We start from the raw sequence: 143467 nt of genomic DNA, 5'->3' as shown, positions 1-143467 counted from the left end.
ATGGCAATACACTCTGGGGACATGAACACAGGGGCTCACGTAGTCTGTACCAACAGTACTTGGTAATCTTGAGAAATGGAGATCTATGTGAAAAATCGCCGGTTGTCTTTAAAGTGATTTTACATCACTCTGCTTCTCCCATTGCGAGTCCCTAATCGTTCATTCGCTTCTGATAACTAGTGGATACAGCAGCAAAAGAGTTTAGCACAGTTTAGCGGCTGGGGTGGTTGCAGATATGAAGAGTAAAACAGTGTATGATTAACACCTATAGACCCTTTCAACAAGGTAAACAAAAACAATGCTTGAACGTTCTATTTGGGCCCCAATCTACTTCCTCTGCATTAAGATAACATATGGAATGTATGGAATGTTAAAAAGGAAGTCTTGTGGGGCCAACTATGATGCTGATAATGGAACTCTCTTGAAAGGGTCCATACCCATGATCAATTAAGAAACATCCCTTCTGAACTATGCACCTGGCGCAAAGACCATTTTTAAGACTCAAATGCAAAAAATTCAGACACACCCTAAATGTTCATGCGCATCACACTTCAGACTGTATGTTATAGGTTGCTCAGTACCATACATGTATTGTTAAAAGATAACTTTAACTTTAACTACAGTATAACAACATAAGCATTTGTTATCGTCATAGTTTGTGTGGCCGTTGTCATAGTTATTGTTCTTTGTGTGAATGGCCCTTAACAGACACCTGTTTTTCAGACATGATGCAAATCTGTGATGCAGATGAAGAGCAAAAACTGTTGATGACCAATGTCACTGAAGAGTCAGGGCAGCTTCCGATGAATCTCACAGATGTGATTGAAGATGGAGACATCCTACAGGCCAATTCCACTGATCTACCTGAAGAGGGAGACATACTGCAGTCTTATTCCACTGATCTAGCCGAAGAGAAACAAGAACAAACCAATTACACTAGATTACTTGAAGAGAGTGCTCTACAGACCAATTACACTTCTCTAGTTGAGGGAGACCTGCTACTGACCAATTGCACTGATGTGGTTGGACAGATTGACCTATGTTTGACCAGGTACCGCAATCTAACTGAGAGGAGTTCACCGCTGAATGTTCCAGTTGGGTTTAAATCCAGTCAGGTCTAAATAGCTCTAATTTCACCAGCTGGCTGGAAGTATTTTCGCTCCAGCATCTATTTTTTCTCCACTGTGAGGAAAACCTGGTATGAGGCCCGGGAGGACTCCAAACAAAGAGGAGCCGACCTGGTGATCATCAACAGCAAAGAGGAACAGGTAGAGACAGTCATATGCATGTAAACAGACCTGCTAACTAAGAGAAGCTCAGACCCTATGCTATGTTGAAAACATTTACAAAATAGTTTTGGAAACTTCTTTTCAAATGAATGAACCACAGAACATTATTCGGAGAACATTATCTGGTTGCTTTAGATGTTGGAGTTGTAAATGTAAATGTAAAAGATGTAAATTGGTAAAAAACAATTGTTTGTTTACCTGATGACATTGACAAACGGAGATCTATGTGAAAATCGCCAGAGTTCTCCTTTACTGTAATAATGTATATTATTCATAGCTTGAATTATTACATTTCCCTTGAAAACATGGCAAAAAGATTTTTCTGACTATTTACAGTTTTCTTCTTTATGCGAGTAAACAAAGTGGCCATGCTTGATGGTGATGTCCATTAGTTAACACTTGCCCCATATTACATAGCCTATATAGAGAAAAACCTTCAAATTTGAGAGAGAGGTAAAGTCTACTCAGACAAAATGGAGATATATTTTTCTCCTAGTTTAATCACCAAAGAAAACACAAAGAAGAAGAAACAGGCTATGTATGAAATTTCTTTTACTATCACAGACCTTCCTCTCAGTTCGTCGAACTGAAGGCTGGATTGGTCTCACAGACAGAGAAAGAGAGGGGGTGTGGAGGTGGGTGGATGGGACTCCATTGACAAGAAGGTGAGTGAGGAAATCACCATAAAGTCCATCCTCTCTGTCTATCGACTCTAGGAAAACACACAGATTTGTGTGTCAACTCCTTAAAGTAGAATCATGAGCTATGAATGATTTATGAATGGTATATTAAAGGAGAACTCTCTGAGTACTGTTGGTGCTAAAGAAGCCAGGCAGCTATAAGCGCTACACTTTGGAGGCATGAATATGGGGGCTCATGAACATTCCCCCAAAGTTTAGCACCGTAGCTGCCTGGAAGCTCTTACTCGACAACCTCCACTTGATCTAGGTCAAACCAATTGTTTTCGGGTTTTCTTCAGTACCGACAGTACTTGGTGATTTCGAGGAACAGATTTATGTGAAAAATTTCTCTTTTAAGCAGTGCAGTCCTTGATTTACAGTGCTGAACAGTGCAGGTTCATATCAACGATGGACAGAAACTATCAGTGAGGCATTCAGAGTACATTGTAGGCTGTAGACTGCAATGTACTTCTCATTTACAGTACTGAAATGCCTGTCTTTTCCAGTATACAGTTTTTCACAATTGATAAAACATATTTTTTGAAAACCTTCCACCCTTTTCTCTAAACTGTAAACTGTAAATAATTTTGCTTTAGTCTTTTTTTGTTTTTTAGATGCAAAATGCATTTACTATAATGTAAACAATGAAAATATCTCCTGGAGCTATATGAGCACTCACAGTGTTTTCCAATCACTGCTCAGTATTGTTTTTATTTTGATCTGAAGATAGTGTTTGGTTTTGAGCACAGGTGCAACTGTTTTGAGGCAATTTCTCAGTTTTGCAGAGGTTGGCAAAGGTTTTGGGAAGGTAGTTTGAAATTTGGGATTTGTGTTTATAGTTTTGACTTAAACTCTTAAATTCAGGCCCCATTTTGAGTGTTTTGCCTTACATTGCACATCATTTACTTAAATGGACACTGCTTCCACATACTTTGGCCCATCATCAAATACGTGGACTCTTTGGAAAGCTGAGACCCAGTAGAATACTCAGAAACAGTCAGTGTGATGTACTGGCAACGGCTGGAATGTTGTTTTGCCTTTGAGCCAGTAACATACATCTCTGGAACTGCCCACATTTGGGAACTCTAGGTCACTTGAAGTGACCTTGAAACACAATTGAGGCCTGAAACCAGGTCGTGTGAAGCTGTAACTCAAAGTAGATGACTATAGAGTAAATATGGATTTTTCACAAATTTATTTGTGTTGAAATACCTATGCGTTTAGCTCAGTATCATTTTTAGATAACAGCCACAGTAGCAGATTCATATGTAAAAGAAATCCTTTTTTTATTTTATGACAATCACTGCCATGCAAATGTAGATACAACTAGAATCTCCAGAATATTAGCTTTCATTTGACACCAAGATTACAGTATGCTTCTACTCACAGGTGTTCTTGCGCAGTAAGACTTTTATTGTCAGTAGGCATTAGAACATTTCCCATCAAAATGTAGCTACGAAACCTTTTTCATGACATTTGAGGGGTGTTCTGTAGGAGCTGTTACAAGCCTGACTCAAAGCAAGCAACAGATTAGGGAATGGCCACATGCGGAATGGCGATATATATTAGATTTATTAAATGAATAGAATTTAACAGAATGGGTTAAGTAAAGTCAGTAATGGAGTTGGCTTTGAAAAATAAAGCAATCAGTGTAATGCAGTGTAGTGAATAAGCAAAACAAAATCCTAAACGGTGCGGGACAGAAGGAGCGGCGGCGTCGACAACCCGGTCTCGTCTGCACGACTCCAAACACCTGCGCCCAGCTCACCTGTAGGAGACAGACGCAGCACACAGACAGGAGGAGGAGCCAGGCAAGGCCGTGACACTTACGGTGCAATCGCATTTCACCGTAAAGGTCCGCTTCTCAGCTATTCGGATATCCGGGTCTCGTCTTCGAGTAATTTATTTCGTCAGTCATCATGTTCATTTTAATGAATAGGAAGGAAATTTAAACCATAGCCAGTAGGGGTTACGTCATTTAGAGACCTCAGACCAGCCTCAGGAAGTGACGTCAATTCCGGAAATAAGTACATAATTTACTTTACTCTTTATGGAGAGTGACGTCAATTCCAGAAATAAGTACATAATTTACTTTACTCTTTATGGAGAGGGAGTTAAGTCATTTTGAGACGGAGTGACCATCGCAGGAAGTGCGTCATAACAAAGGGATACCAGACCCTCGTGTAACAGCTGTACTCGGTGATACTGCAGGACTTCCTGGACTCGTCTGAGGCTGGTCTGAGGTCTCTAAATAACTTAACCCCTACTGTCTTCGAGGCTTGCTGTATGCTTGAGTTTTGTCAATCAAAGCTGGGGTGCCTGAACCATTGGTCGCAGAGACACATGGGTGGGTTCAATCTGACCGGGAGAGTCACGTGATCACGCCGATATGCGTGATACCCATAGACAGTAAAAGAAATGGACGAACAGACTCCGTCGTTTTCAATGGGAGCGCACTGACACAAATTGAAAGTTTTTTCAGTTGGTCCCCCCAGTACTGCGCAGACTCAGACTTAACTTCATAACGTTAGCCATCGAACTGAATCTTGAATATGATAGATACACAGAAATTATTCTCACACTTCCTTCGCCTTCAAAGTCATCAAAGTTAAACATTTATTTATGTATTATTATTAATATCATCCTCACAAGTGATATCAGGTCGTGTTAATGTTGAAACTACCACACATGATCATCTTTAAAATCAGTCATGGTAAAACAAAACAAAAAAGTTATAGCCTAGAAGCTAATCTTCTTTCCACTTTTCCGACCTACGGTCAATCGAAAACCTCTGAAATGATTATCGTTGGTGCCGTTAGTGCCGTTTTTCATTAGGTTTACTTGCCTTTCAAGTGTGTTGCGGGCAACAACGACCCAACCTGTAAGAAATTCGAAAGGACGTAAGTCTGCATTAAACTATTGACCTATCCATATTGAGCTTGCAGAAACCACAATCAAATATTCGATTTGTCAACGACAACCAGGTGAAAGAGACAAATTCACAGTTTGATAAGATGTATAGACAAATAGCAGTTTGATAAGATGCATAGTGAAATTAATCAAATACAGTAATGCACAAAACACATTTTGTCATAGAAAGCTTAACATTGAGCGATTCCCGAGACTCTTAGCTTTAAAACGAGGTATAGTACGACTATGTATTCATGTTATGGTGCATAAAATTGATTGTACAGTAATGGGGGAAGGAGGGGTGAACTTGTGATGAGGTCGGTGCCGGTTTCGTGAGATTTAATAGTGAAGGGTGTCAGGTTAAAAACATATATATATGTTTTAGCAATTGTGAAAAACTGTAACATGGTTTAACATGGACTGCCATACCATTCAGTCAGATATAACTGCTGTTGGAGGGGGAATAAAAACTGGTAAAAGGCAGGAAAAACTGCTAATGTGTAACACCATCTGTAAGTTCTTTGTGGTAAAATCTAATTATTGTTTCAGGTACTGGTGGTCAGGCCAGCCAAATGACTACCAAGGTAACCAGGACTGTGCCCGTCTCTACAATACTAAATGGGATGATAAACCATGCTCTACACACTATGTGTGGACCTGTGAGAAACAGGTTAAATTTTAGTAATTTTATTGTAATTTTCTCACTCAGTATTCTGTGAAACTCAAAAGTAGAATTTCTGCAGTAATCAGCTTACATTTTTTGCAACAAAAGTTCTTACAACCTTGGCAGGGTTGATTACTGCAATGGACTGTTCACAGGCCTTCCTAACAAGACTTAAACAGCTTCAGGTGATACAAAATGCAGCAGCTAGGATTCTAACAAAAACTATAAGAATTGACCACATTACTCTAATTCTTAAGTCCCTGCACTGGCTTCAAGTAGCCTAAGTTACAGAATTGACTTTAAAACACTATTGCTTTGTTTATAAATCAGTAAATGGAGCAGGACCTACAGTAAATACCTATCAGATATGTTTCAGCAGTACACACCTTCTCGTCCTCTCAGGTCCCAGGTGAAAAACCTGTTAGTAAAACCTACTGTTAGAACTAAACATGGTGAGGCAGCTTTTAGCTGCTATGCGGCTCAGTTCTGGAACTAACTTTCAGATGACATCAAAAAGGGCCCAACTGTAGCCTGTTTTAAATCTAGACTTATTACCAAACTGTTCATGCTTTCTGCTAACTGTGCTGAGTTACAAATTCTGAATCTGCCTTGATAATTATTCTACTTTATCTTTTATTACTTTTATTACTTTTATTACTTTTATTACTTTTATTTGCTTACCGGTATTATTATTCTTTATTTTTAAACGATTTTACCTTGTGTGTTTTATGTTTTCTTTTTATTATGATCTTTACCTTTTTGAACTATTTTTTGACTATATTGTCCTTCTATGCTTTTATTTGTTATTATTGTTTGGTTTTGTTTATGTAAAGCACATTGAATGACCTCTGTGTATGAAATGTGCTATATAAATAAACTTGACTTGACTACAAAAAAACATTCTTACAGAACTAAAGAAAAATAGAATCAGAGTTATCAATGCAATACTGTAAGTGAATATAATCTAAACAAATCAAAGCTGTAGCAACAAAAAAAAAAAAAAAAAAAAACAATTAGGCTACTGGAGAAATGCTATTGAGTGTGTGTATGTGTGTGTGTGTGTGTGTGTGGGGGGAGGGATTATGGATGCTGCCTTCCGTTCAGATCTGGCCACAAGTTCTCGTCGACATCGCAGGCGATGTGATCTCTGCCAACCCTGGAAATCCATTGAATTGTCTCTGCGAGACATTCTGGCAAAGAGCAATGATGCACGTTACTTTTTCCCCTTGTATTCCGGGGAATCAGCTAAACTGATGAAGACAGCGCTGCAACGTTGGAGGACAGTACACAATGGTCGTAGTGTTATCCGATTGCGTTGAAGTCCGAAATCATTCAGTGTAAACATGGTCTAGTGTTATTCCGTTTATGTTGTCTATGTGGTCTATGTTATATTGCGTGCAGTGAGATTTTTATATGCATGCTTGTTGCCGCCCCTCGAGTTGGGTCATTACATTGCTCTTTGCCAGACCCTCAATCTTTCTAGATTATCAGGGTCTGGATTTTTCAGGCTAATCTCTGCCTAGGCAACGGGGAAAATATCACCTTGTGTGCCATATCCACCCTTGAACTGATCCCACTTCAATGTCTCTGCATGCCCCTTCCGTTGCTTGCTAAAGAGACATGCAGGTATATGGTTGGTGGTCATATACTTTTCATTGGCCCACTGAAAATAAGTCTTCAATAGGTTTTAGAAATGGGAAAAACACAGAACTGTACATAGGCACTCAATGAAAAAGTGCACACCTGAAATATTTTTGTATGCTAAGCCTTTACTATTTGATGTTCAATTTTTTCTGTAAGTGTTGTCCGGTATGAATGTATTACCAATTACCAGATGTGCTTGCATTTTGAAAGTGTTTCCCAATGATAACAAGAGATTTCATTTTTGAAGAAAGTATCTAATGTAAGAAACAGTGTGTAGTGTTTCGCAATAAGTGTGTTGCAGAATTGCAAACAATGTGCAATGCAAAAAATGTGTTTAGGCTATGTTTACACAGTGTTTAAGGTATGCTTTAAGACGTTTAGGTATTGAGGCTTTGGTGTAAGCATTTGTTTTTAGTGTGTACGCAATGGACAACAACTGTAAGTGTCCCACAGACATTACCCATATTACCTGAGTTTACCCTACAGTATGTGTGATGGGTTAAACCGGGCCCAACATTTCAGACTGAGCATCATGACTTATCACAGCTTTTCAAGTTCCATTGACCCAGGGGCGTTACGGTGTCTTCAATATTGGGGGGGGCAGGGACAGATACTGCCCCCCCCCCCCCCCCCCCCCAAAAAAAAGTTATGCTTGTGATCAAGGGCGTCAATGCTTGTGATCAAGGGCGTAACCAAGAGTTCAAAACATTCGGGGCTTCGCCTAAAACTCAGCGGTGGTTCGGCAGGACAATTTCGTAAATAATGTTAAAGGAGAATTCCGGTGTGATATTGACCTAAAGTGTATTGAAACATGATACCGAGTGTGAACGTATGTCTCATAGCCCATCTCGACTTGTCCCCTGCACTCCAAAATCTGGCGCTAGTTAGCCGATGCTACCAACAGCTTTTTCAGTAGTGGTGCTTCGGCATCGGGCTAGCCATGCAAATAAATCACTGTTTTACACCCATTTACGAGGCTCAATGTATCTCCACACTTCATTGGTAGACTTCCGAGGGCCCTGACCTTTAAAACGAGACATTGAGAACTTTGAAAAAGCACTGGTAGTTTACTTACAAGACGATTTATACAGACAGTATCTTCACGAAGTTTAACGTTTGCAGCCATCTTGAATTTAGTCACGATAAGTCGAGCAACGAGTAAGAATGAACAGGTATGATAAGGGATCAGATTCCAAAAATAATTCAGTGGAAATGCATGGATTCCAGTTTCTTCCAGTAGCAGCAACTGGAATCCATGCATTTCCACTGAATTATTTTCCATACAGTGAAAACTGTTTTGCTTACCTTGAAGTGGAAATGGCTTAAAACCCTTTAAGGTCTAAGCCCGCCCTATTACCTCAACCTATTCTTGCACTGACATAGTTTTTTATATTACCATGTCTACATTATACTTTACTCTCTTATTTGTCCATATTATTTATGCTGCATGGTCTCTAGACCTTATTCTTGCACTGTTGCACTGTTGGACTTTTTGCACCTTCACCATGACACTCACTCTCTTGAGTACCTTACCATGCACACAGAACTACAGGACTACTGTTGGACTACTTTTTGCACCTTCACCATGACACTCACTCTCTTCAGCACCTTACCATGCACACAGAACTACAGGTCTACTGTTGGACTGCTTTTTGCACCTTCACCATGACACTCACTCTCTTGAGCACCTTACCATGCACACATAACTACAGGACTACTGTTGGACTACTTTTTGCACCTTCACCATGACACTCACTCTCTTGAGCACCTCATCATGCAGAACTACAGGCCAGTCCCGGCCCTGTCACTGCAAGCGTCTCATGCTTGATCACCCTCAACCACACTGTGGATTTTTAAATTTTATTTATATAGTATATTTAGTATTTAGTTTTGTTAGTTTTTCTTATCTTCTACTGTCTCTATTGTACAGTGGAGTTTAGTTATATGTTTAAACATATATTTACCATTTCTGCTGTAAGTGCATGTTGTGTGTGATGCCTGTATGCTACTGAGACCTTGACTTTCCCCTTGGGGATCAATAAAGTATCTATCTATCTATCTATCTATCTATCTATCTATCTATCTAATGCTGTGCATATCATATTTGAGACATACATTTCTGAGACCCATTGCATCACCATGAGATATAAACTTTGCATAAAAACCCTGTTGTATACAATCTATTACTTGTCCACTGCCCCTTGTTGGATACCTTTTGCACTACAACAATTCTGACATGTGGTTTGTTAGAATTCAAAATGGCGGAATCTCATTAGTACCCTGCTGATTTTGTAAAGGTCAAGGATATTGGTAATTTTATACTTTTATGGTGAGATTTACCTTTACATATTTATCAATATTTTAAGATAAAAATTATATTGTTCAAAAAACTTAGAAATTTCTGAAAATTGTAAAATATAGTTTGGTGTAAAATCGAGCAGAAAATGTTTGTATCAAAATTGATACAGCAGGTATTTAGTGGTAAATCTTTCAATGGGCATAGTATTTTTTTTCTGAATGTTATATGTATATTATGTCTTTAATAGTCCATAATACAGTGTTTTAATGAATCAATTACACAATTTACAGATTGAAATCTGATATTTACAACAAATAATTAATAACTCTTATTCATAATTCATAAATATCTATGCTATGGCTAATTTATCGATGGCTAAAAGGAAAAAGTCTAAAAGGAAGTTCTCTACTGAATACATGTAACTAATACCCCCCCCCCCCCCCCCCCCACACACACACACACACACACACACACACACACACCTTCTTTCTTTCTACTTTCTTATGCTGATCATATCATTGTGATTATGCTTGCTGGCCAGGATTCAAACATTAAAACATCCTTCCTTTCTTCAAGCGGGAATTATTTAATGTCAATTTATTTATTGGTTAAAATAGCTGATATTAGTCATTCATAAAAGAAGTAACTTCAAATGTCTTTGTAAGACGTAGGACAATACCAAGATGTTTTCACATTAGACCAAGTGAGAATACACACATTGTACCAGACATAAAACAAATGATCAGAGAAGGCTTCATAAGACATAGAGAAGAGAAAAATCCTATTGTGACAAATATACAGTACCCGTCAGAAGTTTGGCATTATCATAACCATCTTTATGAGGTATAATCACATGGAATGCTTCTGAATTAATATGATTGAAAGAAAAGCAGACTCAGCATGTATGGGAACTTCTTCAAGACTGTTGGAAAAGCATTCCAGATGTCTACCTAAAGATGGTTGAGAGAATGTCAAATGTGTGAAAATCTCATCGATGCAAAATCAAGCTACTAGTCTAAAATCTAAAACATGTCTTTGTTTACACTTTTCTTGCTTACATAATTCTATATACCGTTACATATACTATTTCATAGTTTTAACCTTATTGGTTCTGATTCTACAATGGTCGAAATAATGAAAAATCCATGAACAACTGTGTCCAAACTTTTGACTGGTGTATCTTCTGATATACTGTATGGTGTCATGGAAAATCTATATTTGTCTTTCACAAGTCCATCTAAAGTGTAGTGAGCATTGTGCATCATTCCATTGTTTTCCATAAGTCTTGACACAGTCTTCACCCTTAACAGCATTGTTGGGTTCATTTTCCATCCAGAACCTAGAACAAATGAAGCGACAACATAAACTTACAAACATTTGCTAATGGTTACAGAGCCCAGGAGGTGTCATTGTCAAGATTTTTGTTTTGTATATCGAAAGAATGTGTGCTCGTAGTACAAAATTGTGCGCTCGTCTTAATAAGTAGTGCGCTCGTTTTAATAAAAATGCTTTAGTAAAATGAGTGCACATTCCCTCTATACACAAATGACACCTCCGGGGTTCTGTAATTGGTGCAACATACAAGCGTTGCTTTTATTTGTTATCAGCATTATTACATGTCATTCTCTGTTATATAGTTTTATATAGATATCGAATTAAAATGTATCATCATTATCTCAGGAAAACAAGTCATTTAAGTCAGGATCTCCCAGAAACAGAGTCTACATCACATGCTTATGGCATTTTAGGGTTTCCCAGGTTGCCAATATTACTTAAGATGTATTTTTCTTACTTTGTGATTGGTAGAGTCCCATCAACCCACCTCCACTCCCCCTCTATGTCACTGTCTGTCAGGCCAATCCAGGTGTCACGGACACGTGCTGAGATGAACTCCTTTCATTGAAAAAGAAAAACAATGTCTAATTCATTAAAGACTTTGAAGATCTTACAGATATATTTAAAGTGCATGTGTGCCATTGTCACAAAAACATCTGGAAAGCACTTCAGGAATATTTTGACAGATACTGTAACTACACAAGTACAACCAACTGACTGACTGTCCATCAATCCCTACATCTATCACACACACACACACACACACACACACACACACACACACACACACACACACACACACACCTGTTCCTCTTTGCTGTTGATAATCACCAGGTCAGCTCCTCTCTGTCTACAGTCCTTCCTGGACATAGTCCAGTTTCTGTCCTCAATGGAGAAGAAATAGAGGCTGGATTGGAAACTCTTCCATCCCACTGGCAGGATGTAGTAAGAATCAATTAGAACTGACAGCTGAAACAAAAGCCTCCCATTAACAAAATAACCACTGGTTAAAGATCAGTGATCATGTCTCTTATTGGTCAGGTTGTTGACACTTGTAAACTCGACTGAAAGACCGTTTGTTACTGGTTATACTCATGCATTGCTCATGTCTGTCTGCTTATTGCAGCTGAAGTTCTCACAGTGAAGATTCAGAAACACTTCAGTGTTCACCAGATCAGTGTCCCTCACCATCACCAATAATTGCACATGCCAATAGAATGACACCTGTGCTAACTCTGCTGTGAAATTCTTTTTATTGGGTAAACCTTTGGATTGTACAACATACTCTTTCACTTCATTACAAGACAACAATACCAGATTCATACTCACCCAGGTCATCAAGCTCCTTATGAAGCCTGTCTCTTTCATCAGCCAGAGTGGTGTAGTTGATTAGTAACAGCTCTGTTACTTCAGACATTTTGGTGTAATTGGTCAGCAAAAGGTCTCTTTCTTCAACCAGCGAGCCGTATCCCATCTGACACTCCTGTCCGTCATTGGTCAGGTTGTTGATGTCTGTAAATTTAGTATATCAAATACAGACTTTGTTGTTTGTATGTCTGTCTGCTTATTAACTGAAGGAATGAGAAATTCTAAAACTTACAGTTCCGGTCCTTGATTGTGATTGTCTGAATCACGTTCGATGCCGTTGTAAAATCCAGCACAAACATACACCTTGACCACATTCCGTTCTATATTACTGCTCTACCACAACTTTAATTTAACATTCAGATAGAGGAAATATATCTTGGCGGAAGAATGATTATCTAGGAACAACTCGTTATATTTCTAGTTGCTGTATATCTTTACTTTATGAAACTTTGTCAGGTATTTATAGTAACAGTTTTAGAAAAGCAATAAGCCCCGAGAGGACGTAGGTTACACTGATTCTACAACAGCTAAGGTGGGTTTTAGGCACTCCGCTAGCGCATTGTGCCTAACAACACCCCTTAGCTGTTGTAGAATCAGCGTAACCTATGTCCTCTCGGGGCTTATTGCTTAAGTAACTCACAGAGGAGACGCAGAGTGATGTTCAGAGTCACTTGAAGGAGACACAGCAGCCCAAAGGACACTCCAACTATACGGCAGGCTAAAATAAAAATCACACAAAACATGTTGGTATTTTATTATCACGCAACAAAAGTTTCTTTTAGCTCAATCATGTAACTGTAGCTGACAGAAGAAAAGAGCAGTTTTAGGTTCAGTGTCTTGCTCAAGGACACCTTGACATGGTCAAAAGGAGTCGGGTCCGACTCCATTTTCTGGGCCTTCCTGTTGCTCATCTACCTCCTGAGCCACCGCCAGCCCAGGCAGGGTTGTCTCACAAACAGAGTCAAACTGAAACTGCCTCTCACACACACACACATGCATGCACAAACAAACACAAACACAAACACACACACACTGGCAGTGGATACATGTGTGTACAGACAGAGACACACACACACACACACACACACACACATACGGTACATAAGCAAAGATTTGAGTATCAAACCGAGCATGTATGACTTGCTATTTATAAGGAGAGTTGTGGTCATCTAGTTGATCTTCCTTTTTCTAGTTCCGTTTTGTTCACACATCTTTTCTCAGCTTTTGGTAGCTTTCTGCTTCCTCAAATTAGATGGTGTGAAACAAGAGGGTAGTTATGCTATCTAATAAAACCTTTGTTACAAACTATGGGGAAAATAATCTCTTCTGTAACACTAACTCACAGGTTACAGAAATTGTTTTTTAAAAGCAGCACTATGTAGCAATATGCCACTTTTTGTGTTTTCATGGGCAACTAAACACTCTGGTATCGTCTTCAGATTCATGTTGATGGTGCATAGTTATATAAAGGATAAATGGCATCCGTTGTTACCACAACCATCCAGGCTATGCATAATCCTTTAGTTCTATGATTGGAGATGGTGAAATCAGGGACAAAATTGCATCTTGGTCACCCGAAAATCCTGCCATCGTTCAGTAAATGCAATCAAAAGAGTTTTGAATGTGAATGGCTTCAGATAACCCTTTAGTCTACAATTAATATTTAGTTGTTGTACTGTATTACCATTTAGTATTACCATATATTACAACCTTTTACTACAACCCTCAATATACCCACAGTGACAGTAGTAGTGTTTTTAGTTGGCTTCATCCCAATGTATCAAGATAGGTACAAGCATTGATTTAGATAAAGCGAACAATATATTTGTGGGATTGAAATGCTACTTGGTGAATTTAGGAAGCTGGTGTTGTCTCAGAGTTATAGGCCCATAACACAAGCACTTCATATAAAAAATCTAACAGACCTACAGACTATTAGCCTATTTAAGAATCTATCAGTCTACATTTAATACATTTTATTCTCATTTTATTGCAGTGTGTTTTTCTTTTTTGTCTGTACTTTTATCCTGCGTTCACAGTTCAGTTGCTAATTACACTTGGAGCATGATTATCGCTGGCTTGCATGTATGCAGTATAGCGTGTGTGCGTATTACATTACACATTTTGGCTGAAAAAAGAACACACACACACACACACCTTCTGTACAGATGAAAATACAAATATATTATATTCCTAATAAATTTATAACATAAACATGTTGATTTTATGTAACATTTCCTAACTGAAACTTCAATTATAACCTATAAGATGAAAAACAACGACTTTAAAAACTGTCATCATTAATGAATTATTCATAATTAAATTCTTTACATTTCTAAATGTGTCCTATGCCGAGTGTAGGCCTATGTGTAGTGTGAGCCTTCGTTTATGTACCTACCTCTCAGCTGGTTTGATCCTGCATTTGCTGATGTGTTCAAAATCTCTCTGTTGTCTTTTCTGTGATAATGATCATTATAGTCTTCCATCTCCATACGCATCTATGCTGCCTTTGATGATCTAATGCACAAGTTTAACCAGCACACATATATAGCTGCTCAGTATTGTTGCACAATTGTGTTGTGTCTTAAAGTAGGAAGTTAGCCTAGTTAAACTTTCCCCCACCCTAAACCATCAGCTAACCACAAAGTCACTGTACAGCTGTTACTGATCAACACATTAATTACTTTTTTGAGGGGTAATTTGAAGTCTAGTTACCAAACCTCCGACATCACACACACACACACACACCACAGGTGGTCACCTTATTTCTGCTATGTTATAGGACACATGTAGCCTCTACTTTCCCCTCACAAATTATGACTTATCAACAGGTCTTTTCAATGTATTTTTGCACATAACCACTTCTCGCATGAAGTGGAAAAAAATAGGAGTCCCTTTTATTCTCTAGCTGGGTTGTGGCTGCATAGCAGTTCGAGCAGATGCAACATACGCAATGTGTTCAAACCTTATGTCACATGAGAGTTTGGACGTTATCTTACATTATGCAATTTTCCTTTCCAATCACACAAAGTATCACACTGTTTAACGTTGTTAACGATGTGTAAAAAACACACAAAATAACATAATTTTCAAAAAGTCCCCCCCCCCCTTTTTGCCTGTATTGTGACAGGACTGTGAAGGGAGAGACAGGAAGCGGGTAGAAGAGAGATGGGGTGGGATCAGGAAATGACCCGCACTTGGACCAAAAATGTGGTATGGGCGCTGTGGCGCCCCCCAAAAATTATCATCATAAAGCATGAAATAAATACCTTGAAAGTCATTGTGGCAATGGTGTTTATCACAGATAAGAAGAAAGACCTGGTGTTATTATTCATAGTAATTATTTAATAATTTATTGTATTCAGAATTTATCATTTGGATACCAGATAGCTAGGTCTATTTAAAGACAATGCCCCACCTTGATCAGAAATGTTCTATACGCTTAATATAAGAGTGCATTGTGTTTGTCGGTATCAGTCTTTAAAATCCCATATCAGTTGGGGTCTACTCAGGATGCATGATTAGAGGATGTAATAATCAATGTTCCAGCTTCAGTCCAATCTGATTGGATATCTGGCACTGTGTTGTTTGCCGGCTGTCTTAGAGTGTCAGCAGTCAAATAGGTCTACAGTGTGAGCACCACAATCAGGATTGAAACGCACAGTGTGTGCTACCATATCGTATGCGACAGAATAAAAAGCAGTGTCTCCCTGTCTTAGGTGGGACCTACAACAGTAAATTGTAACAGTATAAGGCACCATTGCTGGATTGATCAACACGCTTTATTGACGATGTTTCAGTGGCAGACTTTTTGTGGCTTGGTAAACATCTAAACATATTAGTTAAAATAGCTGATATATTAGTCATTTATAAAAGAAGTAACTTCATATGTCTTTGAAAGAAGTAGGACAGTACTGACACATTAGGTCAACATTATACCAGACATAAAACAACTATCAGAGAAGGCTTAAAAAGACATAGAGAAGAGAAAATTCCTATTGTGACAAATATACAGTACATTATTTTATTCCACTGCTTGGTTGAACTTCCCATTGTCCTACGTAATTTAGAACGACCATTAACCGTATGTTATCTGCACACCTATGAAGTAGATCCATTTTTTTGGCCGTATCACACTTGTATATTAATTCGCCGAACTCGTTGTGAAGTTTAAATGAACTGTCATGTTGCATCCGAGCTGTAAAATGCAGACGTTCAGAACATTGCAACATTGTAGCATATGACGGAGGTGGCTTTTAGCTAGATGGATGACAGCAGGCTAAGTAAAATAGCGATGTTTCCAAGCTAAAGTTCATCAGAATCTTGAGATCACGGCCATTACTCCCCGGACGAATGCGATGGTTGTCCCACATTCGCACCACTGTGTCCAGCTCTTCCTAAGCCACACACCGATAGTGAGACAGACAGACAGACAGATACCAGTAGGATTAAGCACACACACACACACACACACACACACACACACACACACACACACACACACACACACACAGATCATGGAGTATCAGGCCTGAAAAACCTTTTCTAGATATTTTTTCTTAAAGTAAAAAATACAAAAGTGATTTGACCATAACATAATTGGTCAATGTTAAAAAAAAGTCAATGTTAGGCTACACTTTAAACACTGCAAAAAAAATGCAAGAGCTCGACTGTAAGCAGATACATGGTGAAGGCCTTGTGCAAATCCACCATTCAATGAAATCTAGTAGCCTAGCTGAAGCAGTGTACCAGCAGCGCATTTGCGCTCTGTCTAGCATAACTCGCAGCAAACATCTGTGATTGGCAGCCTGCGGTACGCACTGGCTAAGCTATTACGCACAACTATTACGCACTCATCCAAATGGAAAACGCCATTACCTGTACAATCTTTAGGAAACAGAACTGAATGAGACCCTTGTCGATAAAATCGCCACTGAAATCACCGGTAGCTTGAAACTCTCTGAAGACGTCTCTCCAGTAGTCCACATTCTGCCTCCTATACATCCCCCACCAACTTTCGATCCTCTGGTTTGCTGTGCTTCTTCCTTGTATAACACAAGGGGTACCATGGACCTCTCCAGTGTCATCTTCCCTGAAAAACATCTGCAGCCTGTTGGCATGGACATTCTCTGTCCCACGGTCTGATCTTAGGATCTTTGAGCAGCCTCCAAGTTTGGTAACAGCTTCAACATAATAGGCTGCAATGACGCAGGGGTTGCTATTGGTGGAGTTCGCTTTCATCCAAATAATGTGCCTTGAAAATCCATCAATGCACCCGTTCACGCCAATGCCAAAGGGGGTCAGCTTGTCATAAGAGTCCATGTGCCACATATAATTGGGCCCCGGAACACTGTAGGATCTCCTACGTAGCTTCTTACCTTTCCGAAGCGCAACAGCCTCGGGGTCAAGGGTGGTCTGGATCTCGCATACAGCATCCCGAGTGACACGGAGCCCAGCTAAACGGCACCTTTCATGCATCATTCGGTAGCCATGAAGCCGACCTGGCCCTTGCATCTGCTTTGAGATAAAATCAACGACCTCAGCTGGATCATTGTATCTCCGCCGGTAAAGACGGAGCCGGGCCAGTCTTCTGCGGAGGTGCCGCGGACTAATCTTAAAATTATTCCCAATTAGGAGACGCAGTGCTATCTCCCCCTGCGTCAACCCCTGATCAAAATATTCCCCTATCAGCTGGTCGATTATTCCTGACATGATGATGAAGGAAAAGGAGAAGTAGCCCACAAACTTGGAAGAAGTCAAGCAAAAAGGGGGCGTGAGTCGTGACAACCTTTCTCTAATGTGTTGTTTTCTCAAGATCTCGATTTAATTATGAAAAATAATGATATGACGTGGCCTCTCTCGGCTTCCGTAGTTTTAGCGATTAAAACGTAAAACGTAACGTTTAAATTGTAACAGGAAATGAACACAACGCAAGTGGCAACAGTGGAATAAGCGGGATAATGGACGACACGGTGGTCTGTTCACAGAAGTTAATGCACTACGAGGTTTAAACGGCCCACCGCTTCGCGTCGGGGCCGTTTTACAACCTCGACCGTGCATTAACTTCTGTGAACAGACCACCGTGTAGTCCATTATCCCTTACATAACCATCTTTATGAGGTATAATCACATGGAATGCTTCTGAATTAACATGATTGAAAGAAAAGCAGACTCATGTATGGGAACTCCTTCAAGACTGTTGGAAAAGCATTCCAGATGTCTACCTAAAGATGGTTGAGAGAATGTCAAGTGTGTGAAAATCTCATTGATGCAAAATGAGGCGACTAGTCTAAAATCTAAAACATGTCTTTGTTTACACTTTTCTTGCTTACATAATTCTATATATACACACACACACACCTGTTCCTCTTGGCTGTTGATAATCACCAGGTCAGCTCCTCTCTGTCTACAGTCCTTCCTGGACATAGTCCAGTTTCTGTCCTCAATGGAGAAGAAATAGAGGCTGGATTGGAAACTCTTCCATCCCACTGGCAGGATGTAATAAGAATCAAACAGAACTGAGAGCTGAAACAAAAGCCTCCCATTAACAAAATAACCACTGGTTAAAGATCAGTGATCATGTCTCTCATTGGTCAAGTTGTTCACACTTGTAAGATTTAAGGCTGAAAGACCATTTGTTACTTGTTTGTTACTTGTTATACTCATGTATTGCTCATGTCTGTCTGCTTATTGCAGCTGAAGTTCTCACAGTGAAGATTCAGAAACACTTGTCAGTGTTCACCAGATCAGTGCCCCTCACCATCACCAATAACTGCACATGCCAATAGAATGACATCTGTGCTAACTGTGCTGTGAAATTCTTTTTATTGGGTAAATGTTTGGATTGTACAACATACTCTTTCTCTTCATTAGAAGACAACAATACCAGATTCATACTCACCCAGGTCATCAAGCTCCTTATGAAGCCTGTCTCTTTCTTCAGCCAGAGTGGTGTAGTTGATTAGTAACAGCTCTTTTTCTTCCGACAGTTTGGTGTAATTGGTCAGCAAAAGGTCTCTTTCTTCAACCAGCGAGCCGTATCCCATCTGACACTCCTGTCCGTCATTGGTCAGGTTGTTGAATTCAATGTCTGAAAGACAGACTTTGTAATACTGTTTGTGTATGTCTGTCTGCTTATTAGAGCTAAAGGAATTAGAAAGTAACTCACAGAGGAGACGCAGAGTTATGTTCAGAGTCACTTGAAGGAGACACAGCAGCCCAAAGGACACTCCAACTATACGGCAGACTAAAATGAAAATCACATGAAATATTTTGGTATTTTATTATTACTTAAAGGGACACCAGGCAACGTTTTCGTGTTAATTAATCATCTTCGTAAGTCGGTATATGGTTAAATGACTTATTACGGGGCGAATGAAGGCTCTCTCGCCCGCCCCTACTGCCTGTAGGAAGAATATCCCACTTGCAATTCGGTGTATCCTACCCGGCGACCGAAGCAGGATCAGTTTACAGCAGAGGCAGGCTAACGAAACGCTAGAGATTGTTGCAAACGTGTGTATAATGGCAGAGCCGGCGAAGAAGCAGCGAAAACCCTTGACGGAAGACGCAAAGAAAAGGAAAAGAGCTTCAGACCGAGCGAGGGGGAGTTTCGTAGAGAAAAAGCATCAGGCTTGCCTGGTGTCCCTTTAACAAAAGTTTAATTTAGCTCAATCATGTAACTGTAGCTGACAGAAGAAAATAGCAGTTTGAGGTTCAGTGTCTTGCTCAAGGACACCTTGACAGGGTCAAAAGGAGTCGGTGGTCATTTTCTGGGCCTTCCTGTTGCTGGACTACTCATCTACCGCCACCCCAGCCAGGGCTGTCACACACACAGTCAATACGAACTGAAACTGCCACTTACACACACATACACACATGCACAAACAAACACACACACACACTCACACACACTCACACTGGTAGTGGATACATGTGTGTACAGACAGAGACACACATACACATATGGTACATAAGCATTGTACCGTAAGATTTGAGTATCAAACCGAGCATGTATGACTTGCTATTTACAAGGAGAGTTGCAGTCATAATATGTACATCTAGTTGATCATCCTTTTTTTCAAATTCCATTTTGCTCAAACATCTTTTCTCAGCTTTTGGCAGCTTTCTGCTTCCTCAAATTAGATGGTGTGAAACAAGAGGGTAGTTATGCTACTGAGGGGCTGCTAAGGGCTGTCACACACACACAGTCAAACTGAAACTGCCACTCACACACACACACACATGCATGCACAAACAAACACAAACACACACACACACTGGCAGTGGATACATGTGTGTACAGACAGAGACACACACACACATACGGTACATAAGCAAAGATTTGAGTATCAAATCGAGCATGTATGACTTGCTATTTACAAGGAGAGTGGCGGTCATAATATGTACATCTAGTTGATCTTTCTTTTTTTCAAATTCCGTTTTGTTCACACATCTTCAGCTTTTTGCAGCTTTCTGCTTCCTCAAATTAGACGGTGTGAAACAAGAGGGTAGTTATGCTATCTAATAAAAGCTTGGTTACAACCTATGGGGAAAATAATCTTTTCTGTAACAATAACTCACAGGTTACAGAAATAGTTTTTTAAAAGCAGCACTATGTAGCAATATGCCACTTTTTGAGGTTAGTTTTCATGGGCAACTAAACATTATGGTATCGTCTTCAGATTCATGTTGATGGTGCATGGTTATATGAAGGATAAATAACAACAACAACACATTACATTTATATAGAGCTTTCCTCAACACTCAAAGTGCGTTACATGGAAGGGGGGACCTCACTAGCAACCACTACCAATGTGTAGCACCCACCTAGGGGATGATGCACGGCAGCCATGCGCCAGAACGCTCACCACACACCAGTTTAAGGTGGAGAGTGAGGGAGTGAATTAGCAAATTACAGTGTGGGATGATTAGGGGGCCAGATTGAATGAGCCAGGTTGGGAATTTAGCCAGGACACCGGGGAACCCCCTACTCTTTGTGATAAGTGCCATGAGATCTTTACTGACCACAGTGAGTCAGGACCTTGGTTTAAAGGAGAATTCCGGTGTGATATTGACCTAAAGTGTATTTAAGCATGATACCGAGTGTGAACGTATGTCTCATAGCCCATCTCGGCTTGTCCCCTGCACTCCAAAATCTGGCGCTAGTTAGCCGATGCTACCAACAGCTTTTTCAATAGTGGTGCTTCGGCATCGGGCTAGCCATGCAAATAAATCACTGTTTTACACCCATTTACGAGACTCAGTGTATCTCCACACTTCATTGGTAGACTTCCGAGGGCCCTGACATTTAAAACGAGACATTGAGAACTTTGAAAAAGCACTGGTAGTTTACTTACAAGACGATTTATACAGACAGTATCTTCACGAAGTTTAGCGTTTGCAGCCATCTTGAATTTAGTCACGATAAGTCGAGCAAAGAGTACGAATGAACAGGTATGATAAGGGATCAGATTCCAAAAATAATTCAGTGGAAATGCATGGATTCCAGTTGCTGCTACTGGAAGAAACTGGAATCCATGCATTTCCACTGAATTATTTTTGGAATCTGATCCCTTATCATACCTGTTCATTCTTACTCGTTGCTCGACTTATCGTGACTAAATTCAAGATGGCTGCAAGCCAATATTTTGGTATTTTATTATTACTTAAAGGGACACCAGGCAACGTTTTCGTGTTAATTAATCATCTTCGTAAGTCGGTATATGGTTAAATGACTTATTACGGGGCGAATGAAGGCTCTCTCGCCCGCCCCTACTGCCTGTAGGAAGAATATCCCACTTGCAAGTTCGGTGTATCCTACCCGGCGACCGAAGCAGGATCAGTTTACAGCACAGAGGCAGGCTAACGAAACGCTAGAGATTGTTGCAAACGTGTGTATAATGGCAGAGCCGGCGAAGAAGCAGCGAAAACCCTTGACGGAAGACGCAAAGAAAAGGAAAAGAGCTTCAGACTGAGCGAGGGGGAGTTTCGTAGAGAAAAAGCATCAGGCTTGCCTGGTGTCCCTTTAACAAAAGTTTAATTTAGCTCAATCGTGTAACTGTAGCTGACAGAAGAAAATAGCAGTTTGAGGTTCAGTGTCTTGCTCAAGGACACCTTGACAGGGTCAAAAGGAGTCGGTGGTCATTTTCTGGGCCTTCCTGTTGCTGGACTACTCATCTACCGCCACCCCAGCCAGGGCTGTCACACACACAGTCAATACGAACTGAAACTGCCACTTACACACACATACACGCATGCACAAACAAACACAAACACACACTCACACACTCACACTGGTAGTGGATACATGTGTGTACAGACAGACACACACACACACATATGGTACATAAGCAAAGATTTGAGTATCAAACCGAGCATGTATGACTTGCTATTTACAAGGAGAGTTGCAGTCATAATATGTACATCTAGTTGATCATCCTTTTTTTCAAATTCCATTTTGCTCAAACATCTTTTCTCAGCTTTTGGCAGCTTTCTGCTTCCTCAAATTAGATGGTGTGAAACACGAGGGTGGTTATCCTATCTAATAAAAGCTTGGTTACAAACTATGGGGAAAATAATCTTTTCTGTAAAACTAACTCCCAGGTTACAGAAATTGTTTTTTAAAAGCAGTACTATGTAGCAATATGCCACTTTTTGAAGTTAGTTTTCATGGGCAACTAAACATTCTGGTATATTATTCATGTTGATAGTGCATAGTTATATAAAGGATACATGGCATCGGTTGTTACCACAACCACCCAGGCTATGCACAATCCTTTAGTTATGATCCAATGAGAGAATCCAGGTACAAACTTGCATCTTGGTAACCACCAAATCCTGCCATCATTCAGTAAATGCAGTCAAAATAGTTTTGAATGTGAATGGCTTCAGATAACCCTATAGCCTAAGATTAAGTTGTTGTATTACCGTATTGTTTAGTATTACTGTATATTACAACCTTTTACTGCAACCCTCAATATTCCCACAGTGACAGTAGTAGTGTTTTTAGTTGGCTTCATCCCAATGTATCGAGATAGGTACACACATTGATTTGGATGAAGTGATCAACATATTTGTGGGATTGAAATGCTGCTTGGTGAATTTGTGAGGCTGGTGTCTCAGAGCTACAGGCCCATAACCCAAGCACTTCATATAAAACATCTAACAGACCTACAGATTATTAGCCTATTTAAGAATCTATCAGTCACATGTATGTCTACATTTAATACAATTTATTGTCATTTTAATGCAGTATGTTAATCTTTTTCTTCTTTTTTGTCTGTACTTTCATCCTGTGTTCACAGTTCAGCTGCTAATTGCACTTGGAGCATGATTTGGCTTGCATGTGTGCAGTAGTATATGTGTGCGTATTATTATGGCAGAACACACACACACACCTACTGTACAGATGAAAATACAAATATATTATATTTATAATAAATTGATAATATAAACATGTAATTTTTATGTACATGTTCTGAGACTGTATCAATTCTAAACCTATAAGATGAAAAACAACGACTTTAAAAACTGTGATCATATTAATTTTCATTTCTAAATGTGTTATATGCCGATTGTATGTGTAGTGTGAGCCTTTGTTTATGTACCTACCTCTCAGCTGGTTTGATTCTGCATTTGCTGATGTGTTCAAAATCTCTCTGTTGTCTTTTCTGTGATAGTGATCATTATAGTCTTCCATCTCCTCCTTACGCATCTACGCTGCCTTTGATGATCTAATGCACAAATTTAACCAGCACACGTATACAGATGCTCAGCATCAGCTATCCACAAACTCATGTGCCATAGCACTGTGCAGCTGTTGCTGATCATTACAGTATTTACATGTCCATACTTTTTTGAGGTCTGGAGAGGTCATCTGAAGTCTAGTTATCGGACCTCTGATATCTCTCTGTCTCTCTCTCTCTCAAACACACACACACTGTGGGCAGTATTGTCCTATGGGCAGTATGTCTGTTACATGTATAAAATATTCTGATTTATGTATTTCAATACAAAATACTATTTTGTCACTTTATTTTTTACTCTTTGAGGTATGTACTGTGTGTGATGATGTCATAAAAGCGCAAAATGATGCATGGAAGCTAATTGGTGCTGACTTATTCCAAGCAGACACTGATTTTGACCTGATTATGGCCCAGAATCAGTTGGATCCAACAAACTTTTTATTTAATGTTCAATTTATTTATTATTTGTGGCTTAGTAAACATCTAAACATATTGGTTAAAATAGCTGATATATTAGTCATTCATAAAATAAGAAACTTAAAATGAATTGAAAGAAGTAGGACAATACCATGTTTGTTTTCACATTAGGTCAAGTGAGAATACACACATTATACCAGACATAAAACAAACTATCAGAGAAGGCTTCATAAGACATAGAAAAGAGAAAATTCCTATTGTGACATATACAGTGCCCATCAGAAGTTTGGCATTATCATAACCAAATTCATGAGGTATAAACACATGGAATGCTTCTGAAATAACATGATTGAAAGAAAAGTACAAGGATACAAGGATACAAGGAAGTTTATTGTCACATGCATATAGTTACTGGAAGTAAGAAATGCAGTGAAATTATGTCTGGTGTCAGCCTATTTGTGCATTAATGGGGGGGGTAAAAAGTGCAGTAGAAGAGGGGTTTAGTAGATTAAGTGGCAAGGGCTGCATAAAAAAGGTGGGGGAGGATTGGGATTGGGTGGGGGGCACCAACAAGGAGCACCCAAGAGCAAGTAGACTCAGCATGAACGGGAACTCCTCCAAGACTTTTGGAAAAGTATTCCAGATGTCTACCTAAAGATGGTTGAGAGAATGGCAAGTGTGTAGATTTTCATCGATGCAAAATGAGGTTAGTCTAAAATCTAAAACAAGTTTTTACACTTTTTTACACTTTTCTTGCTTACAGAATTCCACACATACCGGTATATTATTTCATAGTTTTTTAACCTTATTGGTTCTGATTCTACAATGGTCGAAATAAAGAAAAATCCATGAACAACTGTGTCCAAATTTTTGACTGGTGTATCTTCTGATATATGGTGTCATGGAAAATCTATATTTGTCTTTCACAAGTCCATCTTAAGTTTAGTGAGCAAGATAAATCATTCCATTGTTTTCCATAAGTCTTGGCACAGTCTTCACCCTTATCAGCATTGTTGGGTTCATTTTCCATCCAGAACCTAGAACAAATGAAGCGACAACATAAACTTACAAACATTTGCTATTGGTTACAGAGCCCAGGAGGTGTCATTGTCAAGATTTTTGTTTTGTATATCGAGAGAATGTGTGCTCGTTGCACAAAATCGTGCACTCGTCTTAATAAGTACTGCACTCGTTTTAATAAATAGTGTGGTGTGCTCATTTTAATAAATTGTGTGCTCATTTTAGTAAATAGGCTGCTCATTTTACTAAATTGTGCACTCATATTATAACAAATTAAAATGAGGGCATGATTTAATAAAATAAGCGCACACTTTAGTAAAATGAGCACACACTTTAGTAAAATGAGTGCACATTCCCTCGATATACACAAATGACACCTCCGGGGCTCCGTAATTGGTGCTACATACAAGCTTAGCTTTTTTTTGTTATCAGCATTATTACATGTCATTGTCTGTTTTATAGTTTTCCTGAGCTATCAAATTAAAATGTATATTCATTAACTCAGGAAAACAAAGTCATTTAAGTCAAGATCTCCCAGAAACAGAGTCTACATCACATGCTTATGGCATTTTAGGGTTTCCCCAGGCTGCCAATATTACTTAAGATGTATTTTTCTTACTTTGTGATTGGTAGAGTCCCATCAACCCACCTCCACTCCCCCTCTATGTCACTGTCTGTCAGGCCAATCCAGGTGTTATGGACACGTGCTGAGATGAACTCCTTTCATTGAAAAAGAAAAACAATGTCTAATTCATTAAAGATTTTGAAGATCTTACAGATATATTTAAAAGGCATGTGTGCCATTGTAACAAAAACATCTGGAAAGCACTTCAGGAATATTTTGACAGATACGGTAACTACACAAGTACAACCAACTGACTGACTGTCCATCAATCCTTGCATCTATCACACACACACACACACATACACACACACACACACACACACACACACACACACCTGTTCCTCTTCGCTGTTGATAATCACCAGGTCAGCTCCTCTCTGTCTACAGTCTTTCCTGGACATAGTCCAGTTTCTGTCCTCAATGGAGAAGAAATAGAGGCTGGATTGGAAACTCTTCCATCCCACTGGCAGGATGTAATAAGATCAATTAGAACTGACAGCTGAAACAAAAGCCTCCCATTAACAAAATAACCACTGGTTAAAGATCAGTGATCATGTCTCTCATTGGTCAAGTTGTTCACACTTGTAAGATTTAAGGCTGAAAGACCATTTGTTACTTGTTTGTTACTTATACTCATGTATTGCTCATGTCTGTCTGCTTATTGCAGCTGAAGTTCTCACAGTGAAGATTCAGAAACACTTGTCAGTGTTCACCAGATCAGTGCCCCTCACCATCACCAATAACTGCACATGCCAATAGAATGACATCTGTGCTAACTCTGCTGTGAAATTCTTTTTATTGGGTAAATGTTTGGATTGTACAACATACTCTTTCTCTTCATTAGAAGACAACAATACCAGATTCATACTCACCCAGGTCATCAAGCTCCTTATGAAGCCTGTCTCTTTCTTCAGCCAGAGTGGTGTAGTTGATTAGTAACAGCTCTTTTTCTTCCGACAGTTTGGTGTAATTGGTCAGCAAAAGGTCTCTTTCTTCAACCAGCGAGCCGTATCCCATCTGACACTCCTGTCCGTCATTGGTCAGGTTGTTGAATTCAATGTCTGAAAGACAGACTTTGTAATACTGTTTGTGTATGTCTGTCTGCTTATTAGAGCTAAAGGAATTAGAAAGTAACTCACAGAGGAGACGCAGAGTTATGTTCAGAGTCACTTGAAGGAGACACAGCAGCCCAAAGGACACTCCAACTATACGGCAGACTAAAATGAAAATCACATGAAATATTTTGGTATTTTATTATTACTTAAAGGGACACCAGGCAACGTTTTCGTGTTAATTAATCATCTTCGTAAGTCGGTATATGGTTAAATGACTTATTACGGGGGGAATGAAGGCTCTCTCGCCCGCCCCTACTGCCTGTAGGAAGAATATCCCACTTGCAAGTTCGGTGTATCCTACCCGGCGACCGAAGCAGGATCAGTTTACAGCACAGAGGCAGGCTAACGAAACGCTAGAGATTGTTGCAAACGTGTGTATAATGGCAGAGCCGGCGAAGAAGCAGCGAAAACCCTTGACGGAAGACGCAAAGAAAAGGAAAAGAGCTTCAGACCGAGCGAGGGGGAGTTTCGTAGAGAAAAAGCATCAGGCTTGCCTGGTGTCCCTTTAACAAAAGTTTAATTTAGCTCAATCATGTAACTGTAGCTGACAGAAGAAAATAGCAGTTTGAGGTTCAGTGTCTTGCTCAAGGACACCTTGACACGGTCAAAAGGAGTCGGTGGTCATTTTCTGGGCCTTCCTGTTGCTGGACTACTCATCTACCGCCACCCCAGCCAGGGCTGTCACACACACAGTCAATACGAACTGAAACTGCCACTTACACACACATACACACATGCACAAACACAAACAAACACAAACACACACACACACACACACACTCACACTGGTAGTGGATACATGTGTGTACAGACAGACACACACACACACATACGGTACATAAGCATTGTACCGTAAGATTTGAGTATCAAACCGGGCATGTATGACTTGCTATTTACAAGGAGAGTGGCGGTCATAATATGTACATCTAGTTGATCTTTCTTTTTTTCAAATTCCGTTTTGTTCACACATCTTCAGCTTTTTGCAGCTTCCTGCTTCCTCAAATTAGACGGTGTGAAACAAGAGGGTAGTTATGCTACTGAGGGGCTGCTAAGGGCTGTCACACACACACAGTCAAACTGAAACTGCCACTCACACACACACACACATGCATGCACAAACAAACACAAACACACACACACACTGGCAGTGGATACATGTGTGTACAGACAGAGACACACACACACATACGGTACATAAGCAAAGATTTGAGTATCAAACCGAGCATGTACTGTATGACTTGCTATTTACAAGGAGAGTGGCGGTCATAATATGTACATCTAGTTGATCTTTCTTTTTTTCAAATTCTGTTTTGTTCACACATCTTCAGCTTTTTGCAGCTTTCTGCTTCCTCAAATTAGACGGTGTGAAACAAGAGGGTAGTTATGCTATCTAATAAAAGCTTGGTTACAACCTATGGGGAAAATAATGTTTTCTGTAACAATAACTCACAGGTTACAGAAATAGTTTTTTAAAAGCAGCACTATGTAGCAATATGCCACTTTTTGAGGTTAGTTTTCATGGGCAACTAAACATTATGGTATCGTCTTCAGATTCATGTTGATGGTGCATGGTTATATGAAGGATAAATAACAACAACAACAACACATTACATTTATATAGAGCTTTCCTCAACACTCAAAGTGCGTTACATGGAAGGGGGGACCTCACTAGCAACCACTACCAATGTGTAGCACCCACCTAGGGGATGATGCACGGCAGCCATGCGCCAGAACGCTCACCACACACCAGTTTAAGGTGGAGAGTGAGGGAGTGAATTAGCAAATTACAGTGTGGGATGATTAGGGGGCCAGATTGAATGAGCCAGGTTGGGAATTTAGCCAAGACACCGGGGAACCCCCTACTCTTTGTGATAAGTGCCATGAGATCTTTACTGACCACAGTGAGTCAGGACCTTGGTTTAAAGGAGAATTCCGGTGTGATATTGACCTAAAGTGTATTTAAACATGATACCGAGTATGAACGTATGTCTCATAGCCCATCTCGGCTTGTCCCCTGCACTCCAAAATCTGGCGCTAGTTAGCCGATGCTACCAACAGCTTTTTCAATAGTGGTGCTTCGGCATCGGGCTAGCCATGCAAATAAATCACTGTTTTACACCCATTTACGAGGCTCAGTGTATCTCCACACTTCATTGGTAGACTTCCGAGGGCCCTGACATTTAAAACGAGACATTGAGAACTTTGAAAAAGCACTGGTAGTTTACTTACAAGACGATTTATACAGACAGTATCTTCACGAAGTTTAGCGTTTGCAGCCATCTTGAATTTAGTCACGATAAGTCGAGCAAAGAGTAAGAATGAACAGGTATGATAAGGGATCAGATTCCAAAAATAATTCAGTGGAAATGCATGGATTCCAGTTGCTGCTACTGGAAGAAACTGCATTACCACAACCACCCAGGCTATGCACAATCCTTTAGTTATATGATCCAATGAGAGAACCCAGGGACAAACTTGGTCACTCCAAAATCCTGACATCATTCAGTAAATGCAGTCAAAATAGTTTTGAATGTGAATGGCTTCAGATAACCCTATAGCCTACGATTAAAGGATAATTCTGGTATTTAGCACTTTGAGTCCCTTTTCTGGTTTGTTTTGGTGGTTGTTTTGAGTGGTGCACACCGAAATTTTGACAATTGGTCCGGTCTCGATTTTTCTGACTCGTTTTGAATCGCGAAATGTATGATTTCCAGCCATGTTATTTGCTATTGTGGAACTATTTTTTCAGATACCTCACAACCGCGTATAAACTTCCGATCAATATTTGAGCCTGAAGCATAGACAGTATGTAAACAGCCCCCGTTTTCGTTTCCGGAGTAATATCAACGTGCAATGAGTCTTCCAACAGAAATCAATGGGATTTTACAAAATGCCAAATAAAACACGACAGAAACTGTATTTCGCTACGCTATTTGTTTTGGAACATCAACAAACACTACTAACCACTCAGTGAGTTGCACAGTTTTGAAAACGAACGTTAAGGGTTGTTTTAAGGACATGTTTGTGCATGACCATAGGCTGCCACTCTGAAGTAGTCAAAGGCGATTCAAAACGAGTCAGAAAAGTCGAGACAGTACCCATCGTCAAAATTTCGGTGTCCACCACTCTAGTTCATCCAAAACAAACCAGAAAAGGGACTCAAAGTGCTACCGTATTACCGTATTGTTTAGTATTACCATATATTACTACCTTTTACTACAAGCCTCAATACGCACAGTGTACAGTATGTTTTTAGTTGGCTTCATCCCAATGTATCGAGATAGGTACAAACATTGATTTAGATAAAGTGATCAACATATTTGTGGGATTCAAATGCTACTTGGTGAATTTGAAGGCTGGTTTGGGCTGGTTTGGGAGGCTGGTGTTGTCTCAGAGCTATAGGCCCATAACACAAGCACTTCATATAAAACATTTAACAGACAGACTATTAGCCTATTCAAGAATCTATCAGTCACTTGTATGTCTACATTTAATACATTTTATTGTCATTTTAATGCAGTGCGTTTTTCTTTTTAGTCTGTACTTTTATCCTGCGTTCACAGTTCAGTTGCTAATTGCACTTGGAGCATGATTATCGCTGGCTTGCACGTGTGCAGTAGTATATGTGTGCGTATTATTTTGGCTGAAAAAAGAACACACACACACACACCTACTGTACAGATGAAAATACAAATATATTATATTCATAATAAATGTATAATATAAACATGTTGATTTTATGTTACATTTTCTAACTGAAACTAAGTATATACTCTTGATATATAAGTATATACTCTTTTGATCCCGTGAGGGAAATTTGGTCTCTGCATTTATCCCAATCCGTGAATTAGTGAAACACACACAGCACACAGTGTACACACAGTGAGGTGAAGCACACACTAATTCCGACGCAGTGAGCTGCCTGCATCAACAGCGGCGCTCGGGAAGCAGTGAGGGGTTAGGTGCCTTGCTTAAGGGCACTTCAGCCTACTGGTCAGGGTTCAAACCTGCAACCCTCCGGTTACAGGTCTGAAGTGCTAACCAGTAGGCCACGGCTGCCCCAAACAACTGAAACTGTATCAATTCTAAACATATAAGATGAAAAACAACGACTTTAAAAACTGTCATCATATTAATTATTCCTAATTAAATTATTTACATTTCTAAATGTGTCCTATGCCGAGTGTATGTGTAGTGTTAGCCTTTGTTTATGTACCTACCTCTCAGCTGGTTTGATCCGGCATTTGCTGATGTGTTCAAAATCTCTCTGTTGTCTTTTCTGTGATAGTGATCATTATAGTCTTCCATCTCCATACGCATCTATGCTGCCTTTGATGATCTAATTCACAAGTTTAACCAGCACACGTATATAGCTGCACACAGGGGCATGTCTAGGGAGAGGCTGGGGGAGGCAGTGCCTCCCCTGAGATAAACCCTGCCCTCCCTGAGAAATTATCTGCGACAGGCGAAAAATGCAAAATGCACACCCATTCTTCTCTGTTGGATTGCTCACAAAGTTATAATCTCTCTGATATCACATGCATATCACCTGACAGAGCACAAGCTTAGCTTTCAGATGGTATTACTAGTTGCTGTGGTAAAAGGTTTGTGAGAAAATTAACCTGAATTTACATGAAATGTAATCAAATTTACATTCTGCACATTATCTGCGACGGGCGAAAAATGCAAAATGCACACCCATGCATATCACCTGGAAGAGCACAATTGACCTACACATAGCCTACAGTGTACTGACATTTAAGATAAATATAAGTCAATGACAATCGTGTAAAATGTAAGTCAATATGATCAAAATTCAATATGAAATAGTGATTACTATGTATTTAGCTGGTATTTATGCAGCTCATAAATAATATAAACTTAGGCTAATATAAATTTCAAAATGTATGAAATACAATGATATGAAGCCACTTTTTTACTGAGTGTGTTTGGGGGAGTCTATGTCATGTAATGTCTCCACTGGTGTGGTAGGGGGCTCCCAAATCAAATCAAGAGTATCAACATTCTTGACTTATTATCGATATCATGAGGGGGAGACCGGGTATGGTTGTAACACACTTTTCTTCAGCACCTAAAACTACCATTTCTTTTAAAGCTACAGTTCTGGAACTTTTTGGCAAAATACCCACATTTGTCTACTACAAGTGGCAACCATTTAAATCTCTTCAACTATATTACAGAATTTGTGAGATTATGACAAATGCAGTGTTTACCTTTGTTACAACCTACCCCACTACTGGGGTAGATTGTAACACCTATTGGGGTAGATTGTAACAGGTAAAAAAAAAATGCAGAAAAACAATGGAATTCCATTTGATATACTGATTTATTGCATTAACAGGGTACACAGGGTGTGAAAATAGATTCACCAACATATTGTATACCATACAATCCGTTCTTCACATAGAGAATGGAGATCATATTAACGTTTTAAACTAAATATAAAAACCACAACGTTTATACTTTTGTGTGTGTATGTATTTGTGTCTCTCATGGAAAGACAGAGAGGGCTGAACAGTCACACACACACATCCCTGGTCTTTAAGTAGTTTGAACTTCTGCCAATATCTATGAAGGGTAACATGGCAGATACCATGCTTTCTTGCCACTGCCCTGACAGATGTTCCCTTTTTAACCTCCTCTGCTGCTCTTTTTAGTACCTTGGCATCCACTCCACGATTAGTTTTCCTCACCCATGTTCTGGGCATTCTGTATAATTATTAAAATCACAAAACATATGTTCTTTGAATGTAAGGGGATGGTTGTAACATTTTTAAAAAATGTGTTACAACCTACCCCACCACTGTCATCCATTGTTTAGCTAGCTGTATTAGCATGGTGCTTTGACATTAGCAAGAGAGAGCTACACCATTCTTTACTAGAGAAACTACAGTTTGACCTGATGTAACTCATACAACTGTATCTACAATGGTAAAAGCACTAGAAAAAAATAAATCTAAAAAAAAAAAGTTACTTTCTTACCTCAGATGTTGAATTTTTCTCCTTACTCCAGGAGAAATGGCGCTAACAACTTGAAAATGTCCATGTGTGATCGTTAAGGAAGTCTGAGGAGTCAGAAACTGTCACATGGCTCATATCTTATCCCTGATTGGTGGAATTGGTGATGTTACAACTCCCCCCATGTTACGACCATACCCGGTCTCCCCCCTATGCTGTCATCACTGGTAATGAAGTGCAAGTGTGTGGGTTTGTCATCAACCCTAACGCCCCCTATTTGGGTACATCCCCTGACAGAAGGGTTCAGAGTGGTGCGAATGAGACCTATGGACTTCTAGAAACTAAATGTCCAATGAAAATCAGTTACACCGATTGCCAGTAAATAAAAAAGGTAATGGCACCTACAGGATCAATCGACTGGGATGCCATGGTGTGACCTTTTTGTGTTATGTGAAAGTGACTATCACCTGGAGCGAATTTTTTTTGATCCTGCGATGTGGTAGCCTGGGTGTTCCCATGCTGCCTTGCGCGTGATTTGATTCACGCTGCTAAGGCAGCCTGGAGACCATGGAGCAAATTTTCGCCTGAGATAGGGAACCAATCACAGAACAGGTGGGAAAGCAAGACGATGATGAGCTATGCACAGACGCATTTGATAGACATCCGTGGCACCCAATAAACGGATCTGGGCATTTTTTTCAAATACGAGAAAAAGAACGTTTGGTTCCCAGACCACGTCTCATTGAGAAGTGGTGGCGCTAGCCAGGCTAGCGATGTGGAGGAAAATAAAAAATAAACTCGACTGGTACCATTTTGAGCACTTTCTCCCTACAATGTGCAATGAGAATCCACAACCGTCACATGAACTGTAGCCTACCTGTTTCAATGACCATGGACAACTCTTCTGATGTGGTGTCCTGCACTGATGAGCCTGAAACTGTGGAGATGCCTCTGTAAATACATGTGAAATCGATTAAAGTGTTTGATATTATTCTGATACTGTTGTGGCTGTAATATTCTTTCTGTAATTGAATTATTTAGTTATAACTCATATAGCAGGGACTGGATTTGGGGATTCGGGACTTGGTTCCCCATTAACAAAATGCTGAAATAGTGATGAAAAACTACCACAGCGCGTCTGTAACATTAACGTTAACGTTAGGTGTTGGTATCTTTAATAACGAAGTTAGCTAACATCCAGCCGCTAGTCAAAGCATACAATCCTGACTTAGGTGATAACTAAGCTATCGCTAAGCTTGCTTGCTTGCAGGCACATTGATTCTTCATTAGTTAGGGTAGAGAACCAAATCATAACCTAAAACAGCATAAAATTGTCTAGTATATAACTTCACAGGTTAAAAGCAAAATTTACCTTAGAGCGATGAGCACACAAAAGTGTGCTTGTTGATTCTTGAGGCGTACTTGTTCCTTTTGCCCCTGACAGATTCAATGTTCACTACACCTCGTTTGTGTGGCTCCTCATTTTTTCTAAGAGATTGGTAGCACAGTGATCTCACAACGACACCATCTAGGCCTACTACCTTGGAGACTAAAAAACCCAACATGCACGACTAAAAAAACAACATGCACGTAATAATTACAAAATAAAACACTGGATTATTTTGTTAAACAGCTTTATTGAAGTGCATTTACAAGCTGTGTTTGGATCTGACGTTAGCCACCTAGCTAGCTGACATCAACATTACCTTCACAAAACATAAACTGTTCATGGAACAATCTACGATCCAATTCTGATGGTTTAGTAGAAGTAGGCTACAGGATAATTTTGTTACACTGCTTTATTGAAGTGCATTTACAAGCTGTTGTGTCTTATCTAGTATTACCCATCTAGCTATCTGGTATTAGCCATCTAGCTAGCTGACTGACTTTACCTTCATATTTATATATAAATTGTTCATGGAACAATTTAATTGTTAATAGGCCTTTATCACGGCAGCTGAAGTAGGAAGTGAACAGCCCTGTTCCTGTGTGAGCACAGGTGTTTCTAATTAAGTGTCAGATTCGGCCACAGTTACTTCAACCAGAGGCCGTTAATGTTTTTAGGAACACCTGCCAACAGGAAACTGAACAGCCCTGCTTCAGCTGCCCGTGGGCTGCCGTGATAAAGGCCTATTCACCTTATTCAGCCCCGCCCATTTTGTTAAATTCCACGTTGTCTTTAAACTTCCGGTCGGCTAGCTACGTCTAGTTAGCTTCATTGGGATAACACGGCAGAAGAGGATAGAGAGGCTAACTTGGGAGGAAAACGACAAATGCCATCAGGAGGTCAGATTGCAATATTGTACTTCGCTACCCAAGGCTATTCACCCCTACGGAGTGGGTAGACGATGCGGCAGTGGCCGCAATCCTTATCTGTTTGGTAATGGTAACTAGTTTAGAAAGTCATTACAGAACAGCCGATCCATAGTCATTTTTTTCCTAACTTCAGATAGGAAAGCTGTATAACAGAAATGTCTTAAGTCACCAAAATCCTAAATAAACGTTCCTAACTTTAGGATGACCCATAATATATGATGCCAGTCATCTCGATAGAGCTATGCTATCTCAATGTATCGCAATGGATGTACTGCTCAATTCGGAGAAGTTCGGAGACAATGTGGGCAAAGCTAGCGCCCCATGTTTGCGCGCGGAATAAGGTGAATTGTTCATAGAACAATTTATATCTCCGATCCAGTTTGGATCACTTAGTTTTCCTGTGATGTTCCACAATATCTGCCACCTGTGATGGATTAATACCCGCAAATTCCTTGTAAACTTGTAGATAGCTCAGATAACGTTAGTTTCTCCATAAGACATTGTTAACCGGAAGTGTGTATACGGCTTATTAATATTCAAAATGGCGGCGTGAAATAGGCTTATGCTTAAAGCCTGAGAAACTGACAGTTGGTGCAGGTGGCCTGGCCACCTGGCCCAAGATTCTAATTGCTTAACGGCCCTATTGTGATGTCATCAGCCCAATGTTAAGTCTATGGGGACATTTTGAATAGTTTTTAATTAATAGTTTAAAAAGTATTCATGGGTTTCATCAGGTCCCTTTCCACAGGTGTATAAAATCAAGTGCCTAGATTATGAATGCAGACTGCATTGTGCTTAGGGACCTGATGAAAGCCATGAATAAAAGTTACAAAGATGAAAAATACACATGTCCTAAGTAAGACCTACGTAACATAGTTTGAATGACGTTTCTAGTTAAGCGGTTGAAGCTGCATTAACTGCGTTAGAAGAAGAATAAGAAGAAGACTTTGGAAGAACAGTAGGCTACAGTGCATTTTCATGCACTGTAATTAAGTGAAAAATATCTTCCCTTTGATGAAAAATGTGTGTAGCCTATAGGCCTATTTTATTCTGAAAAATAATAACATAGTGTCAACAAAAAATAAACTAACCTAGAGGCCTTGACGGTCTGCACTCCAGTCCAATAGGTGGTAGCATTACATTAAAGCATTGACTTATCAGCCTTCGGAAACCGAAAGAACAAGGCACTCGACGGAAGTTTTCTTGCCTGATTATAACACGTTTACCTATATTCTGTATATCATTACGAAGATTTCAAACTTAAATATTTTGAACTATTGTCAACAAAGCCGACAACTAATGCTACAAATTGGTTGACTGTCAGAATCCCGGTAGCGCGTGGCAGGTTATAGTTAACCTGCACTGGCTGTCGTAGCCGCCTAGCAATAGCATAGCTTTGGAAGAGATAAAGACATAGTGAACACGACAAAAAGAAAAGTTGACACAGCCAGGGGCAGTCCACAGTCTCTCTGTGGCTCATCTCCGAATAGCGCTGGACCGCTGATGTAATGCCTTGAATAAGGAGAAGGATACTCTTCGACCTGCACTCTTCGGTTTGCCGTGGTGAGTTTTCCGACCAACTTAGTGTTGTCGTCAACAAGCCAACAGAATGTCCAAAGGCAACGGCTGGTTTGTAACATATGTTCATAACGGAGTCTGCGTGTATCAACAATAACGTTAAGCTACTGTTGAACCTAAAAAGCTGACGCTACGTTATGTTAGATTAGCTAGCCAGCTAGTTTGACATGTAAAAAGGTTGAGAGAGACTGTCATTTGCGTATAGAATTAACATTTGCTTGTCAGCCATCATCATTCTTGATGTTGACTAACGTAAATGATGGTTTAGCAGTTAGTGAGTCATTGTGTGTACCTAACATGATGCCTAGGGGCTCTTCTGTTAAGCCTGACATAACTATTCGATGAGCTAATTTAGCCTTCGGGTGAGGTGTCATGCCCAGCTGTTACTTTGCATCCATAAGGATAGGCTACTGCTCTTGGCAACTATGACAAGTCTGTTGAAGTCTTTAGATTGTGACATTACGCAAGTTAAAACGGTAACGTGTGATTTTACAATAAGCTGTTAACCAGCCACAACCCCAGTTGTCATCATGTGTCACTCACTGTAAATCAGGCTGTCTTTGTTTACTACTTAAGAGAACACCAATTCACCTGCTCATGGCGTGTGCAAAAGTGCCACTGGACGAGCAGCATGTCACCGACATCATAGGGCCTAATGGCCGAGAACGCACCCTTCCGGCCCTGGTAAGCTCAAGATTTTATAGACCAATATATCATTGAATGGTGATGTCGAGTAGCTGTCATAACGTGTAACTCTATTTTATCATTCAAACAGCACCCAGACCGTAAGGAGGAGCGTTGTTTTCTTCTGTACAAACCCCCTCCCGAGAAGAATTCGTCTGCACAGACCGAAGAGTTCTTGGAGCAAGCTCAGTTTATATCTGAAGATTTGGATTGGTTGCTGTCACTGCCTCATGATAAATTCTGGTGCCAGGTAAGTAGTTGGGCGATATTAATCCGATATTAATCATGCCTTTTTCCCGGACTGGTTGAGACATAACACAATAACGGAAGCACATTTAAATATCTTCTTGTCATTTTTGTTTGTCAATAAACTGGCATCATTACTTACTTCAGTGGTCCTCCCGTTTGCAATACATTCCTGTTTGTCTTGTTGGGTAATTTGTGTTGTGTACTAACTGGTGGACAATACATTATTCCTTACATATCTTATTGAAAGCACTGCAAATTCCCAGCTGTTAAGGCTGTTAACGCCCACTGGGGACGACATTCACTTCTATGGATTTGATGCTCAAGTGATAGAACAGTTTTCGAAACGTTGGTGTTGACCTGTGTCAGATGCCGCCAGTGGGTTTTTCTCTGTTAAAAGTAATGGAGATCTAAACTTTGGTGTGACTTGATAAGCGTCAGAAGCCACCAGTGGGTGATTGCCTTAATACTAACCTCCCTCCATCCCACAGGTAGTGTTTGATGAGTCTGTGCAGAGATGTCTGGATTCATACCTGAGCTACGCTCCTCGCTCTCTGGATGTGACTCTGTCTCTCTCGTCTCCTGCCGTGGCCGACATGCAACGCTGCATCCACCGGTCTGTGTTCATGGTCTTCCTGAGGATGGCTACCCACAAGGAGTCCAAGGTGAGACCTATAAGGGAACAGAAAGAGCTGTGGCGCAAGCGGCAGCACCTTTACTACACTTGGGTCTAAAATGCCCATAGGGACATCTCATGACCTGCCCATCTCTCTCTACCACTCGCTTCCTGTCACTCTCAATTGTCCTGTCTGTGTGAAGGTAAAATAAAATATAGTTTTAAAAAAAACATATTGTTTTTAGTTCAAGTGATGAGTGTTTTTGATTCAATGTTTTGTTGTTTTGTTCATTATGGTGATGTCATCTTCTGCTACTGTCAGGAGAACTTCATCACCCCGGAAGTATTTGGAGAGATAATTTACAACAACTTCCTGTTTGACATTCCTAAGATCCTGGACCTCTGTGTGCTCTTTGGCAAAGGCAATGCACAGCTTCTGCACAAGATGATCGGTTGGTAACACCAGTCTTAATCACTGACAGATTGAAAGAAATAGATATTGGGCAGTGACACCCATAAATATTCAATTGAATGTTAAATCAATGTATTCTTTGCTTTTTAGACAACATATTCACACAGCAGCCTTCTTACTATGGTGATTTGAATGAAACCGTTCCCTCTATCATCCAGGTAAGAAGGCACAGACACTTTGTTCAGTTGGTCTTTTCTGCTTTTAGAATGTTTGTAAACAATAGGCTCCAAGATACTTCCGGGTGGTAGAACGCCAACGGCTTCCACTGACCTTACAAAGTTAAAAACATTGTTGATCAAAGTTGAAACAATAACGACAACGTGTATTGTTTGGCGTTGTGCCGCCAGATATACAGCATCAAGTGTAGGGTTTTATCGATTTCGTTCTGTTGCCTTTATAATGTTCATGGCAACCATTGTCTAGGCATAGGTTTTTGTACTACAGAGTAGCCTTCTGTTCACTTGCAGTACTCTAAAGTAGAATGTAAGCTTTCTAAACTATAACCACTTTAAATTCATTTAGGAGACCATTCAAGTCCCAAGTGTAGCTTCTGGAAAAAAATAGATTCCCTCACTAAGACAACAGGGCTTGTAGTATACATGCGTTTATTTTGTTTGCTTTCATGGATTTGAAAATCGAATATGCTTAGAGGACATGTACGTGCTCAATGCGCATTCTCGCCTGCAAGGCTGTGTGCATGACCTTGCCGGAGCCTTTAGTAAACTAAACTGTAGTTTCTCCTGCTATTACCAAAGTCCTTATAGACATGTCCCCCAACTCGACGGCCATCTTGGTAATGCACTTTGGACAGTTATCGGGCAGCTATTTTCCTATTCAAGTGAATGGAGAGGCATACAGGAAGGGGCGAGATATACTGTTGGCGTTACAAATTACCCCATGCATTTCTATGGAGGATTCTTTGAGTGCTGTGTCTCCTCATTAGAAAGTCTTGGCTATTACTTTGTGGTATTACAGCTGATCTGGTGGGTCAAGGTGCTACTAACACTAATGTGCTGCATTTGGTGCCCAGAGAGCATGTATGAGAGTGTGTACTATGTCTGTAAGTTAGTTTAAATGTATCTGCTAAACAAAGAAATTTAGATGCGTTTAAAGAATGCCTCAGTGCATGCACTGTGTCGTTTGTACTGTAATGCGAGTTGCTTTGCCTAAAAGTAGTCCATGACCTAAGTGTAAAAGGAAGTGTGTTAAGAGAGTCTCTGTGTGTACACAGGTAAGTGTGTTAAGAGAGTCTCTGTGTGTACACAGGTGCTAGACACAGTCCTGGAGAAGTGTGGCCTTCAGTCCGAGGGAGCCTCTGCCTCTGAGCCTCTTAAACTCAACTCATATGGTCGGACAACTGCCATGACCATGTCTCAGGAAGTGAGTGTCTTACCTGTGAGAACGTCTGTGTGTGTGTCTTTCTTGGACGGACTGTGGAGGATGTGGGGAGTAGACTGTGTGTGTGTGCCTGTGTGTGTGTGCCTGTGTGTGTGTGCCTGTGTGTGTTACTTTCTTAGATGGGCTGTGGAGGATGTGGGGAGTAGACTGTGTGCCTGTGTGTCTGTGTGTGTGTGCCTGTGTGTATGTGTGTGTTACTTTCTTAGATGGGCTGGGGAGGATGTGGCCAGTAGATGTGTGTATGTTACTTACTTTGATAGGCTGTGGAGGATGTGGGCAGTAGATAGTGTGTATATAGCGTAACGTGACTTCTCTTTGCTTTTTGTGTGTAAGGACCTTGTGGACCTGATGGTGTACATGTGTGACACGTGTACCACTCTTCACTCCTTCTTGGACATTTTCCCCGCAGCCTGCCAAACATTCCACTCCCACGGGTTTCTCAGCAGGTCAGAGACCAATAGGGGATGGAGGGTCTGCTGGACTCCTTTAACAGGAACTGAGCCATCTTATAGAGCTTCATCATTGATTGAATATAATGTTACCTGTAATCATTGTTGTACTCTTACAACAGGAATGGAATTGTTACATTAGCTGGATTAATGGTGCTCTAAGCGATGCTGGGTAACGTCACTTCTGGTGACTTTCAAACAAAACGGAGAGCTAGCTCGCTACTTCCCCCTCCCTCCCGTGCTGCTCCCGTGCAATTGAAACTCTCCTAAACGCGCATCTTGTCTGTGATTTGCTGGAACAGTTTATGTTTTTATGGGCTAGGTTTGCCCAGGTTGTTTTTGTTGCCGTTTTTGAAGCCTGCGCTGTCCACAGAGATCGCGTTTTTTTACAGTGTATTCAGGACACAGACAGCTAGTGGTTGGTTAGGTGATATTTGCAGTAAGTGACATAAAATGTTTTTGCCTAAAAAACGCGTGGCATCGCTTAGAGCACCTTTAAATAATAATAATAATAATAATAATAATAATAATAATCTTTATTTATATAGCACTTTTCAAAACAAAGTTACAAAGTGCTGTACAATATCAACATAAATGAAAATGCAAATAAGACATAATAATATAACAATCAAATAATATATACTAATTCAATTAGAACGTAACATAAATTTGAAAAAGGAAAATAAACTTATACTGAAATAAAGCTTACTGAAATAAAACTTGACACTGAAATAAAACTTACTGAAATAAAACTTAATAAACTTAACACAAAATGGAGTATATTACTTAAACAAAACTAAGGAAGGCTTGCTTGTAAAGATGAGTTTTAAGGAGGGATTTAAAAGAGCATACTGACTTGACCTGATTTCATCAGGCAGGTCATTCCAGAGCCTAGGTGCCCTGACACTAAATGCTCTCTCCCCTTTAGTTTTGAGATTGACCTTAGGAATAGTTAGGAAACCACTACCAGATGATCTTAAAGTACGCACAGGTGTATAAGGTACTAGGAGGTCAGATATGTAGTTGGGAGACAGGCCATGTAGAGCTTTAAAAGTAATCAGAAGAATCTTAAAATCAATTCTAAAGCTTACTGGGAGCCAGTGCAGTGAGGCTAAAACAGGAGTAATTTGATTACAGTACTTTGTCTTAGTAAGAAGCCGGGCAGCTGAATTCTGAACAGTTTGAAGTCTCTTTATAGATTTTTGGTTCAGACAAGAAACTTAACTTAACTTTAAAAGTTAAGATGGAACTAATCTTGGAAATATTTCCGAGGTGATAGAAACAAGACTGTATAAGCTTTGTGATGTGACGTTCAAAGCTTAAATTACTGTCAAACCAGACACCAAGATTCTTTGCAACAGGTTTTACACAGTCTAAAAATTGAAAGGGACCTAAGGATGGTATCATTTGTTTCACTATGTGCTGGGATCCAATGATGAGGACTTCTGTTTTGTCAGAATTCAACTGGAGGAAATTGTTTGACATCCAGTTTTTTATGTCACAAAGACATTCATTTAAGGAATTCAGCATACTAGGATCAGAGGAACTAATGGGCAGGTACAGCTGTGTATCATCAGCATAGAAGTGGAAGGAGACACAGTGTTTCTGGATAATGTGCCCAAGAGGAAGCATGTATAAACAAAATAAGATTGGTCCTAAAACTGACCCTTGAGGTACCCCATACTTGACAGGAGAAAATGAAGATGTGTAACTGTTTGCAGAAACACAAAACTTCCTATTTGACAAGTAAGATGAAAACCATTGTAAGGCTGTACCAGAAATTCCCACCCAATGTTCCAGTCTATGCAGCAGTATGCTGTGATCAATAGTGTCAAAGGCTGCGCTAAGATCAAGAAGTACAAGGACAGAACACATGCCATCATCAGCTGTTCTTAAAAGGTCATTTGTAACTTTCAGCAGTGCTGTCTCAGTGCTATGATACTTTCGGAAACCAGATTGTAGCTTTTCAAAAAGATTATTATTTTCCAGTGCAGAGACAAGCTGCTTGGACACTAATCTTTCAAGAATCTTTGATACAAATGGTAACTTGGAAATAGGTCTGTAGTTTTGAGGTAGAGATGGATCAAGCCCTGATTTCTTTAGGAATGGGCTCACACTTGAACTATTAAAAATAGAAAGCAAACAGGACCCAACAGATTCAATTACTTCTAATAGGAACTTTGTTGGTACTACATCAAGAGGACTGGAAGATACTGTCATATGTGACACTGTCTCTAGAAGTTCAGATAGAGTAACTGTATTGAAGTGGTTTAAAGTATGCCTATCCTGTAAGAAAGAGACTTCAGAGTGCATAGTATTAGGAGTGATAGAGGTTCTAATTGACTCTACTTTCTCAGTAAAAAAGGACAAAAACTTTTCACAATCAGCATCATTTTCCACTGGGACACAGGGAGTAGATGGCTTTACCAGCTGCTCTACTGTTTTAAATAGAAATCTAGGATTATGCTGATGATCAGAAATAAGTTCTGAAAAGTAATGTGTGTAATGAGTAAATATATGTAATGTTATACGTGTAGTCATTAGACAGCTCATGTACTCATGTAAGAGTTGAGCTGCCTAATGAATGAATGAATGAAAACTGAAAGATTGAGAATGTGAGAATCTTTCTGCTTTGCTGTAGTATTTTGATGTGGAACACCAGTGCACGCTCACTGAAAAGATTACTGTTTCACCCTCCTTGTTTTTACTGTTCACGTTTTTTCTTTCTAGACTAACTTCATTTTATGAGATGGCAGTTCCTGAATTGGAGAAAGCAGTGAGAAAGAGGAATTTCGATAGAAGGTATCATACACACACACACATACACACATACACATGCACATACACATACACACACACACACACACACCGATTGTTTTCTGATCTTGTTTCCCTTCTCTCAGTGTTCAGGAGGACCTGTGGAGTAGGCTTTGCCATTCGCGTAAGAAGTTGGTGGAGATAGCCCATCTGCTTATTCAACACACCTGCCTGCAGCCTATTCTAGAGGGGTACATGCTGTGCACACAAGCACCATGCAAATACTCGTGTGACTGAATGGGGCCTTATTTAAATGTTGGGCAAAGTGTAAAAGTTGAAGCAAAAGTAGAGTTAGTTTTTATAACTTGGCAACATTTATTTGCTAATTTAATTTTAGCATATCCACATACTACACAACAGCTTTACTCTATGGATGAAATGCTTAGCTGACTTTGCCTGTCATTTGAATCACCCTTAATTTCCCGCCTGTTAAACAAAAAAAATATTTTGGTGTTTTCCTTTGCCTTGCAGCACTGAGAACACACTGTCTTATGTGGAAGATCTACTGCAGAATTTCACCAACTTCATTCAGGAGAAAAGGTACTCACACGCTCACATGTATGTTTGTGTTCCATAGAGAGAGTTTCTTTTGTCCTTCTGCAAGCTGTCTGTGTAACAGGCTTCTCCACCTTCTTCTCCACCTTCTTCACCACAAGATCCCACAATGGGTCAATAGAACAAATTTACATTTACATTTGCCTTTTTGCTTCCTGGTAGAGAAGGCCAATATGGCTGCAATGCATATGCCCATGTGCTTTTAACCAGTTTCCATGTTTAATTAAAGGCTTTTTTCAATTCATTTTCTAAACAGAGTGCCTTTGTTACTTCCCTTTTGTTTTTACTTAACTCACATCCGCTACAAAAAAGCCACCTGTTTGAAGTTAATACTGTTATAAGTCTCCTAGTAGCGCTCATAGCTCCATTTTTGTTTTCTCTTAGATTTACATTTATTAATTTGTTTGACACTTGTATCCAGAGTGCCTTAGAAATGAGGAATAGCATTCAAGCAACAGTACAGAGAAGACCCTGCAGTAACAATGCAAGTTAAACAGAAAGACAGAACCTAAGCTACAGGAGATTGTATTGTTATCTATTTTATGTCAGTCATTTTCCCCTGTGATGGCTGCTCTTGCTCCTAAAATTAAATGGAAAAACTCCTTTCTGAAGACTTTGTTTAAGTCATTTCTTTCAGTGTGCAAACTACTCCTCTTTCTCTTCAACTCTTGGTTCAAACGCACCTGGCTAAACTCTAGATCATCTGAGCGCAACAATACTCCACTGCCCCCTGTGATGGCTGAAATGGTCTCTGTAGTCCCCCAAATCTGGTCTCTGTAGTCCCTGGATGCTTAAGTTTGTGGTCACATTGTCCCACTACCATGCCATGTGTTGGCAAAAGTGAAAAGATCTGCTGACGCTGGTTTTTGTGTTGCTGTCTGTTCCCTCAGATTCCTGGCTGACTATGACGAGCAGTTTCCGTTGGAAGATGACATCAGTCTCCTGCAGCAGGTGTCTCCTCACCTGTATCCTTTGTGCTGTTTTGTAAGGCTCTTATCTAAGCCACATAGGCTCTTATCTCCCAAGCAAGGAATTAATTTTTATTCAATTTGTTAATTTAAATGAATCCCTTTAATTCTTGTTATTTGCATTTCCTTTTATTCAAGTTGCACTGTACTGCACTGTGAATGCCTTTGCAATACAATATATGATGCTGATTGCTCATAAAACAAATTTGAATTGACAGCAGCCGGGTTAAAAGTGAAGTCTGCAATTCTGGCAAAAATGTTGTTGATATTTGGGCTCAACTGTGTATACGTGTAAAATTTATATTGACAGCTAGAGGGCTGCAAGGTGAAATTGTGGACTTCCCCTTTCAACCAGACTTCATCAAATTCATCTCCTTCTCCTTATTCACCAGGCTGGCCGAACCTCTAAAACCCTCTCACAACTTGAAGAACACATCACTAAATTTAAAAACAAAAAATCACCAGGATGGCCTTAATCCTGAAACCCTCTCACAACTCGAAGAACACAAAAAGAAAATCACCAGGATGGCCTTAATCATGAAACCTTCTCACAACTTGAACTAGGAGACACTCCCCCTGCTCTTCTGCTTTGTATTTCGTTTACTTTAGAATGTTTCAAATGTGCATTTCAAACGCGCTGATATTTCCATGCCCAATTCCACTCACAATTCTCCCATGGGTGATCTGTTGTGTGAGGGGGTACCGCTTTCAAACATGCTGATATTTCCATGCCCAATTCCACTCACAATTCTCCCATGGGTGATCTGTTGTGTGAGGGGGTACCGCTTTCAAACATGCTGATATTTCCATGCCCAATTCCACTCACAATTCTCCCGTGGGTGATCTGTTGTGTGAGGGGGTACCTCTTTCAAACGTGCTGACATTTCCATGCTCAATTCCACTCCTGTGTGTGATCTGATGTGTGCTATCTAGTGGGTACCTCTTTGGCACATTACGTACATTCTGCACACATTCTCCTTAACCCCACCCACTCTCCAGAGATGAGACCCGGACCTCGTACCTCCTTCAGGCAGTGGAAAGTGCCTGGGACAGTGTGGGCAAGAAGAGGGGCGGCAGACCGCGGATGCTAGCTGCTGGCGCTGGGGTTGGCGCTGGGTCTGACTGGGATGGCAGAGGGGCTGCAGCTGCAGGTCTCCAAGGAGCTACAGCTGCAGCTGCCGCGGTGGAGGACTTCCCTCAGAAGGGAGATAACGTGAGTCAGACAGGAAGTTAGTCCACCTGTGCATCAGAGTGCCTCTGTCTGCTAAACACACTTGACACCCGCCTTCAATGATGTGTTCAACCAGGAATTTATAGAGGGTCTAGTCAAATTGCAGAAATATCATGACTTGCTCAGGGTCTAGATGTTTATTTGTCCTCAAGAGGGTTATAGTAAAACCTCTCTTAAATGGAGTGTCTTCAATTGCACTTTATTCAGGAATATGATTTGCTTTCAATACCATTAATATATGTTTCACCTCATGGTAATTCTATAAAGAGTACATAGATAACTGTAGTGTGTGTGTGTGTGTGTGCGCGCGCAAATCCATTAAATCCATGAAATGTCTGTTTCCGTCCTGCAGGGGGCAGTATGCACTGTGAGTGCTGGGGAGCTGGAGTCGCTGTTGACCCACATCAGGGAGTTGCTGCCTGACCTGGGGGAGGGCTTCATCCTAGCCTGCCTGGAGGAGTACGGCTACAACACCGAGCTGGTCATCAACAACATCCTGGAGGACCGACTGGCTCCAGCCTTAGACAAGTTAGACCGGGCAATGCCTAGGTAAGAGGGGCGTTTAGAAAGCACGCTCAGCTCTGATTTAAAAAAAAAAAGAAGAAATTCTATATATATTTAATTATTATTGTTAGTGAACGTAATCCTTGGGGTGCGATTAAAAAAATATATGATAATATTGGGGAAAAAATCGCTCACTCAAGCATATACTCTTGCTGAATTTATTGAAAGCATGTGACAACAGATGTACGTGTTTGGGGGTCCAAGCCTTCTTTGGAATCTTGCCATCACACATACAGACATGAAGACAGTACCTTGAACTTCCTTCGAGCTTTATTTTACCTGTATGTTTGATGTGTGTTAAAAGCTGTGAGACCTGTGGTGTAAGCCATGCCGTTTTCTGTTAATCAATTTGTTTGTTTATTTATTTATTTATTTGTTTGTTTGTTTGTTTCCTCAGGCCAGTGAAAGAGGAGCTCCCAGAGGTCCTTGACAGTAGGTCCAATGTGTTTGATGACGACGACTTTGACGTGTTCCACAGGGATCAGGTGGACCTGTCCCGCATCTGGAAAGGCAAAAAGTGAGTCTTTACCCCGTCTCCTTGAATGCTACAGTGAGTCTTTACCCCGTCTCCTTGAATGCTACAGTGAGTCTTTACCCCGTCTCCTTGAATGCTACAGTGAGTCTTTACCCCATCTCTGTGAATGCTACAGTGAGTCTTTACTCCGTCTCCGTGATTGCTACAGTGAGTCTTTACCCCATCTCTGTGAATGCTACAGTGAGTCTTTACTCCGTCTCCGTGATTGCTAAAGTGAGTCTTTACCCCATCTCTGTGAATGCTACAGTGAGTCTTTACCCCATCTCTGTGAATGCTACAGTGAGTCTTTACTCCGTCTCCGTGATTGCTAAAGTGAGTCTTTACCCCATCTCTGTGAATGCTACAGTGAGTCTTTACCCCATCTCTGTGAATGCTACAGTGAGTCTTTACTCCGTCTCCGTGATTGCTAAAGTGAGTCTTTACCCCATCTCTGTGAATGCTAGTCACTTGTTCTCATAAAGGATTGATATGTTATTTCACATTTTATAGCATTATTTTATAGCAGGTGATGTCTGCAAATCTGACGAAAAGTTGTCTTTGTTTGAGCTCAACAGCCAATTAGATTGATCTCCTTCCTTCCGTGCTCCTGATTGGTCTATGCCATTTGTTTCCCATATGCAGAGCCAGGACTGTATAAATATCAGATTTGCTTGAGCCCACAATTAAAGGACAAGATTGAATTTATTTGTGCACTGAACATTTTCATATAATTGTTCATTAAGTTAGGACTGGTTATTATTCTTCATCAACAATACTTCCTAACATGGGGCAGCCGTGGCTGGTTAGGGCTTCGGGTTTGGAACCAAAGGGTTGCTGGTTCGATCCCCGACCAGTAGGAAAAATGTGGGCGGGGGAAGTGGTTGAGTGCCTTGCTACCGCTGTAGCAAGGCAGCTCACTGCTCCGGGTTAGTGTGTGCTTCATCTCACTTTGTGCTCTGTGAGTCTCACTAATTCACGGATGGCATACAGTAAATGCAGAGACCAAATTCCTTGTATACGCAAGTATACTTAGCCTATAAAACCTACTCATGAAAGGATTTGAATGGTTGCATGTCCATGGATTGGAAGCAGCGTCCTCTTTTACATTGCGCATGAAAGCTGAGACCTTGGCTCTGCTCACTCAGGAAAGGGGAAAGCCTCCAGGCCCTGCTGGATGACAAGCAGCACATCGCGGAGCAGAAGGCACGGTACCTGGCCTATGAAACCGTGGTGGACGAGGTACTGGTGGGTCCCGATGAGCCTGGCGCCACTGGCTCAGGCTTCCTATTGGACAACTATGATGACGAATATGACGACACATATGACAACAGCCAGGTGGGAGCCAACGACCTGGATGATGACGATGATCTATTAAACCGAAGGTAAGCACCAACCAGGCCCACAAGGAATAAACTGGCATCAGTGTGTGAAGATGAATTCTTGGGTGCACTTTCTATTGTGTGTATGTGTTGGAAATACAGTTTAGTAACAGGATGCGTGCGCAGGTCTATCTATGGAGTAATGAAACTGGATGTTATGAAACCACTTAAAAATGTCTGGACATTTTGCTCTCAGTAACACGTACCCCAAAAAAGTTGAGTGTGCAAAAGATGTTAAAGGTAAAAATCCCAAGAAAAACAATCTGCTTTATGCTACCACATAGTGTAGCATATACAGTAGTGAGTTTGGAATTTGTCTTTTGGAAAAGGGCAAAACTAACCCTGTGTATTAATGCATATCTTTGACTTTAACCCTAATGCAATGGCCACGTTCATCTTGTAACAGCATGTAGTAACATGAGTGCATTGTGATTAATTATATACATATTACAAATGTAATGTGAGGCTGCATCCCTCAGTTGTGTGATGTCTAAGTAAACCCTCCTCTGTTCACAACAGACCATTTACCACCCCACTGGTCCTTCAAATGCACAAGAAGGCCCAGGGCAGAGAAGAGGAGGAAGAGGATGAAGATGTAGAGAACAAGGTAATACTTAGTCTTTCTTTTTTGTTTTTTTTGTTTTATTAGTGTATTTTTTTGGCCTTTTATGCCTTTAATTGACAGGATAGTAGAGAATGACAGGAACTGAGTGGGAGAGAGAGTCGGGGTGGGATCCGGAAAGGACCACAGGGCGGGAATCGAACCCGGGTCGCCGGCGCACGGTGCAGGTGCCCCAGCCAGTCGCGCCACGGCTGGGGCCATACTTAGTCTTTCTGATCCATTACAAAGACCAAGTCTTTACGGCATGTATGTGTATTTTTGTGTGTGTCTTCTGTGGCAAAATATGAAGAAAATGGTTGGATTGAAATCAGTTATTTGAAAACATTTTACTATTTTCTTTGTACTGTTAAAATATCTTCCCATTATCCCAGTAAAGATTGTCTTGTAAGTATCCTTAAGTAAGTACATATCTTAATTGACTTGAATTGATCAATTAACATATTAATTGAGGCCACCCTACAATCTGTGCCCTGTCCTTTAGGATGACGGTGTGAAGAGAGACCTGTTTGTCCAGGACCCTGCTGTACTGAGGGAGAGGGCTGAGGCCAGAAGGGCTGCTATGCAACACAGGAGAGGGTAAGACCTCTCTCCCTGTCACTGGACAGTGGATCTTCGCAATGAGTGTTTACAATTTTATATATATAGCACTTTTCAAGCATAGAGCACAAAGTGTTTATATGTTTACAGACAAACATATATAGTGCTTTTTCTATGCACAGAGTGAATCGCTCCACACACAAATTTACAGATCCATAAAAATCCATAAGTGAAATCAAACAAACAAGATGCTGGACGGAGCAGAGTGTTTACTGTATGACTGTAGAAGGACTACTTTAGAATTTGCTTTTGTTATACAGTAATGATCACAAAGTAAATGGTAATTGGATGATGGGGCAGTAAGTGTTGTAAAACAGTACTGTCAGCTATCATCAAGTGATAATGGTACATCTCACCCAAGGCATTGCACCCAATGTTTTGACTAAACAGATTCATTACTTGTGTTGTCTTGACAAGCTAGCTTTTGGAAATGGCCATTTACACTGATTTCAAAATCACTGTCATTTAAAAAATAACTGATCATGCTGTAACTTGAGGAAACTAATTGCCAATCAGAACGGTGTATTTTGCTGGCGCCATATATTAACACAGCAATAATACCACATATATGACCACGTCTTCCCTCTGCTGTGCAGATACAGACCCCCTCCTCCCCGCCAAGTGGAAGGGAAACCCAAAGGCCAGGGCCAGACCCAGGAGACGGTGCTGGACCGGCGGAGGAAGGAGGCCAACAAGAGCCGAGGTGCCAACCACAACCGCAGAAACATGGCTGACCGCAAGCGGAACAAGGGCATGATCCCATCCTGAGGCCGCTGAACCCAATCGGGGGGTCTCTGGACGTCACATCGGTGGCAGAGGTGCCACTCAACAACGGTCCGTCGGAGGGATGAGGACGAGGATGGACGACTCGCATCAAAGCACAGCACAGGGGGAAATGAACTCCAAAAGGGCCCCAAGTCAAGGTTTACCTGACTACTCACAGTTCTCAGCAGTAGAGACTCGCTCAATTTCTGCCTGGGGTGTTCTTTTTGACAAAAAATGAAATTGCGCACAAAAGGGTTTGTTTAAAATACTTTTGATTAGTTCAGCCACATAAACCTTTTTTGTTTGTTTTATTTTTTACAGGAAGCAACTGTATTACACCTACCCCCAAAAATACAGTAAATTCCCCCCTTATTCTAAGCCAAAGAGCAAACAGTTTTGTTTTCTTTCATTTTGCCATGAAACAAGTGGGTTTAACATAGAGAGACGAGACACAATTAGCTCTTGCAACATTTTTAGTGATCAACAAATGAAATCAAAGAGTTTACAGGTGAAGACAGGTCCAAGCAGACTCTCCCTGATAGTTGTGTGTGTGTGTGAGAGTGTCTGAGAGTGAGTGTGAAGGTATCCTCTGCCATGCTGTGATTGTAGACATTTCCAAACCTTAGGTCTTTACAGGGGCTGTAGAGACTAGTTGACAAGCATTCAAGGCTTTTAGCTCGTAAACATCAGCTAGCTGTTGAGGTCAACTGCGGGTGAGATCATTAGGTGGAATTTTCCAGTAAAACGTAGTGAGTGCCATCATGCAATGTTCAACAACATGCTTTTTTTTGTAAGAGGACATTTTTATGATTGCTTTTCTTGAAGCAAGCGTAAAAGATAAGGAGGAGGGGGCAACAAAATAAATAGTTGAAGCACTTATTCCATGTCAATTTGTTAAATGTCCGCAGAATCTTGAGCCAGCACGTGAGAACACACGTGTTGAACATCTCGTGGTGGAAGGTGACCTTCCAACCTTCCCTTAGGTCAGAGGTTGACCCTTTTGTATTTGCTTAAACGTTGTATCCCAACATCAGTACAGAATTGTTTTAAGAGGTATGTCATAATGAGCCTCTGCGCTGCTGTGGAGGAGTTAAAATGGACAAATTCCTTTACTGTTCACCTGACTTCTGGCCTATTGGAGTGCCTTGAAATGTTAAGAACTCATAGTAATACACCATGTTAAGTCCTGTGCATATAAACACTGTTCTGGTGTATGTTTGGGTGAACCAGCCCACATTACCAATCATACTGAGCATCTATTTTGAACACTGACCATGCTGTTAGGGTTTTGTAGGGTTTGTAACAGACAAAATATATAGTATAATTATTTCCTATACTTAATATAGGATTATTGGATATGGATTAATAATTCTCCATTGCATGTATTTGCTGAGCATATTGGTAGTTCATCTGTATTCAGGGGCTTGGTCTAAAGTCTGAATTTAGAGTTAACATCTCTGGGTATAAATAGCCATGCTTTGGATTAAAAACATTAATAAAAAATATATATTGTTATACAGTTCCAACAGTTGGCTCAAAATATTTGTGTAACATTCCTATTGTGCCCACTGCAGGCATATTTGCAGAGAACATCCTATCCATCGGTCCTTCGTTAGCTTTAAATGGTGAAGTTTCATACAGACTGACCCAACAAAGATTGCGTGCCAACAAGCAGAACTAAAAATACAGTACTAAAACTTGAGTGTAACAGAATCTACTCACTAGACTACTGTCAGAAGAATACTGTTCAAAGCCATTGACACAGAAATACTATTCTTTCCTGTTCCTGTGGTTCAGGCAGCTGTTCATCCCCAGGCTGCCACAGTTTGTTTGTCTGGGGTATGAGCAATGTTTGTGCAGTCGTTTGAGATCCGCTCACACCAAGGGATCTCTTCTGTACAGTACTCGGGAAGACATGAGTCTATTTCCAGGTCACATACACATGTCCAAAAAGGGCTGTCCTTCCTCCTGCCCCAGTCCTGAACGTTCCACCAGCTATCAACAAAAATTACCTGCAGATAACAAAGAAGATGAGGTTTTCTGTTGGACTTTTTTCCAACTGTCACGGTGGGAAATTTGTGTGTGGGTACATTGTTCTGTTAGACTTGGCATACCATTGAGTTTGTGTAATGGAATGTTACATGGAATATGTGAAAATAGAATTGAACAAAGTAGCCCACATGAGAAAACTCTCAAAGCTTAGTCATGATTTTGCATGCAAACTTAGTATGCAAGAACATATGGTATACTACATAAGAATAACCAAGTGGTCAGCATTTTAAGTCACTTTAAGTTTCATATTATGTTCAACTTGATCACTGTTTCACTCACCCAATACGCTACGCTTGCATAATGGACAGGTCTGCTGAAGCAACAACCAAGGGTCCACGCAGTCTCTGTGGAACTCATGCATGCAGGGCAACACTCTCAAACACTACAGGACAGAGCAGGCACGTAATTCACTAAAAATACAATATCTCATGACAAATCCACCACATTATAAGAGAAATCCGGCGATTTTCCACACAGATCTCCGTTTCTTGAGGTCACTGTTGAGTACTGTTGGTATGAAAATAAAAACGAAAAACAATCGGTTTTACCTAGCTCAAGTTGTTGCAACCAACAGCTAAAGCAGCAAAGCAGTTACAGTACAGCACTACACTCTGGGGGCATGTACATGGAGGCTCATGAACATGCCCCCAGAGTGTAGCACTGTAGCTGCCTGGAATCTCTAACTGTTGGCTGCAGCAACTCAAGCTAGTTAAAACCGATTGTTTTCGTACCAACAGTACGGGGGTGATAAATCTCCTACAACAACAGCCCTATGCCATTGCATTGTTAGGAGAATGAAGCCATACAGCTCTTCTATTAGGAGGTTTACCACTTACTCTGAGTTAACTTACCCAGGTTTGTCACTAAACCACGTACTTGGAATACCCCCTTGGATGACCTTGAGAAACAGATCTATGTGAAAAATCACTGGATATCTCTTTTTAGTGTTGGCTAAGACAAGATGTTGATCAGTCACCGCACTTTAAAACTGAAGACAATTTTTTTCCCCTTGAAAAAGTATCTCAAAGTAAAGGTATACCTGGTTGTTATTGAACTGTTCTAGACAAACAGCACAGTTGTCTGTTTCTGTAGGCTGTGACGGGTCCCCCCATGTCTTTGGTTGAATGTAAGTTCTTGTTTTCAGAGCCGACAGCCTCTTGATGATGTCCTGCTTTGGAAGTAACTATAAACAGAAAGAGACAGACATTGAAGATCGCAGGATTCTGGATTCATGTTGTTCTTTGTAGCATGACACCTGTGGGTCGCCTACCTCCAGGTCGTCACTGAACTGGTTGTCCTGATACTGCCAGCGAGCTTGAACAAGAACACCGGTACAGAGGATGAGCGCTACTAGAACTACTGTGTTCCACAGCTGCTGCAGATATTTCTGTAAGAAAGCCATATTTACATTTGAATGTATTCATTTCATTTACATTTACAATGCTGTGCACATATACACCCATGGCACAGGTGGTTCTGGTGTTGTGTTGTTTGGGAAATTATTCATCAGGTGTACTGCACACACAACACTTGCTTGTACACTACACAACACAACACTGTGCTGTGTGTATTTTCAAAGGAAAACACTGGGGAAGGTTGTGATTTCAACACTGATGGAAGTACAAACTTGTTTTATTTTTTAGAGTGTCGCTGTCTCCCCCACCTGGACCTGGGAGTTGGTCTCTCCTGTACAGATGACCCCTTGCCACTCTCCGTACAGACCGCCTCTCGATCGCCCACAGCTCGACCACAAAGTCAGAGTGGCCCCCTGTAACCAGGAAGTAAGAGTAAATCATTTAATCATCAGTGATGGGTGACATGAACCTGAATTCCAGAGTAATGTTTCAAATTTAATATTAAAATGTGTTAATTCACCACCATCATGTATTAGTGGCATCCTCCAGATTGACCTAGTAACATGGTAAATGCCTCACCAAGTTGTCCTTTAGAAAGGTCTTGTATGTGATTTTCGCAGTGGCGTGCAGGCCCCTGTGCATACACAGAAAAGAACTAACATTTAGTCCATGCTTTCAGTTTCAGAGATTGAATCAGTAAGAAAGAAGGTCAACATTTTACAGAGATTACCTAAGGAGTGCTCCAATGAGTTTTGTGACATTTTCCGATGTCTGAATAACTATAATTGGTTTTGAGAGCACTTGAGAGAGATCCATCTATCGAAGAAAGGCATGTTTACATCATCTGTGCCCATCATAACAGCATTGAATAAGCATCAGGCTATCACATGGTGCATTCTAGAGCTGAAATCGGTGTTGGACTTACCTCTCGGACAGTGTTTTGGTTGAGGGCCAGGATAATGAGTGCAGACGCTCCTAGAACAAGTGCTCGCTTCATCTTAAAACAAACAAATTAACATTTTAAGTAGGCACATCATGGAGTCCTTGTCTAAAAGCTCTTTTTCAGTGTAATTCTCTTTCAGTCTAAGACTAGGGTTCCATGTACAAGAAATACCCTATGATATGCCCTACAAACCTAAAGATAGTTTACTACAAGGGATGGAATGATCTAGCACTATGAGCTCAGTGTCAGTTACTGAGGAAATGGCCATCATTTAATTTGGACAGCAGACCTAACATGCAAGGCTTGGGAATGGTACATTACACTCACACAACTTTGTCTCTGCTACACAGGAAAAACAAATCTACTACACTGACATTTAAGTTAATAGCAAATACTCACAAATTTCATTTTGTGTGTGTGCTTTTCATTTAAATACTTGCAGCTTTTCGTGTCTTTCAGCCTACCTTATTGACCATGGCAGTTGCGAAGGACTCTTGACTACCAACGGGACTTTTGCCATCTTCCACTTCGACAGGGACGACACCTATCCAAGGATTCGTTGCCTTACTATCTTCCTTTGGCTCATGTTCGTCGGCATTTAGGGTTTCATCTTCATGCAGCTGGTGAAAAATAAATAAATAAAATGATGCGTAATAAGGGCCTGGCCGCTATCTGCAATAAAGACGCCTGTTCAGACAGGCAACGCGATGTTGCTGAATGACAAGCTTGGTGCATAGCATTAGACCGTGTGAATTAAAGAGTCCCGTCTGATTCACTAAACCAAACACAGACAGGGGATAGGCTACTGTGGTTTTGACAGAGCAGTGCGCAATGCTGCGTCCCCCGACAACGACATCACATTTCGGTTCAGTCTACTTACTAATCGCAGGTCTCCTTTAAGATTGTCATTTTCTTTTCTATCCGGGCTCTTGTCGCTTAAACTACCCTCGATCACTTCTCCGCGTAAAGTGCTACTGATGGCCTGGCGTCCCTGCAGAGAGATTTCCACCAAGGCTACCTGTTCAGCTGACATCAGACGCAAGCAAAACATAGACGCAAACAGAATCAGCTGAGCAGATATAGCTTTGGACCCCATGATGAACTGTAACAACAACGATTGAGTATTGGTAAATATTAAATGCCCTGCATTATTGTTGGAAATGTAGCTACTGGAGACTGCTGTGCAGAATGTAAACAAAATGACTTCCTGGTATCACAGGAAAAGGCTGGATAGAGTTGTGCTATAGGTCGCCATCTGCCGGAAAGAAAAAAAAGTTTAAAGTAGCCTTCTGACGATGCTGCTAAGCTCTGAACAAAAAAAATAGAACATGTTGTTGCGCATGTTAAGATTTTAATGTTTGAAAGAATACACGATTTAGTTCGATTATCGACAAAGCTATATTTGAAGCTTTAGACCTACAATACAGAGCTACAAAGCTAGTGGACGTCACAACTTGGCATCAGTGACCGTAATAATCACTGGCATGCCTCATGGAATTGCCATTCGCACACATTGATGAGGGGGCGCAAGGGCAGGCAACAGTCAATCCACTCAGGATGCCTGGCAGCTCAACAAGTGTCAGCGTTGCATCGATGGTAAGGAGGTGAATCATTAGGCTGTGTCGATATATTTTGTCTATCATATAATATTAATTTGTTTTGTTCATCATTCAAGCAATGAAGACAGACGTTTTACTGTTATTAGCGCAATACGGGTTGAAGACCTTGTGAGCGCCCCCAAAGGCTGCCTCCATCAAGAGCCTCTGCACTAAAGGGAGGAAAAAGAACTTCTCTCCCGGTCTGTGCCTCTAGCGAACTGTCAAAACACACTGCCAGCATGAGTGGACATGTCGGCAACCTGAGCCCAAAACAGGCTGAAGCTTTGGAACAGGTAAACCAACCTGTTGGTTCTTCAAATACTACAGCTATGTAATGACTGTGGCACAAGTATGGTGACGCTTATTCGTGGTCAAGCTACACCAGTTTGTAGTAGGCTACCAGTGTCCTGTAGGCTGTAGTGTAGGCTACTAGGCCTACACGTGTTTTAAACAAACCAGTATGATGCCATAGATGAACATAATTCATTTGGCAACTGTTTGAGGCTGTTAAATGACTTGTTTACCATATAGGCTATATTTCGGAAATGCCTTAAGATGTCAGATATTCACCTTTCCTAGTGTGGGTTTATCTGAATCAGTCATACATTACATTGGTTAAGTAAGATTATTACTCTTGTTTATTAGTAGACTTAGCTCATTGACCAGCTACAATAACACAATACAAGGTACAATAACCTTGTATTGTACAAGGTACAATAACCTTTGGCCCTTATTGGGAAGTTACTGTACTCTGCCTTTGTATTATCTGCTAACAAATAAAGAGCCGTGCCAAGGCACTTCACTTTGATGCATGGCTAAACAAAAGCAGAGTACCTTAACTAAACCTCAGCGCATGGATAAACAAAGGCAGACTACCTTAACTGACCTTAACTCAACGTCAGCGCCCTAACACAAAACAAAAGAACCATAACTCGGGAGTTCATGCGTTCTGCCTTGGTTTCTCTTAGGCTTTAGGGGGTTACTGTTTAAATAAATAATATAATAATAAAAAAACAACCAAATTGACTCAAGATATTTCTCCACATGCTAAAGGAGGTCTTGAATATCACAAAAATGACCATAACTAATTTTCGACCAAAGATGAAGTTACTTCCTTTTGCCTTTGCGCGGCAGTGTAGCTCCTATGATTTTGACTACTATAATATTGCATTTTACATCACTGACCCCCAATAAGACTAATTTTGACACTGTAAATGGTGGAGCATGTTCTTAGTTTTAGCCTTTTTCTTAGTAGCTGTAATGTAGTCTGTAATCTGTAATACATAGATAATAGTGGTCACTGTCTGTGGCAAAACTTGATTTACAATGAGAATTAATGAGTAGATTCACATTTGTTGTCATTACATTGTCCCCAATGTCTTCTTCCATGGCTTTCGCACGGCTGCTCTCTTTTCTTCTCCACTGTCCATGCTAGTTTCGTGAGAGGGTTAAGGACATCCTTCCCGAGTGTCCGTCACAGAGCGACCACTTTCTGCTACGGTGGCTCAGAGGTGAGAGGCAAAATAGTACATCTTCCCAGTCCACTTATTCAGCTGTACAGACAGCAGTTGTTCAGTGAGTTGAATGAGTCAACCTGTGCCACATACAGACAGGTGCCAGGCCTGATGTCAAGTTTTCAAGACTGTTTTCCATAATCGCTTGCATCTATGCTCATCATTTTGCACCAAATACAGTATATTACAGTGGGTTCAGTTGTTATATATTAAAGTAATTAATTCTTGATTACATGAGTTGAGTTTCACATCAACAGCCAAGTGCAGCTGTAGTTACAGTGGCCACTTATCAGGCTATCATTGTTTAGGCTAAGTGACGACACACAGGCCAAGAGACAGACAGACCAACATGCATTGTGTAGCTCTTGTCTTCGCGAGCTTCATTGTGTGAATGAGGCTTGAGAAACGCAGGCCTTGTGCCACAGGCCGAAGACAAGCTGGGCTGAATCAGTGCTAATCTGCAGTTTAATCAGATTAAAACTGCGAAACAAACGGCTGAATGTATCGGTCAAGTCAATGACAATGGTGCCCAGTGTTCGCTGTGCTTTACACCTCTGTGCACTTATTGTGGTGCATTATTGTTGGTTGTGCCCAGCTCTGAATTATTTTCCCCTTTGCACCCTGGGTACTTTTCATTTCTGGATTTTTTTTATTTTATTTCTAAGACAGTACAATAATTGTTAGACCTACTAAGTGCTAGGATGAAGCCTGAGATACTATGGATGAACACATGCAGTACTCTCACTCTGCACTGCACTCTCACTCACTCTTTCTCAAAGATGTGGGTTAAATCCTCACGTCCGACTCCCTGAGAGCATTAGGTCTGAGTTGTGGATCCACAAAGCTCCACATTAAACACCCTAATGGCTACAGTCAGCTGTCCAGTACTTAGATAGTTTTACACGCTTAAAGTCCACATTGTTGTAGGTCAGCAGCGCCGTCAAGGCTAACTGTCTAACTGTCACGTAGGGTCCATTCACTATGACAGGAGCATAATCCAGAGGATGTATCTAATTAAAGACCCTTTCAGCACTAGGTCGTTGTTATTTATTTGAGAGGCAGACGGGATAGGGCATTAATGGATATATTTCTTGTACCTCTTTACACTTTTACGATCCACACACGTTTGTAAGGAGACAGACAAGATGTGAAGCACATGTGATTTGTGATGCCCTGCTACACTTTTTAAGTATTAAATGTTCTAATCTGTGACTCCATTAGGTACTGTGGATCTCTGTCGTACCACTATGAGGGAAGTGAAATATGCTTAGCTGCGCATTAGCATGACTGGGCTGAATTTCACTCATTAGCCCCATAACGCTGCATTGTGCTGCAAGCTCCTGGCATTAATATTTATTCCAAGGAAACCGCATCAAGCCTAAGCTTTCCTGATTTCTCCTTTGCCATAGTATTTCCTTCGATGATAGGCTACATGTCTGTGTAGGTCATTGCATTGTAACCATCATATTTGAGTACACCCTGCCTGTATTTATTTGCATGTGTATGTGTTAGCAGATAACACACTAAACTGGTCAACCCCACATAAGTCTGTCTGAGCCTACAGCCTGCACATTTAGATGTGTATCTTACCAGTAATGTTCGTTGTCTTTTAACTGTATTGTCTCAATCTCTCTCTTATTTCTATCTCCCCATCTCCATGCTACTACCACTGTTTCTTTTTTCAGCTAGAAATTTCAATGTTCAGAAAGCGGAGGCCATGCTGCGAAAGGTATCCCATGTCTCCTTCCTCTCACTGCCTCAGGCTTTGCATGGATAGGTTTGGACTTACTGGTTTAAATGAGCAAAACAACACCAACCTCAAGGCTCTTTGGGAACCAAATCCAGATCAAATGCCCTGCTAATTACTCAGGGGGTTGATTCAGCAAATTAGACACCATCAAGGCAAAATAGAATTCATGAAAAAAAGAAGAAATAATATGATTGGGTTGAGGCCACGTCTAACCACTAAGCACCTCAGCATTCTGATTGCAGTAAAGCCCAGTCTTAAAGGAACCGGATGTAAGAAATGTATTTCAGTTAATCATAAAATGGCCCTGATAAGTCACTAGACATTAAGAAATCATGATCATTTCAAATACTAATATCACTGACAACAGTAGTCCGGCCAGGATATTGTCATTTAAAAAGTGAAGTTGCAGCCCTCAACTGATGTTGATGTTGTGTTTTGCCATGTCATGTTGTGTTTTGGCCTGACGCGCCACCCTCCACCTATCTAGTAATCACGAAGTCAGTAGTGTTTCGGCATCCGGGTTGGCATCCTCGAGTCAGGGGGGAGGGGGAGGGAATACACTGCTCTACAGTAATTTGAAAGTGATTGCAGTACCAGGTTTGGCCACAATCTTACATATGGTTCCTTTAATATTGCTTAAATAGCACCTTGATTTGTGCAACCTCATGCTACGGCTGACAATGAGTAACAACATACCAGTCTGTGATCCAGAATGGATGTTCACTCAGAATCCTGTATGGATTACCTCTAAACAGAATACATTGTAGACTAGTCTTTGATGCCTGCTTACGTCTTCTATTATACTGTAGTTTGAATGCTATTCCTAATTTTTTGGATGAAAACATATCAGATGAATTAATAAAGTAATGTATTAAGTGAGTGCCATGTCTTTCGGTTGTTGGCTTGTTTGAGCTGCAGCTGTTAAAGCTCTCTGTCAGTATCCTCTGGGGTGATTAATGGGACAGTGCTGACGAATCAAAGGATATTATATTGGGTGTGATAATTACACACAACTAATTACTAAAATAATGGGTGTAATTAAGGTTTTAGCTGCTTATCTGGTCCTGATAAGGACCCCAAATGGGTTAAGTCTTCCTCTGTTTCTAGGGCTGATTCTCCAGCCTGAAAACACTGTGCTACTCAAATAAATATGTCAGTGCTTTATGGAGATAACTGCTGTTTTGTTGTCAAGCCTGTTTTGTGTTATTTTGGTTTGAGTGTAATCAGATCCTTTCTATTTCAGCATCTGGAGTTCAGGAAGCATATGAAAGTCGATACAATAACAACAGACTGGAGGCCACCTGAGGTAAACAGCTATATGCAGGGTTCCCACAGGTCATGGAATTTCTGGAATATCATGGAATTTTGGAAAGCCTATTTCAGACATGGAAAGTCAGGGATTTTTATCATTTTTGGGGCAAAGCCATGGAATATCAGGGAATTTTGTTGTAGCAGTTTAAAATGCACTTGCCAAACTACAATAATACAAATATTTACATTCAGAATTGGTGTATATGTGGTTATTAGCTTTACTGATTGCCTGAGTAGCCCAACTTTGTTTATTCAATCCCATTTATTCATCTCCCGCTCTAAAAAAGTAAACACTACGTGGCTGCTCTGAAATTATTGATCAGTATATTGTTCCATTCATTATATAGTAAGTCATGGAAATTCAAGTTTTTTTATCAGGGAAAAGTCATGGAATTTTACATTTGACTTAAAGTGGGAACCCCGTAATATAATATAATGCTAAACTATTGATAACCACAGTGGAATTCTCTTGAAGGCTGTTCTGTTGGTGATATTTTTCCCCACAAAAGTTGATTTGTTAGTGATTTTGTTTTTGGTAAATAGGCTTTGGTAAATAGGCTTGGTTGCTGTGTGAAATCCCCTACCTATAGCACTAGGAATTTTAACTTCTCTCCTGTGTAGATTTGAAAAAATATATGGAAGCTACTGTAAGTAGTTCTTGTTTTTAAGCAACACAATACTGTTATAATACTGTTTAAGCAACACAATACTGTTATAATGAGATGTAATGAAGACAATCTTGAGTCTTGAATCTTAAACACGTTCCAACCAAAAAAGGTTCAACTTAGTTGGAACATGTTAACCCATTAGGAATTACCTCAGCCTTTCAGTTCTTACGTAAGTGCATTGTGCTAATGACAGGGGATGGACATAATTTAACAAACTTTACAAATTAAATGCAATTGTTTTCTAGGTCTCCATCCAGAACAGCACCAAAGCAGTAGCTGCTAGTTGTATTAAGCAACTACAATATTTGCTCCATAATTGTGAACGAATAGTTGTAGGTGGACTTTTTACATTTATATTATTTGTCATTTTACTATTTAATGCATTGTACCAGGTAGCCTAAAGCAATTTGAAGTCCACTGGCAGGGCTCAAGTCTTTGATGACTAACAGCATTTCCTTTTCAAATTCTAAACTACACCCACATCTGGATGCACCTGTATGTGAAGGTTGTAGGACGTGCATGTGGAGAGATCAGTGTGTTTGATTTGTAGACTTGTCCACTGCATAGGTGATTGAGAAGCACCTCTCTGGGGGTATGTGTGGCTATGACCGGGAGGGCAGCCCTATCTGGTACGATGTCATCGGGCCAGTGGACCCCAAGGGTCTCCTGCTGTCCGCCTCCAAGCAGGACTTCATCAAGTCCAAAGTCAGAGACTGTGAGATGCTGCAGAAGGAGTGTGACCTGCAGAGTGAGAAGGTACCTCTCGCTGTCTGTGCACCTCAGTGCAGACCCACTCATAACAGAAATAAAATTGCAATTTGCATGTCGTCGTGTCATCGTATGAATCTTGTGATGTGCTATGGTGCGTATAGAATAACTTAACTGTTCCTCTGTGATAAGTTGCAAATATTTTATTTGTACAGTATGTCACTCTGTTTCTAAATGTCTTATTTATAAACATAAATGCATTATAATATCGTGTTAGTTTTCGAACATGACTCATTTTAGTTTGTCCTGACATTTGCAGATATAGTGAGTCTTATTTATCTTTAATCCCCATCCTCTTTCCCATCCTGTCGTCCCTTTCCCATCTCAGCTGGGTAAAAACATTGAGTCGATTACTATGATTTATGACCTGGAGGGATTGGGAATGAGACATCTTTGGAAGCCGGCCATAGACACTTACACAGAGGTGGGCATTCATTTAAACTCATTTGTCAAGCAGGTTCATCTTGTAATGGCCATCATGGTTTCCCTTGCTTCTGATGTGGCACAACTTGATTTTGCTGATTTGTCATTGTTTTTTGTATGTGGCAAAACAAGAAAAGTAAAAATTTTTTGTTTTTGTATTCCTGTCTTTTATTCTTTAATTAAACCCCTATGTAAACCTAGATTTACTAAACCTAGTTTAGGCCTAAACTAGGATTAATTTAAACCACGTTGGTGAAACCCACCCTTGTTCTCCTTTACTGCATCAGGTACTCACTGCGTTTGAGGACAACTATCCTGAAGGCCTCAAGAGGCTGTTTGTCATTAAAGGTAAGCTTACTCAATCAATAACTTCAGGAGCATCTCCGTGTCTTCATATTTCTATTCTATTTATATGTATCTATTTATAAAAACTAGCTTATACTTTTGTCCTCAATTTCCTTGGAATCAATATAGTATCTATTTATAGTATGCATCCATCTAGTTAATTGCAAAGTAGTGCTTGCATTGTTATATGTTTAAGTTTATGTGACCAGATGCTTTTATCCAAAGTAATGCATGTGCTGATGACCAGATGCTTTTATCCAAAGTAATGCATGTGCTGATGACCAGATGCTTTTATCCAAAGTAATGCATGTGCTGATGACCAGATGCTTTTATCCAAAGTAATGCATGTGCTGATGACCAGATGCTTTTATCCAAAGTAATGCATGTGCTGATGACCAGATGCTTTTATCCAAAGTAATGCATGTGCTGATGCCCAGATGCTTTTATCCAAAGTAATGCATGTGCTGATGCCCAGATGCTTTTATCCAAAGTAATGCATGTGCTGATGACCAGATGCTTTTATCCAAAGTAATGCATGTGCTGATGACCAGATGCTTTTATCCAAAGTAATGCATGTGCTGATGACCAGATGCTTTTATCCAAAGTAATGCATGTGCTGATGCCCAGATGCTTTTATCCAAAGTAATGCATGTGCTGATGACCAGATGCTTTTATCCAAAGTAATGCATGTGCTGATGCCCAGATGCTTTTATCCAAAGTAATGCATGTGCTGATGCCCAGATGCTTTTATCCAAAGTAATGCATGTGCTGATGACCAGATGCTTTTATCCAAAGTAATGCATGTGCTGATGACCAGATGCTTTTATCCAAAGCAATGCATGTGCTGATGACCAGATGCTTTTATCCAAAGTAATGCATGTGCTGATGCCCAGATGCTTTTATCCAAAGTAATGCATGTGCTGATGCCTCTTCCTCACTGAGCTTACTGCTTCCCTGATGCTACATAACTTTAAGTTTTGATCTCTGTAGCTCCCAAGATATTTCCTGTGGCATACAATCTGGTCAAACACTTCCTCAGCGAAGACACACAGCGCAAGATCATCGTCCTCGGGGGTGAGGTTTCACTTCTTTCCCTTATCACATAGCATCTCATCGCTTCAGTGTTTGTTCACAAGCCAGCTCACTCGGTCTCTCACTCAACTGACATCTGGCCCACTGGTTCGCTTGCTCTGGTGTGTTTTTTTTTTTGTGTGTGTGTGTGTGCTGCAGCCAACTGGAAGGAGGTGCTGCAGCGACACATTGACCCCGAGGAGCTTCCTGCCGTCTACGGGGGAAAGCTGACCGACCCGGACGGAGACCCACGCTGCAGGACCAGGGTGAGTGCAGAACCCCAGGGGTCCCAGCGGCACAGGTTCACACACACAGCTGCTGAACAGAAGCTGCGTAGCTCATTCATACACACAGCTGCTGAACAGAAGCTGCACAGAGGGCCACCATGTAGTTTGTGCTGCACATTGTGCTCAACCCCAAGACCTTTGCAAACCCAAACCCTTTATTTAGTACAGTCATTTCCTGTGTATTAGCCGCATTGTGTGTAAACCGCAGGGCAGTGTTTTATGCAAGTTAAAAAAACCAAAACCATATTAATACCATATTGCCCCCGTGTATTAGATAGATAGATAGATACTTTATTGATCCCCAAGGGGAAATTCAATGTCTCAGTAGCATACAGTCACACACCTTATATTAACCTCATAGCTGATGAAATTTTGCAAAATCAATCTATAAACCATGGCTAATAGTTACACATAATTACGGTATGAGTTTTTTTTTCCAATTCATCAAATACAGAACGCGGCAGTAAGAAACCTCATTTACTGACACTGTGAAAAATCATAACAGACAGAAGTTTTGGAATATGTCAATATATAATTAATCCAATGTGAGGTTGTCGGCCTATTTATTTTTAAACATGCAACAATTTCACACCCACGCGCTCACTCACGCATGCATACACACACACACACACACACACACACACACACACACACACACACACAAACAAACACACACACCCTTAGTATATGACTCAGTATGCGATGGCCTTTACTTTGCACTGTTAGATCCCACACACACACAGCACTTCCCCCTAGTTTGCTTTGAAGGTTTCACAAGATACACAGTCATTAATATCAGTTAGTATTAATGTGATTGGACAAGATCTGTGAAACAATATAAGCGCAAGCTTATACACAACACATAAATAAACACAGGGTTCCCATGGATCCTACCTATTTTTTGTGTTAGAAAAAGGAAGAGATCACATAGGCTACAATTATTGTAACAGGTTGCAACGCGTATTTAGGCATTCAAGCCTTTCTCTTTTTTTAATTCTTGTCTATTAACTTCTTTTAAGCCTTATAGTTCTCATCATAAAAATTCTCAGTTTTGCAACAGTTCTTATTACCATGGTCAGGGTCTCAAAATGTGCTGTGTATGCTGCTAGAATTTGAGAAATTTGGGCCTGTATTGCCCTTGAAAAGTCCTTGAATATGATGTTTAAAAAGTTTGTGGGAACCCTGTAAACATGCGCGAAGAAAGGCTGGTAAGAACGGACGGAATTGAAGCTTTAGCTTGATGCTCAGCAAACTCCCTTGTCTCAAAAAACACCTGAAAAGATTCCATGAGTCCACTTCTTATGTTTAACTGTTTACTTAAAACTCAAATCAACATTACAAAAATAAAGAAAGTTATCCATAAAATATAAACATTTCGAGGGTAGCATGGAGAGAGAGAGAGAGAGGTCAAAAAACTATTTCGCTCCAATCTCCTTTCTATTTCCATTCCCCCCCCACTCCCCACATATCAAAATAAAGCACCCCAATAGTGGGCATCAGAATCACATTAAAAGTCCTGCTTACAGAGCAATTCAATGCATTTTAACATTTTTAAATCATATTTATCCTTTTAAAGAACTTGTACCTTTTTAAATGTAAAAATATTTTAACTTAAATAGACTACTTTTAGGCTCCTACAGGGCATCTCCTGTCTTGATATATAGTTTATCCACACTCCCTATCCTGCGATATTGCTTAAGCCGCATGTGTTGCACCCATCTACCCCTCCAGCCATATATCATCCAACATTGATTGGTTTAGTGCTTCTTGCTTTGTGTAGATGAGCATGTTTATCAGCTGAGTAATGCTTTGCTCTACACGGGTGTGGCAAGTATTGGTAAAGCCATGTGCTTGTAGATGACACTAATATGATCGCGCTGTGTATAGTCAGGCTTGCTTTGTCCTTTGCTGTAGCAGTGCTTGCCATTGAACAGTGGGTCATAATCTCCTGGTTATGAAAGTGGGTAGTGTTTTTATTAGGGCTTTTGTGCAGAAGCCAGAACGTGGAAAGTTACCCCACTGGACTTAAGCAAAGGAATTTCCCCATTTCATAAACATGCATAAGAACCAGCGCTCACATGGCCCACAAAGACATCACGTGGTGGGTCTGTTGTAAGAGGAAGCCCTGGCGAATCCTCACATGGGCTAATGGCAGTTTTACTTCCTGATTTCACAATCATGTGTTCGTTGGTTAGAAATGCCTGCTGCGGTAACTCACCCTGACTGCACCCAATTTACAATCTACTTTCCTGCCCCGCTGCAGCCTGCTCTGAAGGGCTTGAAGGGTCAGTCATGTGGCGGTTGACAGATACTGCCTGCAGACATAGTACACTGATGTGAAATGTGTCAGGCTTTCTTAAAGTAGCAAAAGACACAATATTGTCAAGACATTGTCTCTCTCTGCCAGAGACTTACTTGTCTCATTTGTTTGTCCTCTGTAAATTATTGATTACATGTTTTATTTATTTTAAATAACTCAGAGTAGTAGTTGTTTTTATTATCATTGTGTTTAGTTCTACTTGGAACAGTCTTATGTAGAAGACTTTGTTTTGGGGCATGGTCTGCTCACACTGTTTAGCCAGTGGGTGCAGGTCCAGGACCCATTGTGATGAATTAAGAGATTTCAAGTAGGCTACTGTCCAGAATGGTAACTGTACAATTACCTGAACCCTTTTTTAACCACCCCAATGAGAGTTCCATAATTGCCATGGTACTCATTCTGAAATAGAACCACCCTGGTTTCCTGGCTGAAGCTTGGTCACCATTTTTTTTTCTGCTGACTCATCAGTCATGTGGTTGGAAGGTTGGGCTCTGGGGACAGACCTGAAGCAGTAGACCACTGCAGGGCCAGGCCTGGTTAACCTTACCCAGAATGACTGTAGACGTGTTGTCTCTGCCCCTTTGTAGATACATAGAAAAAGGTACAATCAACCATCAGGAGAAGAAGGAGCTCCCAAGAAAGCCTCACAGAACCTTTAACAAGCTGTGGGAAGTCACAGCTTCTGGTGAAGTGAGCTTTCACAAGTCCATTTTGTTTTATTTATTTGTTTGTATTAGCTAGCATAGGAGTACGGTTGGATGGATGAACAATTGGAAAAAACATAAACGAGTGTGGAAATGTCTGACTGAATCACTGTCACATTAAACCATTCTGTTTTGTATCCAATATCACTATTGGCCTAGTTTATATCATTTGTAATGGAGAACATTTCAAAGGGAAGGTACTGTTCAGTACTCATGTGTTTGTAACCTTCGATACAATGTCCACAAACTAAAGGAGTGTGCCTGTACAAGTGTTATTACAATGTATAAACTGTGATGGAAGAGGAAGTGGAATTGCTCTTGTGTGTTTGGATACAAATGGAAACTCTTGCAGAAAAGTCTGTTGCAGTTCTGAGAAAAGAGCAGGTCCTACATGTGACAAGTGAACGTGACATCCCCCCGCTCCTCCATCCCTCCCTGAATGTTCAACTAACAATGTGTCTACAATCTCCAATAAATCTCATACAAAATTCTCTCTCTCTCTCAAATGACAGATTTTTGAAGAATTGTACTGAAGAATATGCTAATCTGAATACCTGTGCTAACAGAAAGACTCATGTGGCAGAAGAAGAGATATCAAAAGAGAATACAAATTGACTTCTAATACTGCACTAACAACAGTTGAGTTGAGTTTCTGAAAAAACATGCAAATGACCACAGACAAAGTGTTGTTCATCTGAATTGCATGAGCCATGCAAATGCTTGTTTTACACACGCTCCTTAGGGAAAACAAAACTGATGCAGGTATATGAGAGACAAACAGCAGTGAAATCCATACAGTATGTATAATCCAAGTATGTATTGTATATAGCGGTAATTCAAAAAAATTCTGCAGGGAGAGTTTCACTCAGCAAGAGTAAAGAGCACTGGGTTACAGTGTCAAAAACAGGAAGAGGTTTCTGTTATTTACAGACAAATAATTATACTTTCAGACATTTTCAATAGCTTTTTAAAATCTAACAAACCTGAGGACAGAGGAAGTAATGCACAGTATTTATTTTTTCAGGGGTAAATTCAGTCCTTGAAATTGTATATTTCTTTCACTGTTACATGTCAAGTCTGATGTACACTACTGGGAAAGGTTATGCTACTATAAGCCGTAATAAATCACTCTTTTAAGTTAATTTCCATAAATTCTATTCAGTGTGCTTTTGGGATGGATCGCCCAAACCCGAAACACCAAAAGCACATCAGCGAAATGACAACTCCTTTGAATGAGTCCTCATTATCTGCCATTACTTCTAACATCTGTGTACGACACGGATAACCATAACAGATAACCAAACTGACAAATGACAACATTTCCAAAGTAAATTGTCATCCATAAGGTTAGGCTCTCTGTGCAAGCTTGATAACAACTGACTGAAAAAAAGCAGAATAGATCATCACGTTATGAAACTCTCAAATGAACAAATCTATTATTTATTTGGACATTTTGGGTGATTTAAAGGTGTTGTACAGTGTCCTAATTTCCATGTGCATTTCCAAAGTGCAGAGCTTGCAAGGTAAGTAAGTACTACATTATATAATACTGAATAGATGGAGTTATGGTAATATTCAAACATACAATACTGTTACATGAGTCGTTGTTTTTATTATAGTACATCACAATATATAAACTAAATCAATCATATCATTGATGATAAATAATGTATATTGCATCTTATTAAACACACCCTACTAGTGCCACCTCCTGTGTTGATATTGTGTTGGAGGAAACTTAGTGTTTCACCATTAGAAAAATGGTCTTATACACAGTCCTGTGGTCTATTTTAGCCAATGAAGTAGAGATGACACAGAGAAGATGGTTACATTCTGCAGCGACTTTAAAAGTGAAGCCTATAGAAGACCTACAGTAGCTTCCAATTTAGGCAAATTGTGAACAAGCAAAATATTAGTGAAATGTGACCATATGAAGTTGGGATGTAACATTCCTAAAAATATATGTGATCATCTCTGATAAATTGTTTATTCTTGAAATGAGATGTATATATTTTTTAACTTTTGTAAAGAAAATAGATTGGATTAGATTTATTTCAAAACCACAGGTAAACATTATTGGTGTTTTTATCATGTTTCTTTTACATGCTTTCACCGAAGTACTTTATTTACACTCATGTCATTACATTGCTTTGTGAACCTCTCAGCAGCCCCCTGTCCATGTGTTTCTTTGGATGCAGATCAAATATGGTGGGCAGGTGCCAAGGTCATACTACGTGCTCGACTCCATGAATATCCAGTATGAGAATGTCATCACCATCAGCAGAGGCTCCTCTCACCACCTGGAGTACGAAATGCTGATCCCAGGATCTGTACTGAGGTGAGGGGGCAGCAGCCATAGTCTGTGGCCCACTGGTGGTCTGTGAAGGTATTGCAGATGGTCCCTGGCTAGGCATGAATGAACGATAACGTCGCACTGTGGTAATCACTGTTTTTATGTCACTCACAACAGTGGTCCTCCTCACTTTGTTTCTCGGTCAGAATGGTGGTCCCTTGGTTACAATCAGTTAAAACCCCCTTGGTCTACAGTGTATTTGAATAAACAAGAAAATATATGTTTACAAACAGGCTTAGGTTTGGACATTGATTTTAATGGCAATGTACAAGACTCAATTAGGGAATGTTTAAAAACACTTTTGCTGTTACTTACTCATAGTTTTTCAGTACATTTTTAAGCATGTGGACATGATTATCTCTTAGCAGCTATCCAGTACATTTATTATCTACATTGTTTGTATTTTCCTGTTGAGACTGCCAGTATCTGCAGACTACCAAGTCTTACAAAAGGAACAAAAAGACCAAGACACGCTTTCTCTTACTTGTTCAGCCACCCTTTTCTCTCCCCCTCCCTCACTCTCTCTCTCCCCCTCCCTCACTCTCTCTCTCCCAGGTGGCAGTTTGCCAGCGATGGGGCAGACATTGGTTTTGGGGTGTTCATGAAGGCCAAGCTGGGTGAGTGGCAGCGTGCCAGTCAGATGAAGGAAATGGTGGCCAGTGACCGGTACAATGCCCACCTGGTGCCAGAGGAGGGCTCCCTTACGTGTGCCGACCCGGGAGTGTGTAAGTAAATCCAAGCAAAGCAAAGTCAGTGGGATTGAGCTGACACTATTCCAAAGTTATAGGACTCACAGTGTTGGGTATCAAACCCAGGCAAACCATTTCTCAAGTGAGAGGCAATGGCTGCTCCACTAAGATAAGAAACTTTATTTTCCCTCTAAGGGGAAATTTGTCTTGGGCTGTAAAGTGCATTCGCTGTGAACAACAATCACATACATAGGGGACAACTGTCACATACATACAACAATCACATGCAGGATATGACCCTGATACAGGGAGAGAATAGCCCTTAAACTTTGTAAGGCGGCAAACAGGTTAGACAATCACTCATGCACGCGACAAGTAAAAACAAACAAACAAACAAACAACAAGGTTTACAGCGTCAGCACTCGCCCGGATCGCCAGCAGAGCGGCTATGCGCTAGTTACAGTAGGCCTACAGTTGGTCACAATGGTCAGACACAAAAAAAAATACATTACATTTTTTAAAATGTGGGCCTGTTTTTTGTGTACACATGTTTGGTGTATTTATATTTACATATGTATTATATTATGATTCAAGTAAGGGATAATGGATGACACGGTGGTCTGTTCACAGAAGTTAATGCATGGTCGAGGTTGTAAAACGGCCCCGACGCGAAGCGGTTTAAACCTCGTAAGTGCATTAACTTCTGTGAACAGACCACCGTGGAGTCCATTATCCCGCTTATTCCACTGTTGCCACTTGCGTTGTGTTCATGTTACAATTTAAACGTTTTAATCGCTAAAACTTGTCTTGTTTGTAGAACTACTTTCTTCCAACACATATCAACTAATTTCTTAACTTGCAGGACAAATTGCCGTTACTAGTTCTAAATAGATGGTTGCTACGGCCAAAGGCCAGTCGTTAGTTCTATCCCTCCCGTTGTCAAGCGGGCGTATCCCAAGATTCTGATGAACTTTAGCTTGGAAACATCGCTATTTTACTTAGCCTGCTGTCATCCATCTAGCTAAAAGCCACCTCCGTCATATGCTACAATGTTGCCATGTTCTGAACGTCTGCATTTTACAGCTCAGATGCAACGTGACAGTTCATTTAAACTTCACAACGAGTTCGGCAAATTAATATACAAGTGTGATACGGCCCACAAAATGGATCTACTTCATAGGTGTGCAAATAACATACGGTTAATGGTCGTTCTAAATTACGTAGGACAATGGGAAATTCAACCAAGCAGTGGAATAACACAATTTAACATTGTGACCCATGTTGAATGGACTCATACTTGCTATATACAATAAAAAATGTATAGCTTTCATTCAACAGCAGTATGTATGGCAATGTAATATTGACATGGTGTAAGTGGACAGTCAACTGCTACATGTTGCACATCTTTCCTTTCTGTGATTTCCAGATGTCCTAAGATTTGACAACACCTACAGTTTCCTTCGTTCGAAGACCGTCAGCTTCACAGTGGAGATACTACAGTCGGACAGCCAATCACTTAGCGAGAAGAGCGGGACTACAGAGGCCCCCAGCCAATGAGCGGCTGAAATATAAACACGTATATGAACATGGCTATCTATATCTGTATGGAAGAAGACGTAGGAGTACATCAAATTAATTACACAAGGTTTTATGAAAACCAGGACAGTTGGGATCCTGTCGGCTGTTTGAGCTGTTGTTTTTTAGCCACCTAGATTTGCCATCAATATATATGCATATAAACATGCATTGTGTATGAGACAGCATGTTGAAGCCTGATCATATGGAGCGGTCAACATCAGCTAACATGGGGCAACACAGCCATCCCTACTCAGGGAACAGACATGAATTGTTCGGATAGTGCTGCAACAACCTGGTTTACTTGAATATATGAGTACTTAGATTATTTATGAGAAGAATAGTCTTACAACTGATTTTGTTTTCATCATCACTTTTCTTTCACTCACCTTTCTTTCATCAGCCCAATTTATTATTTAATATCAATGTTTAAAAAGAAAAATAATTATGCACTTTATTTGTTAGAATGTTAATTGTGAAATAATGCAATTTCAGTTATAACATAACAGAAGTTACAGTTAGGTTACAACTTAAATTGCAAAATCTCCCAGATAATCTGAGGCATTTCTTGTTTTGTTCCTTTTTTTGAGATGTTAATCAGACATTGACCCAAGCATTGCTTGCAGCATTGAAAATCAATTTGTCATGACTATGTGACGTGTGTTGTCACTCAGTATGATCACAATAACATCACACAATATAAAATAAGAAACTAATAATGAAGTGCATAGAGGTTTTGAGTCTTAATTTGAGTCTTAAATGAGTCCATAATTTGACAAGTGCTTTGAGAAATCATGTTTTTTCCCCTTTGGCTGTTGAAGATCAACAAACTTGGTGTGCTCAGAATATTTAGATACATATATGTACATGAATGTAGTTGCTGCTATTACATTCAAAGTTATTCACTAAATGCAGTCAGTATTATCCATCCATAGGTTGCCTGTGTTTAGGTAGCAAAATGTCAAATTAATGTTTATTTGTGATCTTAAACGATGAAATGTCTGTTAACTTAACAATGAAACACAAAATATAGTCAGGTATTTAAACTATATGTGGTTTACTGCATTTGAGTAATGCACTAACTAATGTCAAGAAAATGGTTAAATGTACCATAATCACAAAGAGCAAAATAAAAATGTTTTTAGAATACTCTGTGTGTTTTGTTTTATTCTGACAGTGAAATGTCCCAATAAAAGCACTTTATGGTTATGGAACACACAAAAATGACTATCCTTGTTGACAAGAAGCAGATGCATGTCTCACAATTAACCACAAGAGGGGGATATAGTGCCACACAAGAACTGGCTCATCAGTGTGCCCTAGTCTGTCATCACTCATTTTCATGATGCATTCTTATAGGTCTCCATATAATAAGCAAAGTAAAATTAGCCTACAATAAATCCATAGCTAAATAGTGACTGATCTGATTCAGACTGGGGAATACGGCTATATGCCCTCTTGTGTCTTGCCCTGTCAAGGGTTAGGGTTATGTGCTTTGACTTCCACTCAAATCTCGCTCACGCCTCGTTTAGGCTACGTCTCAGACCACTGCAGGAGCCACCTAGTTTCAGGGCTGCTCAAAAGTCTCCCTAAGCAGGGATTTACACCCCTGTAAAAGTTCCAGAATATACAGGGACAGTTCCTACAGAGAAGACACACGCTATGGTGTGTGTGAAGCACCTGAAAACGGCCCTAATGCGTCAAAAACAGAACAACAACGTCCGTCCACCTTAAAAGCTTTCAGTCCACCTTAAAATTAACCAGCGTGGTGGGCTCGATCTATTTCTGACGTCTCGAATGCAGATAGGAGTCGCGGTGGTATTATGTTAATGACGGGCGGGCCATGTGAAATGGTTAGGTGACGTCAAGTCTCATTTCACAGAGAGTGAAACAAACATGGCGACAGAATGGAGTGGGCAGGGGTATATTCTCACTGTTATAGTTTTCTTATGGACTGGATTTGGTGAATGTTCGGGGACAGCGGTTGCCGAGGTCAATGAGAGACGAATCTTTGGCATGCGGCTGCTACACAGCGACAAGGAGGCGACGGTCACAGACCAGGGGATCATCCAGGTAGTCGAGGACTCTCACATCCTTCTCAGACTCTACGGACTACAGATCAATAATGACACCTGGGCAGATATTAAGTTTACGGAACACGGCGACGACGATGATGACAATGGTGACTTTAACAGGACTTGTGCACATTTTACCAAAGATATTGTCATTTGGACTAACATGACCGCAAATGTCAAGGGTACAGCCGCGGTACTGAGCCTAAAAATTAAACAGCTTCGGAAAAACGAGCCACACAAGGAATATGGTTTGTGTGTCAGACAAGAACAAGATGGTAAGTGGTACCAGTTGGGAAAGCCTGACGGTTGGTTACAGGTGGTCGAGGAGAAAGCGAGTTTACTTCCCTTGTGGTTTCAGATTATACTCATATGCTTCCTCTTGGTTCTGTCTGGCATGTTCAGTGGGCTGAATCTTGGGCTTATGGCTTTGGATCCAATGGAACTCAGAATCGTTCAAAGTTGTGGTACCGACAAAGAGAGGAAATATGCGCGTAAAATAGAGCCCATACGAAGGAAAGGAAACTACTTATTATGCTCACTTCTTCTCGGAAATGTGTTAGTCAACACCACGCTAACCATCCTGCTTGATGACCTCATAGGGTCAGGTTTTGGTGCTGTGATTGCCTCCACGAGTGGTATCGTGGTGTTCGGCGAGATTGTGCCCCAGGCTCTGTGCTCTCGTCACGGTCTGGCTGTCGGCGCCAATACCATCATGGTCACCAAATTATTCATGTTACTCACATTCCCGCTTTCGTTTCCCATCAGCAAATTACTGGACTGTGTGCTAGGTCAGGAGATTGGCACAGTCTACAATCGGGAGAAGTTGGTGGAGATGCTGAAAGTGACAGAGCCATACAACGACCTCGTGAAAGAGGAGCTTAACATGATCCAGGGTGCTTTGGAGCTTCGGACTAAGACCGTGGAAGATGTGATGACCCCTGTAAATAACTGCTTCATGATCAGCAGTGATGCTGTGCTTGACTTCAACACCATGTCAGAGATCATGGAGAGTGGCTACACGCGCATCCCAGTGTTTGACGACGAACGTTCTAATATCGTGGACATCCTCTTCGTCAAGGACTTGGCCTTCGTGGACCCCGATGACTGCACAACCCTCAAAACCATCACCAAGTTCTACAACCATCCGGTCCACTTCGTGTTCCACGATACCAAGTTGGATTCCATGTTGGAAGAGTTCAAAAAAGGTCAGCATGTGTTTTCTTTATAGAGTCAGCTGTGGGTCAAGCAAGACCCACTTAGTGTCCTCTTAATACAAATGGCAATGTGCTTAATCAGTCGAGGCCTATATCCTAGAATCTCGATTAACTTAACTAAGTACTGAACTGGGTCATTCCACGTCAATTCAACCAGGGCCCACGCACTTACGTCTCAAAAAATTCTGAAAGAATTACCAGGTGTACCTATGTTACCCAGGAGACACACTGTAAAATTACTCTTATGTAAGATCAATACTTTCCAAGATACAGCCAATTTTACAGGGAGAGGGGGGTGTCGATTTTGTTCGGCCTCTTTTTTTTGTCAAAGTTCACAAGCCCACAGCGCAAGAACTAAACCATGTAGGAGGCTCAAATTTTGCATGCTGGTACATAAATAGGAATAGTATGTAGCAAAATCGTCACGTTTGGTCTGGATAATCCTGCATGGTCATAGCTGTCCCTCAAAGTTGATACAAATTTTATTGGAGTTTTTGGCTGGGCTCTGTTTAAGCCTTCAGAAGACATATTTGTACTCAACATAGGCTCTTGATTTATTTTCCTTACTGAGATAAGTAGAAACACTCTCACAAAAAACAATGAACAGAAAATAAATTCCTTCAGGGTCTGAACAGCAGACTTTACAAGTCTAAAAAAATTTCATTTTCAAACTCATTTTCAGAGCATCCAAATTAGTAATTTTGCAGTGTGTCTCCTGGGTAACTTAGGTACACCTGGTAATTTTTTCAGAATTTCTTGAGACCTAAGTGCGTGGGCCCTGGTTGAACTGACGTGGAATGATCCAAATGGAAGTAGTAGGCCTAGCCTAATGCTGAGACCAAGATGGTCTCAGGCCATACAGCGATTCTCTCCAAATGTGCCTTCTTTCTCACTACCAGCTTTCACAGACTTTTACTACTATGAGTGCAAACTCTGAGTAGGGGACCTTCAGTGGGCCTTGATCTGATCTCAGTTCAGTCAAATCCCTTTACTCTGAGGGGAACTGATAATAGCTGACAATTACCACCCCCACCCACAAAAATAAACACTCTTGTCTGACATTATTCTGCCCCTTTTCCGATAGTTGGCTGTGGATAAAAGATCTTTTCTGCAGGATTTAGTCTCGGCACTGCTGTTTGGCCGCAAGCTACACAAAGTTTACAAACTCAAGGCTATCGTATTGATTTCCCCGTCTTGCAATCCTGAGCAGATCACTGTCAGGGATCTAAAAACAGTGTGTAGGCCGCACCACAACCCTCCTCCTTTTAAGATACAGACATATTGAGGGGCAGCCGTCGCCTACTGGTTAGCACTTCGGACTTGTAACCGGAGGGTTGCCGGTTCGAACCCCGACCAGTAGGCACGGCTGAAGTGCCCTTGAGCAAGGCACCTCACTTAACAAGTGCCGCTGTTGTTGCAGGCAGCTCGCTGCGCCGGGATTAGTGTGTGCTTCACTTCACTGTGTGCTGAGTGTGTTTCACTAATTCACGGATTGGGATAAATGCAGAGACCAAATTTCCCTCACGGGATCAAAAGAGTATATATACTTATATACACTGGCCTGCAAAAATCCACACCACAGTTGAGACAGAACAAGCCAGGTCTGGCCCTGTGTGCCAATCTCAAAATTTGTTGGGGTGTGACATTGCCTTAGGTGTGACATGCACTGTGCATTCAGAGCTTCATAACCTAGTAGGGGTGTAAAGGTTCACATATTTATACAGGTTTGTTAGGTACAGGACATTAGGTTCAATACAGATGTACCGAATGTGCCGAATGCAGTCTTTAACAGTAATCAACAGTAGGCTTTTTTGTGTGCCAATTTTTTGCTGTTTAAAATGTGAGTTTCCACACAAACACATAACCAATGGTGGTGGACCATATGTAGGGTTGCAAAGGGGCGGAAAATTTCCGGTAAATTTCCGGAAACTTACCATGGGAAGTTAAGCTGGGGAATTTTGGAAATATTCCAAATTGGAAACTTTCATGGAATTAAAGGAAATTATGGGAATTAATTGGAATTTACGGGAATTAACATGGAATTTTAGGTAATTCATACAAACTGTTTCATATACAAACATTAACATTTTGTTTCGTAATAAGCAATATGATTTGTATGTTTTTTGCTTAGCTTAGCATAAAAAGCTAGCTAGCATGCTAGCGGGAATCCCATTCTCTGCCTTTGGTTTACTAGTGTGCTAAACCAGCAACACTGAACTGCCCAAGATACACTACACCACTCAACAACAAAATCTGATTGGTTGGAAAAATGTTCCCCATACATGCATATGAATGCACTATAGATTTCCTTTATGTATAGCAGCCTATGCCGATTGCTGTGTGCATGTGATTTGATTATGTGCAGGGTAGAAATCTGACTGAAATTGCATTAAATCGCATTGTTTTAACTAATATTATGCTGCAAGATGGGGTTTTGTCCACTACATTTAAGTTCCCTGTTATAAACTAACTTGCCATATTAAAAATTCCCAGTTTATTCCCATTAATTCCAGTTTATTCCTGTTAATTCCCATATATTCCCGTTAATTCCCATGGAAAGTTTCCAACTTTGAAAATTCCCGGAATTTTGCAACCCTAACCATATGTCAGTTTAATTAATTAACACCAAAACACATTTGACACATTTTCAAAATACTATTCCTGTGTTCAGGAAGGTTGATCATGTGTTGAGCATCAGCAATATTGTCAGTGAATGTTAGCAATACTTACTGGAGGCTTACTATATGGAAAGTTAAGTGAACAGTGACTACAACACCAAGGTACGAACCGAATTGTGATTTTTGTGTACCGTTACACCCCTGCCTATGGCATGAGTCCAGGTTAGGGGTTTTGACCATTGAGGGGTAAGGCAGTTATTATCGTCAGTCTGTTGATTATCTTGATTAGGTCTAACATTTAGTTGCATGGTCAGTGAAATATCAGAAAATGGTGCAAGAATGTTTTCCCAATCCCCCCCCCCCCACCCCAAAGATATTCAGTTTTCTGTCATAGAGGAGTAAAGAAGCCTGGATTATTGACATTTTAACAGTTGGATTTCAAAGAATAGCCGATTATCAAAAATAGTTGTGTAATAGCTTAGTTCACACCTAATTTACTGATGTATTGATTGTTTGCTGCCCTGCTGCCTAGAGGATAGTTTAATATATTGAACACAGTTGTGGCCTATGGAAATCTGCATGCAGTGTTTCCCACAGAATTGAATTCCATTTGTGGTGGTTGGTTTGCAGAATTAACTTGAATACAACAGTTTTTAACAAATTAGCACAGCGTGGTTATGATGCTAACCAGATTTAAGCACAATTTAGTACAACCTGGAAAATCATTGTGTGGTGGTCAATGTTGATATTGTGGTGGGCCGCCACAAATAAGTCAATGTATGGTTTAGAGCAGAGCCCTCTGGTTCTGTCTAGTGTGTAGGGGTAAGACATGGGGCAATTTTACATTCCGAGCTACGATATGTTAGTTCACCACTGACATGCATGTTATAGGTCACTGGACATGGATATCTGTACACAAATGTGTATCCGGTTTGGAGCAGATTTTGTCATAGCTTAGCCTCCTCCACCATCTTGGTGAGCAGGGGTGTGACATTGACATACACTGGGGCAACTTTACATTAGTGCTTCGTAACATAATGATATGTGCTCAAGGGAAGGGTCCACAGCCACTAAGAGACCAAGAATAGTGTGCTACAGAGTGTTCTACTTATTCTACTGAAAAATATTTTCTTGTATGTGTTGGACTTTGCACGGTGGACAGGGTGGTAGGGTAGTGGGACAGGGTGCTGTTGTTGGACATCTCCGAGCAAAGAACTCTGTTTTTCTGCACTTCACCTCTCCCTGGGACTTCAAGGTCACCTCTTGTTATGAGCTCTCTCTTCCAGCAACTCCCCTACACACACACACACTTTCTCTCTCTCACTCACACACTCTCATGCGTGCACATGGAACGGAGGCGAACTGAGCTAGTGTGCTAGTTGCCCATGTAAATCCTCACACCCCTAACCTTAAGAACGCTTCTAACTGCTGAGTTGGAAGCCTGGGCTTTTAGCTCAGTGGTTAGAGCGTTCGACTCCCATGCCGGTGTGTGTCGAGGTGGCGGGTTCAAGGGCCGTGAGCAGCGGACGAATTACGACCTCTGTTACACACACACACACACACACACACACACACACATACATACATTACATACTCACTCACTCACTCACTCACTCATTCACACAGTATGCACAAATTCATGTTGTATTTGCAAGTCAGCTCTTTAAGCAACATCTTAACTCCACCCCTAAAAGATGAAATTGTTATTTTCACAAGCCTTGGGCTGCTGGACAACTCACAACTCACTTGTCTGTTGTTGAGCATAAATGAGGTTTTTATGTGTGCACAACACTCCTGACACTGCCCTGATCCAGGTTACATTAGCTTTTTGTTTTTATTGCCTACTGTTGTGTCATGTTTTTTTGGTTATGGGATTATATGTCCACTCCACACGTAGACTATAGTCTAGTCGTAGTCATGTTATGAGTGTTGCAACAGAGTGTTGCTACCATCTGGGTTCAGGGAGCATGCTGAGTGGTGGGGAGTGGTGATAGTTGTGGTCTACAGCAGAGCTGTACATTATATCTTTTTTTTATGTTCATAGCACTGGTGCTACAGAGGTTGATAGTTTTGTAGCACAATCCATAAAATCTCTAGCATCGGTATGTAGTTACAAACTTCTACACTCTAGAAAACATTTGTCACCGGTGCTAAGCTGGTAACTCATTTTTTTTGTAGCATACACAGTAGGCACGGTACAGCCCTGGTCTACAGACGTAGATAGATTCCCCAGGGGGATAATCAATAAGCACACATCACTCCATGCTCCACAGCTAAGAATGTGGGCACAGCACCACATATAACACACATAACATGCAACACATGACGGCACATACAATATGTAACATGTAACATATATTTTCAACCCCACCCAGTACAAACAAATCGAACTCACATTTGTAAAGTGACCTAGAGTCTGAGAAAGGTGCTATATAAATAATACTTATTATTATTATTATTATTATTAATATTATTATTATTATTATTATTATCAAGTAGGCACAATCACATAATTGTAACACAAGCAGACGCACCCAACTGAACCACATGCAGACAGTCTCAAGGCCCAACTGCACGTCATGCAACCTGTGCTGTGTTGACTGCCTTGTTTAGCCCGGGCTTGAACCCACAAACCTGCTGCTGCTTGGATAGACTGGGCGTGTAGTGAGGATGCTCAAGGTGGGCGTGTAGTGAGGATGCTCAAACGCATGGGTGCTAGCAAGGCCTAGTGTCTGTCTCTACCTAGTGTGTGTCTCTGAAGTTGTCGGCTGGGAGATTTACTCACTGCACATTGCACAGTTGGTGTACCCGCTTGCTATTGTTACATCAGGTAGTTCCAGATTTGAACTAACACTCAAGCCACAGTGAAGTATGCTTCATACATCAGTGAGGCCACATTAGGAGTTTGGAGTAAGGCCTTAATGCTTAATGTAGCCTACCGCCTGGAAACAAACAGCTGTTGAGATGTCCATAGAACATACTGATTAGAGAGTGAGAGTGATTGATCACTTGATGGATTAATTGATTGCTTGATCACTGTTTCCCCTCCGGCTTCATTGTGTGTCACTGTGTCACATGTCACATACAGTCAGTATGTGTTCACTCATTCTTTTGTGGAGTAGTCACAGTGTTTCCCACAGAATTAAATTTTATTTGTGGTGGTAGGTTTGCAGAATTAACTTGAATGCAACAGTTTTTAACAAATTAGCGCAGCGTGGTTATGATGCTAACTAGATTTACGCACAATTTAGTACAACATGGAAAATCATTGTGTGGTGGTCAATGTTGATATTGTGGTGGGCCGCCACAGATAAGTCAATGTATGGGGAACACTGAGTCACATCTGCTCATTGTCTAGTCACACAGCATAGCCCTGTGCTCCCTTGAGTTCTCAGTAGACATTGTAAACATTGGCAGATGACACGGTAAATCAGTTTAGCGAAGGCCTGTTGCTTTGGTCATAGAGGGATGTTATGTTGTTTTATTTATGATGATGGTAGCCCCCATTGGGGTTGGGAAATAACTAAACAACGCACAGCGTTTTATGGCATGTGTCAAGCTCACAAAGTTAGCCTCAGTTCATTTGTTTTTGAGAACAGTCTGTTTCGGCCTCCTCCTGTTGTTGATCTTGACTCTGTTCCAGACAACAACTCAAAGCTCTCCCGTCGTGAGAAGATGTTGGTGGCCACTTTTCTCAGTTTACGAGGAACATGAATCAGCGAATAACCCACACACACACACTAACATATCAGAGGATATTTTTAGAGTTCTGAACAAGATTTCCCTGCCACTTACTCTATACAGTGTCTCAAAATAGATCTGGTGTACACTATATGGCCCTTGACTGTACTCAAATAACGTATCTTCTTTCTATTATATCTTTTGTATTGGGCCTTATCATGTGAAGGGACTTGTCCTGTGACCTGATATCAGGTCATAATAAATATATTATGACCTGTCAGTGTCATAATATATTTATTGTCATTGCATGGAGTACAACAAATTTAGTTGCAATCTTCATGTGCCCTAAGACATAGCAGAGTTAAAACACCTAATAAAGTGCCAGTAATATAAAAACTTTATAGAAACCTAAAATAAATGCAGAAAACTCTTGAAAATGGGAAATCAGAAAGAAATATGCCCGTCTGTTTTGCGGCTCTTCACTTCCATCTCTGTAGTTTTGCAGAAGTCTCTTATGTGCATGTGGCTCTTGAGTCTCCTCCCCCATCAGAAATGATCCTTTGTGTCATGTGTCCTCACACGGCGAGTGCCCTTTGGCACTGTGAACACACACACACACACACACACACACACGTACACACACACACACACACACACACACACACACACACACACACACACACACACACACACACACACACGTACACCCTACCTGAAAGGCGTCATGTTGCTGCGCCCAGTCTTGGTTGGGCTGCTGCCACTCCCTCCTCTCTGTGTTCAATGTTCTTGCTATGGCTTTCACTCCAAGACACACACACACACACAAACACACCCCCACACACACATTTAGAACAGGGGCCTGTAAAATGATTTCTCAACCGACATGTTGATAAGGCAGCCTGTTGCAAGCCAAGTGCAGGATCTCCCGGCTCTTTTTTATTTGCTTCTTCTACTTTTGTTTTTGTCTGGCTTTGGCTTTGTCTCTCAACTTCCTGGAGTTTGACTTGCGTTGTTTTAAGGTGAGGGAGGTTGACCCAGAGCCTAGATGGGGAGCTTGTGGTCAGGAGAGAGAGCGCCCCTGTGCTGTGCTGTGCTGTGCTGTTGACTGGGCCACCGCTGTGCCTGAGAGCAGGGCTATTTTTATGGAGCTCTGTCGGGCCTGGGCCCCTCAGGTGTGCTGCTGCTGTGGCCGCAGCTGAGTCACTCACATTCTTTAGCTCCTGGTCGCCGGCAGACTCAGCAACCGTGCCATCTCCCCCCTCCCCCTAAACACGCACGCACACACACACACACACACACACACACACACACGGAGAGTCATTTGACCTCCTCTCCGACATGAGGGGATTCAGTCATGTGATCTGGCCTACCAGACGATGCATTTGTGTGTGTATGTGGTGGTAGTGGCGGCGAGGGGTTGAAGGAAACAGTGTCTGTCTGTCTGTCTGTGTGTGTGTGTAGTCTGGAGGGTTTGAAGTAAGCTGTGAGTGTGTGTACAGGAACTCTAATCTCCTGGTGGTGTGCTGTTGTTTAGCTTTGTGTTCTGCATTTGGCTGTTATGGTAACAGCTTTCAGGTTCTATTTCCTCAGTATCGATGTGTTTTTGTTGGTGGGTGGTGATTGGTGGGCGTTGACGTAAGCCTCTTTGCTGTAATAGGATCATGGAGAGGGAAGAGTGGTGTCTGCATGAACTGTCTGGGGACTTTTCTGAAGTGTCTTTTCCTCTTCTGACTCTTCTCCTTCCTTCCTCTTCCTCCCTCCTGGAGTCTGTCTGTCATCACTTTATTTTTGCTGAGTCGCACTAGTCTGTGAGGGATGTCACCACAAATCAGGTCAAAATCAAGGTCATTTTGTTTGTATAGCACATTTTAAACAACAGGAGGTTGAGCCAAAGTGCTTTACAATTAAACAAGTGAACCACATCTAAACAACAAGCTAAAAGTGGAAAAAAAAGTTATTAAAATAATAATTATTAGGCCTAGATAAAAAGAGTAAATATTTAACATGAGAATCAAAATAATATACAATCATAAAGGTAGATCAAATCAAGAAACTTGATCTATGTCTGTTTCTCGCTCCCTCTTTTCTGGTTGCCTCTCTATCTCCATTTCAAGGCCAGTTTCCCTTTTGCGTGTTGGTCTTAGTCATATAATTTTCCATTTGTTGGTTTTGAAAGTTGAAAGAGAAATTTGCTTGTTGACAAACTGTTAAGCCTACATTTACCAAAACCAGACCAAAAAAAGAAGACCGCTTTCTAGCAAATGGAGTAGGGAAAGGACTCTTTACATTCGTAGCCTAGGTGTGCATAACTAATCAAGAATCAGAAGCTAGCAATGCTGTGTATGTCTGTGTGCATTTCATTCTGTGATGAAATGCAGTCATCATCATACTGTGTATGTTACAACACTGGCTTGAGTGGGTATGCCCATGCGCACTTAAAGCAGATCAGCTTTCTGTGATGCTATTTCATTGCAACACATTGGTCTGTGTGAGATCACCAACACACTCACAACACCAGGGGCCTGTACTACGAAGGGAGCTTAACCTACCCAGATGTAACCCAGGGTTACTTTGTTAAACCAGGGCTGACAAAACCTGGTTATCTTAAATGGTGTTAATCGGTACTACGACGCTGATTATGAAGTTGATTTGTTGAGCCGGGGTTAACATGTGCGCGTTCACATAAAAGGGGCGAGTTGCAGCGCAAGTCACCACTTTCAATGATGACGCGATCACCTTATTTTACGGATGAGGAATTAAAACCCACTCTAGGACAAAAATCAAATACGTCGGCAGTGAGCAAAGCAAGGCTGTTGGCAATGTATTACAGATCGGATAGCCTAAATGCCTAAAAGTAAAGTTTTATTCCCACATGTTCTTCAAATATGTGTTACGGAGGATTAGTAGCTTACGGAATGTCTGAAATGAGTTGAAATAATTAAATAGCCTAATTTGAGTTCATAGAAAGGCCTACAGATGCAACCCAATTCAGAAGTGGGCATATAAATTACAGTAATAAGGATAATTGAATGTTTAAGTAGCCCCCCTTGACTGATTTAGTTTATGCCTAATCCTGTGAACATTTCAGATGCAACACCATTGCCAAACGCACATGGCAGCAGGTGAAAATGAAACACAAAAACATTATTCAGAATAGGTTTATATAGTTATAGCTTGCATTCATATTTCTTAATTATGAAATCATGTAGGCCTAGCTTATAGCCTTCACTTGGCCTCTGTTTTACAGCTAACAAGAAACAGGTGTCTTCGAACACTACTGTAGGAGGAAAGGCACCAGAGTGTTTTACAGTAGCAGAGGAGTTGGCCATCGCAAATAATAGTGGAAGGCCGATTATGGAGGGGGTTGAGGGAGGCATTCGGTCGGATTCTGGTGCTGTGGAAATGTGTAGCCTTTATGTGCAGGGTACAGTAATATGACATTCAATTCAACAAGTTTGTTAAAATTGTGATTTTTATTTATTAGGCCTACTGTAGGCTATGTCCGATTTATTTTGGGCTATTCTTGCTCAGATGTTCAGCATACTGTAGGCCTATTACCGATTTATTTTCGGACATACAGTATTCTTGCATCACCGATTGAATACATGAATGTCCACGTACGGGCATTGCTATGAGACGTCTTCCTAGATCATCTGACAAAGATAACGAATTCCCTCGCCTGACAATCTATATCTTCATAGAGAATATCGTCCGGGTACGCTATATATATTTTATGGCGGTCTCTAAAACCCCTCGCCCTGCGAAGAGAGTCCCTCACGATTTGCGCTCCAATGTCGTATGGATCATCCCGGTACGCCGACATGTCTCGGGAGAAATTGTTAGGGGTGGTACTTATAAAGGGTGTGGTTAACGGAAACCTCGGGTTAACCAAGAACATAACCTGGTCGGAGCAGGTTTGAGATGCAGCGTAAATTGCCATGGCAGCATACCTCGGTTAAAACCTATCCACCTTTCGTAGTACGGGTTAATCGGGAAGTTACGCCACACGTGATCAAGTTACTCTCGAAGTTACCCAGATAAGACAGAAACCCCGCTTCGTAGTACAGGCCCCAGCTCAGCAGCCTTCCTGGTGTGGTTGGCCCAACATGTGCGTGTGCGTGTGTGTGTGTGTGTGTGCGTGCGTGCGTGCGTGCATGTCTGGTTTTAGCCTGACACAGACAAGTCATTACTTGAACTTCCCAAATGTCATCCTTATAAAAATGGATAAAAATCGATAAAATCCCTATAAAAATCATCTGTAAAGTTATTTTTCAAACCAAATGCAACAAGTCAGATTAGAGATTGACATTGGAATGGATCTCAACCAAGCCAATGCTAGGTCTTGACTTGGGCAGTTTCAGTGGATGTTTTGAGTTTCAGATTCAGTTTGTTTGGGTAGGAAGCTTACTCACACGCACATGCACACGCATACACACACGCACACACACGCCCACAGACACATACCCCTTGTAGATGCTCTTTCTTTTTATTCTGTAGTTGTTTCCCCAGTAGCCTTCAGTACAGGATATGTGTGCACTAGTGAATCATCCAGTCCAGTCTAAATGCATATTGAGTTTTGTTCTTGCACACTGTCAATGGCAGTTTTGTTTTGTTTTTCATAAGGAAAGGATATAGGATTGCAAGTACAGTACAAGGAAGTACATTTCATTGGGTAGCTCTTGTAGACTAGTGTTTAGGGAAGAGCCATGTGTTGGTCATGACACATTGGGTGTTCTACAACTCAATGAGACGATGCACTGTGTGATAGTCAACTCAAACGGACCATCAGGGGGTGGGGAGATGAAAGTGGTTTCATTATATACTGCTCAAAAACATTAAGTGAATACTTCAATCATACACTGGATCGGTACTCTGAAACTGTTTGGTTCTGAGCACTAGTAAAACTTTTGAGGCGAGTGTTTTATTTTGCAAGAACTGTCAGACATTCTGTGAATGTAGTTTGAAAATAGAGAAAAGGGTGGAAGGTTTCAAAAAATGTGTTTTTAACAATTGTGGAAAACTGTAAGTGTTCCCTTAATTTTTTTTAGCAGTATATTTCATTACAGGTGTTTCATATGAATATATAATTAAATTTCTTTCATTATATTCTGTCTTTTTATATATTCATATAAAAAATGGGCATTCATTCATTCATAGTCTAAATATTTCCCAAGATTTCACACTTGTTTAGCCTAGTTCACATGAACAGTCGTAGCAGATAATAATACTGCATTTTATTTATGGGCGCCTTTCTGAACACTCAAGGTCACCTTACAAAATCAACAATAAAACATTCAATCCATTAAACAAGCAATCAGAGAAAACAAGATCATCTGAAGTAGGCTAATTATTCATTATCATTGGAATGATGTCATTTTATAATTATATTGATAAGCTCAGGAGTTTTGTCTAGTTGTTATGCTCTTGTCAGTAATTAAACAAACAAAACTTCCTTGTTACTCCAGTTCTTATCTGGGTATGTTCTTTTCTTCTGAATGTCACTGTTCTACACATTGTGGATATTGTTGTACACATTGTGATTATTGTTTTACACAATGTGGTTATTGACCAATTTTGTATTAAGGAATTCCCTTTTAAGTCCCCAGTTCCCCCAGTTTTCCTTCCCTTCCAGTTTACTTTTGGGTCTGTGTCACCCAATTGCGTTTTTTGAGATAACGGCGGTTATTTTCTATACAAATCCTATGAAGTTCAGCGTTCACAGCGCTCAGCTAAAAAAGCTCTCGGCGCTGACTGTCTTTTCCCTAGAGGGGCTTAGATAGACAGGTGATATTTTTGAGATATGTGCTTTCTAGAGGCATTTTTTAGTAAAAGTTGGGAACAGGACTTTTTAACATAATTAAGGTGTGCTGAATCCAACTAGCCCTGTTCCCAAGCGTTGAGTTAATGACCATCTAATTAGCATAAACAAAATGGTTGCCAAAATGGCGATTTTGGGCACTTTCATTGGGCAGATGTCATTATACCATGTAAATTAATTCATATTGTTCACAGAAATCTCCCTTGGCCAATAGATCAAGGATACAGGCTGAAAAAAAGAAAAAAAATCTAGTATTATGCCTATGTTAATTACCTTAAAAAAAACCTTTGAAAAATGTAATTGTTAAAATGTTATAACTGAGCAGGCACACGGTATTTGAAGAATGAGAGTTATGTTTTTTGAGGGTCAAGAAAGATGTGTAGTGACGAAATGTAAAGTTTAAAATTGTGGCCTACTGGTTAGATCTTCGGGCTTGAAACCAAAGGGTTGCCGGTTCAATCCCCAACCAGTAGGAAAAATGTGGGTGGTGGAAAGGTTGAGCACTAGTCTCCCATGCCCACATCCACGGCTGAAGTGCCCTTGAGCAAGGCACCTAACCCCCCAACTGCTCCCCGAGCATCACTGTAGCAAGGCAGCTCACTGCTCCAGGTTAATGTGTGCTTCAATGTGTGACCTGTGTGTTCACTAATTCACGGATGGGATACATGCAGAGACCAAATTCCATGTATACCAAAGTATACTTGGCCATAAAACCTGATTTACATTACATTTTACATAATTGAAGCGAATTAGGTTGGTAATGTATGTAGTCTCTGAGTAAGTTACACTTTACGGTAAGGATACATGAATTAATTCATGATTTATGTATTACTTCATTCATTCATCTAATTAATCATCAGGAATTTACTGAGTTCATAGTTTGTCATTTGTGACCTCATACATGAACACATTACTAAAGTATTAGGTACGGTGGGCCCATCATTATGAATTATGATGTATTAACAATGATCATGACTTTATTTTTCTGCCAAAAATGTGGTCATCACCGCTCAAATTCTGATTTGAACATAACTTTGGAGTTCTCTAAACACATGTCATTATTCACTACTTTAGTTGAGGGGCCACAGACATGATGAATGCATGAGCAATTATCCTAAAATTCATGTAATCATGATGATCATGCTTAAAAAAATTATAAATCATAATGATATACCCATCATATCTAATGCTTTAGTTGATGTGTTGTTCATACATGAGGTCATCATGAATGAGAGTATATGAATTCATGTAAATTCCTGATGATTCATAGGATATAAAGGAATGAAGTAATGCATAAATCATGAATAAATTCATGCATGAATTCATGATAATGTACATTTTACTATAAAGTGTTACCCACATTTCTTCATAACCTTTGTGTTAGTAAAATGATTGAATGTCCTGTGAATTCATAGCTAAATGAATAACTTTATAACTAGTGCAAGTTCAAGTTACTTTATTTGTACCCAGAGGTAGATTTTGTTTGCACTATAGAGTGCTTCAAGAGAATTTGCCAGAACAGGAGCACAGAGGATGCCATCTTTACGGCAATTCACTCTGCCCTGTCCCTCCTTGACAATAGCAATACCTATGTGAGAATGCTGTTCATTGACTTCAGTTCAGCATTCAACACCATTATCCCCTCCAAACTGATCACCAAACTCAGTGAACTGGACATCAATACCTCCCTCTGAAACTAGATTTTGGACTTCCTAACCAACAGACCGCAGTCTGTTAGATTAGATAACCTCACCCACTCAACCCTCACCCTGAACACCAGCGTGTGCTGAGCCCTCCTTTACTCCCTCTTCACCTACAACTGCATACCTGTACATGGCTCTAACACCATTGTCAAGTTTGCAGACAACACTACGGTGATTGCTCTCATCAGCAACAATAATGAGACAGCCTGCAGGGAGGAAGTCCAGCACCTAACATCGCGGAGCACCAACAACAACCTGGCTCTCAACACCAAGAGGACCAAAGACCTCATTGTGGACTTCAGGAAGTCAAAAGCTAGCACACAAAGCCCCATCCTCATCAACAGGACTGAGGTGGAGCATGTCACCAGTTCATGTTTCTGGGTGTCCACATCTCTGTGGACCTCTCTTGGACCCTCAACACCTCTACATTGATCAAGAAGGCTCACCAGCATCTCTTCTTCCTGAGGAGACTAAAGAACACAACCTCTCTCCTCAGATCCTGGTGAACTTCTAAACCTCTACCGCTGCACCATTGAGAGCACCCTCACCAACTGTGTCACATGGTGGCAACTGCTCTGCCTCCGACTGGAAAGCACGGCAGAGGATGGTGAAAACGGCTCAACGCATCACTGGTCCTGGTCCTGGTCCCCCACCCCCCCCCCACCACCCCCCGGTGCCTCCTTGCCTGTGCCTGTTGAGGTGTCCATGTCGATGGCAACCTTCACAGGGACAACAAGGAGTACACACTTTATTACACTTAAACATAGTGATATTCTACTGATATTTATACTGTTCATACTGCACATACACTCATATATTTTCAGTACTCTGCACGATGACAATGAAGTTGAATCTAATCTAGATAATCTAATCCAGTGGTCCCCAAACTACGGCCCGCCACCTCATTTTGGGTGGCCCCCCAAAACATGTCCGTAGTATATATCATCCAGCCCGCACGGGAGTACAACATCGTCAAACTAAAACCTCCGCAATTTCCCCCATTCATTCTCTATGGCGAGTCTTAACAGGACACATGTATTACTGTTTTTGTCCACCGGTGGTTGTTTTGGCGCTGTTTTGCGTTTGCCATCGAAAACAGAATGAAATGTAAGCCTACCTGCAAACAATGTTAGAGGCCTATGCTGACTGCATCAGTGCTCAAAGTATTTTAAAATTGTATCAATTAATTGTTAATAACTAACTAACTTCTATTCAAGTCATATTTCTGGGACTTTCTGGGATAATTAGTTCTATTTTTTATTCACTCGTTCAAATGTTCATACAAGGAGTTCTCATCAGGTGACTGAAAGTTAGAATGGTGGTCATTTCAGACCACTTCAGCACTTCATAAAATTCTCATAGTTTGAGAACTTTAAATTATTTGTAGGATATTCACAACTTGAGCTGTGTATGCAAAGACACAGAATTCAGAGTTCACACATCTTTTAATAAAATATACTTTTGGGACTCCCTGCTAATACTTTTGGGAATGCAAACGTTTTTTTTTTTTATTAGTATTATTTCATTTTACACTGATATGGCATGATGACAATATAAACACAGCTAACAATGGTATTAAATTGCAATAGCCGATGATTAAATGTAATAGACTATTCAACTAAGGTAGACTGCTGTTGTTCACAGCACTAAGCTATTTATGGTTACTGATATAGAACTACTCCGAGTCTGGCCCTCTCTTGGAGCCAGGCATAGTGAGCTGGCCCTCGGAAGAAAAAGTTTGGGGACCACTGATCTAATCAAATGAAACATGTGACTGCTGGCCATCTTTCCCATTTGGAATCAAGGATATGATGCTAGCTTGTTACAGGTAGTTAACGGTAGTTCAAAGGAACTCCAATGATTTTAAACTCCAAACATGTGTCCACCCACCACGAAGAAGATGTTTACCAATGAAGTCAGGCCACACTCTTTACCAAAGAGGACCGTAAACATAGTCAAGAGTATAATAAGGCTAATTAGCATAATAATAGTTGTTTTTGCATTTTTATATTTTTCATAGCCTTTACTTTTTATTTATTGCCCACGGGAGATTTCTGAGATGCACAGATGTGAACAATATTAATTTATTTACATGGTATAATGATGCCCGTCCGAAGAAAGTGCCCAAAATCGCCATTTTGACAGCCATTTTGTTTATGCTAATTAGATGGTCAAAAACTCAATTAACAAAATTAATGCACAAATAGGCTGACACCAGACATAATTTCACTGCATTTCTTACTTCCAGTAACTATATGCATGTGACAATAAACTTCCTTGTATCCTTGTATCCTTGTAACTCACAATTCTGCCAGGGCTAGTTGGATTCAGCACATGTTAATTATGATAAAAAGTCCTGTTCCCAACTTTTACTAAGAAATGCCTCTAGACCAATATGCAAGGACTTTTTCTTGAAATAGCACTTGTCTATAGAGTGCTGAAAGTTGAAATCTGTTCAACTTTTAGAACAGTGCTGGGCTCGTCAATGTCACTTCTCTCACAATGACCATAACCTAGCAACAATAAACACAGGCCCTTATGCTCTTCACTGTTCAATAGAGCTAGGCCTTTAACTAGAAATCTAAATTGCATCAATTATGTTGATTGGCTTAGTGGAGTAATTGGTCTATGGGTGCCAATTGTAACAATAACTGTAGTGATTGATCTGTGTGATGTGATCCACTGCAGGTAAATCTCACCTGGCCATCGTCCAGAAGGTCAACAGCGAGGGTGAGGGAGATCCCTTCTATGAGGTGCTGGGTCTCGTCACTCTGGAAGACGTTATTGAGGAGATCATCAAGTCTGAGATCCTTGACGAGTCCGACCAATACAGTGAGTACACCACAAATATTTGAAAGATGGAGTTATTGGGGAATAGGGGGTTGCTTTGTCTGCATGCCATATACCATACTGTCTTGGTAGCTTTCGATTGACATCACTGTGTGTTTGTGTTTCTGTTTTTAGCTGACAACCGCACCAGGAAAAAAGTGGACCCCAACAACAAGAATAAGAGGGACTTCTCCGCCTTCAAGCACGAGAGCGAGTCCAAGGTGAAGGTCTCGCCCCAGCTGCTGCTGGCTGCGCACCGCTTCCTGGCCACAGGTACGTTAGGGTTGGGCTCAGTCTCTATATGCTAAACCGGCACATCCGGGAACTTTGAATTTGCTGCACGTTCCCGCCCCCTTTTCGGCGGAAAAACCGCTTGGATTCAATGGAAACCTATGGAGTTGCATCCACGTGGTAGGTGCTTGCTTTCTCCAAAAAAGGGGCGTGGTGTAGAGTTGTGTTGTCTGACAAAATTAACACTAATTATTTGGTATTGTAGTTTTTTCTCTTAATGGTACAGACAGAGACGGTTGATAAAGCAGTTAACTATAAATTCTTTGGTACAGATGTAACGAAGCTACAAATGAGATCAATGTGGAACTGGTAACTGATAAAAATTTTGTAACTCTAGTAATCCTGGGTTTCTGATTTACCCTAACATTTTTTGCTGGCCTTAAATTTTATTCATGATGGTCTTTAAAAGGTCTTATTGATTTTGATGAAACCTGCAGAAACCCAAACAAAGGTAGCGTCCAACTGCCATATTCCCGTGATGAGGGATACCAGGGCAAAGCAAAAAAAAAAAAAAAAACACCACACGCAACACCCAACCTTATACAACGCTACCCTAGGACATTGCTGCCAATGCAGCGATTGCGTATGGCTTGTTAGAAGTATAGCAGATACCGGTAATGCAGCCAAGGTGACTGTAAACAACAACACAGTCATTAAGCCTGAGGACCAGAGTGCTGTTTTTATACATGGTTAAGGGCAGGTGTTGGCAACCAGCATCTCTGGTAGAGAATGCATGGCATATGCTAAGAATAGCGTGTTATTATGTATTATAATAACAAACATAGCAGACAAGCTCATATGAAATGTAGCTACTGGTAAATATTTATTATAAAATACTTTTTGATAAGGAACATTGGACACAGTGGTCCTGTCATAGGCAATAAAAGCAAGGTCAATTGAACACAGTAATATGGCCAATTAGAGTGTGTTAAAGTGTGAGGTGATTATAACTGATAAGAACTGAAAGCTACTTCAGACCATTCATCATGTTATTGAAATGAACAATCAGATGGATAGAAAGTAACATGGCATCTGCAATACTGGAGAAACGATCGTCTTCTCTTAAAACATATTTAATTACATTAATAAAAGAAGGAGACAAGATTGGGTTGGACTTTTATTCTAGTTTACACACATTTTCGTTACCTTCAAACCTTCAAATAATTTACTGAAAACAAAAGAAGTAGTAGATAGTAGTAGATATAAATAGTAGATATTTCCATTACACACATACCTTAGGAAAGGTGTTCTGTCCCATTACACACATACCTTAGGAAAGGTGTTCTGTCCCATTACACACATACCTGCGAAAAGGTGTTCTGTCCCATTACACACATACCTGCGGAAAGGTGTTCTGTCCCATTACTCACATACCTTAGGAAAGGTGTTCTGTCCCATTACACACATACCTGTGGAAAGGTGTTTTGTCCCATTACACACATACCTTAGGAAAGGTGTTCTGTCCCATTACACACATACCTGCGGAAAGGTGTTCTGTCCCATTACACACATACCTTAGGAAAGGTGTTCTGTCCCATTACACACATACCTTAGGAAAGGTGTTCTGTCCCATTACACACATACCTGCAAAAAGGTGTTCTGTCCCATCACTCACATACCTTAGGAAAGGTGTTCTGTCCCATTACACAAAAACCTGCGAAAAGGTGTTCTGTCCCATCACTCACATACCTTAGGAAAGGTGTTCTGTCCCATTACACACAAACCTGCGAAAAGGTGTTCTGTCCCATCACTCACATACCTTAGGAAAGGTGTTCTGTCCCATTACACACAAACCTGCGAAAAGGTGTTCTGTCCCTCATTTGTCTCTTGATTGACACCGTCATAAATTAGCTCTGAGATTATTTAGGAGCTAACAGTGGTTGTTCCATTTGAGATCTAGATGTTAACAGAACATATTTAAGAATCCAAAAGCTTACTTCTCCCTTTGCCGTTCTTCAAAACTCAGAGGTGGGCCTATTCAGCCCAGACCAGATCTCGGAGAAGGTTCTTCTGAGAATCCTCAAGCACCCAGACGTGATCCAGGAGATCAAGTTCAACGAGAATGACAAGCGCTCGCCACAGCACTACATCTACCAGAGGGGCAAAGCTGTCGACTACTTCATCCTCATCTTGCAGGTAACCTAACTTTTCACATGAGGCAGTTTGTGTTTATAGTTGCTTTGTAAAATCTCAGTTGAAACAAGCCAGGCTTGAAAGAAGATGAAATTATACTGCATGTTTGACATGGTACCTCAGTCAGGTTTCATGCAAAGCAATTTAATATATACTCAACAAAAAACTTGGAAACTTTTTGAAAACCAAAATGACTTGGTTCTGTTGTAGAACATGATTTGTTACCGCACAAAGATGGAACCAGGACCTGCCCATCCCAAGCCTGATAGCACACGGTGGTGATTCTATGCACTGCACTAGAATCTGTTTAAATAAGGTGTTTGTTTGTTTTGCGCTGTTGCTAACAACATATCCTAGGGAGTGTAGGCGGGTGTGGAGAGGAAGTCCTTCAGCTGTATCAGTGCTTCTCGCTCTTGTCTATGCAGAGTCAAGGCATTACAGTCAACAGGTTTTAAAACCCTCATTACCAGTATTGGGCTCTCAGGAGACACTTGTTTTTGGCACAAAAAAAAAATGGCTTCAAAGGCTGGCTCAAGGCCAGTGAGCTCACGGTCAACACCATCCTCAGCCTCCTCTGTGTGGGGAGGGCTGAGGTGACGAGCCTGACTGATCTGACTGGTCTGGTCCAGGGAGGGGGCACTGGTGAGGAGGAGGTGGTCTTGGAGGTCCTGGAAGAGTGAGGGAGTATGTTTGTTAGTGGAAGATCTAGTCTTGTAAAGATGAGGGGGGTGTGGTGTAAAGTAAACTTGGGGCCTTTGAGCGGCTCATCTGTTTGCTTCGTATAGGATAGGATAGTGAGGCTATGGCTAACGTTACTAAGGAGAGTCAGGTAGTCACTTGGAGACACCGAGGAGAGAATGAAGAGCATGGGGCGTTGTGGGTTATGGTGGGGTCAACCCTGCTCTGCCATAATTGATCCCATTTGCAGACGCATGAAGGGGATAGGTCAATCACCTGCATTTGCCAGTGTTAATCCCTCCCCCTAATCTGCAGTAGGTGGATGGGGTTCATAAATAGCATGGGTTGGTGCTAGGCTGGGAGCATTAAAGATGGGCATTAAAGATGGCTTGGCTTGCTTAGATCTAGGAAATGTGTGGACTCTTCTGAATTGCTGTTTTCCAGACGTGGACATTTGATTGAAAGTCTTGGAAAAGTCTGGAAGTTTTGCTCATAGCAACACAGGTACACAACAATGCAATGAAAGGTCAGGTTAAAATGAAAATACTTCTTACAAACCTACAAAAAGTAAACATCTCAAAGGAAAAGCAATCAGTCATACGGAAATATAGGTAATTTTTGTGGAATGGAACTTGAATTTAAGAGAAGGGCAAGCACCCTGTTCATTCCAACTTTTTCCACTCTTAGCCGCGTGTCGGACACCATTCTTAAAGATGGTGGCAGCCAGCCGGGATGCTATCTGGCTGAAGCTAACCGATCCCCTGCTATGTATTCCACCCCTTCTGCTTTTAAGATGTGAGATATGATACCTATGCAAATTAGATTCAACTTTATTGTCATTGTGCAGAGTACACATACAGAGACGATGGGGAAATTGGCTATTACATATTTGGAAGGAAAGAATGTTCGCTGTCGGCTTAACAGTTGATTGTGATTAGTTTGATTGTGATTAGTGCCATCTAGAGTTTTACAGGCCTTCCATTTTACCATGACGACCCTTTTCCCCCTTCACAGGGAAGATTTGTGTGGTTTAGATATACAGAAATAGCAAGGACAACATTTTATGAGATGAGCCACACTAATCATTTTCCTGTGTCCCAGTGTATATAGCTTTATTTACAGACTCAAAGTCCAGACAGAAAGCACACACAACATATTACATAAAGTGTACATACAAGCACAAATAGATGCATACAGGCATAAAAAGTCCTTAGTCATTAAAACAGATACAAATGTGTGTTCCAGTGTTTCCAAAAGAAGGAAGAGTATATTTTATCACTAAGTGCAAGGTTGGCTAAGGCCATTCAAATTCTATTCTTTGACTCAGTTAATCGTTAAATTAATCTGTACATAAACTTCCTTAGCACAGCACAAAACATGGGGACGTTACTTGTCACAAATTGCTACAGTAAAGTTGGACAGTTGGACACTTCAGCAGGATTCATTGCATCACTGTATGCCACCTCGATCTTATTCAGCTTTACTTTTCTGTAGCTTCACCATAGGTGAGTTGTTTAAAGTGGCGTATAGACCCTTTCAACAATAAAAACAAAAACAATGCTTGAAAGTTCTATTTGGGCCCCAATCTACTTCCTCTGCATTAAGATAACATATGGAATGTTAAAAAGGAAGTCTTGTGGGGCCAACTATGATGATGATAATGGAACTCTCTTGAAAGGGTCCATAGTATGCTCTAAAAAGAGCTGTTTTGACGTCTTCAGTGCACATATGAAATTTGCGTGCCAGCATATTTGCTTGTGGATATAATTTACAGCACTGGTACTGTATGTATGACATAAACATTCAAGTTGTGGGCTCTTTGTTCTAATGAGAGTCAAGGCCTCCACAAATAGGCGACGATATTAGTGTGAAGCACTCCACTTTCAACACCTGATTACATTAGATTCCATGGTTTTCAATACAACTCCACACACCAGTGTCAAACTCTGGCACTGCGTTCATTACGCATCAGTTCTATTTTTGTTGATGAGGCTCAGTAAAAATCCATTGTTTATTGAATGCTTGTCAGGTAAAAAAAAATGCTGATGTGTGTTGCAAGTGATGGCACACTCATGTCGGAGGCTATTTGCGGAGCGCTGCAGTCAGTCCAGTTTCCAGGCAGCCCATCTCCACACTCTGAACTCCGCTACCACAGACCCCTGAGGTCTTCCCACGGTCTGATGTGTCACCGCATCCACCTAAACAGTCATTAGTCTGAGACACAAATCCAGTTATCATTAAGCACAACAAGCCCACCCCAATTCCCCCTTCATCATTGCAGTGGTATGTGCTCAGCATGAGAAAATGCCAGGAACAGAATGTTCCATGCATAGGTATTAGAGTTGGTTGGTGGTGTGTGTGTGTGTGTGTGGGGGGGGGGGTTCTTACTGTGTCACATTCAAGTTGGTAGTAGGAGTTCAGTTAATTATGAGGTGTGTTTATTTGTTTGGTTTTGTGTGTGTGTTTGTTAGTGTTTATGTGTTCATAAGTGTGTGTGTGTTTAGAGGCTTTACTGGGGAGGGGCAAATATGGAAAAGCGGCCCATTGTTGTTGGTTTCCATTTCTCTGTTGAGCCCTCTTCAGTCATAATGACAAGAGATGACCTCACTTGGGGACTTCTCCTCCCCACTCTTCTGTTTGTTTCTCGCAATGGGAGATGGTGAGATCGAGGAAGAAAAAACTGAGAGGGTGGGAGAGCTGGAAAGAGAAGATGCGGTAGGAAAAATGGTAGAACGATGTAAAGATGGAATCAAAGCAAGTTAAAGAGAATGAGGGAGAGGGGACAAAAAGGCACAACATGGGACAAAAAGGCCTCAAAGGTTGAAAGGTTGAGGACACAGACACACATGAAAAGCATAGCAGATTGCCATGAACCCTGGAACAGGCCTGGGTGAAATGCGGTCCAGGTATACTGACCAGATCTTGGCCAGAATCGGGCTGCTTAGTGGGTCTCCAGGGCAACAAAAGTGTTTTAATGAAGCCAAAGTGAATGGCCATCCTGGCGCTCACTGAGTCGCTCGGCCCTCGGTGCATCCCTGGACCGACCTGATGGTGAAAAGAGGAAAGGAATCACAGCAGGTTAGAGAACGACAGCAATAAAAAAAATGGGTGAATGGCAGTATGTTACTGCTGTTATTTTTAAGAAAACTGCATTGTGGTCATCCTTGTTAAAGGGCAAATCTGAACAGAGTCTATTTTTGGATGATAACAAGTCTACATTTTTGGTTAGGCACCAAAAATATTTGTTAGTGATTTGTGTCCTTACTAGGTAGTGACAGTGTTGGTAGTCATAATGAAAGTATGTGTGCCAAATTGGCCATGACACCCAAGTCCTGTGACACGATCACACTTCTTCTCCCACCCTTTTTGGAAGGCAACATGTTGCATCAACATACTGGTATGTAAAAACAAACAAACAAACAAATAAGCAAACGATAACATTAGCTAGCCATTACGTGCATAGTAGAGGACCGGAGTGGACCATGGCTGCCCTGCCCTGTGAGCCCCAGGCTGAGTCACTGCCTCATCCTCTTAAGTGATTTAAGGAAAGACGTCATCTCCTTCTGTTACTGTGTCTGAGCTATACATCACCTCTTTTCCCAGGCCATTTGGTCAAATGAAGAAGTGTGACCTGTTGGCATTTCCTCTTTGAGATCCACTCGCCCGGAGTAGAGGCCAGTGGACGGTTAGAAGTAGCTCTGATGAGAAATAGAGCTGATTTTGTGACAGACTGACCAAGTATGGCCTGGGGAGGTGGGGTGCTGCAGTGAAGGCAAAAGTGAGCCGAAATAAGCGTTTTATATTAGTTTAGTTTTGTAGAAGATATGATTCTGAATTGAAAAAGGAAAAAAGTTACCATCAAAAATGCCTTTGTATATCTTTCACATTCATTACACAAGTGTCTCTCTCCATTCTTGTGTTTCTGTGTATGATTGACAAATACACTTGAACCTTGACCCCATACCACTCCACAACCGCTTTCTTTAAAACTGAACTCTAGGAACCCAACTTGGGGTCAGGTTGAGTTCAGTGTGTGAACATTTTCAAGACTGTTTCTGGAGTGTTTATACATTGAGCGAACCAGAATAATTCCAGAACAGTCTTTCATGTGCTCATCCATACACATGGTTGTAGTCACCTAATGTGTGTGTTTTTTATAATGACAGGCTTGCAGGTAAAATGTTTGTGATATTAGCATGTAATGCTAACTTCCAGTAGACTTCATTGCAGGAAGCCACCTGAGTTAACATACTATATATGTGAACAATAGTTGGTGATCTGGTATGGTCTGGTGGTACCTTGGGAATCCAATCCGAAATTCTTCTGACAGATATTGCGATTTGCGATATGATTTTTGAATGTCAATGAATTTATTCAGTTCAATATTCCAAATGTCTCTTTTTAATTTGTGCCACCCCTGATTGGTGAGCACGCCTGGTGCACAAGAAGCACAGCACTCCCGACCAACTATGAAGCTCACCAATCAGAATTTCTGTGCCACTCACACACTACGCACACCCACCAACCAGAAGTGGCATATTTAAGGAGGATGAAATTAACATAAAGGTCAGAAATGTGACAAAATGATCTGTGCACGATTATTTGTAGCTTTTGCGATTGGGTAATTGCGCTGGTTCATATTGCAATTACAATTGCGATTGCGATAATTGTGCAGCCATAATCTGATATAGGCGGGCCAGAGGCGGGCTAAACAGATGACAGTTGTAGTGTTATCCAATTGCGTCAGTCCGGAATCAGTCAGTAAACATTGGTCGTATAGTGTTATCCAATTGTGCACAAAAAAAAAAATCTTGAATAAATCTTTCTTTTTTTATTTTGGGTGTTTGTAGATTATGTAAGGATGTAGCCACTCATCCCTTTGCATGTATGACAGACAGAATCCATCTTTAATGAGAGGCACTGATCTAATCAGTGCCTCTCAGACACTGTCCTTGTCATTCAGCCCATGCAGTGTCACTAACTGTCTGCTGTCTGACACCACCTGACTGAGCTGAAGTGTCCAGAAAAACGGGTTGAACTGGGATCATCAGGTGCAGCTCCCTTTTTTTTTTTTTTTTTTTTTGCCCTTACTCCAGCCCTGCCTTTAACTTTTTCACACAGTGTGTTTCCGCTCCTTATTTTCACTCTTCAAGGTGAGGTGCCGTTTGCTGTCTGCGTTGGTTTGCTTGTGGACCTTTTGTGCATGATTTTTTACTGACATTTAATACAGCGCTGACATCACAGGGTGCCTGTACACCTCTGGAATACTATTGAATTATGAATGACAAGTGTGGGAATTTGGGAGAACGTCATTAAAAAAGTCAGTATGTTTTCCTCATAGTACTATCCACATATAAAGGCCGGTGTAGTACAACAAAAGTACACTACAAAACTAGTACAAACTACAGAAAACTAGAGGTCTTCAAGAAAGAAAAAAAAGAAAGTAGTCTGGATTGGTAGACTAGATAGATAGATAGATAGATAGATAGATAGATAGATAGATAGATAGATAGATACTTTATTGATCCCCAAGGAGAAATTCAAGATACATACATAGCTTTTCCTGGATATACTGTTACAAGTTATATCGTCTCTGCTCTGTGTGTGCTCCAGTGGAATAATAAACATTCTCTACCTGTCCTGTAGAGGAACCCAAACATTCTATTTGGAACTTGTCCTTGTAATCTGTATTCTATCCTCTGATAGCTGGACAGTCAGCTTTGTAGGTGGAAAAAACGTTTTTTAAGGCCTGGGTAGAGTGACATACAGGATATATTGTTACCTCTGTACATGGTTACTCATCTGTATGTGCACACATCTATAATCAAGTCAAGTCATGTCAAGTTTATTTATATAACTCCTTTCATACACATGGGTCGTTTAGTGTGCATAATGGCATAATGGTGATTCATTGTGTAGATTTCTGCCAACAAAATGTATACTTTTTTTTGTTTTGTTCCTTTTTCGTCCATGGCACTTGTGGAGTTCAAACATATCAGAAATCTAAGCTTAACCTTTCACCCCTCCCCCCAACACTCCCTAGTAACATAAAAACGTGCCATCTGCTATGTCCCTGGTATGGTAAGTCCCTCCACACAGCTGGGAGGTATGATGACAATGCAGTATTCTTCACTGTGTAAGCTATACCCCCTCCGTCCCCCAACATTGCACCCCCTACACAGGGAGAACTGGAGGGGAAGAGGTATGAAGACCCCAGGGGAATGGGGGAGTAGGGAGGGAGACGTGGGTATTTGGATTTGAGATGCCCTGATGGCGACATATATTAGCGCCCAGGCTTAAAGAGGCATGTCTGTCATTGGTCGACTAGGCAGTGATCTCTCTCTCTCTCTCTCTCTCTCTCTCTCTCTCTCTCTCTCTCTGTCTCTCTGAAGCATGTTTTCTCTCAGAATTTCTCTGTCTTTCATCTGTCTTTCACTTCTCACTGTCCCACAAATAGAAAAGATGTGACTTGTAGATGTTCTCTGAGGAGGGGGATTAGTTGGTTCGAGCTGCTCCTGTCCCCCTCACATTCCTGGGCAGATCCTCGGCCTTGTGCCCCTAAGCTCTAGATCAAACCAAACACACCATGCTCTCACATGAGTAAGTTAAATACAACACTCAAAAAACACACTGGGTGTTTTGTGTGTGAGGGTGAAGCATTACAGTAAAACATTGTCTGCGTGTGTTTCGTGTTACATCTTGATAAAAACTAAACCTTATCTTTCACAATATGCCCCCCAATACATAAACACACACACACACACATTTTATGTGTGATAGTCTAATGTTGCATTTGAATATCTTTGAGTGTCACTGTGTATGTATTTGTTTGTTTGTTTGTGAGTGTGGTTGCTTCCATATGTGACACATTCCTGTATCACTCTCTCATAGGGTCGTGTTGAAGTGGAAGCAGGAAATGAGAACATGATGTTTGAGACTGGACCCTTCTCTTTCTACGGAGTCATGGCTTTGGGTGAGTGGAACATCACGACTTACATGGATATAATATGGCAGTTTGGCAAAGGAAAGGCAAAGGCGAGTAAAAACGAATTAACGCAGTTGTCGAAGCAATAAACGCTATTAGCATGCAGGCTTGGTAGTTACCCTAAACAGCAGATCAGTGGGTGACAAAAATAACCACTTTGCAGCCAGTCAGATGGTATGACTGAATCAGTGTGTAAAATACAATAGGGTCTTCTTGTGCCTCTCTTTCATGTGGCCACAGCAACAGGAATCAGAGCGGGTTAATATAGCAGTTACACATCAACTTCGCTCATCAACTTATCAACTCGCCCAGTTATAACATTACTGTTTACTTTCGGCAGTGGAGCATGTCTGTTTCGCTGCTGCCACCTAGAGGTTGATTTTCAATATGGCTAAACAAAAAGTGCATCTGTTTCCTCAATACACATGAATGTACATTATGTATTTATCAATACATATGAATAAAAGTGAGATATTGGGAATGTAACTATGTAACTGTATATATATAACTAATATAACTCCTGTGGAGCACAGGAGTTTATAATAGTATGAATTAGGAGCTCCTTTCATGTGATGCTGTTGCTAAATGACACCCACTGGTGTTGATTGCCTCAAGCATATTGTCAGATTTTTTCTCTCTTTAGCCCTCACAGGGTCCTATTTCTGACGAGAATTAAATCAGGATAAAAATATTTTTTGATTAGTAATTTATCAATTGGGTGCAAAACGTAATCCAGGACTAAGTGTGACACAGGGATTTTGATCCTCAAGTGTTGTTTTTTTTTTTTTTAAAGTTAACAAATAACTTTTATGTTACGTTTATGTTTTGTTTTTACCTCTTTTCTCTCCTCACACATCAGTGAAGGGTCCCCAAGGCCATTAGGGGGTACGCCTTGCGAAGGTTTTGCCCTTTGCTTCTCTGTCTCTCTTTTTTCTGTGTGTGTGTGTGTGTGTGTGTGTGTGTGTGTGTCTTTCTGTCCTTCGCCTCTCGTCCTCTCAGTTCTCTGTCTCTCTGTGCTTTTTTTCCCCTCCTCTCTTTCCTTCCTCGCCTTCTTGCTCGCTCGCTTACTCACTCGCTGTCTCTCAGGTGACCAAGCACCACCCTCAGGTACATGATAAAGGATGTAGTCTGTTCTTGATCAACCCCTACACCCACCCACCCACTCGCACCCCCACCCTCCTCCCTCAGCTTACTCGACCTTCCCAGCAGCCGCCACTGCTGCGTGTGCGTGCCTCCCCTCCGTGCTGTTGATCCTCCCACCCACCCTAGTGGACGGATGCCAACAGTGATTCAACGGTTCGTTGTTTTTATGATGACATGAGCATCATAGCACAGTCTGCCCCCAGATCAGGATGACTCTGAGGTAGACTCAGTCTGATTCAGGTGTCGCTTTGCTAACTGGACTGATATGATTATATTGCTACTGTAATCCAATTGATCAGTGGGCATATTGTAATAATCACACATACATGACACCCCCCCCCCCCCCCCCCCCCCCTTCCATCTTTGTGACCTACTCAAAGTGTCATTCTACCCTGTGTGGGTCTGTTTGTGTGCCTGTTTGTCTGTCTGTCTGTCTGTCTGTCTGTCTGTCTTGACAGTTGTTTTAGTATAAATCTGTATCTGTTGTCTGTCCCTCTATGGATTGTCTTTTGTACTTTGTCCCCAACCCTCCCACTTATTCTCTTTCGCTCTTTCTGCTCACTGTCTCTGTCTTTCCTCATTATGTCCTGTCAGTCTCACAGATGTGCTCCCTTCTTCCCCTCTTTCTTTCTCTCTCTCTCTCTGTCCATCTGTCTGTCTCTGTCTGTCACTCAGTGGTCCCCCCTCGTCCTCGTTTCTTCTCTAAGGGTGCTCTGTTCTCTTGGTTGCCAGGTAAACGCCGGCATGTCTGGGGGTCCTAACCATGAGTTTTGCTTGGGGGGAGGGGGAGGGACCAGCGCGTAGCATTAATCATAGAGGTAGCCAGCTTGAGCAGAGGTAGTTTGGTTCCATCCTTTACTCTGAGCCCCGATTCAGCCAGCCAATGCAGATGGAACTCTGTTGTTGATGAAGTCCAATCTGGATGGAGAATGTTTAAAGTTAGGACACACGGTACATGGTCATGATTATTTTAGGCGCATTTGGTCATGTTAAATACATTGGTTTTGGAAACCCATGCCTGGGTTTGCCTGTACATGATGCTATGAGAGCAGTCAGACTGTGCTGTGGTTTCCCATCTTCAGAAGGCAGTCTGTTCTAAGGAGTCCGCTGTTATCATGTGTGCAAAATTAGCACTTTACTGATCATACAGACTTATCACACACACACAAAAAATATATACATAATAAATTATATATATATATAATATCTGTTAGAATGTTCATAACTCCCCTGCTGAAGGGTTAACATCATCAAGTTAACACTTACTGTTACTCTAAGGTCTCCTATTGCACTGCAGTTTCAATGTTATGCATCATTTGTAAGTCACTTTAGATAATAGCATAAGCTGAATGAATAAATGGAAATGGAAATCATCAGACCGCTTAGTAAAGACCATATATTGTGGATGACAGGCGGACTAGTCAAATAACCGGGCAGGTTGTCAGGTAGTCATGGCTGGGTCAGGGCTCTTCACTGAAGGGGAAATCATTTGCAGTACATCAATTAACAACAGGAAGAAGATGGCTCTAGTCATGTATATAGTCAGTCCCATTTCCATTTGCTAAGCAGAACTGCTCATCACTCATTTTTACCCACTCTAACTCAATCAGTCACCTCTCACAAATCAACCATCACAACATTCCCATCATCAGTGGACAGTAGCCAGCATAGGTGACACTACAGCCAGGCTACACTGGGTCCACAACTGAAGCATTCTGTTCGCGGAACATAAAAATATAGTTTTAGAAGATTTTTTTTGGATTGTACACGCTGCTATCACATCTGGTGTAGCCAGTTCCATTGATTACAGTAGAAGGTAATTGTTGCAGCAGACGCTCCACGAACGGAATCCTTCAGTGCCCGGTATAGCCTGCATGTTAGCGTGGAAGGATACTTTTGCAGACATGGTTTCGCACAATGCGGACAGAGACATATAACTTTTTTGTTTTCCTGCTGTTGTGGATTCATCTCAGCACAGTCAATGCGCACAAGGTCATACAGACACAATTTGCTGGAGCTTCTGCAAGGCAGATGGCGAAATTTGCGTCATCCCCAGTCCCCACTATGCACAGACCACGTCTGCAGATGTATGGGTTTCCTCCTTTACGTGGGTCCAGGAAGTCATGGGAGGAGGGAGAGCAACTCTTTGCTGTCTGTGACTCACAACCTGCCAAGTTGATGCCAGGTGGCAGAGACCTCTGGGAAATCCCCAGCGTGTGTGTGTGTGTGTGTGTGTGTGTGTGTCTCAGCCACCCCAAGACTTCCTCGATGACCACAAAACTACTGTACCATTATGGCTTGCTTCAGGCTAGTTAGACAGTAGGCTAGTCTAACCACCACCTTCACCACCATCAGGCAAATGAAATGTATTGGATATCTTAATTTGGTTGGTGTTTTCTCTAATGAAATGATACTCGCTCAGGTGTAGCCAGTGAGCTGACAGAGATTCTTTGTGGTGTAACTTCATTAGAAATGCAAAATGCTAGTCCTCGTCCCTATGGTTGTTTTCGGGACACCTTAGCTAGGATTTTTTAGTCTTACGGACGTGCCTCTTACCTCAGCGATAATGTTTGAAAGTGAAAATGGACAATGCCCAGAGCAGTGCCACTGGCCATCTGTACACTAATTAACCATGGCCTTCAAAGTATTTGCCGATACTCATTTATCAATTCTGTAGCTGCTGACGAGATGTAGACACTGTCCTAGATCTCTCACACACACACTGACATCACAGAACCACAGCGGACAAGCCCAACCAGTAAGACACACGCATATTTTCACACATGTACAAAACACCTGCTTTTATCTTCTTAGAGCACTCTATGTATTGACAAATACACACACAAATTAGAAGGCTGTATTATGGTCCAATCATGTTAATACACCACATACACAGTCTGAAGTTAAAGTTGACTGCAGGCCTAGCTAGCATACAGTATTTTCTGCCTTTCGTGTCTCATAGGCACCAGGTCACTACTAGTTTAGTTTTCACCATGAAATTGATACTGCCCTAATATGAAACATCTGTACGGGGACCTCTAGTGACCGTGAAATGACCATTGTCAGAGAGACCCACAGTTCATGTTGGGAGCATCAGTTTTATAACCACAGAGGACATGAGTGGTTGTGTCTCTGTCAGTCCTCCTCTGTTTTTCTCATCTTGTTCATGATCCTTCTCTGTTTCATTTTGTCCATTTGTATGTGTGTGTGTTTGTGTGTGTCCATGCCTGTCTTATTGCACCATCCTCCTGCATTTCCATGCCTCACTCACTGTGCTAGTCCTGCTTCTCATCTCTGATATTTTGTACATGTGACCTGTTGACCTCAGATGTGTCTAGACATGGTGTTGTTTAATCTCACCTTGTTGTCATGTTCTGTGTGTGTGTGTGTGTCTTGTGTTTTCTATGCCTTTATATCCATCATTATACCAGCCATTTTGTATGTGCATAATTAATGTACAGGAAGTGTGTGTGTGTGTGTGTGTGTGTGTGTGTGTGTGTGTGTGTGTGTGAGAGAGAGCATACCTGTGTGTGTGGTGTGTGTGTGAGCATACCTCTGTACCTGTGTGTGCGTGCATGCGCACGCATGCCCACAAGAGTGTGCACAGGTGCACAAATTAATGTGTGCTTGTGTTTGTAGGTGCGCCTGTGTGCAAGCAAGTCTGCAAGTGCGTGTTTGCATACCTGTGCACAATTGGTGTGTGTGTCTGTGTGTGTTCCACTCACGTTTTGCTGCTTGCCTGCATTGCAGCCTTCCGCTCTCCATCTCACACGGGTGGCCTGAACCACTCGGGCTCCATCAGCCTGTCCGAGCGCCCCGAAAACCTAGCCTTCAGCGGTAGCAACAGCCAGCTCAACAGCCCTGCCAACCCGCAGTATGTCCCTGACTTCTGTGTCAGGGCTCTCACAGACCTGCAGTACGCCAAGGTGAGTGTGTTAGAGACAGACCTCTGGGTCAAGGTCTTCACAGACCTGCAGTACGCCAAGGTGAGTGTGTTAGAGACAGACCTCTGGGTCAAGGTCTTCACAGACCTGCAGTACGCCAAGGTGAGTGTGTTAGAGACAGACCTCTGGGTCAAGGTCTTCACAGACCTGCAGTACGCCAAGGTGATTGCGTTAGAGACAGATGTCTGCATCAGGGCCCTCAAACCTGCAGTACTTCAACGTGAGTGATCGAGACAGACAGGTAGTATCGTAGGTGATAGCCAGAGGTGGGACATGTAGAGTAGGAGTGGGAATCGTAGAGTAACTCATGAATTAACAACTAATTTGAAACAGTGCACAAAGTACATAGAGTTTTAGCTTAGTGTCTCTTAAAAATATACAAATAATTTGACTGTGTGTAGAGGATTGCCCTCATTCATTTCATAAGTACCCCCACGGTGATGCATGAAGTAGTGACTCTGTTCAGTCAAATTGGTGGATGAGTCCATTCAAAATATACATTTTATTTCAAATAAATTATTTTAATGTTGAAGTTAAAATATTGATATTTGGTGCCAGCATATTGATAACATCTTGCAAAAGGAAGTTATACGATATATTGCCATATGGATAGTTTGTCCCACCCCTAATGTCGTGGTCTGGTGTAGACACAGGCCTCATCAGGGTCAGATGGCTTGACGGAGTTGGATGCATGTTGCTGGATACATGTCTGGGTTACTCATATACTGATGTATTCTCACTTACCATCACACACACACACACACACACACACACACACAGACACATATATGCACACACCCAGATGCACACTCACGCAAGCGCCCACACACACACACACACACAGACATTTATTCACAGATATACACACACACTGACACACACAAACACGGAAAGATGCATACGCATTTTGCTTTTAAACTGTGACATCACTGAGGGATGAACACAGAAAGATGCATACGCATTTTGCATCTAAACTGTGACATCACTGAGGAATGCATGGAGTGGTGAAGCGTGTTTATAATTAGTCTGATGGCTCATGCAGTGTGTTGTTGCCAAGTCATGTAGTTTCTCATGTGCACATGTCTGTCACCCTGCTCAGATCACACGCTCCCAGTACCAGAATGGGCTGATGGCGTCCCGACTGGACAGCTCTCCGCAGTCTCCAGAGAGTAGCCACGTCGGGCTGGAGTCAGCCCAGACCGAGGCGCAGGAGGCGGCGGCCGACGAGACCACCTCCCTCCTCAATGACCAGAACCTGCTGCCCACCCACCAGACCAACCACAACTCCCACACAGACAGCAATGTGTGATATACACACAAACATACATGCGCGCGCGCACACACACACACACACACACACACACACACACACACACAGACATCGCTCTCTTCTACCATCCTGTCTCTGAAGGAGCTGATGGACATACACACACACACACACACACACACGCGCTCAGAGAGGGTGTGTTATATTGTGATATTACTCTGACTCTTCTCTGATGACGTAAAGGCATAATGGTTGGGGGTATACTTAAGAGAGTGTTAATTAAGGTTTTATAGCATCGACTTTTCCATTTTAGGACTAGACGAGCTTGATCCAAAGATTGTCTGTACATGGGTGTGTGCGTGCGTGTGTGTGTGATGAAGGCGGAGCGAAAAAGATTATAGTCCCTGAGAATGAGTCAGATTGAGCATTCCCCCATCCACCCTGCAGGGGTGTGCATTTTATAGACTGTGCAATCCAGTGATTTTTCTACAAATCTAATGTGAGAGCTGTTTATTTTACTATTAACTTTTCTACCGAAAGATTCACTTATGCAGGCCAAGTCATTTAAACCAGAGAGGGCAGAAGGGATCACTGCTGCAAGAGGGGTGGGAGGTCAGGTTTGGGACCATAGACTTCTAGAGGTCTGTTCCATTGACATGCACATGTGTTGGCATAGCCCATTCGTATAGATTTTAATTTCATGCACATTCACTTCAATGGTATGTGTGTGTGAAACAAAGTTTGTGTCAGCATGTTTGAGAATACTGATTTAATCGACACCTGTGCTTTTCTGTACAAACATGTTTCTGAAACCTTGGAGTGGAAATGGAGTATTCTTGTCAAAGTCCATTTTTTAATAATTATTATTATTATTATTATTATTATTATTATTTCCTTGTTTTTTGCCAAAGACTGGCAGGGATTCTGCCATTGGAATAGAGATAGAAAATTGTGTAACCAGTCAGTCAGGGAAAAGTTCAGGTAAACAACATAAAAAGGGGTGGCGGGGAAGGGGGTTGACTGTCCTCAGTTTAAACTATCTGAAGGGCCTAAAGGTGTTGCTTGGATGGGTAAATGGCTATCCAGCCAGCAGACTTGAAAAACACCAAACAAGATGAGAAACAATACTTAGATGATTGATATATGATGTATTTATTTTGCATAAAATTCAGGTTGTACATTTTTTAGAATTGTGTTCGTTATGTAACGTTGTTGCACATATGTCTGTATTTTAATTGTGTTCTTTGTTAATGCAACTGTTCTACTGAGCATTCCTGCCTGGTACTGATTAAGATTACTGGTTAAGATACCCATACAATTGCAAAGACAGTCTCATTTCACACACACACACACACACACACACACACCCTGATCCTTCCATGTAATTTTGTAAAAAATGGGCAGTACAGCGACATCCTGTTAGAATGGAGTTGAGCATCCACTATCTTTAAGTTTTACACTCAACAATATCCCCATAGTCATCGGCAAGTTTTTTGTCATTGCAACAGATACAGATAAAAACATTTTCATGAAGTATCAACATGTGCTGTTACTGGTCTGCATACTTAAAATAATTCCCTTAGAATGTCGTTGTTGATACAATTTGGCACTGGACACAGCACAAGTTATCAAAATATCAAATGAGTAGACGTCACATAACCGTGCTCTGAGTCCCAGTCTTATGACGCCTCACTTGTCCCCATGCGTTGCTAACACATCCCCATGTCAATTGAGGATTACTATGTTTAGTTTCAACCGACAGGCTGCATCAACAGGCATTTTGTTGCTGCAATACCAAACAAAGATGGCTGCTTTCTCCTGCGATATATATATGTATATATATATATATATATATATATATATATATATATATATATATATATATATATATATATATATATATATATATATATATATTTTTTTTTTTTTATTTTTTTTTTTTTTTTTAATAAATAGGTTAGGATGTGCTCTGTGGTTTGCGAATCATACATAGGCCTGAACGTGACGTGGCAAAAATGGTTTACAAAGCAGGCCCATGCTAAAATCCAAACTCTATGCTTGCTTTGTGGGAGGGGGATTAATTAAGCACTTTTTTGCTATCACACACAAAGACTGATTTCCTTTGTGCTTCTTTTGTTCTTGATTTAAAAAAATAAAAAAATAAATAAAGTTTTTTAGGGCAATCAGTGTGGGGAGGATTAAATATGAACCATTTTAATTGTAGGTATAGACTTGATTTGTATGGGTCAGGGGTTTTAGACAACAAAATGATTGTGTGTACAACAGCTGGTTATTAAGGATGGAATGAATCAGGATGGCTTGCTACCAAAGTCTGGCAGAATTGCCTCATGTTAAATTCTTGCTTTACAGTGAGTGCAATGTATGGAATTGTTTTTAGAAATGCTGTCGACCACAGTTTTGACAAACTTTGTTGTACCAAATGTAAGACCATTTTGTTTTTGTTTTTCTATTTCTGCACCGCTATATTTGGTCTGTATCTCACTATTGTACTCTTACATAGCCAACAATACAGATGTCTACAGAATGTTTTATAATGGAGCATATTCATGGCTTCACAATACTGTAAACACATTCCACCTAAACAGAAGCTTAAAAGAAAAGTCATAATGTCTTGTATGTTGGTGAGCTTTGTTCTGCCTTAATGTTTTTGGTACTCTTGCTATATAGTTGTCTGGCCTGTAGTTATGGGCCCTTAATTGCTCATTATATATATATATATATATATATATATATATATATATATATATATATATATATATATATATATATATATATATATATATATATATAATTATTATTATTTTATTTTTTTTGTGTTTTCCTGTTTTGCTTGTTTTAGTTGATGGATCCTCTTAAAGAATTTGTGCAATTTATTGGCCTTTATTCCACTGCTTAGTTGAATTTCCCATTGTCCTACGTAATTTACAACGACCATTAACAGTATGTTATTTGCACACCTATGAAGTAGATCCATTTTTTTGGCCGTATCACCGTATATTTATTTGCCAAACTCGTTAAGTTTAAATGAACTGTCACGTTGCATCCGAGCTGTAAAATGCAGACATTCAGAACATGGCAACATTGTAGCATATGATGGAGGTGGCTTTTAGCTAGATGAATGACAGCAGCTAAGTAAAGTAGCGATGTTTCAAAACTAAAGTTCATCAGAATCTTGGGATACGCCCGCTTGACAACGGGAGAGATAGAACTAACGACTTGTTCGTAGCAACCATCTATTTAGAACTAGTAACGGCAGTTTGTCCTGCAAGTTGAGAAATTAGTTGATATGTGTCGGAAGAAATTACTTCTACAAACAAAACAGTTTTAGCGATTAGAACGTTTAAATTGTAACAGGAAATGAACACAACGCAAGTGGCAACAGTGGAATAAGCGGGATAATGGACTCCATGGTGGTCTGTTCACAGAAATGCACTTACGAGGTTTAAATGGCCCTCCGCTTCGCGTTGGGGCCGTTTTACAACCTCCACCGTGCATTAACTTCTGTGAACAGACCACTGTGTCGTCCATTATCCCTTACATAGTTCTGACCAAAGATTCTAGAGAGCTCCGCTCTGGAATCTTTGGTTCTGACAGTTTTATGTGTTTGTGACTGGAATGTTTTGGAGTTCTGTCCTAGAACCCCTGCCATAATGAGGATCAACCAATCTGAAGCTTACAGCGGCTCTACACCGGGTCCACGTTCCATGTACGGAACGCTTCAGTTGCATGGCCGGTGTAGCCTTGCTGTCACAGAACCTTACATATGACGTTTTTTTTATTATTATTTCCAGAATAGTTTAATATTGAGACACTACTCACTGAAACACTATCAAGACAGGAGGTTAAACATTATCACATAATTTGTCAATATTTCTGTTGTGGATGTGTTTTTGTGTCTAGTTTCTCCATTGTCTTGTCTCCAACTTCTGTGGTGTCTATGTGTGCATTTTCAAGGAAGAAAGAACATATTGTATTTTCTATTTCCATGGAAACATTACTGCAGCTCGCTCCTGTTCTTTGTACTGACACTCCATAACAGTATGAACATGTGCATGTAAGTTCATTAGCCTAAGAAAACAGAATGTGACTGTGTGAAAAAAAAACCCCCATTGTTTTTCATTCTTTATGTGGCGAGTTTGTGGAGTGACTTTTGTCTTTTTTTTTTTTGTAGGTGTCAAATGTACAGTCCTCCATTTTTCTCACACGCTTTAATTTAAATATGTATATAATGTTTTGTAACTACTGTCTTAACCAAAATGTTGGAATTGAGATGTTAATAATAAACCTGAGATATATTTCTCTACTGGAAAGTTTTTTCTTTCAGTTATTTATTTTAAACAAGAGTTCCATCATTAACTTTCACATTTCCAACCCCTTTTCTAACAGGCAGTCCACTGGTCATTAGGTTAATTTTATTCAATTGAAATTGTTTTACATTTTAATGAAGTAGTAGATCACTACTGTATGCACATTAAAAATCTATTTGATATGTTTGCTGAGATGCTCATTAGATAGATAGATAGATAGATAGATAGATATACTGGAAGTTATCAAGAAATAGTAACTCTCAGCACTTCACAGACAACCAGGCACATTTTATTTGAAAATGCTAATAAATGTATTTGAGTCTATCTAGTGTAGGCCTGCTGCTTTGTGCAGAACCATTGTGATGGGCCACACATCATGTCATGCAACTGCTTGAGCCTCTTGTAGACGGGATCCAACAACATTTGTGCATCCTATTTGTGTAATTTTAAACCTAGGTACAGCATTAAATACAATAATAAATTTACAGGTCAAAGCATTACTGGTTCTTTCTATTTGCTGTGTGTGGTTTTTACGTTATACAGGTTTCTTTCTGTTTGATTTTTTTGTTTTTGCCATATGAAACCAGCAACACGACATACACCAGTAGACTAGGCCTTAGTATTTCTAAATTAAAAAACAAAGAATTGCATTTTTACCATAGGCCTTCTAATGCATTTGTCAGTCAATAAAGGCTAGTTTGTTGTAACTTCTGACTTCATCTTATTGGATATTGTCAAGCAAATTATATTATTTAGCTTTACTTGAAATGCTTATGTTTCTCTTTTTTATCTCCATTTTTTAACCGAAAAGTAGTGTGTTCTGTCAAGTTGATAACTTGAAGCATAGGGAGGGAAAGTGAAAACCAGCGCCCCAAGTGGTTGCGTTCCTATCGAAGAGCAGCTCCAATGTTAAGTCCCATAGACCTATTTAAAAAAAATATATTGTGAAGCCAAATCAGCGGTGTTATCCACCAAAAATATTTTTCAGTGTCTATACAGTAATAATCTTCTCACTGTGAAAATGTCAGACCCTATTTTGCCTTATTTAAAAAAATCGAAATGGCTCCTTTTGTTTCATAAACGAACTACCAGAAAACGGGCTCTGGAACTACCTATGGGAACTACAAAAGAAGTCATGTGACTTTACCCTTCGACGTTACCAGAGACATTCTCTGACCAGAGCCCGTCTATGGAGAGCCTTGCCACTCCGTATTAAAGGAGAATTCCGGTGTGATATTGACCTAAAGTGTATTGAAACATGATACCGAGTGTGAACGTATGTCTCATAGCCCATCTCGGCTTGTCCCCTGCACTCCAAAATCTGGCGCTAGTTAGCCGATGCTACCAACAGCTTTTTCAATAGTGGTCCTTCGGCATCGGGCTAGCCATGCAAATAAATCACTGTTTTACACCCATTTACGAGGCTCAATGTATCTCCACACTTCATTGGTAGACTTCCGAGGGCCCTGACATTTAAAACGAGACATTGAGAACTTTGAAAAAGCACTGGTAGTTTACTTACAAGACGATTTATACAGACAGTATCTTCACGAAGTTTAGCGTTTGCAGCCATCTTGAATTTAGTCACGATAAGTCGAGCAACGAGTAAGAATTAACAGGTATGATAAGGGATCAGATTCCAAAAATAATTCAGTGGAAATGCATGGATTCCAGTTGCTGGAATCCATGCATTTCCACTGAATTATTTTTGGAATCTGATCCCTTATCATAGCTGTTCATTCTTACTCGTTGCTCGACTTATCGTGACTAAATTCAAGATGGCTGCAAACGCTAAACTTCGTGAAGATACTGTCTGTATAAATCGTCTTGTAAGTAAACTACCAGTGCTTTTTCAAAGTTCTCAATGTCTCGTTTTAAATGTCAGGGCCCTCGGAAGTCTACCAATGAAGTGTGGAGATACATTGAGCCTCGTAAATGGGTGTAAAACAGTGATTTATTTGCATGGCTAGCCCGATGCCGAAGCACCACTATTGAAAAAGATGTTGGTAGCATCGGCTAACTAGTGCCAGATTTTGGAGTGCAGGGGACAAGCCGAGATGGGCTATGAGACATACGTTCACACTCGGTATCATGTTTCGATACACTTTAGGTCAATATCACACCGGAATTCTCCTTTAAGCGCCCAAGCCTGTGACGTCACATGCAACTGTAGTTCGTTATCACCAGAGCCATATATATCACCATGTTACGACAAAAACTCAAAACAATTCAACTGATCCTAAAAATAAGTTATGACCACTTGAAGCAATAGAGGTGACCCCAGTGCCTAACAGCATTAAATTAAGATCCCAATGTGCACCGAGATATATATATATAAAAAAATCCCATCCACTCCGCTAAACTCTAGGAACGCAACCACTAGATGGCGATGAGATTACTTTCCCTCCCTATAAATAAGACGAGGCCTGCCCCTTTTGGCATCAAATCACATACTTTGTTGATAGATCTGAATTGTCCTATCAGATGTGTCATTGGTGCCTTTGCTTAAGCTGAGTGGTTCTTTCAAATATTCGAAACGGCTACCCGGAAGGGGGCGTAGAACTGACATGAGAACTGACTGTGTGTTTTGGTCAGTAAAGAACAGTTTGCGTCTGAAGAGATTTATAAGTTATGAAATATATCGACTGCACAGAAAGCGTAACGTTTTTTGTACTTCTGGATTGTAGCTCTTCATTTTTTGATAACTATAGTGCTCGAAATGGATGGAATAGAAATTGGACCAAAGTTGTCTGGCGCAGGTAATGTTAAAGTTAACGTAATGCAAAGCTAACTAGTTCTAGTTCTAAGAGATGGCATGTAACACAAAATACAAGTTTACTAGATTAGCTAGATAACCGGTTATTTTTCGAAAGCAGTATAGAGCTACTAGATTGTATTAGTGTGATATCGTATTGATATGTCGTTAAATTTACGTTACGACTGTTAATTTAAGGCATAAAGTAACTTCACGACTCACGTTAGTTAATTGTGGTGGGTAGAATAGCAATTTAACGTTAGCTGCTAAATTAGCGTCGCAGCTGTAGCAGCTATGTGCTATCTGGTTGACGTTAGCAAGTAACTAACTGCCAGATTTACCCAATTTCCTGTTATTGTCATGCTGGTAATCAGAGTTATCTTAACCATACAATTCTTTTGATAGAGATGCGTAAGCAAAAACTCATGGAGTACTTGGCATCCAAAGGAAGGCTGAAACCTCCAAATCCAAAGTAAGTTTGCACCATAACGTGATAGCCACATTAGCCACGTCCACCCGGTTTTCGGCCAGTTAACGTTTTCAGCGCCAGGAGACGAGTGGCCAGTTTAGAAAGGGAAACAACGTTTGTTTATATTTTGATCTATGGTTTTGATCGATATGCTGTTATATGGTCAAAGTTGTGGCTCTGAACGCCTCTTATTAGACAGTACTGCCACTAAGCTTATGTCTTGTTAACTGTTTGCTTGCTATTATGGAAATATTCTTCAGTGCATCTCACGCTAATAAACAAAGGATTGAAAATTTAGTTTGGTCAACCTTTGTAAATCTCACGCAAAGTCAGAGTTGAAAGTTGTCATAACATATTGTAAGGTGACGCCAACTTTGATATTCTCTGCATCAGGGCTGCCCCTGGCGACTCCTCCAAGACATGTTTCCCCACAATAACTTCACTATCTATGGCAATCTATTTCTGTAGCTGTTAAATTTGTCTGAGCTGGCAAATACCCTAACAAAGTCATCCAAAATCAAATACAAATCAGCAAACACTTCTCAATTAAATACGTAAAGTATTTTTTTATGAAACAGGAAGGAAATAAACACCAATTAAAGACTAACCTTGATCTAAACTTGCCTAATGTGTGTAAAAACTGGCTTACTGGTTAAGCTATCTACCAATGAGGTGGGGTCTATGGAAGCATAACGTTATTCATAATGCTACAGACCCTAAGGCCCAATAATCCCATTTCTCTTTCTTCCCTTAGCCTAGCCTACCTTGTCCCGAAACAGAGTGGCAAGACATAGGGCTGAGAATATTCCCCTTGAATATGGGACACCTCTAGCCTAGCATAGGGGACAGCCTGGACAATTGTATATTCCGTTTCATTAAAAAGTGTTTCAAAGAGATTATACCACACTGAAAGCTAGTATTTTATCCCTAGCAATAACCTACATCTGCCCTCTGTCAAATGCAGTTGCATTTTTAACTCTAAACAAAACCATTCAGGAATTATGTAAGCAAAAGTGGAACATGCTCAATGTTTCATTCATCCCTCCTGGTCGGGACGAAAGAAACATACAGTTTAGCCTAAGCTATGTAAACTTCCCACAATTTCTCACAATTGTACAAATCCTTGAATGGTTCAATGGTCATACAATGGTCATCAGAATTCATATCACTACTTGTAGTAGCCTAGATGCGATGAGTGTTTTATAGTGAGTGAGCTTGATGAACCACAAATTAAAAATTAGGACTTTGACAATCCCTATTTGACTGCTATCATAACAAGATTTTCTAGCGTAATTTCCTGTTAAATTAAATATTTCATGGTGCCGTTGCACTGTGCGGCCACCAGAAGACGCCATTTCACTGATTTCTTACATCCAAATAAGGCCCGAAGTGCAGTGCAATAATGTAATAGACCATATTGAAGTTAGTTATTTTTTTCAATACTTCAATATGAACTTGGCTGTGGTAATGATAGTGACAGCAGATTTTTCATCAGAATATCATCCATGATCATGGTGAATTTGGAATGAAATTAGACATCACATAGAAATGGTGAAAATGTTTTATATTTTTGAACAGAAAATGAATTAACAATTTAAAATGAATTATTACATCCTTTTAAACAGTTGCAAAAAGTAGGCAAAATGTTGATGCTGGATTCAAGTAACTAAAGGTCTGTTTAAGTCAGTGGTCCCCAAACTTTTTCTTCCGAGGGCCAGCTTACTATGCCTGGCTCTAAGAGAGGGCCAGAGACTCGGAGTATATCAGTAACCATAAATAGCTTAGTGCTGTGAACAACAGCAGTCTACCTTAGTCGAATATTCCATTACATTTAATCTATAGGCTATTGCAATTTAATACCATTGTTAGCTGTGTTTATATTGCCATCATGCCATATCAGTGTAAAACGTAACTCAAATTAAATAATACTAATAAAAAGACTTTTGCATTCCCAAAAGTATATTTTATTAAAAATGGGTGAACTCTGAACTCTGAAAATGTAAAGTTCTCAAACTATGAGAATTTTATGAAGCGCTGAAGTGGTCTGAAATGACCACCATTCTAACTTTCACTCACCTGAACTTGTGACATCTTTGTAGGCCTATGAACATTTGAACGTGTGAATACAAAATAGAAATAATTATCCCAGAATGTCCCAGAAATATGACTTGAATAGAAGTTAGTTAGTTATTAACAATTAATTGATAAACTTTTACAATACTTTGAGCACTGATGCAGTCAGCATAGGCCTCTTACATTGTTTGCAGGTAGACCTACATTTCATTCTGTTTTTGATGGCAAACGCGAAACAGCGCCAAAATAACCACAAGTGGACAAAAAGAGTATTACATGTGTACTGTTAAGACTCGCCATAGAGAATGAATGGGGGAAATTGCGGAGGTTATAGTTTGACGATGTCGTACTCCCGTGCGGGCCGGTTGCTATATACCACGGACATGTTTTGGGGGGCCACCCATAATGAGGTGGCGGGCCGTATCCGGCCCACGGGCCGTAGTTTGGGGACCACTGGTTTAAGTCCTTGTGACCAAAGGATGTACACACCCTATTGTTGACTAAATAAACATTACATTATAAAACATTAAAACGGATAAATATTTGTACTTTTGAATACTTAAGTATTTTTAAAAGCAAGTACTCCAGTGTTTCCCCCAGAATTGAATTCTATTTGTGGTGGTAGGTTTGCAGAATTAACTTGAATGCAACAGTTTTGAGCAAATTAGTGCAGCGTGGTTATGATGCTAACCAGATTTAAGCACAATTTGGTACAACCTGGAAAATCATTGTGTGGTGGTCAATGTTGATATTGTGGTGGGCTGCCACAAATAAGTCAATGTATGGGAAACACTGTACTCATGTACTTCATCTCTAGTTACATTTTGACATAGCAACTTTCACTTGTTTAGCAAATTTTAACACAAAAACAGGCAACAATAATACAGTATAATTATTTTTAAGGGCATCTATCTTAAGTGACCAAATACTGGTTGTTCCAGTAGGATTTCAGTTAATGTGTGATATGTTCAGTCATGCCAATCCTGGTAATGTAGTCATGTGTAGAGGTAAAATAAACATTATGGTATTTGTTTCAGGCCTTATCTTCGGGATGGCTTGGATCCTAAAAAAATAAGTACCAGAAGAACACATGTAAGTACATGTTACGGTACAACAAACTTGACTGTTGTATTTTCATTGTTGTATTTCCGCTGGTTCGTCCCATGTGTGTGCGTGGGCCGTTTTACCACCTCAAATGTGCATTCCTTTCTGTGAACCGAATGCCGTGGGTGGAGTCCATCATCCCTTTCGTAAAGCAAATAAAGAGAGCTGAGACAGACTAAGTATTGTACTTCTACATGTGAGCACACACATTTAAATTTGTTTTAGTGGACACACCTACTCACTGAAGAATTGTGGAGCTTCCTGCCAAATTGCTATGAAGAAATTTTGAACAAATATTGCATAAGTTTTCTTTTGTGATGGACAATTCCTTGTTTTGAAAACTATTAAAATGATTGGTTAGTCACATCCTGAATTTATTCACATGAAATCATGATGTATGTGTGTTTTTGTGTTGTTTTCCCAGCTGGAGAAGGAGAACCAGATGCCAAATTCCTCAACACTGAAAAATGGCATGCAGAAAGCACACTCGTATAATCCAATATCCAAGACTGTCCAGAAACCACAGCAGAAGATTCCACAGCAGCCTGTTGTTTCCAAAAGAGCTCCCCTGGCTTCTGGCAAATGTTTCACAACTCAAACTCGCACTCTGGTTTCTGGCAGAGTTGTCCAGCAAGAGCTGTTGAAAACACAGCAGCGTCCATCATCTACCCATGCTGGTGTAGTTCCTAACAGAGTGCAGTCTCGTCAAAAGAATTCTGGCTCTGCATGCCAAACCACAAATGGTTCTATGCAGGCTAACAAAGCTCCTTTTCATACCTGCAAAACACCTCTGGTCAGCATACTCCTCAACCATACGGAGTCAAAAACCTTACAGAGAAGAGTTGTGGCGCAGAAGAAATCTCAGCAAACCCTCAAAACCGTGGGGAGAACAGATAGTGTTGGAGCTAATGGAGAATCTGCACCAAAAAGCTGCACAAACTCCAGGCTGTCACAAGTAACTTCAAAAGACTTTAAAGGGGTAGAGCAAAGACTGACCTCTAACAACTCCACTAAGTGTAATGCTAAATCTATTAAGCCCCTAGACAACAAAACACAGAAAAGGACAGTAAGCACTTCCATCTTGTCACGTGGCTCCAATGTTGTCAGCCAGGCTTCGAAGTTGAGGCCTTTGGGTCAAGGATCTACTCTAGTAAAAGATATCTCACAAACATCCACTTTGCATTCAGGTGTCCTGAAGGACAACCAAAAACCCACAGCTCTGGGTAGAAAACCTCTTGCTTCAGTTGTCAGCAAGCCTGCAAAAACAGCTGTTTCCAGAACCAGCAACACTCCCGCTTCGTCAAATGCACCCCAGACCAAGGCAAGGGCAGGCGGACCCCTAGCAGCCCTGCGACCGAGGACTGCCACTACAGCCAAGGCGTCCACCTTCAGTCTGCCTCCCCCTGAATCTAGGCCACGCTGCAGACCTGCCACTGCACCTGCAGCCATCACCAAGACTGTTCCACGTCTTGGGAAGAGCACCGGCCCGTTGCTTGTCCCGGACTACCTAAAGACCCCTGCAATGCAAAGCAGGCCACGGACCGTCGGGCCTGGAACAGAGCTGAAGTCAACTCAGAAGAAGTCCACTGCAGCACAGGAGGAACGGCTGTAAGTTTAATCATGGCTGATTTGTTGCTCATTCTAGAATCAAGCTCCTAGTAATTTGAAGGGACATATTATCCCAACTTTGTCTTGGTACTGTATGACAACCTTTAAACATTCTTTCAAAGAGTGGTAAACACACTAGGCTTAATCCATGGTAACGTCCCCTTGGTGTTCAGCTAACACCTGCTCTGCTGAACTGCAGAAGATCTGAAGTCATGAATTTGTTACTGTTTAGTTAAGACTAGGGTTGCAAAATTCTGGTAATTTTCTAAGTTGGAAATGTTACATTGGAATTAATGGGAATAAACTGGACATTTGTAATATTGCAAGTTATATATATGTCTAACATGAAATTTAAAATGTAGTTGGGAAAACCCCCATCTTGCAGCATTATATTATTTAAAACAACCTAATTTAATGCAAATTCAGTTGAATTTCACATGCCGCGATTAGTCGACAAATAATCGACCATGAAAATGAGTTGACGGCAATTTTTTTTTTGTCAATGTCGTTTTACTATTGACCGCCTACCCTATTTACAATTACATTTGCTGCCAGGGCTAGTCTAGCAACTCTCCATTGGCTTGTGAGCTGGAAAAATTAAACTTCTCTCAGGTCAATCAAATCGTGTATAGAGACGTTAGGCGGGCTTAACATAATGATTGATGGCAGAGTTGCAACGGTTTGGCTTGAATTCCCTGCTACTTGAAAACAAAGAAGATGGATGTTGCTGTTGGCGAACAGCGTTACACAAGCTTTTTCTAAGTTGGCAAAAGTTTGCCTAGCTCCGCTGGTGGGAAAACGCATGGGACTCATAGTGCTGTCCTATTGCGAGCAGTGGGAATTTGAAAGACAACCGATTATCCTGCCCCTCGAACTGAGCATTGCCAACGGTGAGTGCCCAGACCCTACATTTTAATGTGGGTCTGACACGTCAGGCAAACAATGACTGTCTTTAGATGTTAAACAGGCTACTAGACTTTGGCAGTAATTTTTTAAACCCCGGCATGCAAGTGTAAACAGCAAGCAGCATAGCTGCGTGTGTGCCTGTCTGCTTTCAGCGTGATTCATTATTAGGCAGTAGTGCTGGGGGGTATGACCAAAAATGTACGGTTTCACGGTATATGACGGTATTTTGAAGAAAAAAAAATTCATGCATAATCAGGTGTTCAGCATTTTCTACTGGTTGAGAAAGGAATTACTGCAGTACAGTTTTTTTTTTCCACAGCATTGAATTCCATTTGTGGTGGTTGGTTTGCAGAATTAACTTGAATACAACAGTTTTCAACAAATTAGCACAGCGTGGTTGTGATGCTAACCAGATTTAACCCATTTACTCCTGAAATGCCTGCTAAAAACGCCTATAGAATCCTATGGCATTCTAGACTAAATAACCTTATTTCCTAAGGGTTTTCTGAAAAAATACTAAGAATTGTCAACGTCTACCAAAACCTTAATATCTAAGCCTCTGTACACCTAGAAACATGAAATAAAAAGCATGCTGCGCTACGCAGCAACCAGCGGGAGAGTCAATGCTGCGCTATGCAGCAACAGGCGGGAGATAGAATGTTGCGTCGTGCAGCATCCAGCACGAATGGGTTAAGCACAATTTAGTACAACCTGGAAAATCATTGTGTGGTGGTCAATGTTATTGTGGTGGGCCGCCACAAATAAGTCAATGTATGGGAAACGCTGCAGTAGATTGACTTAGGATGGTCATGATGAGTGAATATTGTAGAATAATTCCACACTTAATTGCCTACAGGTTTACATGGCCCCAGAAAATTGTGCTGTTTACAAAGAAGAGCCAACCATGATTCTAATGAATCAGAATGCATAGACAATTTCAGTCAAAATATATAACTGTTACTGTTCAAATTTCACAAACATCTTTTATAAAACCAATACAAAAAGTAGCCTAGTGCAACTTGCAATAATTATAGGCCTACTTTTGTTTTAAGCCCAGGTAGCCTACATTACACAGTATTCAAGTAAATCTAAAAAGGACATATAAAACAAGTGTGACTTAGTTAAGAGACAATTTGCATTAATATGGGCGTTGACTACTTTGAAAATAAAATCTCTCCACTAATATTCTTCCTCTGTCAAAAAAGCCCTATCAGTTACATGCCATATTGTTATTGTGTTGTTTAAATAACATTAGTGGTAGGCTAACAGAATTAATGTGGATGTCGTCTTGTTAGCCTACCATGAGCTTATCGTTAACAATAAAGTTTGTTTTGTTGCACTGATGACAGGATCATCTCTACTAGCCAGTATTGTTCAGTTCATGTTTATAACATGCTTTACTTGCAACCTGGATAATTTCAGTGAATATTTTTAAGGTAAAATAAATGATAAGATCATTAGGCTTTACTTGGTTCGGTTAACTAACAGCATCGCTTACTAGCCAGTTAGTTACAGCTGTTGAACATTCTCTGTGGAAACTATAGAAATTTCGTGCCGGAAAAAACCCTTAACTTTTTTTCTTTAACTAAGGAAACCATTTAAGGTATTCTGTGCAACACCCTTGACTAAATCCCTTACTTATAACAAACACTTGATTTTCTTTTTTCTTTTTTTCAAATTAGTAGTTTAGATTAGTCGACTAATCACAAAATGTAGTCGAAAGTTAGTGGCAGCACTACACCATTTACCGGAAATGTTCCACCTCTTTGCAACCCTAGTTAAGACATACTGTTTAATTATGGCATACTTCCTTTCATGGTTGTTTGCCCTTGTGTTTGTCCTGTTTAGATTAGGATGCCAAGTGGTATCTGCCTTCCCTGTTTTTGTCTGGTTTATATTAGCATGCCATGTGTTGTCTGCCTTCCCCTAGGTTTAACTATATTTATACTATATTAAAGAGATGGTTCAGAGTCATTTCTGCTCATCCTTTGCACCATGACCTCGAGCATCGACATTACTTACGTGATTTGGGAACCTTAACATAACTTAACTGTTTTTGCTGTTTGTTTGGTTGTTTACAGGCGGAAACTTCAGGAGTGGCGTGAAGCCAAGGGCATCTCTTACAAACGTCCTCCTATGCCCATCCGGAAGTCGATGAGGAAGTCCGTTGCCCTGCATCAGCACTACTGGGCGGCCATGGAGGAGGAGGACGACCTCCACAGCCTCGTGTGTGCCGTGGACCGGTCACTCACTGACTGCCTGCAGCTGCTTGAGGAGGTGAGTGTCCAGGTCTGCAGGCACAGGAACTTGGCACTGGATGATGTGCTGTCTACTATTTGTCTACTATTTGGTTGGTGAGTGTTTGTTAGATGGTGAATATGTGAGTGAACCATGCACACTTTGCCTATAGTGTACAAAACTACACAGCCAAGACCAATTCCCCAAGTACTTTGTTTTTCATGCATTGCTTTAATTTAAGCTGGTGTTGTATCTACAGCGTCCTTTTTAAAAATATATATATTAATATGTCCAGTTCAGTCACAGAAATCACAGCACACTTTTTCCACTGAATCGGAATCAGCTTTATTGGCTAGGTTTGCATAAATAGGGATGTAACGATTACCGGTATAATGGTAAACCGCGATAAAAATGTTGACGATGACAATTACCGTTTTCTTTTCAAATATCATAATTATCATGGTTGATTACCACAGTGTGGAAACCGTGTGTTTAAGCTTATACAGTAGGCCTGGAAACAAAACTGCTACCCTACTGATTCTGTTGTCTAATTGATGGATTTAACTGCGATGTGTAGTTTGTGTAGGCCTGCTTTCAGTGCTTTCTGACCATATTGATGAACACACTTTAAGAAATACCGCGTGATAAACCGAAAACCGTGGTAATTTTGGTCACTATAACCGGTTAAATTTTCATACCATTACATCCCTATGCGCGGTTAATCTGTTTGTCAAATTCAAAGGGGCTTTATTAGCATGACTGTTTGGTACAGTGTTGCCAAAGCTAGTGTTACAAATAACACAGTAGTATCACAAGGAAAAGAAGACAGAGATACAGCATACAATGTATAAAGCACAAAAGAGTACAAAATAGACAGTAGTAGAAATAATACTAGAATTATAGGTAGGGGTGTGTGTGTGTGTGAGTGAGTGAGTGAGTGACCGAGAGAGAGAGTGCGTCTGTGTGTGCGTGCGTGCGTGTGTGCGCGTGTGCGCGCGCGCGTGTGTGCGCGTGCGTGCGTGTGTGTGCACACATGTGAGAGCATAATGCTTGGCCTTTACGCCTCATTCTCTCAGAACTCTGAACTCTGGATCTCATTCATAGTGAGAGAATTCACTGATGGTTGAAGCCAGCATTCTCGCAGCCTTACGTAAAGTAAATGGCCCTTTTAAAAGGCCATGGCTGCCTCATTTTCCATTTTATTCTTCTACAGCCTTACGGAAAGTGACTGGCGATTTCATCTGCTGTTGAACTTAATGACTGCTGGCCCATTTCTCTTTTCTCCCAATCTTTTCCCCCTGTTTCCTCATGTGTTGCGAGTGTAGTGCTTTCGGCTACCAGAGCCCCTGTGCTCACTGGACTTTGCCCAGCCAAGGACAACTCCTTGTCCAGATTCACAATAACCAAAATATTTGATAAGTACTTTAATTGTTGACAACTAATTAATTAATTAATTGTTGCTGCCCTAATGAACTTTGAATTTGTTGAGCCTACACACTATATGGATAGTGTTACCCCAGGTCCTTGAAATGCTAACCTTTAGATTATACTTCTTCATCTATGCACAGGGCTGTCCTTCAGAACAAGTTGTGGAGGTGCTGTCTCGCGTGCCCATGGCCCAAAAGTTCTGCAAGTACTGGATATGCCAGGTTAGGCTAATGGAGAGAGAGGGCAACTACGAGGTTCTGCCGCTGTTTGAAGAAGCCGTCCGCCTCGTGAGAGAGGTGAGAGATTTTTCTGAGGTTTTGTTGTTGCGTTTTAAGTTTCACAATTCTACAAGGAGTGCACATTTGTAAAAATTTTTTGTGTGTGTTCTCACACAGCCAGTAGACGACCTACGGGCAGTGGTGTTTGACATTCTGAAAAAGAAGGAGACGAAGGGAAATTTGATCAAAGGTTGGTAATTTTCCACTATGCACTACTTGACAGAGCAGCCTAGTTATTACATTAACATAAAGCAATGAAACAGACACATGTTATTGACACATTATGACACAACACCAGTTCTATGCAATGCAAACATGCATTACAGTACAAATGGGTGCAGAGATTGTTTGTGCTGTGACGAGTGAGACAAGGTATTCATGTGTTGTGTGATATCTCTGCACCCAAGTAGCAGTGCTTCGCCCCAATATCTACGTAGGAAATTGCCTCGTCTTAATCTACATTGCCATTTGTACTTGTTGTGAATACGCATACGCAAGCCAAAAGAAGTAATTAGGGATTTCTTTTTTGTTTTTTGTTGGCTCACTTTTACTCACATGCTAGCCGGGGACGAGAGATTCCGTTCAATATGCTAAGATAAGCTAGCGGGGGGACTGCCGTACGAAGACAATGCATGACAAAAAGGCTTTTGCTCACTTATCTAACTATAGGAAAGATGGTGAATAACACAATTTCATAAATCCTACTTCAAAGGACATTCATTCAGTCCATCACCACCACTGGTGTACCTCCCTTCTTTATCCGATCGCTGGCATGTGGATGAGGCCATGATTTCTGCTTGGATATCTGCACTTTTCTAGCCTGATGAGCCAGATCAAGATGTAGGGTCTGGGAACTCACCATTCGCAGTGCTCAATCCAAGGGGCGGGATAAACGATTGTCTTTTAAATTCCCTCTGCACGTAATAGGATAGTGCAACAACTCATGAGTCCCATGCGTTTTCCCACCAGTGGAGCTAGTTGATCAAACTTTTGCCAACATAAAAAAAAAAAGCTTAACTCGCGTCTCGCTGTTTGCCAGCAGCAGCATCCATCTTTGTTTTCAAGTAGCAGGGAATTCACACGGAACCATCACAACTCTACCATATTTATGTTAAGCCCACCCACCGACTCTATAGGCCTACACGATGTGATTTGGCCTGATCGATGTTTAATTTGTCCAGCTCACAAGCTAACGGAGAGTTGCTAGACTACCCTGACTGCAAATTACATTTGCTGCCACTAGGGTGTGTCTAGATTTCTAGGCTAGCACTTCATTTCTATGACATTTCAGTTTGGATGAGAAATTATCCAAATCTTATCTACCACTGATCTTTAGGCATAGTTCAGTTGCAAGATTGCTGAATATCGAATATTCCTGAAAAATACAATGAAGTTTTGCTGCATTGTCAGCAGTAGTCAGCATTCTGTCTGGTTTTTACTTACTCATTGCTAGTCAATATGAAGCAAACCCTCTCACACACTGATTCTCATTAATGTAGTGAGACTATTATTTTATTCAGATAGATAGATAGAAACGTTATTGATAGCAGGCAATCAAAAGGCCTATTAAGTCTCCAAATCTCAATGATTTCATTTCACCTGTTTTCTCTTTTTACTAGGCATTGTTGGAAAAAACTAGCATTAACGTTTAGGCTACAGCTTTAATTTATTTGGAAAAACGTAATAGTCCTCATTTTGGCATTTAGACAATGGGAAGGCATCCAAGAATCCAATATTACAGTACCCACCAAAAATATACTGTATATATGACAGCATCTTTTTTTTTTTTTGACCAGGAAAAGGCTATAGGAAGACCCTGGTGCAGCTATTAATACTAATAATAGCCAGTTTGAAAGCATACATATTTTTGTCCAACAGCTGACAAGGAATGTTATTAACCGGTTCAGGAACAATATTTTTTTGTTCTAACCGGTTCGGGAACGTCAATTTTAGGGTGGGAACCAAAAACGGAAACGTTAAAATACTGTTTCTCTTCAGAACGAACCATTTGGCAAAAAATCTGGTTCAAAGCCCTGCTCAGGAGCGACTTATAGTCCGGAAAATACGGTACTAATATACTAAATCAGGGGTCTCAAACTCAAATGAGCTGGGAGCCACTTCTGCTAATGTCATCTGATTGGAGGTCCACCTCAGTGTTGAAGAATAAAAAAAAAAAAAGAACGGCTATTTCCTAAAATGCAATGTTTTTTTTTTTTTTTTTTTTTTTCAAATACTGTATTTTCAAACACAAAACTACAAACAGAAAGTGCAAGTCTTTGTATCTATTTTTAGACACCTGTGCTAGCAACCTTAACTTATAAATAAAATAATGATAAGATAAGTATTAATGCCAATTATAAAAACAAACATAAAAACAGATAGGCCTATGTGTGTGTTTCACACTAAATAAAAATATTTTCCTCAACTTTTTTAAACCTGGCAAAATAGGCGTCAGGGTTAAGAAAGCAACACCATCGGATTTTTGTATCAAAATTTCAAAAGGCCATGGCTTGAAAGTGGACAGAGATAAAGTCCTACTGTAAATGTAAAAATCTTTGAGTATAAACAACAACGTTTATGAAGGGGGTAAATTTACCCATCTAATTTGCCACTGGATGGCAAGTACCTCAAATTATGCACCTTTCAGTAAATACTGGATGTTGAACATATTTGAGCAGGTTTACTTTCTTTTTTGTCATATTACCCACATAACAAATTAAGAGGAAAACAGTAGGCCTAAGATGTATACCAACAATAGTAAACTATTACTAGCCTATAACCACAAGGCCTACAATAAAGTATCCTGGTCAAATCAGTTCCTATCGCGGGTGACTTTGTAGTTCTTCAGAGTCCTATTTCTACTACCCCTGCTGTCTGTACCACATCCATTACGGACACTATCATCACGATTACCACTGCAACCTCCAAGCTATGTTGGGCAGAGGGTCAAAATAAGCATGGTATGCTTAGTGGACACCGTTGTATACACGCAAAGACGCACCTCCATTCACAGACGCACCGTGACTCACTGTCAATAGACGATCGATCATAATCTCCAAAAGGCAGATATTCTCCTTCAGAATCAGAATAGGTGGATAACATAGCCTACCCAAAACTTCCATCACACGTGAACGTTTTTCAACATTTGGTGTAGGCCTATTTCTGCTTTAATTTGTGCAAAACTATGGCCTGCATCGCTTCCGCGTCATTACGAACAAATGCACGTCTTCGTGTTTCTCGCGTGTAATACAAGTATTTCCTGAAAACTTTGTGCCGCGATTTTGGGTTTGAATCAAGCTCTGGATGTCTAGGAAATAGTGGAGGAGAATACAAATGAGATTTGTCACCGTACTTGGATCTATCGTCTATTTTAATCAGTATCGTTGTTTTTCGCAATTAAAAATACCCTCAAGGGCCGGATTACATTATTATTTTGACATGGGTCACGGGCCGGAATTGGACCGGACGCGAGCCGGATATGGCGTTGGGAGTTTGAGACCCCTGTACTAAATCAAATATCCACATAGTGTGCTTAAGGATGAATAAGCATGAGGCGCTTGCAGTGAGGGCAGGGACTGAGCCTGTGATTCTGTATGCATGGTAAGGTGCTCTATGAGAGTGAGTGTCATGGTGATGGTGCAAATAAGTAAGTCCAACAGTGCAAGAATAAAGTCTAGAGACCAGCATAAAATAAATATGGACATATAAGATAATAATGTAGTCAAAGTAATATAAAAAACTATAGCAGTGCAAGAATAGGTTGAAGTAATAGGGTTACAGCCATTGGTCATTCATGTGGTTTTAAAGGAGAAAATATACTTTGTCAGCTGTCAAAAGAAACTTTTTATTCCTGGTGATTTTCCTAAGCACTTCTACCCTTTGGTTACCCTTTGGTTCACTGTGTGAGAATGAATTGCTTATATTGTGACTCACCGCACTTCTCTCCCCCGAAGAAAGCCTTCCGTGCGTGGTGAATTTGCAGAATACTATGGAATGGTGTCATGCGTATGAGCACACATTGCCACATACGCCTAGAGGAGCATGTCTTGATGAGTTCATCTCTTGATGTTCCCATGAATGTGATCATAGTAGTAGCCGATTTAAAAACAAAACCTGCTGACATCATCAAGTCTTATCTTGCACCACAAAATAAACTGCTAGGTTTCACAATCATGGATAGATTAGAGAAATTCGGTTGTATATTGAAGTCAGCCAGATGCTTGTATTTTAACACTTCCTGGTTCCAAAGAAAAATCACCATGGGAAAGTGAATGGGGCTTTGTCAGGCCAATATTGTAAAAATCAAAAAACGTTCTTCTCATGGCTCCTGCAGAAAGGAATCATGGTAGATGATTTTTTATTTTTTGTATAAAAAAAATGCTAATTGCACCCCTAATTATCAAATTTGCTCAAATATAATGGAAACCTTGTGTCATTGTAGACATGGATAACCTTGTGTCATTGTAGACTTACATGGATAATTCAAAGGGTTGTCTCTAATGCAGGCACAATGATCAAGGAGGAGACTTTGGACGAGGAGGAGGAAGTGGCGGCAATTACCGAGCAACAAAACAACATCCTGTCCACTCCCAAGGCTGTGGGCGCTTTGATCCGCGGTGTGAAAGGAGACTCGTCCGTGGTGAAATACAAAATTACAGCCACTCCAGGGTATGCGTTTCCACTGTAAAGTTTTCTTGCACCACCTGGGTTTTGTCAGATAAACAGTCCAGGGCTACACTTATGCTCACATGAGCAATTCACATTTTAATTGTACCGCAATAATATCAATAACCGTGATCATTTTGGTCACTATAATTATGATCTCACATTTTCATACCATATGGTATGGTGGGTGGTAGATTTTGGAATCCACTAGCCGCAGTAGCAGGTGGACAAAATACAGTTAAGCTCAGAAGTCTATGAACCCATGCTAAAGGTGACTAAAAAGAGGAATAAAAAAAAAACTTTTGGAAATTGATCTTAATGCCTTAAGTAAAAAAAATGAGGAAATATCCAACCTTTAAGGACACTGATGAAGTTCCCTTGGCCTTTGAAATTAAAATATCTCCACATCATCTCATACCCTTCACCATATCTCACGATTGGCATGGGGTACTTTCCATAAGATTATCTCTCAATGCAAATCAAACCAGCTATTGGGCTAACTGAAACAAAATCATGCCAGTCTCTAGGTATGGTGAAGGGTATGTGATGATGTGGGGCTATTTTAATTCCAAAGGCCAAGGCAACTTTATCAGGATGTGTAGTGCCCTGGATCCATGAAATAACTGGCCTTTAAAAATAAAAATCTGCCTACCTCTATGGGAATTTATCATAGGGGTGTGAATACTTAACCCCTGTATTTTAAGGAAGAACATGTATTTATTTACGATACATTGTTCATTCACAAAGACCTTAAAGGTTGGATATTTCCTCTTTTTTTACTTAAGGCATTAAGATCAATTTCCAAAACATTTTTTTTTTTTATTCCTCTTTTTAGTCACCTTTAGCATGGGTTCATAGACTTATGAGCTCAACTGTATTTAATTTCCATCCCTATATCACATTCATCAATACAGGGAGAGACATTTGTTATGGTTGGTCTGTGTGGGCACTTTAATCGTAATTATACGTAAGGGATAATGAATAGAATGCCGGTCATTATTGGGAAAATAAGTCCCGACAGGGCGAACCGGACCCCGACGCGCAGCGAATATACATTATCCCGCTTATTACACGGCTACTTGCCAAAACAAAACAATAAACTCCCCACGATATGACTCTTTAGCCTACATAGCCTAGGCTATGGCCTATTTGTTACCGTTCATTGTGGCTTTTGCTGAGAAACAAATAGTTCGCAACAACACACGCTGAACTTGAATCAAACATTCTTTAGAACACAGCTGATCAACCGTCTGCTTTTCACTTTTGAATGAAGTTCCAGTAGTTGCGGAGTGATATTAAAGACCTGAATTAGAATCACAAACTCCGTTGCCATTGACAGAAGTCATTATTTTTTTCAGAGGTCCTTTAGTCGAAAATAATGACCGCTAGAACTTTGGGAAATCCCATTCAAGTCAATGGAGCGTTCTACTTGTGAAGAGCCGTGTAATAATTATCTTTATACTTATCGTTCCTGGCCCTTAACCTAATTTTGTGTTTAAAAACAAAAGTCTAGAATGAAGAAATCAGTTCAGCAATGCTTTCTGCCCCATTCTCCATGTCAACACATCTCAAACCTATTCACCACAGCCTATGACATCTAGGCCACCTAGTGTGTGTGTGTTATGTTTTTGTCTTTCTAATTGTTTGAAAATTGATGATTGGGCCTTAGGCACCCTACTGGCTTAAAAAGGCGCTATGTAAATCTTTGATGTTATTATTGTTATTATTTTTTTATTATTATTAAACATTCAATAGTAATGTCGAGGTGCAGTCTATGATTCTAATCCAATAGACTTTTCGTCAAATTCAGCTAACTGTTCCCCAGTCCTCTAGCTGTCCATTCTGTGTGTGTGTGTGTGTGTGTTATAAAATATATCTCCTTTGTTGTTGTTTAGAAAGTGGTTTTGCAGTATACTATTGAAAATACATACAGAAATTTGTATGCATTAATACGCAAGATGGGTAAAAAAAAAAGTGTAAAAGTAAGCTGTTGTGGACATAAAAAACAAGATGGACTTGATACAATTGACCCGTGTGTGTGTATGCGTGTTTGTGTTGTCGTAGCAGGCAAAGAAGTCAGCATCAGGAACCTTTGCATGTGGATGGGCAGGAAGTCCGCTTCCTCACTCCCGTGCGCCGCTCAGTGCGCATCGAGAGGTCGGCCCCCCGCTACCCATCAGCACTGCAGGAACAGGACCCCTGCGTCGCCTCCTTCCGTGACCTGCAGTCTTCCTCGGTGGCAGTAGCGGCCTCCTCGTTCCCCACCGAGAAGTCCCCGCTCTACATCTACCGAGAGAACAAAGCCCTAAAAGACCAGGTTCAGGTCCAGCTTTTCCAAGAGGAAAGTTAATTGGGCTCCAGGGGGAATATGAGGAGATGGACTTAGAAACTAGGCATGAACACTCCTGTCATATTCAAGGAGAGTAACGTTGATATACCTGAATATTTTTCACCAGACACATTCAAATATATTTGATATGATCTTAATTGGAAATTAAGTGTGTGTGTGTTGAAGGGGGGCAGGGTAAAATATTATTGACAAGACATGAAAAAACGTGTGTCTGTTACATATGTGTATTACATAGAAGTGTGTAGCGTGTCTACGGTTGAATTTTTGAACTTTATTTTTGTTACATAATAAATTATTTTGTCTCAAAAATAGAATTGACTTTCAATGAAATATTGCTCATATATATGTGTGTGTGTGTGTGTGGGGGGGGGGGGGGGTGTTATTGACATAGTGGATATGTGTTTCAGTGAAATTTTGATGATAGTCAGTATTGAAAAACACAGTCAGCGTTCTGACACCGACTGGAGAGTGTTCGCAACTCAGGCCACCCATGACTTCCACACGGACTCTGATTCATATGCCTCCTCCGTCTTGAACTGTATCTCTACCACTCCAACATCATCAGTGTCACCACCCTCAAACAAATTATGGCTTTCCCTAATCAGAAACCATGGATGAACAGTGAGGTCAGACTCCTGCTGAAGGCACGAGATATCACATTCAGATCAGGTGATGCTCAATAGCTCATCCAGGGCTAATCTGAAAAGTGGCATCAAAGGACCAAGCACATTTGGTTGTAATGGAGAATTCTTGCTGTTAACTCATTGAATGCCAAGCTGTTTTGGAAGCTTCGTCCTAGAGTGCCAGCAATCTAGACCATTGTTGATGATTTTTGTACAGCCACAGCATAGTCTGTGTTATAGCTATGAACACATACAATGGCTCGTTTTAAAGGTGAGACTTTTAAGCTCTCGGTGGGTGCAAACCGTGTATTTCTACACACCTCTGTTACTGAGAAATCCCAAGCAAAATCCCTGTTTGAACACATTGTCCTCAATATTTAAAATGACCCAATTTTTAGAATGTGCGTATTGTTTCAAAACCGGAAATCAAATGAATGAAAAAGTACACGGACCCAATTACAGTAACTAGCCTAGGCCTACATGAAAACTTCACTGTTGTTGCTTGAAATGACATTTGTGTTTAGCCTACATCATCAGTTTCTATCATCTAATATGAAACAAGATACTATATTAGCTTCGCTGCAGCTAGATGTACTTGAAAATTCTTTTTTCAAGTCTATAAAAAAGTTTTGTAGCTTCGTAGATCCAGTTTGCACACGAAAGATAGATGTCACACTTCTCCCAATTGCTGCCTAATTGTATGCGCAAAGACATTAGTTCCTTTATTGCCTGTAGCTATAAAGCTGTTCCACACACATTCAAACTAAATCCCTGTGGACAAATGTGTCTTAAGGGCAGCCATGGCCTACTGGTTAGCGCTTCGGACTTGTAACCGGAGGGTTGCCGGTTTGAGCCACGACCAGTAGTGCCCTTGACCAAGGCACCTAACCCCTCACTGTTCCCCGAGCGCCGCTGTTGTTGCAGGCAGCTCACTGCGTCTGGATTAGTGTGTGCTTCATCTCACTGTGTGCTGAGTGTGTTTCACTAATTCACGGATTGGGATAAATGCAGAGACCAAATTTCCCTCACGGGATCAAAAGAGTATATATACTTATACTTTTACACAAGTGCACAAAATATTTTTGCAGGTACATTTTTTTTACACACAGACAATTTAATTCAAAGGTACAAAACGGTTCTACACTTGTGCAAATCATATCCTCGAAGACAAAACTCTATGTGAATATCTTTTCACGGGTACACAATCTTTATGGCGTTGTTTTGACTCCATAATCTTGCAGCTGGAGAGAGGTTGGTGTGTCGTGATTCGTGAAGCTTTGCACACGTGCAGTTCTGCCAAAATAGATGCCCGATAAGTGCCCAAAAAGTGTTAATATGGCCACTGAGTGGAGGGACTTGCCTAAAAGGACTTTGTCTCTAGCTTCTACCCAGATAGCAAGAGGCTGGCGGACCACTGTCGGTCCATTGGGGGCATAGATGGCAGTCCGCAGGCATTTTGCTCATCGGTCCGCTGGCGTGTTGCAGACAAATTGTCCAATATTTTGCCACTATTGGTCTAAAATCTTTTTCATTTGTTCAGTTATACTCCATATATAATTTCTTAATATTCACAAGAAGTTAAATTTGAAGAGATGGTGGTCCAATGGCAGACCACAAGTGGCACGCCACCAACGGCATACCACCAGCGGTCCGCTATCTGCCAATCTGATTTTGCTATCTGGGTAGCTGCTAAACAGCTAAAGTAATGTTACGGTCAGTGTTGAGCCTGCACGCGTTCATTGAACGATCGTTCGTATTTTGGGAGAACGTGAACTGAACATATATTACTGCCTGATGAACATTAAACTTGTAAACTTGTTCATTCTGGTATCTGAACGGCACGCTCTCAGTTTAACTTCGTTCAATAGAATGCCAGTTGTCTATAGAGCCTTCCAGGCGTAAAACCAGCTAAAACACTGTAAACAGGCCTTAATATGTAGCGGGAAAAACACCATCTGGTAGTACCAGCCACCAGTGTCGCACCACTGATTCATCAAAACAAAAAGCAGCATGGAGGCGACAGCTAGCCTAGAAATCTAGACGCACCCTTGCGGCAGCAAATGTAATTTGCAGCCAGGGTAGTCTAGCAACTCTCCGTTGGCTTGCAAGCTGGAAAAATGAAACTTCTATCAAGCCAATCACATCATGTATAGGGTCGGCGACGGTTCCGGGTGAATTTCCTGATACTTGAGAACAAAGAAGATGTTTGCTTGCTGGCGAACAGCGGTCTTTGAATCGCGACTCGAGTTAAGCTTTTTTTAAATTGGCAAACGTTTGATCAACTAGCCAACTAGCTCGGCTGGTGGGAAAATACGTGGAACTATGAGTTGTAGCGCTATCCTATTGCGTGCAGAGGAAATTTGAAAGACAACCATTTTTCCCGCCCCTCGGATTGAGCAGTGCCAATCATAGATATATATAGAATGGCTAGATGTCTGGTGGGCTCTATGGTACCTGATGGCTGTTCTACTAAAGGCAGAACAATGCCCCCAGGCTATAACAATGACACCTTCAGTGGACCATTGAAACACAATGTTATGAGTTAGCGAGCTGACTGTGGCAAGATGGCTGCGAGGTGCGGACGTCGACCTCCATTGGCCAGCAGCGCGGACGAGACATCTAGCCATTCTATATATATCTATGGTGCCAATGGTAAGTTCCCAGACCCACCTTCATGTGGGTCTGGCTCGTCAGGCTAGGCGACAGCAGCATGTAGGCGACAAAGCAGCAAGGAGGCATCATATGATCATTTAAACAAGTTTTATGACAAGGTTGCTGAGGATGGCAGGGTTGGGCAAAATTCGAATTGCAATTCTGCTTCCTGTTTGCTACCTCAAATGAAATGCAAGTGTAATTCAAGAATTTAATTGGAATTTAAGCATCTTACATTTCTGCGCAAACTTTGTCTGCCGGCTTTCAAAAAAAAAAAATCCGCACTTCAGTCACATCCACAGCAAACCTGAAACGGTACATTGAACTGAAGCACCCGGCTAGCCTTTCAAGGTATGTGCAAGCAAATAAAAAATCAAGACAGATCGTCTACCCAAATCCTATTAACTACGTACAGTAGTGGTTGTCATCTCCCAGGCGCAACATTCCTGGACAACCTGGTGGTGCAGAATATTATCGGAAACCTGCAGCATTTGAGTCAAATGTAAAGTCCAGCTTTCATAAACTTAATTAAGGGGTTGCAGCCATCCAAAAAGGTGCCATCAAGACAAAAAGTACAGACACTGTTAACCAAGAAATTTAAAGAAAACATAGCCTATGTGAACTTAAGACAATCATTTTGAAAAATAATAGCTCGCAGCAACATATGGAAAAAAAAGAACTATGAACTAGTCAATTTTTGGAACTGTGAACTTAGTTCAGAATTTTGAATTGTGAACTGAACTAGTTCATTTAAAAATGTGTGAACTGAACTTTGAAGCAGTTCATGTAGAAACTGAACTTTCCCAACACTGGTTACATTACCGTTAAGTTAATGCCACATAAACTTTATCTGAAGAAATTAAGCGTGGGGTGTACAGTGCAAACTCAAACAGTTCAAGAATTTAGGGGGCACTATGGGGGCATGTGCTAAACTGAGCCTTTGTGCCTCTTAACAGACTCAAAATGTCATGGCAAGTGCTGTGCAACATGAACAAGTACTTGTAAAGGATAGGCTATCACTGTGTCTCAAATCGCATACTTCTGCGAAAGTAAATTACTCCTCAATTTTTTTTAAATAGAGGATATAAACAGATGGAAAATTGACTAAGCTCAGTACCTGCCCGTATTTCAGTCATCAAAATGAACATTTTACCCCGCATTAACATTGTAAGTTCAATGATCCCTCTTGCACCTCCAGCCAGATACTGGAAAAAATTAGAGGCTTTGCTAAGAGGCTATGTGTGGAATGGTAAGCGACCGCAGTTAAAATGGTCAGCTCTTCAGGCTGGCAAGATGGATGGAGGACTGGGCAGTCCTAATTTCAAGTTATACCATTTGGGCATTTATACTAAGAAGTCTCAGGTACTGGATGGTGAGGACAATATTTCATCATGGAAGAGTATAGAAGAAGAACTAATAGCACCAATTAGAACCAACATTTTCTTCTCACAGGTGTGACTTTTATTTTAGAATAAGATCAGCCTGTAAGCCTACGGGGTTCCTTTGGGGTTGGAGTTAAATGATCATCTTATTTAAGTTGGATACAGCAGTCACCAAAACAAATAGTGTCATTTCTCTATGATAGGTTCAACTCTCAAAAATACACACCCACATCAGGCATGAAAGGCTGGGATAGAGACATCACAAATTTGGGACAAGAATTAGACTGGGAAGCCATTTGGGACAATGTCTCTGGTGCCTCAAAAAATCCAACTCATAGATATATACATTTAAAATTCTGCCATAGGTCATATGTAACACCAAGAATAAGACCAAGAATCAAGTGGGATTTGGGATCCATATTGCTCATTTTGCCTTCATGGAACCCTTGGCTCTATTTTACATGTTATGTGGGAATGTCCAGAGGTATCTAGATTATGGAAAAGGGTGACCGAAATTATTACAGATTTAATTAACAGGAGTTCAATTCCCTATGAACCCAGCTGTGCACCTTTTAAATGATGATTCCCATCTTTCCCTTGCAGATAAAAATCGTAAAGTATGGCTTGCAGGGTTTGGCCAAAAAGCCAAAAAGTTTGTTGTCCAGCGCTACGACTCACTGGCTACGGACATTCTTGAACATATCAACATGGAACTGTCGTCAGCAAGTGTAAATAATGATCAGCCACGTACAATATTGATATGGGAGAACTTGATAAGCTGAAAGACCTAATGCTGATTTAACCATAACCTGTCTGTGACTGTCTTAATACTATGTTGGGAGGTGTAGGAGGAGAGTGGTGGTAGGGGTATGGGGAGGGGGGTAATATTACTTGTGTGTGTCTATATAACATGTTATTCAATGTATTTGATTATGTTTTTGGCAATACAAAATGAGGAAAACAATTGCGTACCTCTGCACTTACTTACTCACTCCCCAGATAGCAAACATATACTGGGACGGAACTGGGCCACACCTACCACAACGTCCGGCACGGATCTGCATAATGGACCTGATCCGGAGTCCAAACGCACATCGGTCCAAAACTGGTCTGGATCCGTTTGACAGATCTGGTTCCAAAAAGGGCTAAGACTGGCCCAGTTCCGTATGATAGTCTGTGTTACTGACGTGTTCCAGATCTGCTTATCATATGCAATACGGATCCACTTATTGTGTGTGGTACGGACCCGTTTATCAGATATCAGCTGGCTTTATTTGACATGTGAAATGTGATTGGTAATTAATTATCCTGAAAAATCTGTTTGCTACACATTTGCTAACAGGTTCGTTATAGGTTCACCCAGGCTAAAGTTAGTAAGGTTTTCCCAACAGCTCAACTAATAAACATAAGCTAGGCTACAAACACAATAACGTTAGGGGGGTAAAAAAAACTTTACACATAAGTGTCTTATTATTTTTTTTTATTCAACAACCTGGCTGTAGAAGTGCAATCCCAGACAAAGTTTAAGTCGTGTTAATTCCACTGTTCCCATTGATATTCAGGCTGTCTTCCTCAGTCATCTCCATGGTCAATCTGAAACAACAAAAAATAAACATTAGCCATTTATTCCTTTTTGAAAATAGGTTAAGTCACAATTACACTCGTTTTTTTTTATCATCAGTGATCCTGTTAGCGTTAGCTGTTACCAAAATAGGCTAGTTATTGTGATGTCTGTTTTGCTCAAGCTAAGCTAGTAGCCTAGCCTATATTGCTGGAAAATAATAGTATAAACTTACAGTAAAGTTATCAATCGCTTGGCTGCTTGTTGTTGTCTCTGAATAAACCAACAGAGATAAAAAGCAGATAGCCTACCTTGAAAAGTTGGGCTGTGTCCTAGTCCAACCCCAGGCTGGCAAATCATGTCAAAAGATTGATAGTGAGCAAACCAAAGATCCTTGATTAATGTTCTTGGACTTCTGCATGCGTGGCAAGAATATGGGGTTGTCTCATAGCACTGTTTGATCTGACACAAACAACAATTGACAACTTTTACCACTGCTAGGTAATAATAAAAATAATGAAACGAGCATATGATCAATATTGAGCCAACTATATATTCTTTTCCAGCCTTACTGTAGAAATGAAGTGGCCATGGGAACATAGTGCACCCCCATAGTTTCTAAATTTGTGCCATTCCAAAATACCTTTTTTTTTCTTTAGCAGCCAGTTGACAATGAAGTAGGGAAAGGTCAATTTAGCAGAATCAGCACCTTAATTAATATCATTACCACCTGGGTCTGCTGTGAAAAAATGGTCCTTCGGCTCATATCCGTATTTGGGCCAAATCAGTGTTTCCTGACTTCCAGTTGAGTTGCGGAAATCGAACCTGGGACAAATCTGTAAACCGGTGATAAAACAGCATTACTAGCAGAGCTGAAACCTCTATCAGGAGCAGATCTGGCCCACAGTCAGATACCGTATGTCCGCTAAAGGCTTTTATGCGGATCCGGCCCAAAGGAAATTGCTATCTGGGTCACACCTAATTTGAGTATGTAAGGGCGTTCACACTGAAAATTCCAACGACACAAGGTCCCAGTAGCTAATGACACCACACACAACAACAACATAAACAGGATGATAAAAAACATACTACATAGTCCACATGATTAAAATGAACAGTAAAAGACAAGGATCCACATGAATGTACTACTGTATAAGCATGAATGATCCACATGAGTGTAATGTATAAGCATGAGGCACTTGCAGTGACAGGGCAGGGACTGACCCTGTGATTCAATATGCTGTGGTAAGGTGTGTGTTATGCAGTGGCGCAAAAAGTGGGTATAGGGGCGCAGCACCGTGGGGGCGCCAAATCGATGGTAAAATAATAATAATAATAATATACCAATTTGTTGTTGCATACCCCTTAAAAAATGGTCCCCTGGTGTTATGGTGGTAGTGCAAAAGTCCAACAGTGCAACAGTGCAGGGTTAAAGTCTAGCAACCAGCAATACAATATGGACAATATAAGTGACCAGTATTAAATATGGACAATATAAGAGGAAAATGTAAGCATAGTAACAGTTATAGTATATGTATATGGACAAAATGGAGAAAAATGTAAACATAGTAATATAGGAATTATAGCAGCAGTGCAAGGATAGCTTTGCAGTAATAAGGTATCAGCCATTGGTCAAGTATGATGTTAGACCACAGATGGGAGATGGAGGGAGGGGTTGTACACAGCAAATGCCAGAGTGTTATTTTCCCAGAGTATGAGATTAAAGAGTATATTTTTTTACACTGTGGAGTATATTGAGGATTTTGTACACTTGTCAGTGTGTTTTATATAGTTTTAGCAGTGTCAATTCTTTTGCCAGTGTTGGTCCAGAGTTTTAGCCTAGAAATCTAGATGCACCCTAGCGGCAGCAAATTACATTTGCTTCCAGGGCTAGTCTAGCAACTCTCCGTTGGCTTGTGAGCTCGAAAAATTAAACTTCTATCAGGCCAATCAAATCGTGTATAGAGTCGTTAGGCGGGCTTAACATAATGATTGATGGCAGAGTTGCAACGGTTTGGCTTGAATTCCCTGCTACTTGAAAACAAAGAAGATGGATGTTGCTGTTGGCCAACAGTGTGACACGAGTTAAGCTTGTTATAAGTTGGCAAAAGTTTGAACTAGCCAACTAGCTCCGCTGGTGGGAAAACGCATGGGACTCAGCGCTGTCCTATTGCAAGGCAGAGTAGAGATGCGCGGATGGGCTATTATTTCAACCGTAACTGCATAGCAAAACTTATCATCCATCCGCCATCCATCCGCACCAACGTTTTTTGACCAATTTTCAAAACCGCACCCGCCCGCCATCCGCTAGTTGTTTTAATAGGTGATGCGGCGCTGCTGGTGTGAGGCTAGAAAGCTCTTGCCTGTTCTAGAAAGACTGATCCAAAGCAGCAAATATATTAAAAGGCTAAAGTCCTACATTGGCTATGTTGTAGCCTATCCCCAGAATATCAGCAGCAAACTCGGTCTCGCAAAACAGTCTCCAAATAAAACGCACATCGACCTGTAGCCTACAATTTTATCATTGTAATAAAAAACGCAATTTGGCATCATTTCAACATGCTGCTATTTAGCCTACTAATTAATCCCTAGTGTACTTTTTTTTGCAAAAAGAAAGAAATCATTAATAAAATAACAAGTCATTCACATTATAGGCTACTTAGGGTGACACTATGACAAGCCTGTTCTGAAGACTCACATTCATTTTGACTGCATGGGAAGAGAGCGCGTCTTTTTCAGACAGACAGCGCAATTCATTTTATACCAGCAAACCGATCGGACAAACTATGGCGCCTCGATATTAAAGAAACGCAGACTCTATTCATTCCGAAAGTCCACCGCACAACAGTGCAACGTGCATGTTCACATTTTTAGTAACAACCGCCAAACTTGCTTGCTTGCCTTACACATCTGTTTTCCGACTATTTTTCTTACCTCTTCTGAACACCTCGCACTGCCATTCCCCGATGTCATTTCTGAATCATATCACTCCATAATCTGTTTCTCTTTTAAATGTCTATTCCCTGAATGGTAGGCTACAATGACTATGTGTTTTATATATAATATCGAAACAAAATAACCCAGGCAGTCTCATCTACGAGATGGTGATGGCCTCCTCCAATACTGGCAGCTGGGCTCATAGGTTGCAGATTTGCTTAGTGGCCTACCAAGGCTCTGCAACGAGACGCGACATGTGAGATGAATCATCGGTCAACTTGCACTATAGCCTATTCTACTTTCTTATTGCACACTGGAGAGGGAAAAATGCTGGTAGGCTACGATAGACTACTTAATTTACACTTTTTGTTACCTTGTGTGTGTGTGCGTGCGTGAGAGGGGTTGCTTCAATGCTCAGTGAAACATCAGAATACACCAATTCCGCAACACCATCTCTGATAGTAGCCTAGGCCTAAACAAAGCAGCATGCATAGAAGCAACTAGGCCAAATTACTGCCTGAGGAAAATTTGACTATTTCAAAGTGTGCTCGTTTTTTTCGTATGTAGGTAACACAATTTAACAATGTATAGGCTATATTTTTTTCATTTGATTGGTTCAACCGCCCGAATTTAATTAAATGATTGGTGATTTACGGGGTCCGAGCAAAACGAACATGAGGTAGCATAGCTTTTTAGTTTTACATATGCTTTGATTGTTTGGGCCCAATTGTTCAAAAGAAACGTGATCGGATTTCGGTTATCGGATTTCAGTTACCGGATTTCGGCTATCGGATTGGATCAAATCTTGAAAATGGCTTATTCAAAGGGAAACAAGGATCCTGAAATTGGATTAGATCACATAATCTATTCTTGGTTTTGATCTGGATAAAACCTTCACTTTGCGTTGTTCAAAACGTTTTGAGTTGGATTGGAATAAATTTGATGCATAAAATTAGGATTACCCTGTGCTGTAACGTTATAGTGTGCTAACCTCCACAACCTAATAGTATTCTAACAATACCCTATTCTAGTGTGCTAACCTCCACAACTCAATAGTATTCTAACAATACCCTATTCTAGTGTGCTAACCTCCACAACCCAACAGTATTCTAACAGTAGTATTCTAGTGCGCTAATCTCCACAAC

General features: G+C 40.7%; 10 protein-coding genes across 19 annotated transcripts; 5 read left to right on the top strand and 5 right to left on the bottom strand.

The window, feature by feature from the left end:
* The first annotated feature begins 774 nt into the window (after positions 1-774).
* Positions 775-5561, top strand: LOC121715761 (CD209 antigen-like protein E). The gene is made up of 4 exons (XM_042101674.1): positions 775-787; positions 1141-1268; positions 1854-1954; positions 5429-5561. The coding sequence occupies exons 1-4, from the start codon at positions 775-777 to the stop codon at positions 5559-5561; spliced, it is 375 nt and encodes a 124-aa protein (XP_041957608.1).
* Positions 5562-10068: 4507 nt separating this feature from the next.
* LOC121715454 (CD209 antigen-like protein C) lies at positions 10069-14803 on the bottom strand. Of its 4 annotated transcripts, XM_042101212.1 has the most exons (7): positions 14588-14796; positions 12830-12907; positions 12272-12333; positions 12151-12187; positions 11626-11753; positions 11279-11379; positions 10069-10825 (listed from the first exon to the last, which is right to left on the bottom strand). In XM_042101212.1, exons 1-7 carry the CDS (start codon positions 14685-14687, stop codon positions 10699-10701), a joined length of 633 nt encoding a protein of 210 aa, XP_041957146.1. In that variant the 5' UTR covers positions 14688-14796; the 3' UTR covers positions 10069-10698. The 4 variants fall into 4 exon arrangements, with proteins under 4 accessions (XP_041957146.1, XP_041957145.1, XP_041957144.1 ...); XM_042101211.1 differs by having other exon boundaries at positions 11309-11379; positions 12151-12333; positions 14588-14800; XM_042101210.1 differs by having other exon boundaries at positions 12151-12333.
* A 994-nt stretch (positions 14804-15797) lies between these two features.
* LOC121715760 lies at positions 15798-17957 on the bottom strand. Its single transcript, XM_042101673.1, has 3 exons — positions 17068-17957; positions 16523-16586; positions 15798-15814 (listed from the first exon to the last, which is right to left on the bottom strand). Exons 1-3 carry the CDS (start codon positions 17899-17901, stop codon positions 15798-15800), a joined length of 915 nt encoding a protein of 304 aa, XP_041957607.1. The 5' UTR covers positions 17902-17957.
* Positions 17958-18379: 422 nt separating this feature from the next.
* Positions 18380-23960, bottom strand: LOC121715759 (C-type lectin domain family 12 member B-like). The gene is made up of 5 exons (XM_042101672.1): positions 23800-23960; positions 19358-19435; positions 19091-19279; positions 18550-18677; positions 18380-18385 (listed from the first exon to the last, which is right to left on the bottom strand). Exons 1-5 carry the CDS (start codon positions 23900-23902, stop codon positions 18380-18382), a joined length of 504 nt encoding a protein of 167 aa, XP_041957606.1. The 5' UTR covers positions 23903-23960.
* Positions 23961-24906: 946 nt separating this feature from the next.
* Positions 24907-31418, bottom strand: LOC121714744 (CD209 antigen-like protein E). Its single transcript, XM_042099766.1, has 6 exons — positions 31331-31418; positions 27135-27212; positions 26868-27056; positions 26331-26458; positions 25990-26090; positions 24907-25387 (listed from the first exon to the last, which is right to left on the bottom strand). The coding sequence occupies exons 1-6, from the start codon at positions 31416-31418 to the stop codon at positions 25261-25263; spliced, it is 711 nt and encodes a 236-aa protein (XP_041955700.1). The 3' UTR covers positions 24907-25260.
* A 5139-nt stretch (positions 31419-36557) lies between these two features.
* ascc2 (activating signal cointegrator 1 complex subunit 2) lies at positions 36558-52384 on the top strand. 2 transcript variants are annotated; one of them, XM_042099759.1, is made up of 19 exons: positions 36558-36968; positions 37560-37667; positions 37759-37917; positions 38405-38578; positions 38852-38981; positions 39092-39159; positions 40268-40381; positions 40733-40845; positions 43579-43650; positions 43752-43856; positions 44137-44205; positions 45111-45185; positions 46188-46401; positions 46772-46968; positions 47381-47500; positions 48643-48879; positions 49396-49483; positions 49980-50074; positions 50692-52384. In XM_042099759.1, exons 2-19 carry the CDS (start codon positions 37581-37583, stop codon positions 50861-50863), a joined length of 2289 nt encoding a protein of 762 aa, XP_041955693.1. In that variant the 5' UTR covers positions 36558-36968; positions 37560-37580; the 3' UTR covers positions 50864-52384. The 2 variants fall into 2 exon arrangements, with proteins under 2 accessions (XP_041955693.1, XP_041955694.1); XM_042099760.1 differs by having other exon boundaries at positions 37537-37667.
* On the bottom strand, positions 51316-56306 carry rnf215 (ring finger protein 215). Its single transcript, XM_042099765.1, has 10 exons — positions 56091-56306; positions 55675-55830; positions 55193-55264; positions 54998-55083; positions 54847-54901; positions 54576-54680; positions 54183-54299; positions 53952-54095; positions 53192-53294; positions 51316-52872 (listed from the first exon to the last, which is right to left on the bottom strand). Exons 1-10 carry the CDS (start codon positions 56304-56306, stop codon positions 52859-52861), a joined length of 1068 nt encoding a protein of 355 aa, XP_041955699.1. The 3' UTR covers positions 51316-52858.
* On the top strand, positions 56201-73735 carry sec14l8 (SEC14-like lipid binding 8). Of its 4 annotated transcripts, none has more exons than XM_042099763.1 (13): positions 56201-56337; positions 56886-57101; positions 58244-58319; positions 60008-60051; positions 61316-61378; positions 62619-62807; positions 63148-63243; positions 63530-63590; positions 64578-64661; positions 64818-64924; positions 70168-70307; positions 70878-71047; positions 72438-73735. In XM_042099763.1, the coding sequence occupies exons 2-13, from the start codon at positions 57048-57050 to the stop codon at positions 72566-72568; spliced, it is 1215 nt and encodes a 404-aa protein (XP_041955697.1). In that variant the 5' UTR covers positions 56201-56337; positions 56886-57047; the 3' UTR covers positions 72569-73735. The 4 variants fall into 4 exon arrangements, with proteins under 4 accessions (XP_041955697.1, XP_041955696.1, XP_041955695.1 ...); XM_042099762.1 differs by lacking the exon at positions 56201-56337 and adding an exon at positions 56438-56806 and having other exon boundaries at positions 56916-57101; XM_042099761.1 differs by lacking the exon at positions 56201-56337 and adding an exon at positions 56438-56806.
* A 665-nt stretch (positions 73736-74400) lies between these two features.
* Positions 74401-110759, top strand: LOC121715465 (metal transporter CNNM4). 2 transcript variants are annotated; one of them, XM_042101239.1, is made up of 7 exons: positions 74401-75866; positions 92384-92527; positions 92660-92797; positions 94782-94951; positions 102518-102599; positions 107505-107680; positions 108798-110759. In XM_042101239.1, exons 1-7 carry the CDS (start codon positions 74483-74485, stop codon positions 109005-109007), a joined length of 2304 nt encoding a protein of 767 aa, XP_041957173.1. In that variant the 5' UTR covers positions 74401-74482; the 3' UTR covers positions 109008-110759. The 2 variants fall into 2 exon arrangements, with proteins under 2 accessions (XP_041957173.1, XP_041957174.1); XM_042101240.1 differs by having other exon boundaries at positions 74402-74936.
* Positions 110760-115827: 5068 nt separating this feature from the next.
* Positions 115828-133476, top strand: ckap2l (cytoskeleton associated protein 2-like). Of its 2 annotated transcripts, none has more exons than XM_042101709.1 (9): positions 115828-116052; positions 116454-116520; positions 119628-119682; positions 120119-121302; positions 124290-124485; positions 126015-126170; positions 126270-126342; positions 130658-130820; positions 132885-133476. In XM_042101709.1, exons 1-9 carry the CDS (start codon positions 116013-116015, stop codon positions 133165-133167), a joined length of 2217 nt encoding a protein of 738 aa, XP_041957643.1. In that variant the 5' UTR covers positions 115828-116012; the 3' UTR covers positions 133168-133476. The 2 variants fall into 2 exon arrangements, with proteins under 2 accessions (XP_041957643.1, XP_041957641.1); XM_042101707.1 differs by having other exon boundaries at positions 115829-116052; positions 132882-133476.
* Positions 133477-143467: the final 9991 nt, after the last annotated feature.

Source organism: Alosa sapidissima, chromosome 8 (assembly GCF_018492685.1).
Source record: "Alosa sapidissima isolate fAloSap1 chromosome 8, fAloSap1.pri, whole genome shotgun sequence".
Lineage (NCBI taxonomy): Eukaryota > Metazoa > Chordata > Actinopteri > Clupeiformes > Clupeidae > Alosa > Alosa sapidissima.
Note: the sequence above shows the minus strand (reverse complement) of the source record. Positions and strands in the feature narration are given on the sequence as shown.

Coding starts and splice junctions, on each gene's coding strand:
- ckap2l (XM_042101707.1), top strand. CDS start 116,013: ATGGATGGAATAGAAATTGGACCAAAGTTGTCTGGCGCAG. Junction 126,343..130,657: donor GAAGGGAAATTTGATCAAAG/GTTGGTAATTTT, acceptor TCTCTAATGCAG/GCACAATGATCAAGGAGGAG. Junction 130,821..132,881: donor AAAATTACAGCCACTCCAGG/GTATGCGTTTCC, acceptor GTGTTGTCGTAG/CAGGCAAAGAAGTCAGCATC.
- sec14l8 (XM_042099763.1), top strand. CDS start 57,048: ATGAGTGGACATGTCGGCAACCTGAGCCCAAAACAGGCTGAAGCTTTG. Junction 63,244..63,529: donor CCATAGACACTTACACAGAG/GTGGGCATTCAT, acceptor TTACTGCATCAG/GTACTCACTGCGTTTGAGGA. Junction 63,591..64,577: donor GAGGCTGTTTGTCATTAAAG/GTAAGCTTACTC, acceptor TGATCTCTGTAG/CTCCCAAGATATTTCCTGTG.
- LOC121715454 (XM_042101210.1), bottom strand. CDS start 14,687: ATGCGTATGGAGATGGAAGACTATAATGATCATTATCACAGAAAAGAC. Junction 12,908..14,587: donor AGGATCAAACCAGCTGAGAG/GTAGGTACATAA, acceptor TTTTTATTTTAG/CCTGCCGTATAGTTGGAGTG. Junction 11,754..12,150: donor TAAGGAGCTTGATGACCTGG/GTGAGTATGAAT, acceptor ACATCCTGCCAG/TGGGATGGAAGAGTTTCCAA.
- LOC121714744 (XM_042099766.1), bottom strand. CDS start 31,418: ATGGAAGACTATAATGATCACTATCACAGAAAAGACAACAGAGAGATT. Junction 26,459..26,867: donor TAAGGAGCTTGATGACCTGG/GTGAGTATGAAT, acceptor ACATCCTGCCAG/TGGGATGGAAGAGTTTCCAA. Junction 26,091..26,330: donor TCAACAGCGAAGAGGAACAG/GTGTGTGTGTGT, acceptor TTTCAATGAAAG/GAGTTCATCTCAGCACGTGT.
- rnf215 (XM_042099765.1), bottom strand. CDS start 56,306: ATGGGGTCCAAAGCTATATCTGCTCAGCTGATTCTGTTTGCGTCTATG. Junction 54,681..54,846: donor CCTTTCTAAAGGACAACTTG/GTGAGGCATTTA, acceptor TCCTGGTTACAG/GGGGCCACTCTGACTTTGTG. Junction 54,096..54,182: donor AGTTCAGTGACGACCTGGAG/GTAGGCGACCCA, acceptor TTCTGTTTATAG/TTACTTCCAAAGCAGGACAT.
- LOC121715760 (XM_042101673.1), bottom strand. CDS start 17,901: ATGTCAGGAATAATCGACCAGCTGATAGGGGAATATTTTGATCAGGGG. Junction 16,587..17,067: donor GTTTCCTAAAGATTGTACAG/GTAATGGCGTTT, acceptor TGTGTGGCTTAG/GAAGAGCTGGACACAGTGGT.
- ascc2 (XM_042099759.1), top strand. CDS start 37,581: ATGGCGTGTGCAAAAGTGCCACTGGACGAGCAGCATGTCACCGACATC. Junction 38,579..38,851: donor CTACCCACAAGGAGTCCAAG/GTGAGACCTATA, acceptor TGCTACTGTCAG/GAGAACTTCATCACCCCGGA. Junction 50,075..50,691: donor GCTATGCAACACAGGAGAGG/GTAAGACCTCTC, acceptor TCTGCTGTGCAG/ATACAGACCCCCTCCTCCCC.
- LOC121715465 (XM_042101239.1), top strand. CDS start 74,483: ATGGCGACAGAATGGAGTGGGCAGGGGTATATTCTCACTGTTATAGTT. Junction 94,952..102,517: donor ACTTCATCCTCATCTTGCAG/GTAACCTAACTT, acceptor ACTCTCTCATAG/GGTCGTGTTGAAGTGGAAGC. Junction 102,600..107,504: donor CTACGGAGTCATGGCTTTGG/GTGAGTGGAACA, acceptor CCTGCATTGCAG/CCTTCCGCTCTCCATCTCAC.
- LOC121715759 (XM_042101672.1), bottom strand. CDS start 23,902: ATGCGTAAGGAGGAGATGGAAGACTATAATGATCACTATCACAGAAAA. Junction 19,280..19,357: donor CATAACTCTGCGTCTCCTCT/GTGAGTTACTTT, acceptor TCTGTCTTTCAG/ACATTGAATTCAACAACCTG. Junction 18,678..19,090: donor TAAGGAGCTTGATGACCTGG/GTGAGTATGAAT, acceptor ACATCCTGCCAG/TGGGATGGAAGAGTTTCCAA.
- LOC121715761 (XM_042101674.1), top strand. Junction 1,269..1,853: donor TCAACAGCAAAGAGGAACAG/GTAGAGACAGTC, acceptor TTACTATCACAG/ACCTTCCTCTCAGTTCGTCG. Junction 1,955..5,428: donor GGGACTCCATTGACAAGAAG/GTGAGTGAGGAA, acceptor TTATTGTTTCAG/GTACTGGTGGTCAGGCCAGC.